The 120,000-nt window shown below is 46.8% G+C and overlaps 2 protein-coding genes and 1 long non-coding RNA gene across 3 annotated transcripts in view; 1 reads left to right on the top strand and 2 right to left on the bottom strand.

Moving 5' to 3' along the window:
* The window catches only part of LOC123725227 (epsin-2), a 7,370-nt gene extending 1,245 nt beyond the window's left edge, over positions 1–6,125 (top strand). Inside the window, exons 2-4 of the mRNA XM_045690341.1 lie at positions 1,185–1,334; positions 4,529–4,708; positions 5,639–6,125. Of these exons, the coding sequence (XP_045546297.1) occupies positions 1,250–1,334; positions 4,529–4,708; positions 5,639–5,976 (603 nt within the window). The 5' untranslated portion in view covers positions 1,185–1,249 and the 3' untranslated portion in view covers positions 5,977–6,125. The remainder of the gene's footprint in view (positions 1–1,184; positions 1,335–4,528; positions 4,709–5,638) is intronic.
* Positions 6,126–7,798: 1,673 nt separating this feature from the next.
* Positions 7,799–8,144, bottom strand: LOC123725226 (uncharacterized). Its single transcript, XR_006757747.1, has 2 exons — positions 8,091–8,144; positions 7,799–7,922 (listed from the first exon to the last, which is right to left on the bottom strand). It is a non-coding gene; the product is annotated as an uncharacterized lncRNA (long non-coding RNA).
* Positions 8,145–13,260: 5,116 nt separating this feature from the next.
* LOC106597625 (B9 protein domain 1) lies at positions 13,261–73,135 on the bottom strand. The gene is made up of 7 exons (XM_045690403.1): positions 72,904–73,135; positions 72,222–72,290; positions 71,938–72,049; positions 71,116–71,212; positions 35,610–35,672; positions 35,430–35,497; positions 13,261–13,525 (listed from the first exon to the last, which is right to left on the bottom strand). Exons 1-7 carry the CDS (start codon positions 72,964–72,966, stop codon positions 13,362–13,364), a joined length of 636 nt encoding a protein of 211 aa, XP_045546359.1. The 5' UTR covers positions 72,967–73,135; the 3' UTR covers positions 13,261–13,361.
* Positions 73,136–120,000: the final 46,865 nt, after the last annotated feature.

Below are 120,000 nucleotides of genomic sequence, written 5' to 3'. Positions count from 1 at the left end.
AACGGCATGATAATCCAGATTAGGGGACGAGCTGTTCCCATAATTTAACAAACGGCATGATAATCCAGATTAGGGGACGAGCTGTTCCCGTAATTTAACAAACCGCATGATAATCCAGATTAGGGGGACGAGCTGTTCCCGTAATTTAACAAACGGCATGATAATCCAGATTAGGGGACGAGCTGTTCCCGTGATTTAACAAACCGCATGATAATCCAGATTAGGGGACGAGCTGTTCCCGTAATTTAACAAACGGCATGATAATCCAGATTAGGGGACGAGCTGTTCCCGTAATTTAACAAACGGCATGATAATCCAGATTAGGAAGCGAGCTGTTCCCATAATTTAACAAACGGCATGATAATCCAGATTAGGGGACGAGCTGTTCCCATAATTTAACAAACGGCATGATAATCCAGATTAGGGGACGAGCTGTTCCCATAATTTAACAAACGGCATGATAATCCAGATTAGGGGACGAGCTGTTCCCATAATTTAACAAACAGCATGATAATCCAGATTAGGGGACGAGCTGTTCCCATAATTTAACAAACGGCATGATAATCCAGATTAGGGGACGAGCTGTTCCCATAATTTAACAAACGGCGGGAATCGATGCAAGTGGTCATTTAGATGACTCGTTCATGGAGGAGGAGGATGTTGAGATTGTTACTTCCTGTATTCAGAGTTTTACTGAACACTGCATTCAAAATGGTATGCAGAATGATTAGTACACAGTATGTTGTTTTAGGAAGTAGTAAATATATGCTGCTAAATATATCTACTGACCTGATATATCTACTGGGAGAGACTGGCCCTGATATATCTACTGACCTGATATATCTACTGGGAGAGAGAGACTGGCCCTGATATATCTACTGGGAGAGAGAGACTGGCCCTGATATATCTACTGGGAGAGAGAGACTGGCCCTGATATATCTACTGGGAGAGAGAGACTGGCCCTGATATATCTACTGGGAGAGAGAGCTGGCCCTGATATATCTACTGGGAGAGAGAGACTGGCCCTGATATATCTACTGGGAGAGAGAGACTGGCCCTGATATATCTACTGGGAGAGAGAGACTGGCCCTGATATGAAAACGACGCAACAGGCAATCAGACAGACAGAAGGAATGACTTGTCTACTGAACTGGGTTAAACTCGCGTTGTGTCTGTGTGTCCAGGTGCAGCCCCAAAACCAGTGGCTCCGGTCGACCCCTGGGGCCCACCGTCCTCCTCTGTTGCCCCCATGAAGAGCAGTGATCCCTGGGGAACCAACGCTGCTCCTGACCCCTGGGGTTCTGGAGGAACACGACCCAATGCCACCTACTCAGGTACGCCTCAACGCCAGGGTTTAGTTAGCCGGTTGTAGCTAGCCCCTACACCTCAACACCAGGGTTTAGTTAGCCGGTAGTAGCTGGCCCCTACACCTCAACACCAGGGTTTAGTTAGCCGGTAGTAGCTGGCCCCTACACCTCAACACCAGGGTTTAGTTAGCCGGTAGTAGCTGGCCCCTACACCAGGGTTTAGTTAGCCGGTAGTAGCTGGCCCCTACACCTCAACACCAGGGTTTAGTTAGCCGGTAGTAGCTGGCCCCTACACCTCAACACCAGGGTTTAGTTAGCCGGTAGTAGCTGGCCGCTACACCTCAACACCAGGGTTTAGTTAGCCGGTAGTAGCTGGCCGCTACACCTCAACACCAGGGTTTAGTTAGCCGGTAGTAGCTGGCCTCAACACCAGGGTTTAGTTAGCCGGTAGTAGCTGGCCTCAACACCAGGGTTTAGTTAGCCGGTAGTAGCTAGCCTCAACACCAGGGTTTAGTTAGCCGGTAGTAGCTGGCCTCAACACCAGGGTTTAGTTAGCCGGTAGTAGCTGGCCCCTACACCTCAACACCAGGGTTTAGTTAGCCGGTAGTAGCTGGCCTCAACACCAGGGTTTAGTTAGCCGGTAGTAGCTAGCCTCAACACCAGGGTTTAGTTAGCCGGTAGTAGCTAGCCTCAACACCAGGGTTTAGTTAGCCGGTAGTAGCTAGCCTCAACACCAGGGTTTAGTTAGCCGGTAGTAGCTGGCCCCTACACCTCAACACCAGGGTTTAGTTAGCCGGTAGTAGCTGGCCCCTACACCTCAACACCAGGGTTTAGTTAGCCGGTAGTAGCTGGCCCCTACGCCTCAACACCAGGGTTTAGTTAGCCGGTAGTAGCTGGCCTCAACACCAGGGTTTAGTTAGCCGGTAGTAGCTAGCCCCTACGCCTCAACACCAGGGTTTAGTTAGCCGGTAGTAGCTGGCCCTTACGCCTCAACACCAGGGTTTAGTTAGCCGGTAGTAGCTGGCCCCTACGCCTCAACACCAGGGTTTAGTTAGCCGGTAGTAGCTGGCCCCTACGCCTCAACACCAGGGTTTAGTTAGCCGGTAGTAGCTGGCCCCTACGCCTCAACACCAGGGTTTAGTTAGCCGGTAGTAGCTGGCCCCTACACCTCAACACCAGGGTTTAGTTAGCCGGTAGTAGCTGGCCCCTACACCTCAACACCAGGGTTTAGTTAGCCGGTAGTAGCTGGGTCCTACACCTCAACACCAGGGTTTAGTTAGCCGGTAGTAGCTGGGTCCTACACCAGGGTTTAGTTAGCCGGTAGTAGCTGGCCTCAACACCAGGGTTTAGTTAGCCGGTAGTAGCTGGCCTCAACACCTCAACACCAGGGGTTTAGTTAGCCGGTAGTAGCTGGCCCCTACACCTCAACACCAGGGTTTAGTTAGCCGGTAGTAGCTGGCCCCTACGCCTCAACACCAGGGTTTAGTTAGCCGGTAGTAGCTGGCCCCTACACCTCAACACCAGGGTTTAGTTAGCCGGTAGTAGCTGGCCTCAACACCAGGGTTTAGTTAGCCGGTAGTAGCCGGGTCCTACGCCTCAACACCAGGGTTTAGTTAGCCGGTAGTAGCCGGGTCCTACGCCTCAACACCAGGGTTTAGTTAGCCGGTAGTAGCTAGCCCCTACACCTCAACACCAGGGTTTAGTTAGCCGGTAGTAGCTGGCCCCTACACCTCAACACCAGGGTTTAGTTAGCCGGTAGTAGCTGGCCCCTACACCTCAACACCAGGGTTTAGTTAGCCGGTAGTAGCTGGCCCCTACACCAGGGTTTAGTTAGCCGGTAGTAGCTGGGTCCTACACCTCAACACCAGGGTTTAGTTAGCCGGTAGTAGCTGGCCCCTACACCTCAACACCAGGGTTTAGTTAGCCGGTAGTAGCTGGCCCCTACACCTCAACACCAGGGTTTAGTTAGCTGGCCCCTACACCTCAACACCAGGGTTTAGTTCAGGGGGGTCTGGTTATTGGTTATTGGATAACTTCTTGTTAATCCAGCCGCTGTGTCGGATTTCAAAAAGGCTTCACGGCGAAAGCAAACCTTGCAATTATCTGAGGACAGTGCCCCGAATACAAACGCATGAAAAACATATTTCAACCAGGCAGGTGCGACACGAAAGTCAGAAATAGCAATTTAGAAAATGCCTTACCTTTGGTGATCTTCTGTTGGCACTCCAAAAGGTCCCAGATACATCACAAATGGTCCTTTTGTTCGATAATGTCCTTCTTTATATCTATAAAAACTCAGTTTAGCTGCCGCGCTTCAGTCAATAATCCACCCAGTTTCCCTCCATCAAAATACATACAAAATGAATCCCAAATGTTACTAATAAACTTTTCCAAACATGTCAAACAACGTTTTTAATCAAACCTTAGGTACCCTAATACGTAAATAAACGATAAAATTTAAGACGGAGAATCGTTATTGTTTTTACCGGAGAAAAACACCAAAGAACGCGCTTGGAAAAACTACAATTTCTGTCTCATTTTTCCAAAAACCAGCCTGAAACTCTTTCTAAGACTGACATCTAGTGGAAGCCCTAGGAACTGCAATCTGGGAGGACTTGGCCTTATAATAAAAGTGATAGCCATTGAATATAGGGGTAGGTTGATTATTTTTTATTTATTTTTTATATTTTTGGGGGGGATGGTTTGTCCTTGGGGTTTCGCCTGCCATATCAGTTCTGTTATACTCACAGACATTATTTTAACAGTTTAGAAACGTTAGTGTTTTCTATCCAAATCTACCAATTATATGCATATCCTAGCTTTTGGGCCTGAGTAGCAGGCAGCTTACTTTGGGCACGCTTTTCATCCGGACCTCAAAATACTGCCCCTTACCCTAGACAGGTTAGATTCACACACGACACTAGATATAACAGACTGACCCTAGCCCCCAGACACATAAACTACTGCAGCATAAATACTGGAGGCTGAGACAGGAGTCTCTGTCTGTCTGTAATCCTCCTTAACCGTGGAGACAGCCAGAGGTAACCTGTCTCTCTCTCTGTAACCCTCCTTAACCGTGGAGACAGCCAGAGGTAACCTGTCTCTCTCTCTGTAACCCTCCTTAACCGTGGAGACAGCCAGAGGTAACCTGTCTCTCTCTCTGTAACCCTCCTTAACCGTGGAGACAGCCAGAGGTAACCTGTCTCTCTGTAATCCTCCAGGTGATGGTCGGGGTCTCTCCTCCCTGACTAGCGGTACCGAGGACCTGTTTGACCCTCTCCCCAGCAGGAAGACCCCAGAGTCCTTCCTGGGTCCTAATGCAGCATTGGTCAACCTGGACTCACTGGTCACCAAGCCTCCTCAGCCTGCTCCTGTAGTCAACCCCTTCCTCGCTGCCGCAGGTACCGACCACCGTACCGAACACCCAGTACTGGACAGATGGTACATCAGGGTTCCCCAAAACTCAGTCCTGGGGGAACCCCAAGGGGAACACGGTTTGGGGTTTTGGGCCCCCGACCACTACACAGCTGATTCAACTGATCAAAGCTTGATGATGATGATGATGATGAGTTTTTATTTAAATCAGGTGTGTCGTGGTAGGAAACCAAAAACCCAAACCGTGTTCCCCTTGGGGGTTCCCCCCCAGGACTGAGTTTGGGAAACTTCTGTGGTACACACACACACACACACACACACAATACAGAGACAGATGTTGAAACTTGTTGAGTTTGAATACAATCTCTCTCTCTCAATTTAAGGGTCTTTATTGTCATGGAAAACATGTGTTAACGTTGCCAAAGCAAGTGAAGTAGATAATGAACAGTAAACATTTACACTCAAAGAAGAATACATACATTTAAAATACCATTGTCTATATATACAGTGTTTTGCAAATAGTTAAAGTACAAAATGGAAGATAAACATAAATATGGGTTGTATTTACAATGGTGTTTGTTCCTCACTGGTTGCCCTTTTCTTGTGGCAACAGGTCACACATCTTGCTGCTGTGATGGAACACTGTGGTATTTCACCCAGTAGATATGAGAGTTTATCAAAATCGGGTTTGTTTTCGAATTTTGTGTATCTGTGTAATCTGAGGGAAATATGTGTCTCTAATATGGTCATACATTTGGCAGGAGGTTAGGAAGTGCAGCTCAGTTTCCACCTCATTTTGTGGGCAGTGTTGCACATAGCCTGTCTTCTCTTGAGAGCCATGTCTGCCTACGGACGACCTTTCTCAATAGCAAGGCTATGCTCACTGAGTCAATCTCTCTGGTGTTTTGCTGATGTCTTCTCTCTGTTCTGTTTGTCTCTTCCTGTGATTTCCTTAGTCCCTGTAGCCGCCCCCCAGGCCAACCCGTTCCAGATGGGCCAGCCTAACCCCCCTACCTTAAACCAGATGAGGATCAGCCCTATGCCAGGCCTGAGTCTGGGAGGTGGTGCAGGGTTTAGCAGCTTGTCCTCCATGGCAGACCCTCTGCCCCTCTCCTCCTTGCCACCACCCCAGCCCCTGGGGATGGTCCCCCTGACGGGCCACATGGTCCCCGGGATTGGAGGGATGGGGGGTATCCCAACCTCTGTGTCTATGTCCCAGCCCCTGTTCAGTTCAGCTCTGCCCCCCACAGCGGGCACACATCCTCCTGGGACCACCAACCCCTTCCTGTTGTGAGGGAACACCTCGACAACACCCCTGGAATCCTCTCCTCAGTCTTTCCACCTCGCCGTTTCCTCTCTTCCCGTTTCCTCTCCTCTCTCTCTTCCCGTTTCCTCTCCTCTCTCTCTTCCCGTTTCCTCTCTTCCCCTCTCTCTCTCTTCCCCTCTCCTCTCTCTCTCTCTCTTCTCCGCTCCTCTCTCTCTCTCTCTCTTCCCCGCTCCTCTCTCTCTCTTCCCCTCTCCTCTCTCTCTCTCTTCCCCGCTCCTCTCTCTCTCTCTTCCCCTCTCCTCTCCTCTCTCTCTTCCCCTCTCCTCTCTCTCTCTTCTCCTCTCTCTCTCTCTCCCCCTCTCCTCTCTCAGCTCAGAGACTGTGTCCTGTAGACAGTATTCCTGGCTGTTCTGACTGTTTTTTTAAAGCTCGTCTCTGATCACAGAGTGAATCTAACTAAACTTCTACAGCCCCGGTGAGGGGTGTGTGTGTGTGTGTACTAAGCAGGGATTTTGCACATGCTCATTTAGCTGTGACTGTTGCTTCACCGTTAGTCCTTAGCTGGAGACGACTCCACTGTCCGGTACACTGTGTCCCTCCTCCCGTTACCGGCCACAACTTCTGAGGTCACTGCTTAGGACCCTGACCTATGACCCTGACACACGAGGTCAACGTGTATATGAACTTTAACCCCTGAGGTCAATATGTACATGAACTTAAACCCCTGAGGTCAGCGTGTATATGAACTTTAACCCCTGAGGTCAGCGTGTATATGAACTTTAACCCCTGAGGTCAGCGTGTATATATGAACTGGTGACCGGAGTGGATCAACTTTCTCAGAAAGAGGGAGAGACGGTGTTTATTTGGGAGTGAAAGACACAAGGGATTTGGTTTCTGTTGACATCTGTTATTGTACAACTGTCTGGAGTTCATTAGGGCCCCCCCCCTGTCTGGAGTTCATTAGGGCCCCCCCCTGTCTGGAGTTCATTAGGGCCCCCCTGTCTGGAGTTCATTAGGGCCCCCCCCTGTCTGGAGTTCATTAGGGCCCCCCCCTGTCTGGAGTTCATTAGGGCCCCCCTGTCTGGAGTTCATTAGGGCCCCCCTGTCTGGAGTTCATTAGGGCCCCCCATGTCTGGAGTTCATTAGGGCCCCCCCCATGTCTGGAGTTCATCAGGGCCCCCCCCCCGGCTGGAGTTCATCAGGGCCCCCCGGCTGGAGTTCATCAGGGCCCCCTGTCTGGAGTTCATTAGGGCCCCCCCCCGGCTGGAGTTCATTATGGCCCCCCCTGTCTGGAGTTCATCAGGGCCCCCCCCTGTCTGGGGGTCGACGGAATAACGAGGAGGTTGAACCTTTCTGTCTATCTAGCATCAGATCCCTTAACCTAGTTAACATCTGATTCCAGGACTGTGGTTAACGGGGGGTCTAACCTCCACTATGTAGAGACAGGAGTTTACATCTGATTCCAGGACTGTGGTTAACGGGGGTCTAACCTCCACTATGTAGAGACAGGAGTTAACATCTGATTCCAGGACTGTGGTTAACGGGGGTCTAACCTCCACTATGTAGAGACAGGAGTTAACATCTGATTCCAGGACTGTGGTTAACGGGGGGTCCCTAACCTCCACTATGTAGAGACAGGAGTTAACATCTGATTCCAGGACTGTGGTTAACGGGGGGTCCCTAACCTCCACTATGTAGAGACAGGAGTTAACATCTGATTCCAGGACTGTGGTTAACAGGGGGTCCTAACCTCCACTATGTAGAGACAGGAGTTAACATCTGATTCCAGGACTGTGGTTAACGGGGGATAAATGTTGGTCTTTAATGTCACTGTCGTAATCATCTTTTCTATTGTTATTACTACACTCTAATCACTGTTCATATCAGCTGTCTGTCACTACACAGCCTGTCTGTCGTTGACCTGTCCTAGACTGTCTGTCTGTAACGGACCTGTCCTAGACTACACAACCTGTCTGTCTGTCTGTAACGGACCTGTCCTAGACTACACAACCTGTCTGTCTGTCTGTCTGGAACTGACCTGTCCTAGACTACACAACCTGTCTGTCTGTCTGTGACTGACCTGTCCTAGACTACACAACCTGTCTGTCTGTCTGTAACGGACCTGTCCTAGACTACACAACCTGTCTGTCTGTCTGTGACTGACCTGTCCTAGACTACACAACCTGTCTGTCTGTCTGGAACTGACCTGTCCTAGACTACACAACCTGTCTGTCTGTCTGTCTGTCTGTGACTGACCTGTCCTAGACTACACAACCTGTCTGTCTGTCTGTCTGTCTGTAACGGACCTGTCCTAGACTACACAACCTGTCTGTCTGTCTGTCTGTCTGTGACTGACCTGTCCTAGACTACACAACCTGTCTGTCTGTCTGTCTGTGACTGACCTGTCCTAGACTACACAACCTGTCTGTCTCTGTCTGTCTGTCTGTGACTGACCTGTCCTAGACTACACAACCTGTCTGTCTGTCTGTCTGTCTGTAACGGACCTGTCCTAGACTACACAACCTGTCTGTCTGTCTGTCTGTAACGGACCTGTCCTAGACTACACAACCTGTCTGTCTGTCTGGAACTGACCTGTCCTAGACTACACAACCTGTCTGTCTGTCTGTAACTGACCTGTCCTAGACTACACAACCTGTCTGTCTGTCTGTAACGGACCTGTCCTAGACTACACAACCTGTCTGTAACGGACCTGTCCTAGACTACACAACCTGTCTGTCTGTCTGGAACTGACCTGTCCTAGACTACACAACCTGTCTGTCTGTCTGTAACGGACCTGTCCTAGACTACACAACCTGTCTGTCTGTAACTGACCTGTCCTAGACTACACAACCTGTCTGTCTGTCTGTAACTGACCTTCCTAGACAGGCCACCGTTGGGACACTTTACTAACCAACAGGGACGGCAGGACACCTGACAGACAAACTGTTGTTGTTTACGACTTGTCTTATTGACTGTTAAATGGAAATTCATTTTAACGCCTTTCTGTGTTTCTGGACCGTTTTATAAGCTAAACCATGTAGACTGGACCAGCAGACTGTTACCCTGTAGACTGGACCAGCAGACTGTTACCCTGTAGACTGGACCAGCAGACTGTTACCCTGTAGACTGGACCAGCAGACTGTTACCCTGTAGACTGGACCAGCAGACTGTTACCCTGTAGACTGGACCAGCAGACTGTTACCCTGTAGACTGGACCAGCAGACTGTTACCCTGTAGACTGGACCACCAGACTGTTACCCTGTAGACTGGACCAGCAGACTGTTACCCTGTAGACTGGACCACCAGACTGTTACCCTGTAGACTGGACCACCAGACTGTTACCCTGTAGACTGGTATTACAGCTGAGACAGACAGGACCCTTTCTGAGGTTACTGGGCTTCACAGACAACAGTGTGGTTACTGGACTTCACAGACAACATTATGACACTCCTTCCTGTCTGAAAGCGTCCCATGTTCAGATTTCTGTATTATTCCAATGTTCTCACTCTCATCTTTATTTACACCTTAATATATCTTGGGAGCTGCTTGTGTGCGGATGGTAATGCTAACCTGTTTCACAATATAATTTATATCATTTGTATTATTGTAACATTATATTATATATTGTGGTCTGTTTATTCTGTCATTCCTTCCTGGGTTTTATAGGATCAGTGTGGGGAGGGAGGGGCATATTTACACCAGTCTAAAACCCGCGGGGCGCCAGCTACACCTGGACCTGCTACGGACCAATAAAATGGATCTCTTTAAGCGCTGACGTCTCCGTTTCTCTGTCTCTCTCGTGTGTGTGTGGCCTGTCTCTCGTGTGTGTGTGTGGCCTGTCTCTCGTGTGTGTGTGTGGCCTGTCTCTGTGTGTGTGTGTGTGGCCTGTCTCTCGTGTGTGTGTGTGTGGCCTGTCTCGTGTGTGTGTGTGTGGCCTGTCTCTCGTGTGTGTGTGGCCTGTCTCTCGTGTGTGTGTGGCCTGTCTCTCTCGTGTGTGTGTGTGGCCTGTCTCTCTCGTGTGTGTGTGTGGCCTGTCTCTCTCGTGTGTGTGTGTGTGCCTGTCTCTCTCGTGTGTGTGTGTGGCCTGTCTCTCTCGTGTGTGTGTGTGTGTGTTACTGATGTGCAGCTGGAAACACAGTATAACCATGGGTTTATTCATTCGTCTCTTAAACGTTTTGCGACGGAAAAGAAGAAACAGAGTTTCTATTGGACAAATTCAGGTCCAGGTTGTTTGCTTCCGTTTTAGTTGCTAAGAGTTAAACGGTTTACCCGTTGAGAAACATTTGGGCTACGGTCCGTGACCTTCTACTGTAATACAGTGAGACGGAAACACAGGTAGTAGAGAGACACAACGCAGACGACACCTTGTTATAAAACACAGTACGTTTTTTATTATCAGTCAAAATTACAACATCAGATCAAGCGTTTTAACCCCGTCCTACTGGCGTTAAAACTCTCAAAGGAGGAAGTGTAGGATACCTAGAAAATAAAGACGCTCAGAAGGAGGAAGTGTAGGATATCTAGAAAATAAAGACGCTCGGAAGGAGGAAGTGTAGGATATCTAGAAAATAAAGACTCTCGGAAGGAGAAAGTGTAGGATATCTAGAAAATAAAGACGCTCAGAAGGAGGAAGTGTAGGATATCTAGAAAATAAAGACGCTCGGAAGGAGAAAGTGTAGGATATCTAGAAAATAAAGACGCTCAGATTTGAAAATCAGAGGTTTTCCTAACAGCCTAATCGAGGTGTTTTACAAGGCTACATGTAAATCCTTCTGCTGACCTTAACTAGTTGCTTATCAACAGGGACGACAGCGTAGCCTAGTGGTTAGTTAGAGCGTTGGACTAGTAACCGAAAGATTGCAAGATCGAATCCCCGAGCTGACAAGGTACAAATCTGTCGTTCTGCCCCCTGAACAAGGCAGTTAACCCACTGTTCCCCGGTAGACCGTCATTGTAAATAATAAGAATTTGTTCTTAACTGACTTTCCTAGTTAAATAAACATTTAAAACAGAGAATGACTATCCAAACTAAGCGAGACCAGGATTTATCTTAACGCCGCTCCGTGCAGCCATCGGATAAACCCCAGGAGCCCCTCTGGACGGCTCTTATTAACGCCGCTCCTCCGCTGTCAAAACGTCAGCTGAAAACCCCCATCTGATTGGATCTACAGTAACTAGACCTTCCCTGAGCGAGACGCCGAACACATTGACTTACCAACATCCTGGTTACTAACGGGGAGGCTGGGGGATTCAATCCAATTACAGGTGGTTACTAACGGGGAGGCTGGGGGATTCAATCCAATTACGGGTGGTTACTAACGGGGAGGCTGGGGGATTCAATCCAATTACGGGTGGTTACTAACGGGGAGGCTGGGGGATTCAATCCAATTACGGGTGGTTACTAACGGGGAGGCTGGGGGATTCAATCCAATTACGGGTGGTTACTAACGGGGAGGCTGGGGATTCAATCCAATTACGGGTGGTTACTAACGGGGAGGCTGGGGGATTCAATCCAATTACGGGTGGTTACTAACGGGAGGCTGGGGGATTCAATCCAATTACGGGTGGTTACTAACGGGGAGGCTGGGGGATTCAATCCAATTACGGGTGCTTACTAACGGGAGGCTGGGGGATTCAATCCAATTACGGGTGCTTACTAACGGGGAGGCTGGGGATTCAATCCAATTACGGGTGCTTACTAACGGGGAGGCTGGGGGATTCAATCCAATTACGGGTGGTTACTAACGGGGAGGCTGGGGGATTCAATCCAATTACGGGTGGTTACTAACGGGGAGGCTGGGGGATTCAATCCAATTACAGGTGGTCACTAACGGGGAGGCTGGGGATTCAATCCAATTACAGGTGGTTACTAACGGGGAGGCTGGGGATTCAATCCAATTACAGGTGGTTACTAACGGGGAGGCTGGGGGATTCAATCCAATTACGGGTGGTTACTAACGGGGAGGCTGGGGGATTCAATCCAATTACGGGTGGTTACTAACGGGGAGGCTGGGGGATTCAATCCAATTACGGGTGGTTACTAACGGGGAGGCTGGGGGATTCAATCCAATTACGGGTGGTTACTAACGGGGAGGCTGGGGGATTCAATCCAATTACGGTTTGTAGACAACAACAACAACAAAAAGCAATGTTTGCAGTCATGTAAAGGCTGTTATCGGTCGACGGGGGAAATGTATATTTTAACAACTGCATCAACAGCTGTCCAGCTCGCTGCTCAACAGAGAGAATCCTGGTCTGAATGAATGTCCCCAGGCCAGATAGATTATTACAGAGGGGATCAGCAGGTCCTACATCAGTGTGAATGACACCCCTCTTCCACTCTCAGCACAGGGGTCAGGGAGGGAGGAGGAGGACCACACAGGAGGGAGGGAGGGAGGAGGGAGGACCACACAGGAGGGAGGGAGGGAGGAGGGAGGACCACACAGGAGGGAGGGAGGGAGGAGGGAGGGAGGACCAATCAGGGGTCAGGGAGAGAGGAGGGAGGGAGGAGGGAGGACCACACAGGGGTCAGGGAGGGAGGGAGGACCACACAGGGGTCAGGGAGGGAGGGAGGGAGGGGAGGGAGGGCCACACAGGAGGGAGGGAGGGAGGGCCACACAGGGGTCAGGGAGGGAGGAGGGAGGGAGGAGGGAGGACCACACAGGGGTCAGGGAGGGAGGACCACAGGAGGGGAGGGAGGGAGGGAGGACCACACAGGAGGGAGGGAGGGAGGGAGGACCACACAGGAGGGAGGGAGGGAGGGCCACACAGGGGTCAGGGAGGGAGGGAGGGAGGGCCACACAGGGGTCAGGGAGGGAGGGAGGGAGGGCCACACAGGGGTCAGGGAGGGAGGGAGGGAGGGAGGGCCACACAGGGGTCAGGGAGGGGAGGGGAGGGAGGAGGGCCACACAGGAGGGAGGGAGGGAGGGCCACACAGGGGTCAGGGAGGGAGGGAGGGAGGGAGGGAGGGCCACACAGGAGGGAGGGAGGGAGGGCCACACAGGGGTCAGGGAGGGAGGAGGGAGGACCACACAGGGGTCAGGGAGGGAGGAGGGAGGACCACACAGGAGGGAGGGAGGGAGGGAGGACCACACAGGAGGGAGGGAGGGAGGAGGACCACACAGGAGGGAGGGAGGAGGGAGGACCACACAGGAGGGAGGGAGGGAGGGCCACACAGGAGGGAGGGAGGGAGGGAGGACCACACAGGAGGGAGGGAGGAGGGAGGGCCACACAGGGGTCAGGGAGGGAGGAGGGAGGACCACACAGGAGGGAGGGAGAGAGGAGGGAGGACCACACAGGGGTCAGGGAGGGAGGGCCACACAGGGGTCAGGGAGGAGGAGGGAGGACCACACAGGAGGGAGGGAGGGAGGGAGGAGGTGGTGTAGTCCTTGGTCCCTGTGTGTGTGTTTCCATCACGTGCTGTAGGGCTGGTCTCCCGGTCCGATGCCTGCGACAGCAGTGTGTGACGGAGTGTGTGCGGTCTCGGAAGGTGTGGTGTCGTAACCCAGTCTCTTCATGTCTTTAGTCACAATGTGGAAGGACAGGGAGACAAAACCCTGGGAACGAACCCTGGTCACTGAGACAGACGGAGAGAGACACCAGGATACATTTAAAGATGGTAGAGAGACACCAGGATACATTTAAAGATGGTAGAGAGAGAGAGAGACCAGGATACATTTAAAGATGGTAGAGAGAGAGAGAGAGAGAGAGAGACACCAGGATACATTTAAAGATGGTAGAGAGAGAGAGACCAGGATACATTTAAAGATGGTAGAGAGAGAGACACCAGGATACATTTAAAGATGGTAGAGAGAGAGAGACACCAGGATACATTTAAAGATGGTAGAGAGAGAAAGACACCAGGATGCATTTAAAGATGGTAGAGAGAGAGAGACACCAGGATACATTTAAAGATGGTAGAGAGAGAGAGAGAGTGAGAGAGAGACACCAGGATACATTTAAAGATGGTAGAGAGAGAGAGACACCAGGATACATTTAAAGATGGTAGAGAGAGAGAGAGACACCAGGATACATTTAAAGATGGTAGAGAGAGAGAGAGAGACACCAGGATACATTTAAAGATGGTAGAGAGAGAGAGAGACACCAGGATACATTTAAAGATGGTAAAGAGAGAGAGAGAGAGACACCAGGATACATTTAAAGATGGTAAAGAGAGAGAGACACCAGGATGCCTTTAAAGATGGTAGAGAGAGAGAGAGACACCAGGATACATTTAAAGATGGTAAAGAGAGAGAGAGACACCAGGATACATTTAAAGATGGTAAAGAGAGAGAGAGACACCAGGATACATTTAAAGATGGTAAAGAGAGAGAGAGACACCAGGATGCCTTTAAAGATGGTAGAGAGACACCAGGATGCCTTTAAAGATGGTAGAGAGAGAGAGACACCAGGATACATTTAAAGATGGTAGAGAGAGCGAGAGAGACACCAGGATGCATTTAAAGATGGTAGAGAGACACCAGGATACATTTAAAGATGGTAGAGAGAGAGAGAGAGACACCAGGATACATTTAAAGATGGTAGAGAGAGAGAGAGAGACACCAGGATACATTTAAAGATGGTAGAGAGAGAGAGAGAGAGAGAGAGACACCAGGATACATTTAAAGATGGTAGAGAGAGAGAGAGAGAGAGAGACACCAGGATACATTTAAAGATGGTAGAGAGAGAGAGAGAGAGACACCAGGATACATTTAAAGATGGTAGAGAGAGAGACACCAGGATACATTTAAAGATGGTAGAGAGAGAGAGACACCAGGATACATTTAAAGATGGTAGAGAGAGAGAGAGACACCAGGATACATTTAAAGATGGTAGAGAGAGAGAGAGAGAGAGAGAAGAGACCAGGATGCATTTAAAGATGGTAGAGAGAGAGAGAGAGAGAGAGAGACACCAGGATACATTTAAAGATGGTAGAGAGAGAGACACCAGGATACATTTAAAGATGAGAGAGAGAGACACCAGGATACATTTAAAGATGGTAGAGAGAGAGAGAGAGAGAGAGAGAGAGAGAGAGCCAGGATACATTTAAAGATGGTAGAGAGAGAGAGACACCAGGATACATTTAAAGATGGTAGAGAGAGAGAGACACCAGGATACATTTAAAGATGGTAGAGAGAGAGAGAGACACCAGGATACATTTAAAGATGGTAGAGAGAGAGAGAGACACCACGATACATTTAAAGATGGTAGAGAGAGAGAGAGAGAGAGAGAGAGACACCAGGATACATTTAAAGATGGTAGAGAGAGAGAGACACCAGGATACATTTAAAGATGGTAGAGAGAGAGAGACACCAGGATGCATTTAAAGATGGTAGAGAGAGAGAGAGACACCAGGATGCATTTAAAGATGGTAGAGAGACACCAGGATATATTTAAAGATGGTAGAGAGAGAGAGAGAGACACCCAGGATACATTTAAAGATGGTAGAGAGAGAGAGAGAGAGAGAGCACCAGGATGCCTTTAAAGATGGTAGAGAGAGAGAGAGACACCAGGATACATTTAAAGATGGTAAAGAGAGAGAGAGACACCAGGATACATTTAAAGATGGTAGAGAGAGAGAGAGAGAGAGAGAGACACCAGGATACATTTAAAGATGGTAGAGAGAGAGACACCAGGATGCATTTAAAGATGGTAGAGAGAGAGAGAGACACCAGGATGCATTTAAAGATGGTAGAGAGACACCAGGATATATTTAAAGATGGTAGAGAGAGAGAGAGACACCAGGATACATTTAAAGATGGTAGAGAGAGAGAGAGACACCAGGATACATTTAAAGATGGTAGAGAGACACCAGGATATATTTAAAGATGGTAGAGAGAGAGAGAGACACCAGGATGCATTTAAAGATGGTAGAGAGACACCAGGATATATTTAAAGATGGTAGAGAGAGAGAGAGACACCAGGATACATTTAAAGATGGTAGAGAGAGAGACACCAGGATACATTTAAAGATGGTAGAGAGAGAGAGAGAGAGACACCAGGATACATTTAAAGATGGTAGAGAGAGAGAGAGAGAGAGAACACCAGGATACATTTAAAGATGGGAGAGAGAGAGAGACACCAGGATACATTTAAAGATGGTAGAGAGAGAGAGAAGAGACACCAGGATACATTTAAAGATGGTAGAGAGAGAGAGAGAGACACCAGGATACATTTAAAGATGGTAGAGAGAGAGAGAGAGACACCAGGATACATTTAAAGATGGTAGAGAGAGAGAGAGAGAGGAGAGACACCAGGATACATTTAAAGATGGTAGAGAGAGAGAGAGACACCAGGATACATTTAAAGATGGTAGAGAGAGAGAGACACCAGGATACATTTAAAGATGGTAGAGAGAGACACCAGGATACATTTAAAGATGGTAGAGAGAGAGAGAGACACCAGGATACATTTAAAGATGGTAGAGAGAGAGAGAGAGAAGACACCAGGATACATTTAAAGATGGTAGAGAGAGAGAGACACCAGGATACATTTAAAGATGGTAGAGAGAGAGAGAGAGAGAGAGAGAGAGAGACACCAGGATACATTTAAAGATGGTAAAGAGAGAGAGAGACACCAGGATACATTTAAAGATGGTAGAGAGAGAGAGAGAGACACCAGGATACATTTAAAGATGGTAGAGAGAGAGAGACCAGGATATATTTAAAGATGGTAGAGAGAGAGAGAGACACCAGGATACATTTAAAGATGGTAGAGAGAGAGAGAGAGAGAGAGAGAGAGAGAGAGAGAGACACCAGGATACATTTAAAGATGGTAGAGAGAGAGAGAGAGAGAGAGACACCAGGATACATTTAAAGATGGTAGAGAGAGAGAGACACCAGGATACATTTAAAGATGGTAGAGAGAGAGAGACACCAGGATGCATTTAAAGATGGTAGAGAGAGAGAGAGACACCAGGATGCATTTAAAGATGGTAGAGAGACACCAGGATATATTTAAAGATGGTAGAGAGAGAGAGAGAGACACCAGGATACATTTAAAGATGGTAGAGAGAGAGAGAGAGACACCAGGATGCCTTTAAAGATGGTAGAGAGAGAGAGAGAGACACCAGGATACATTTAAAGATGGTAAAGAGAGAGAGAGACACCAGGATACATTTAAAGATGGTAGAGAGAGAGAGAGAGAGAGACACGAAGATATATTTAAAGGGGATAGAGAGAGAGAGACACCAGGATGCATTTAAAGATGGTAGAGAGAGAGAGACACCAGGATGCATTTAAAGATGGTAGAGAGAGAGAGAACACCAGGATACATTTAAAGATGGTAGAGAGAGAGAGAGAGACACCAGGATACATTTAAAGATGGTAGAGAGAGAGAGAGACACCAGGATACATTTAAAGATGGTAGAGAGAGAGAACACCAGGATATATTTAAAGATGGTAGAGAGAGAGAGAGAGACACCAGGATACATTTAAAGATGGTAGAGAGAGAGAGACACCAGGATACATTTAAAGATGGTAGAGAGAGAGAGAGAACACCAGGATACATTTAAAGATGGTAGAGAGAGAGAGAGAGACACCAGGATACATTTAAAGATGGTAGAGAGAGAGAGAGCACCAGGATACATTTAAAGATGGTAGAGAGAGAGAGAGAGACACCAGGATACATTTAAAGATGGTAGAGAGAGAGAGAGAGAGAGAACACCAGGATACATTTAAAGATGGTAGAGAGAGAGAGAGACACCAGGATACATTTAAAGATGGTAGAGAGAGAGAGAGAGACACCAGGATACATTTAAAGATGGTAGAGAGAGAGAGAGAGACACCAGGATACATTTAAAGATGGTAGAGAGAGAGAGAGACACCAGGATACATTTAAAGATGGTAGAGAGAGAGAGAGAGAGAGAGACACCAGGATACATTTAAAGATGGTAGAGAGAGAGAGAGGACACCAGGATACATTTAAAGATGGTAGAGAGAGAGAAGAGAGACACCAGGATACATTTAAAGATGGTAGAGAGAGAGAGAGAGAGACACCAGGATACATTTAAAGATGGTAGAGAGAGAGAGAGACCAGGATACATTTAAAGATGGTAGAGAGAGAGAGAGAGAGAGACACCAGGATACATTTAAAGATGGTAGAGAGAGAGAGACACCAGGATACATTTAAAGATGGTAGAGAGAGAGAGAGAGAGACACCAGGATACATTTAAAGATGGTAGAGAGAGAGAGAAGACACCAGGATACATTTAAAGATGGTAGAGAGAGAGAGAGAGAGAGAGAGACACCAGGATACATTTAAAGATGGTAGAGAGAGAGAGAGAGACCAGGATACATTTAAAGATGGTAGAGAGAGAGAGAGAGGACACCAGGATACATTTAAAGATGGTAGAGAGAGAGAGACACCAGGATACATTTAAAGATGGTAGAGAGAGAGAGAGAGAGAGACACCAGGATGCATTTAAAGATGGTAGAGAGAGAGAGAGAGAGAGAGACACCAGGATACATTTAAAGATGGTAGAGAGAGAGACACCAGGATACATTTAAAGATGGTAGAGAGAGAGAGAGAGAGACACCAGGATACATTTAAAGATGGTAGAGAGAGAGAGAGAGAGAGACAGAGGAGAGACCAGGATACATTTAAAGATGGTAGAGAGAGAGAGAGAGAGAGAGAGAGAGACCAGGATACATTTAAAGATGGTAGAGAGAGAGAGACACCAGGATACATTTAAAGATGGTAGAGAGAGAGAGAGACACCAGGATACATTTAAAGATGGTAGAGAGAGAGACACCAGGATACATTTAAAGATGGTAGAGAGAGAGAGACACCAGGATACATTTAAAGATGGTAGAGAGAGAGAGACACCAGGATACATTTAAAGATGGTAGAGAGAGAGACACCAGGATACATTTAAAGATGGTAGAGAGAGAGAGAACACCAGGATACATTTAAAGATGGTAGAGAGAGAGAGAGAGACACCAGGATACATTTAAAGATGGTAGAGAGAGAGAGACACCAGGATACATTTAAAGATGGTAGAGAGAGAGAGAGACACCAGGATACATTTAAAGATGGTAGAGAGAGAGAGATACATAAGATGGTAGAGAGAGAGAGAACACCAGGATACATTTAAAGATGGTAGAGAGAGAGAGAACACCAGGATACATTTAAAGATGGTAGAGAGAGAGAGAGAGACACCAGGATACATTTAAAGATGGTAGAGAGAGAGAGACACCAGGATACATTTAAAGATGGTAGAGAGAGAGAGAGAGCACCAGGATACATTTAAAGATGGTAGAGAGAGAGAGAGAGACCAGGATACATTTAAAGATGGTAGAGAGAGAGAGAGAGAACACCAGGATACATTTAAAGATGGTAGAGAGAGAGAGAGAGAGACACCAGGATACATTTAAAGATGGTAGAGAGAGAGAGAGAGAGACACCAGGATACATTTAAAGATGGTAGAGAGAGAGAGACACCAGGATACATTTAAAGATGAGAGAGAGAGACACCAGGATACATTTAAAGATGGTAGAGAGAGAGAGAGAGAGAGAGAGACAGAGACCAGGATACATTTAAAGATGGTAGAGAGAGAGAGACACCAGGATACATTTAAAGATGGTAGAGAGAGAGAACACCAGGATACATTTAAAGATGGTGAGAGAGAGAGAGACACCAGGATACATTTAAAGATGGTAGAGAGAGAGAGACACCAGGATACATTTAAAGATGGTAGAGAGAGAGAGAGAGAGAGAGACACCAGGATACATTTAAAGATGGTAGAGAGAGAGAGACACCAGGATACATTTAAAGATGGTAGAGAGAGAACACCAGGATGCATTTAAAGATGGTAGAGAGAGAGAGACACCAGGATGCATTTAAAGATGGTAGAGAGACACCAGGATATATTTAAAGATGGTAGAGAGAGAGAGAGAGACACCAGGATACATTTAAAGATGGTAGAGAGAGAGAGAGACACCAGGATGCCTTTAAAGATGGTAGAGAGAGAGAGAGAGCACCAGGATACATTTAAAGATGGTAAAGAGAGAGAGAGACACCAGGATACATTTAAAGATGGTAGAGAGAGAGAGAGAGAGAGAGAGACACCAGGATACATTTAAAGATGGTAGAGAGAGAGAGACACCAGGATGCATTTAAAGATGGTAGAGAAAGAGAGAGACACCAGGATGCATTTAAAGATGGTAGAGAGACACCAGGATATATTTAAAGATGGTAGAGAGAGAGAGAGAGAGAGACACCAGGATACATTTAAAGATGGTAGAGAGAGAGAGAGACACCAGGATACATTTAAAGATGGTAGAGAGACACCAGGATATATTTAAAGATGGTAGAGAGAGAGAGAGAGAGAGACACCAGGATGCATTTAAAGATGGTAGAGAGACACCAGGATATATTTAAAGATGGTAGAGAGAGAGAGAGACACCAGGATACATTTAAAGATGGTAGAGAGAGAGAGACACCAGGATACATTTAAAGATGGTAGAGAGAGAGAGAGAGACACCAGGATACATTTAAAGATGGTAGAGAGAGAGAGAGAGAGAGACACCAGGATACATTTAAAGATGGGAGAGAGAGAGAGACACCAGGATACATTTAAAGATGGTAGAGAGAGAGAGACACCAGGATACATTTAAAGATGGTAGAGAGAGAGAGAGAGACACCAGGATACATTTAAAGATGGTAGAGAGAGAGAGAGAGACACCAGGATACATTTAAAGATGGTAGAGAGAGAGAGAGAGACACCAGGATACATTTAAAGATGGTAGAGAGAGAGAGAGAGAGAGAGAGAGACACCAGGATACATTTAAAGATGGTAGAGAGAGAGAGAGAGACACCAGGATACATTTAAAGATGGTAGAGAGAGAGAGACACCAGGATACATTTAAAGATGGTAGAGAGAGACACCAGGATACATTTAAAGATGGTAGAGAGAGAGAGAGACACCAGGATACATTTAAAGATGGTAGAGAGAGAGAGAGAGAGAGACACCAGGATACATTTAAAGATGGTAGAGAGAGAGAGACACCAGGATACATTTAAAGATGGTAGAGAGAGAGAGAGAGAGAGAGAGAGAGAGAACACCAGGATACATTTAAAGATGGTAAAGAGAGAGAGAGACACCAGGATACATTTAAAGATGGTAGAGAGAGAGAGAGAGACACCAGGATACATTTAAAGATGGTAGAGAGAGAGACCCAGGATATATTTAAAGATGGTAGAGAGAGAGAGACACCAGGATACATTTAAAGATGGTAGAGAGAGAGAGAGAGAGAGAGAACACCAGGATACATTTAAAGATGGTAGAGAGAGAGAGACACCAGGATACATTTAAAGATGGTAGAGAGAGAGAGAGAGAGAGAGAGAGAGACACCAGGATACATTTAAAGATGGTAAAGAGAGAGAGAGAGACACCAGGATACATTTAAAGATGGTAGAGAGAGAGAGAGAGACACCAGGATACATTTAAAGATGGTAGAGAGAGAGAGACCAGGATATATTTAAAGATGGTAGAGAGAGAGAGACACCAGGATACATTTAAAGATGGTAGAGAGAGAGAGAGAGAGAGAGAGAGAGACACCAGGATACATTTAAAGATGGTAGAGAGAGAGAGAGAGAGACCAGGATACATTTAAAGATGGTAGAGAGAGAGAGAGAGAGAGACACCAGGATACATTTAAAGATGGTAGAGAGAGAGAGAGAGACACCAGGATACATTTAAAGATGGTAGAGAGAGAGAGAGAGAGAAGAGAGACCAGGATGCATTTAAAGATGGTAGAGAGAGAGAGAGAGAGAGACACCAGGATACATTTAAAGATGGTAGAGAGAGAGAGACACCAGGATACATTTAAAGATGGTAGAGAGAGAGAGAGAGAGAGAGAGAGACCAGGATACATTTAAAGATGGTAGAGAGAGAGAGAGAGAGAGAGAGAGAGACCAGGATACATTTAAAGATGGTAGAGTGAGAGAGACACCAGGATACATTTAAAGATGGTAGAGAGAGAGAGAGACACCAGGATGCATTTAAAGATGGTAGAGAGACACCAGGATATATTTAAAGATGGTAGAGAGAGAGAGACACCAGGATACATTTAAAGATGGTAGAGAGAGAGAGAGACACCAGGATGCATTTAAAGATGGTAGAGAGAGAGAGAGACACCAGGATGCATTTAAAGATGGTAGAGAGACACCAGGATATATTTAAAGATGGTAGAGAGAGAGAGAGAGACACCAGGATACATTTAAAGATGGTAGAGAGAGAGAGAGAGAGAGACACCAGGATGCCTTTAAAGATGGTAGAGAGAGAGAGAGAGACACCAGGATACATTTAAAGATGGTAAAGAGAGAGAGAGACACCAGGATACATTTAAAGATGGTAGAGAGAGAGAGAGAGAGAGAGAGACACCAGGATACATTTAAAGATGGTAGAGAGAGAGAGACACCAGGATGCATTTAAAGATGGTAGAGAAAGAGAGAGACACCAGGATGCATTTAAAGATGGTAGAGAGACACCAGGATATATTTAAAGATGGTAGAGAGAGAGAGAGAGAGAGACACCAGGATACATTTAAAGATGGTAGAGAGAGAGAGAGACACCAGGATACATTTAAAGATGGTAGAGAGACACCAGGATATATTTAAAGATGGTAGAGAGAGAGAGAGAGACACCAGGATGCATTTAAAGATGGTAGAGAGACACCAGGATATATTTAAAGATGGTAGAGAGAGAGAGAGAGACACCAGGATACATTTAAAGATGGTAGAGAGAGAGAGACACCAGGATACATTTAAAGATGGTAGAGAGAGAGAGAGAGAGACACCAGGATACATTTAAAGATGGTAGAGAGAGAGAGAGAGAGAGAGACACCAGGATACATTTAAAGATGGGAGAGAGAGAGAGACACCAGGATACATTTAAAGATGGTAGAGAGAGAGAGACACCAGGATACATTTAAAGATGGTAGAGAGAGAGAGAACACCAGGATACATTTAAAGATGGTAGAGAGAGAGAGAGACACCAGGATACATTTAAAGATGGTAGAGAGAGAGAGAGACACCAGGGATACATTTAAAGATGGTAGAGAGAGAGAGAGAGAGAGAGAGAGACACCAGGATACATTTAAAGATGGTAGAGAGAGAGAGAGAGACACCAGGATACATTTAAAGATGGTAGAGAGAGAGAGACACCAGGATACATTTAAAGATGGTAGAGAGAGACACCAGGATACATTTAAAGATGGTAGAGAGAGAGAGAGACACCAGGATACATTTAAAGATGGTAGAGAGAGAGAGAAGGACACCAGGATACATTTAAAGATGGTAGAGAGAGACACCAGGATACATTTAAAGATGGTAGAGAGAGAGAGAGAGAGAGAGAGAACACCAGGATACATTTAAAGATGGTAAAGAGAGAGAGAGAGACACCAGGATACATTTAAAGATGGTAGAGAGAGAGAGAGAGACACCAGGATACATTTAAAGATGGTAGAGAGAGAGAGACCAGGATATATTTAAAGATGGTAGAGAGAGAGAGACACCAGGATACATTTAAAGATGGTAGAGAGAGAGAGAGAGAGAGACACCAGGATACATTTAAAGATGGTAGAGAGAGAGAGACACCAGGATACATTTAAAGATGGTAGAGAGAGAGAGAGAGAGAGAGAGAGACACCAGGATACATTTAAAGATGGTAAAGAGAGAGAGAGAGACACCAGGATACATTTAAAGATGGTAGAGAGAGAGAGAGAGACACCAGGATACATTTAAAGATGGTAGAGAGAGAGAGACCAGGATATATTTAAAGATGGTAGAGAGAGAGAGACACCAGGATACATTTAAAGATGGTAGAGAGAGAGAGAGAGAGAGAGAGAGAGAACACCAGGATACATTTAAAGATGGTAGAGAGAGAGAGAGAGAGAGAGACACCAGGATACATTTAAAGATGGTAGAGAGAGAGAGAGAAGACCAGGATACATTTAAAGATGGTAGAGAGAGAGAGAGAGAGAGACACCAGGATACATTTAAAGATGGTAGAGAGAGAGAGAGAACACCAGGATACATTTAAAGATGGTAGAGAGAGAGAGAGAGAGAGAGAGAGAGACCAGGATGCATTTAAAGATGGTAGAGAGAGAGAGAGAGAGAGAGAGAGACACCAGGATACATTTAAAGATGGTAGAGAGAGAGACACCAGGATACATTTAAAGATGGTAGAGAGAGAGAGAGAGAGAGAGAGAAGACCAGGATACATTTAAAGATGGTAGAGAGAGAGAGAGAGAGAGAGAGAGAGAGAGACCAGGATACATTTAAAGATGGTAGAGTGAGAGAGACACCAGGATACATTTAAAGATGGTAGAGAGAGAGAGAGACACCAGGATGCATTTAAAGATGGTAGAGAGACACCAGGATATATTTAAAGATGGTAGAGAGAGAGAGACACCAGGATACATTTAAAGATGGTAGAGAGAGAGAGAGACACCAGGATACATTTAAAGATGGTAGAGAGAGAGAGACACCAGGATACATTTAAAGATGGTAGAGAGAGAGAGACACCAGGATACATTTAAAGATGGTATAGAGAGAGAGAGAGAGAGACACCAGGATACATTTAAAGATGGTAGAGAGAGACAGACACCAGGATACATTTAAAGATGGTAGAGAGAGAGAGAGACACCAGGATACATTTAAAGATGGTAGAGAGAGACACCAGGATACATTTAAAGATGGTAGAGAGAGAGAGAGACACCAGGATACATTTAAAGATGGTAGAGAGAGAGAGAGAGAGACACCAGGATACATTTAAAGATGGTAGAGAGAGAGAGAGAGACACCAGGATACATTTAAAGATGGTAGAGAGAGAGAGAGACACCAGGATACATTTAAAGATGGTAGAGAGAGAGAGAGAGAGAGACACCAGGATACATTTAAAGATGGTAGAGAGAGAGAGAGAACACCAGGATACATTTAAAGATGGTAGAGAGAGAGAGACACCAGGATACATTTAAAGATGGTAGAGAGAGAGAGAGAGACACCAGGATACATTTAAAGATGGTAGAGAGAGAGAGAGAGACACCAGGATACATTTAAAGATGGTAGAGAGAGAGAGAGAGAGAGAGAGAGACACCAGGATACATTTAAAGATGGTAGAGAGAGAGAGAGACACCAGGATACATTTAAAGATGGTAGAGAGAGAGAGAGAGACACCAGGATACATTTAAAGATGGTAGAGAGAGAGAGAGAGAGACACCAGGATACATTTAAAGATGGTAGAGAGAGAGAGAGAGACACCAGGATACATTTAAAGATGGTAGAGAGAGAGAGAGAGAGAGAGAGAGAGAGAGACCAGGATACATTTAAAGATGGTAGAGAGAGAGAGAGAGAGAGAGAGAGAACACCAGGATACATTTAAAGATGGTAGAGAGAGAGAGACACCAGGATACATTTAAAGATGGTAGAGAGAGAGAGACACCAGGATACATTTAAAGATGGTAGAGAGAGAGAGAGAGACACCAGGATACATTTAAAGATGGTAAAGAGAGAGAGAGAGAGACACCAGGATACATTTAAAGATGGTAGAGAGAGAGAGAGACACCAGGATACATTTAAAGATGGTAGAGAGAGAGAGAGAGACACCAGGATACATTTAAAGATGGTAGAGAGAGAGAGAGAGAGAGAGAGAGAGACCAGGATACATTTAAAGATGGTAGAGAGAGAGAGAGAGAGAGAGAGAGAGAAGACCAGGATGCATTTAAAGATGGTAGAGCGAGAGAGACACCAGGATACATTTAAAGATGGTAGAGAGAGAGAGAGACACCAGGATGCATTTAAAGATGGTAGAGAGACACCAGGATATATTTAAAGATGGTAGAGAGAGAGAGAGAGACACCAGGATACATTTAAAGATGGTAGAGAGAGAGAGAGACACCAGGATACATTTAAAGATGGTAGAGAGAGAGAACACCAGGATACATTTAAAGATGGTAGAGAGAGAGAGACACCAGGATACATTTAAAGATGGTAGAGAGAGAGAGAGAGAGAGAGACACCAGGATACATTTAAAGATGGCAGAGAGAGAGAGAGAGAGAGACACCAGGATACATTTAAAGATGGTAGAGAGAGAGAGACACCAGGATACATTTAAAGATGGTAGAGAGAGAGAGACACCAGGATACATTTAAAGATGGTAGAGAGAGACACCAGGATACATTTAAAGATGGTAGAGAGAGAGAGAGAGACACCAGGATACATTTAAAGATGGTAGAGAGAGAGAGAGACACCAGGATACATTTAAAGATGGTAGAGAGAGAGAGAGAGACACCAGGATACATTTAAAGATGGTAGAGAGAGAGAGAGAGACACCAGGATACATTTAAAGATGGTAGAGAGAGAGAGAGACACCAGGATACATTTAAAGATGGTAGAGAGAGAGAGAGACACCAGGATACATTTAAAGATGGTAAAGAGAGAGAGAGACACCAGGATACATTTAAAGATGGTAGAGAGAGAGAGAGAGAGAGAGACACCAGGATACATTTAAAGATGGTAGAGAGACACCAGGATATATTTAAAGATGGTAGAGAGAGAGAGAGAGAACACCAGGATACATTTAAAGATGGTAGAGAGAGAGAGAGAGAGAGACACCAGGATGCCTTTAAAGATGGTAGAGAGAGAGAGAGACACCAGGATACATTTAAAGATGGTAAAGAGAGAGAGAGACACCAGGATACATTTAAAGATGGTAAGAGAGAGAGAGAGAGAGAGAGACACCAGGATACATTTAAAGATGGTAGAGAGAGAGAGACACCAGGATGCATTTAAAGATGGTAGAGAAAAGAGAGACACCAGGATGCATTTAAAGATGGTAGAGAGACACCAGGATACATTTAAAGATGGTAGAGAGAGAGAGAGACACCAGGATACATTTAAAGATGGTAGAGAGAGAGAGAGACACCAGGATACATTTAAAGATGGTAGAGAGAGCACCAGGATACATTTAAAGATGGTAGAGAGAGAGAGAGACACCAGGATGCATTTAAAGATGGTAGAGAGACACCAGGATATATTTAAAGATGGTAGAGAGAGAGAGAGAGACACCAGGATACATTTAAAGATGGTAGAGAGAGAGAGAGAGACACCAGGATACATTTAAAGATGGTAGAGAGAGAGAGAGAGAGACACCAGGATACATTTAAAGATGGTAGAGAGAGAGAGAGAGACACCAGGATACATTTAAAGATGGTAGAGAGAGAGAGAGACACCAGGATACATTTAAAGATGGTAGAGAGAGAGAGAGAGACACCAGGATACATTTAAAGATGGTAGAGAGAGAGAGAGACACCAGGATACATTTAAAGATGGTAGAGAGAGAGAGAGAGAGAGACACCAGGATACATTTAAAGATGGTAGAGAGAGAGAGAGAGACACCAGGATACATTTAAAGATGGTAGAGAGAGAGACACCAGGATACATTTAAAGATGGTAGAGAGAGAGCACCAGGATACATTTAAAGATGGTAGAGAGAGAGAGAGACACCAGGGATACATTTAAAGATGGTAGAGAGAGAGAGAGAGAGAGAGAAGAGACACCAGGATACATTTAAAGATGGTAGAGAGAGAGAGACACCAGGATACATTTAAAGATGGTAGAGAGAGAGAGAGAGAGAGAGACACCAGGATACATTTAAAGATGGTAAAGAGAGAGAGAGAGACACCAGGATACATTTAAAGATGGTAGAGAGAGAGAGAGAGACACCAGGATACATTTAAAGATGGTAGAGAGAGAGAGACCAGGATATATTTAAAGATGGTAGAGAGAGAGAGACACCAGGATACATTTAAAGATGGTAGAGAGAGAGAGAGAGAGAGAGAGAGACACCAGGATACATTTAAAGATGGTAGAGAGAGAGAGACACCAGGATACATTTAAAGATGGTAGAGAGAGAGAGAGAGAGAGAGAGACACCAGGATACATTTAAAGATGGTAAAGAGAGAGAGAGAGAAGACACCAGGGATACATTTAAAGATGGTAGAGAGAGAGAGAGAGACACCAGTATATATTTAAAGATGGTAGAGAGAGAGAGACCAGGATATATTTAAAGATGGTAGAGAGAGAGAGACACCAGGATACATTTAAAGATGGTAGAGAGAGAGAGAGAGAGAGAGAGAGAGAGACACCAGGATACATTTAAAGATGGTAGAGAGAGAGAGAGAGAGAGAGAGACACCAGGATACATTTAAAGATGGTAGAGAGAGAGAGAGAGAGACCAGGATACATTTAAAGATGGTAGAGAGAGAGAGAGAGAGAGACACCAGGATACATTTAAAGATGGTAGAGAGAGAGAGAGAGACACCAGGATACATTTAAAGATGGTAGAGAGAGAGAGAGAGAGAGAGAGAGACCAGGATGCATTTAAAGATGGTAGAGAGAGAGAGAGAGAGAGAGAGACACCAGGATACATTTAAAGATGGTAGAGAGAGAGAGACACCAGGATACATTTAAAGATGGTAGAGAGAGAGAGAGAGAGAGAGAGAGACCAGGATACATTTAAAGATGGTAGAGAGAGAGAGAGAGAGAGAGAGAGAGAGAGAGACCAGGATACATTTAAAGATGGTAGAGTGAGAGAGACACCAGGATACATTTAAAGATGGTAGAGAGAGAGAGAGACACCAGGATGCATTTAAAGATGGTAGAGAGACACCAGGATATATTTAAAGATGGTAGAGAGAGAGAGACACCAGGATACATTTAAAGATGGTAGAGAGAGAGAGAGACACCAGGATACATTTAAAGATGGTAGAGAGAGAGAGACACCAGGATACATTTAAAGATGGTAGAGAGAGAGAGAGAGAGAGACACCAGGATACATTTAAAGATGGTAGAGAGAGACAGACACCAGGATACATTTAAAGATGGTAGAGAGAGAGAGAGATGAGAGACACCAGGATACATTTAAAGATGGTAGAGAGAGAGAGAGAGACACCAGGATACATTTAAAGATGGTAGAGAGAGAGAGAGCACCAGGATACATTTAAAGATGGTAGAGAGAGAGAGAGAGAGACACCAGGATACATTTAAAGATGGTAGAGAGAGAGAGAGACACCAGGATACATTTAAAGATGGTAGAGAGAGAGAGAGACACCAGGATACATTTAAAGATGGTAGAGAGAGAGAGAGAGAGACACCAGGATACATTTAAAGATGGTAGAGAGAGAGACACCAGGATACATTTAAAGATGGTAGAGAGAGAGAGACACCAGGATACATTTAAAGATGGTAGAGAGAGAGAGACACCAGGATACATTTAAAGATGGTAGAGAGAGAGAGAGAGAGACCAGGATATATTTAAAGATGGTAGAGAGAGAGAGAGAGACACCAGGATACATTTAAAGATGGTAGAGAGAGAGAGAGAGAGAGAGAGAGACACCAGGATACATTTAAAGATGGTAGAGAGAGAGAGACACCAGGATACATTTAAAGATGGTAGAGAGAGAGAGAGAGAGACCAGGATACATTTAAAGATGGTAGAGAGAGAGAGAGAGAGAGAGACACCAGGATACATTTAAAGATGGTAGAGAGAGAGAGAGAGACACCAGGATACATTTAAAGATGGTAGAGAGAGAGAGAGAGAGAGAGAGAGAGAGAGAGAGACCAGGATGCATTTAAAGATGGTAGAGAGAGAGAGAGAGAGAGAGAGAGACACCAGGATACATTTAAAGATGGTAGAGAGAGAGAGACACCAGGATACATTTAAAGATGGTAGAGAGAGAGAGAGAGACACCAGGATACATTTAAAGATGGTAGAGAGAGAGAGAGAGACACCAGGATACATTTAAAGATGGTAGAGAGAGAGAGAGACACCAGGATACATTTAAAGATGGTAGAGAGAGAGAGAGAGACACCAGGATACATTTAAAGATGGTAGAGAGAGAGAGAGAGACACCAGGATACATTTAAAGATGGTAGAGAGAGAGAGAGAGAGAGAGAGAGAGAGACCAGGATACATTTAAAGATGGTAGAGAGAGAGAGAGAGAGAGAGAGAGAGAGAGAGAGACCAGGATGCATTTAAAGATGGTAGAGCGAGAGAGACACCAGGATACATTTAAAGATGGTAGAGAGAGAGAGAGACACCAGGATGCATTTAAAGATGGTAGAGAGACACCAGGATATATTTAAAGATGGTAGAGAGAGAGAGAGAGACACCAGGATACATTTAAAGATGGTAGAGAGAGAGAGAGACACCAGGATACATTTAAAGATGGTAGAGAGAGAGAGACACCAGGATACATTTAAAGATGGTAGAGAGAGAGAGACACCAGGATACATTTAAAGATGGTAGAGAGAGAGAGAGAGAGAGAGACACCAGGATACATTTAAAGATGGCAGAGAGAGAGAGAGAGAGAGACACCAGGATACATTTAAAGATGGTAGAGAGAGAGAGACACCAGGATACATTTAAAGATGGTAGAGAGAGAGACACCAGGATACATTTAAAGATGGTAGAGAGAGACACCAGGATACATTTAAAGATGGTAGAGAGAGAGAGAGAGACACCAGGATACATTTAAAGATGGTAGAGAGAGAGAGAGACACCAGGATACATTTAAAGATGGTAGAGAGAGAGAGAGAGACACCAGGATACATTTAAAGATGGTAGAGAGAGAGAGAGAGACACCGGGATACATTTAAAGATGGTAGAGAGAGAGAGAGACACCAGGATACATTTAAAGATGGTAGAGAGAGAGAGAGAGAGAGAGATACCAGGATACATTTAAAGATGGTAGAGAGAGAGAGACACCAGGATACATTTAAAGATGGTAGAGAGAGAGAGACACCAGGATACATTATAGTCCCCTGGGCCACTACTTTAGACCTACCTTCTCTGCCCTCTGGGCCACTACTTTAGGCCTACCTTCTCTACCCTCTGGGCCACTACTTTAGGCCTACCTTCTCTGCCCTCTGGGCCACTACTTTAGGCCTACCTTCTCCCTGGGCCACTACTTTAGACCTACCTTCTCTGCCCTCTGGGCCACTACTTTAGGCCTACCTTCTCTACCCTCTGGGCCACTACTTTAGGCCTACCTTCTCTGCCCTCTGGGCCACTACTTTAGACCTACCTTCTCTGCCCTCTCCCTGGTCCACTACTTTAGACCTACCTTCTCTGTCCTCTGGGCCACTACTTTAGGCCTACCTTCTCTGCCCTCTGGGCCACTACTTTAGGCCTACCTTCTCTGCCCTCTGGGCCACTACTTTAGGCCTACCTTCTCTGCCCTCTGGGCCACTACTTTAGGCCTACCTTCTCTGCCCTCTGTGCCACTACTTTAGGCCTACCTTCTCTCTCCTCTGGGCCACTACTTTAGGCCTACCTTCTCTGTCCTCTCCCTGGACCACTACTTTAGACCTACCTTCTCTGCCCTCTGGGCCACTACTTTAGACCTACCTTCTCTACCCTCTGGGCCACTACTTTAGGCCTACCTTCTCTGCCCTCTGGGCCACTACTTTAGGCCTACCTTCTCTCTCCTCTGGGCCACTACTTTAGGCCTACCTTCTCTGTCCTCTCCCTGGGCCACTACTTAGGCCTACCTTCTCTGTCCTCTCCCTGGGCCACTACTTTAGACCTACCTTCTCTGCCCCTCTGGGCCACTACTAGACCTACCTTCTCTACCCTCTGGGCCACTACTTTAGGCCTACCTTCTCTGCCCTCTGGGCCACTACTTTAGGCCTACCTTCTCTGCCCCCTGGGCCACTACTTTAGGCCTACCTTCTCTGCCCTCTGGGCCACTACTGCCCTCTGGGCCACTACTTTAGGCCTACCTTCTCCCTGGGCCACTACTTTAGGCCTACCTTCTCTGCCCTCTGGGCCACTACTTTAGGCCTACCTTCTCTGCCCTCTGGGCCACTACTTTAGGCCTACCTTCTCTGTCCTCTCCCTGGGCCACTACTTTAGGCCTACATTCTCTGTCCTCTGGGCCACTACTTTAGGCCTACCTTCTCTGTCCTCTCCCTGGGCCACCACTTTAGGCCGACCTTCTCCCTGGGCCACTACTTTAGGCCTACCTTCTCTGCCCTCTCCCTGGGCCACTACTTTAGACCTACCTTCTCTGTCCTCTGGGCCACTACTTTAGGCCTACCTTCTCTGTCCTCTGGGCCACTACTTTAGGCCTACCTTCTCTGCCCTCTGGGCCACTACTTTAGGCCTACCTTCTCCCTGGGCCACTACTTTAGGCCTACCTTCTCCCTGGGCCACTACTTTAGGCCTACCTTCTCTGTCCTCTGGGCCACTACTTTAGGCCTACCTTCTCTGCCCTCTGGGCCAATACTTTTGGCCTACCTTCTCCCTGGGCCACTACTTTAGGCCTACCTTCTCTGCCCTCTGGGCCACTACTTTAGGCCTACCTTCTCCCTGGGCCACTACTTAGGCCTACCTTCTAGGTCCTCTGGGCCACTACTTTAGGCCTACCTTCTCCCTGGGCCACTACTTTAGGCCTACCTTCTCCCTGGGCCACTACTTTAGGCCTACCTTCTCTGTCCTCTGGGCCACTACTTTAGGCCTACCTTCTCCCTGGGCCACTACTTTAGGCCTACCTTCTCTGCCCTCTGGGCCACTACTTTAGGCCTACCTTCTCCCTGGGCCACTACTTTAGGCCTACCTTCCCCTGGGCCACTACTTTAGGCCTGCCTTCTCTGCCCCTCTGGGCCACTACTTTAGGCCTACCTTCTCCCTGGGCCACTACTTTAGGCCTACCTTCTCTGCCCTCTGGGCCACTACTTTAGGCCTACCTTCTCCCCTGGGCCACTACTTTAGGCCTACCTTCTCTGTCCTCTGGGCCACTACTTTAGGCCTACCTTCTCCCTGGGCCACTACTTTAGGCCTACCTCTCTGCCCTCTGGGCCACTACTTTAGGCCTACCTTCTCCCTGGGCCACTACTTTAGGCCTACCTTCTCCCTGGGCCACTACTTTAGGCCTACCTTCTCTGCCCCTCTGGGCCACTACTTTAGGCCTACCTTCTCCCTGGGCCACTACTTTAGGCCTACCTTCTCCCTGGGCCACTACTTTAGGCCTACCTTCTCTGTCCTCTGGGCCACTACTTTAGGCCTACCTTCTCTGTCCTCTGGGCCACTACTTTAGGCCTACCTTCTCTGTCCTCTGGGCCACTACTTTAGGCCTACCTTCTCCCTGGGCCACGACTTTAGGCCTACCTTCTCCCTGGGCCACTACTTTAGGCCTACCTTCTCCCTGGGCCACTACTTTAGGCCTACCTTCTCTGTCCTCTGGGCCACTAATTTAGGCCTACCTTCTCGGCCCTCTGGGCCAATACTTTAGGCCTACCTTCTCTGCCCCTCTGGGCCAATACTTTAGGCCTACCTTCTCCCTGGGCCACTACTTTAGGCCTACCTTCTCTGCCCCTGGGCCACTACTTTAGGCCTACCTTCTCTGCTCTGGGCCACTACTTTAGGCCTACCTTCTCCCTGGGCCACTACTTTAGGCCTACCTTCTCTGCCCTCTGGGCCACTACTTTAGGCCTACCTTCTCCCTGGGCCACTACTTTAGGCCTACCTTCTCCCTGGGCCACTACTTTAGGCCTACCTTCTCTGCCCTCTGGGCCACTACTTTAGGCCTACCTTCTCCCTGGGCCACTACTTTAGGCCTACCTTCTCTGCCCTCTGGGCCACTACTTAGGCCTACCTTCTCCCTGGGCCACTACTTTAGGCCTACCTTCTCTGTCCTCTGGGCCACTACTTTAGGCCTACCTTCTCCCTGGGCCACTACTTTAGGCCTACCTTCTCTGCCCCTCTGGGCCACTACTAGGCCTACCTTCTCCCTGGGCCACTACTTTAGGCCTACCTTCTCCCTGGGCCACTACTTTAGGCCTACCTTCTCCCTGGGCCACTACTTTAGGCCTACCTTCTCTGCCCTCTGGGCCACTACTTTAGGCCTACCTTCTCCCTGGGCCACTACTTTAGGCCTACCTTCTCCCTGGGCCACTACTTTAGGCCTACCTTCTCCCTGGGCCACTACTTTAGGCCTACCTTCTCTGTCCTCTGGGCCACTACTTTAGGCCTACCTTCTCTGTCCTCTGGGCCACTACTTTAGGCCCTACCTTCTCTGCCCTCTGGGCCACTACTTTAGGCCTACCTTCTCCCTGGGCCACTACTTTAGGCCTACCTTCTCCCTGGGCCACTACTTTAGGCCTACCTTCTCCCTGGGCCACTACTTTAGGCCTACCTTCTCTGCCCTCTGGGCCACTACTTTAGGCCTACCTTCTCCCTGGGCCACTACTTTAGGCCTACCTTCTCCCCTGGGCCACTACTTTAGGCCTACCTTCTCCCCTGGGCCACTACTTTAGGCCTACCTTCTCTGTCCCTCTGGGCCACTACTTTAGGCCTACCTTCTCTGTCCTCTGGGCCACTACTTTAGGCCTACCTTCTCCCGGGCCACTACTTAGAGCCTACCTTCTCCCTGGGCCACTACTTTAGGCCTACCTTCTCCTGGGCCACTACTTTAGGCCCACCTTCTCCCTGGGCCACTACTTTAGGCCTACCTTCTCTGCCCTCTGGGCCACTACTTTAGGCCTACCTTCTCCCTGGGCCACTACTTTAGGCCTACCTTCTCTGCCCTCTGGGCCACTACTTTAGGCCTACCTTCTCTGTCCTCTGGGCCACTACTTTAGGCCTACCTTCTCCCTGGGCCACTACTTAGGCCTACCTTCTCTGCCCTCTGGGCCACTACTTTAGGCCTACCTTCTCCCTGGGCCACTACTTTAGGCCTACCTTCTCCCTGGGCCACTACTTTAGGCCTACCTTCTCCCTGGGCCACTACTTTAGGCCTACCTTCTCCCTGGGCCACTACTTTAGGCCTACCTTCTCTGCCCTCTGGGCCACTACTTTAGGCCTACCTTCTCCCTGGGCCACTACTTTAGGCCTACCTTCTCCCTGGGCCACTACTTTAGGCCTACCTTCTCTGTCCTCTGGGCCACTACTTTAGGCCTACCTTCTCTGTCCTCTGGGCCACTACTTTAGGCCTACCTTCTCTGCCCTCTGGGCCACTACTTTAGGCCTACCTTCTCCCTGGGCCACTACTTTAGGCCTCGCCTTCTCCCTGGGCCACTACTTTAGGCCTACCTTCTCCCTGGGCCACTACTTTAGGCCTACCTTCTCTGCCCTCTGGGCCACTACTTTAGGCCTACCTTCTCCCTGGGCCACTACTTTAGGCCTACCTTCTCCTGGGCCACTACTTTAGGCCTACCTTCTCCCTGGGCCACTACTTTAGGCCTACCTTCTCTGTCCTCTGGGCCACTACTTTAGGCCTACCTTCTCTGTCCTCTGGGCCACTACTTTAGGCCTACCTTCTCTGCCCTCTGGGCCACTACTTTAGGCCTACCTTCTCTGCCCTCTGGGCCACTACTTTAGGGCCTACCTTCTCCCTGGGCCACTACTTTAGACCTACCTTCTCCCTGGGCCACTACTTTAGGCCTACCTTCTCCCTGGGCCACTACTTTAGACCTACCTTCTCTGCCCTCTCCCTGGGCCACTACTTTCGGATCAGTGAACTCTGGACGCCGACCCAGCAGCCAACTGTAGAGAAACACACACACACCTTAGCCCCCAGCATTTAGCACACAGTAACACACAGTAAGACACACACACACACACACACACACACACACACACACACACACCCCACTACCTTGTGAAGTTCTGGAGTCTTGATGTGGATTCAGGAACAAACATTGGGATGGTTCTGGTGTGTCTGAAAACAAGAGAGGAGAGATACTGACTGACCAGGAGAGGAGGAGAGATACTGACTGACCAGGAGAGGAGGAGGAGGAGGAGGAGAGATACTGACTGACCAGGAGAGGAGAGATACTGACTGACCTGGAGAGGAGGAGGAGAGATACTGACTGACCAGGAGAGGAGGAGGAGAGATACTGACTGACCAGGAGAGGAGGAGGAGGAGGAGGAGAGATACTGACTGACCAGGAGAGGAGGAGGAGGAGGAGGAGAGATACTGACTGACCAGGAGAGGAGGAGAGATACTGACTGACCAGGAGAGGAGGAGAGATACTGACTGACCAGGAGAGAGGAGGAGGAGAGATACTGACTGACCAGGAGAGGAGGAGGAGGAGAGATACTGACTGACCAGGAGAGAGGAGGAGGAGAGATACTGACTGACCAGGAGAGGAGGAGGAGGAGAGATACTGACTGACCAGGAGAGAGGAGGAGGAGAGATACTGACTGACCAGGAGAGGAGGAGGAGGAGAGATACTGACTGACCAGGAGAGAGGAGGAGGAGAGATACTGACTGTCCAGGAGAGGAGGAGGAGGAGGAGAGATACTGACTGACCAGGAGAGAGGAGAGATACTGACTGTCCTGGAGAGAGGAGAGATACTGACTGACCAGGAGAGGAGGAGAGATACTGACTGACCAGGAGAGAGGAGAGATACTGACTGTCCAGGAGAGAGGAGAGATACTGACTGACCAGGAGAGGAGGAGGAGGAGGAGGAGAGATACTGACTGACCAGGAGAGGAGAGAGGAGGAGGAGGAGGAGAGATACTGACTGACCAGGAGAGGAGGAGGAGGAGCTGACTGACCAGGAGAGGAGGAGAGATACTGACTGACCAGGAGAGGAGAGGAGAGATACTGACTGACCAGGAGAGGAGGAGGAGGAGAGATACTGACTGACCAGGAGAGAGGAGGAGGAGAGATACTGACGACCAGGAGAGGAGGAGGAGGAGAGATACTGACTGTCCAGGAGAGGAGGAGAGATACTGACTGACCAGGAGAGGAGGAGGAGGAGAGATACTGACTGACCAGGAGAGGAGGAGAGATACTGACTGTCCAGGAGAGGAGGAGGAGAGATACTGACTGACCAGGAGAGGAGGAGAGATACTGACTGTCCAGGAGAGAGGAGAGATACTGACTGTCCAGGAGAGGAGGAGAGATACTGACTGACCAGGAGAGAGGAGAGATACTGACTGTCCAGGAGAGAGGAGAGATACTGACTGACCAGGAGAGGAGGAGGAGGAGGAGAGATACTGACTGACCAGGAGAGGAGAGAGGAGGAGGAGGAGGAGAGATACTGACTGACCAGGAGAGGAGGAGGAGGAGAGATACTGACTGACCAGGAGAGGAGGAGAGTACTGACTGACCAGGAGAGGAGAGGAGAGATACTGACTGACCAGGAGAGGAGGAGGAGGAGGAGAGATACTGACTGACCAGGAGAGGAGGAGGAGAGATACTGACTGACCAGAGAGGAGGAGGAGAGATACTGACTGTCCAGGAGAGGAGGAGGAGGAGGAGGAGAGATACTGACTGACCAGGAGAGGAGGAGGAGGAGGAGAGATACTGACTGTCCAGGAGAGGAGGAGGAGAGATACTGACTGACCAGGAGAGGAGGAGGAGGAGGAGAGATACTGACTGTCCAGGAGAGGAGGAGAGATACTGACTGTCCAGGAGAGGAGGAGGAGAGATACTGACTGACCAGGAGAGGAGGAGGAGAGATACTGACTGTCCAGGAGAGGAGGAGGAGGAGGAGAGATACTGACTGACCAGGAGAGGAGGAGGAGGAGGAGAGATACTGACTGTCCAGGAGAGGAGGAGGAGGAGGAGGAGGAGAGATACTGACTGACCAGGAGAGGAGGAGGAGGAGGAGGAGGAGAGATACTGACTGACCAGGAGAGGAGGAGGAGAGATACTGACTGACCAGGAGAGGAGGAGGAGGAGGAGAGATACTGACTGACCAGGAGAGGAGGAGGAGGAGGAGGAGAGATACTGACTGACCAGGAGAGGAGAGAGGAGGAGGAGGAGGAGAGATACTGACTGACCAGGAGAGGAGGAGGAGGAGAGATACTGACTGACCAGGAGAGGAGGAGAGATACTGACTGACCAGGAGAGGAGGAGGAGAGATACTGACTGACCAGGAGAGGAGGAGGAGGAGAGAGATACTGACTGACCAGGAGAGGAGGAGGAGAGATACTGACTGACCAGGAGAGGAGGAGGAGAGATACTGACTGTCCAGGAGAGGAGGAGGAGGAGAGAGAGATACTGACTGTCCAGGAGAGGAGGAGGAGGAGGAGAGATACTGACTGTCCAGGAGAGGAGGAGAGATACTGACTGTCCAGGAGAGGAGGAGGAGGAGGAGAGATACTGACTGTCCAGGAGAGGAGGAGAGATACTGACTGTCCAGGAGAGGAGGAGGAGAGATACTGACTGTCCAGGAGAGGAGGAGGAGGAGAGATACTGACTGTCCAGGAGAGGAGGAGGAGGAGGAGAGATACTGACTGACCAGGAGAGGAGGAGGAGGAGGAGAGATACTGACTGACCAGGAGAGGAGGAGGAGGAGGAGGAGGAGAGATACTGACTGACCAGGAGAGGAGGAGGAGGAGGAGGAGGAGAGATACTGACTGACCAGGAGAGGAGGAGGAGAGATACTGACTGACCAGGAGAGGAGGAGGAGGAGGAGAGATACTGACTGTCCAGGAGAGGAGGAGAGATACTGACTGTCCAGGAGAGGAGGAGGAGAGATACTGACTGACCAGGAGAGGAGGAGGAGAGATACTGACTGTCCAGGAGAGGAGGAGGAGGAGGAGAGATACTGACTGACCAGGAGAGGAGGAGGAGGAGGAGAGATACTGACTGTCCAGGAGAGGAGGAGGAGGAGGAGGAGGAGAGATACTGACTGACCAGGAGAGGAGGAGGAGGAGGAGGAGGAGAGATACTGACTGTCCAGGAGAGGAGGAGAGATACTGACTGTCCAGGAGAGGAGGAGGAGGAGAGATACTGACTGACCAGGAGAGGAGGAGGAGGAGGAGGAGGAGGAGGAGGAGAGATACTGACTGACCAGGAGAGGAGGAGGAGGAGGAGGAGGAGGAGGAGAGATACTGACTGACCAGGAGAGGAGAGATACTGACTGACCAGGAGAGGAGAGATCCTGACTGACCTGGAGAGGAGGAGAGATACTGACTGACCTGGAGAGGAGGAGAGATATGACTGACCTGGAGAGGAGGAGAGATACTGACTGTCCTGGAGAGGAGGAGAGATAACTGACCAGGAGAGGAGGAGGAGAGATACTGACTGACCAGGAGAGGAGGAGAGATACTACTGTCCAGGAGAGGAGGAGGAGAGATACTGACTGTCCAGGAGAGGAGGAGGAGGAGGAGAGATACTGACTGTCCAGGAGAGGAGGAGGAGGAGGAGAGATACTGACTGTCCAGGAGAGGAGGAGGAGGAGGAGGAGGAGGAGGAGGAGGAGGAGGAGGAGAGATACTGACTGTCCAGGAGAGGAGGAGAGATACTGACTGTCCAGGAGAGGAGGAGGAGGAGGAGGAGGAGGAGGAGGAGAGATACTGACTGTCCAGGAGAGGAGGAGAGATACTGACTGTCCAGGAGAGGAGGAGGAGGAGGAGGAGGAGGAGAGATACTGACTGTCCAGGAGAGGAGGAGGAGGAGAAGAGAGAGGAGGAGGAGAGGAGAGATACTGACTGTCCAGGAGAGGAGGAGGAGGAGGAGGAGGAGGAGGAGGAGGAGGAGAGATACTGACTGACCAGGAGAGGAGGAGGGGAGGAGGAGGAGGAGGAGGAGGAGAGATACTGACTGACCAGGAGAGGAGGAGGAGGAGGAGGAGGAGGAGGAGGAGGAGGAGATACTGACTGACCAGGAGAGGAGGAGGAGGAGGAGGAGGAGGAGGAGAGCAGAGGGAGGAGGAGGAGGAGGAGGAGAGATACTGACTGTCCAGGAGAGGAGGAGGAGGAGAGGAGGAGGAGGAGGAGAGATACTGACTGACCAGGAGAGGAGGAGGAGGAGGAGGAGGAGGAGAGATACTGACTGACCAGGAGAGGAGGAGGAGGAGGAGGAGGAGGAGGAGATACTGACTGACCAGGAGAGGAGGAGAGGAGAGATTACTGACCAGGAGAGGAGGAGGAGGAGAGATACTGACTGTCCAGGAGAGGAGGAGAGATACTGACTGTCCAGGAGAGGAGGAGGAGGAGAGATACTGACTGTCCAGGAGAGGAGGAGAGATACTGACTGTCCAGGAGAGGAGGAGGAGGAGAGATACTGACTGTCCAGGAGAGGAGGAGGAGGAGGAGAGATACTGACTGTCCAGGAGAGGAGGAGGAGGAGGAGGAGGAGGAGGAGAGATACTGACTGTCCAGGAGAGGAGGAGGAGGAGGAGAGATACTGACTGTCCAGGAGAGGAGGAGGAGGAGGAGAGATACTGACTGTCCAGGAGAGGAGGAGGAGGAGGAGGAGAGATACTGACTGTCCAGGAGAGGAGGAGGAGGAGGAGGAGAGATACTGACTGACCAGGAGAGGAGGAGGAGGAGGAGGAGGAGGAGAGATACTGACTGTCCAGGAGAGGAGGAGGAGGAGGAGGAGGAGAGATACTGACTGTCCAGGAGAGGAGGAGGAGGAGGAGGAGGAGAGATACTGACTGTCCAGGAGAGGAGGAGGAGGAGGAGGAGAGATACGACTGTCCAGGAGAGGAGGAGGAGAGATACTGACTGACCAGGAGAGGAGGAGGAGAGACTGACTGACCAGGAGAGGAGGAGAGATACTGACTGTCCAGGAGAGGAGGAGAATACTGACTGACCAGGAGAGGAGGAGGAGAGAACGACTGTCCAGGAGAGGAGGAGGAGAGATACTGACTTCCAGGAGAGGAGGAGGAGAGATACTGACTGACCAGGAGAGGAGGAGGAGAGCTGACTACCAGGAGAGGAGGAGGAGAGATACTGACTGACCAGGAGAGGAGGAGAGACGAGTCCAGGAGAGAGGAGAGATACTGACTGACCAGGAGAGGAGGAGGAGGAGGAGGAGGAGAGATACTGACTGTCCAGGAGAGGAGGAGGAGGAGGAGGAGGAGAGATACTGACTGTCCAGGAGAGGAGGAGGAGGAGAGATACTGACTGTCCAGGAGAGGAGGAGGAGAGATACTGACTGTCCAGGAGAGGAGGGAGGAGGAGAGATACTGACTGTCCAGGAGAGGAGGAGGAGGAGGAGGAGGAGAGATACTGACTGTCCAGGAGAGGAGGAGGGAGGAGGAGGAGAGATACTGACTGTCCAGGAGAGGAGGAGAGAGCTACTGACCAGGAGAGATGGAGGAGAGATACTGACTGACCAAGGAGAGGAGGAGAGACTGACTGTCCAGGAGAGGAGGAGAGATACTGACTGACCAGGAGAGGAGGAGGAGAGAGATACGACTGTCCAGGAGAGGAGGAGGAGAGATACTGACTGTCCAGGAGGAGAGGAGGAGGAGAGATACTGACTGACCAGGAGAGGAGGAGAGATACTGACTGTCCAGGAGAGGAGGAGGAGAGATACTGACTGACCAGGAGAGGAGGAGAGACGACTGACCAGGAGAGAGGAGAGATACTGACTGACCAGGAGAGGAGGAGGAGGAGGAGGAGAGATACTGACTGTCCAGGAGAGGAGGAGGAGGAGGAGGGAGATACTGACTGTCCAGGAGAGGAGGAGGAGGAGAGTGTCCAGAGAGGAGGAGGAGAGATACTGACTGTCCAGGAGAGGAGGAGGAGGAGGAGGAGGAGAGATACTGACTGTCCAGGAGAGGAGGAGGAGGAGGAGGAGGAGAGATACTGACTGTCCAGGAGAGGAGGAGGAGGAGGAGGAGAGATACTGACTGTCCAGGAGAGGAGGAGGAGGAGGAGAGATACTGACTGTCCAGGAGAGGAGGAGAGATACTGACTGACCAGGAGAGGAGGAGAGATACTGACTGACCAGGAGAGGAGGAGAGATACTGACTGTCCAGGAGAGGAGGAGAGATACTAACTGACCAGGAGAGGAGGAGGAGAGATACTGACTGTCCAGGAGAGGAGGAGGAGAGATACTGACTGTCCAGGAGAGGAGGAGGAGAGATACTGACTGACCAGGAGAGGAGGAGAGATACTGACTGTCCAGGAGAGGAGGAGGAGAAGATACTGACTGTCCAGGAGAGGAGGAGAGATACTGACTGACCAGGAGAGGAGGAGAGATACTGACTGACCAGGAGAGGAGGAGAGATACTGACTGTCCAGGAGAGGAGGAGAGATACTGACTGACCAGGAGAGGAGGAGGAGAGATACTGACTGTCCAGGAGAGGAGGAGGAGAGATACTGACTGTCCAGGAGAGGAGGAGGAGAGATACTGACTGACCAGGAGAGGAGGAGAGATACTGACTGTCCAGGAGAGGAGGAGGAGAGATACTGACTGACCAGGAGAGGAGGAGAGATACTGACTGTCCAGGAGAGAGGAGAGATACTGACTGACCAGGAGAGGAGGAGGAGGAGGAGGAGGAGAGATACTGACTGTCCAGGAGAGGAGGAGGAGGAGGAGGAGGAGAGATACTGACTGTCCAGGAGAGGAGGAGGAGGAGAGATACTGACTGTCCAGGAGAGGAGGAGGAGAGAGAATACTGACTGTCCAGGAGAGGAGGAGGAGGAGGAGAGATACTGACTGTCCAGGAGAGGAGGAGGAGGAGGGGAGGAGAGATACTGACTGTCCAGGAGAGGAGGAGGAGGAGGAGGAGAGATACTGACTGTCCAGGAGAGGAGGAGGAGGAGGAACTGCTGACCAGGAGAGGAGGAGGAGAGGAGAGGAGGAGAGATACTGACTGTCCAGGAGAGGAGGAGGAGGGGAGGAGAGATACTGACTGTCCAGGAGAGGAGGAGGAGAGATACGACTGTCCAGGAGAGGAGGAGGAGAGATACTGACTGACCAGGAGAGGAGGAGGGAAGATACTGACTGTCCAGGAGAGAGGAGGAGAGATACTGACTGTCCAGGAGAGGAGGAGGAGAGAATACTGACTGTCCAGGAGAGGAGGAGGAGGAGGGAGAGATACTGACTGTCCAGGAGGGGGAGGAGGAGGAGGAGGAGGAGAGATACTGACTGTCCAGGAGAGGAGGAGGAGGAGAGATACTGACTGTCCAGGAGAGAGGAGAGAGATACTGACTGTCCAGGAGAGGAGAGGAGAGGAGGAGAGATCTGACTGTCCAGGAGAGGAGGAGGAGGAGGAGGGAGATACTGACTGTCCAGGAGAGGAGGAGGAGGAGGAGGAGAGATACTGACTGTCCAGGAGAGGAGGAGGAGGAGGAGAGATACTGACTGTCCAGGAGAGGAGGAGGAGGAGGAGAGATACTGACTGACCAGGAGAGGAGGAGAGAGATACTGACTGACCAGGAGAGGGGAGGAGAGGAGGAGGAGAGATCTGACTGACCAGGAGAGGAGGAGGAGATACGACTGACCAGGAGAGGAGGAGGAGGATACTGACTGTCCAGGAGAGGAGGAGGAGGAGGAGGAGGAGGGAGATACTGACTGTCCAGGAGAGGAGGAGGGGGGGGGGAGAGATACACTGTCCAGGAGAGGAGGAGGAGGAGGAGGAGATACTGACTGTCCAGGAGAGGAGGAGGAGGAGGAGAGATACTGACTGTCCAGGAGAGGAGGGAGGAGGAGGAGAGATACTGACTGACCAGGAGAGGAGGAGGAGAGATATGACTGACCAGGAGAGGAGGAGGAGAGATACTGACTGTCCAGGAGAGGAGGAGGAGGAGGAGAGATACGACTGACCAGGAGAGGAGGAGGAGGAGAGATACTGACTGACCAGGAGAGGAGGAGGAGGGGAGAGATCTGACTGTCCAGGAGAGGAGGAGGAGGAGGAGGAGGAGGGAGAGATACTGACTGTCCAGGAGAGGAGGAGGAGGAGGAGGAGGAGGAGATACTGACTGTCCAGGAGAGGAAGGAGGAGGAGGAGGAGAGATACTGACTGTCCAGGAGAGGAGGAGGAGGAGGAGGAGGAGAGATACTGACTGTCCAGGAGAGGAGGAGAGAGGAGGAGGAGAGATACTGACTGTCCAGGAGAGGAGGAGGAGGAGAGATACTGACTGTCCAGGGAGAGGAGGAGGAGGAGAGATACTGACTGTCCAGGAGAGGGAGGAGGAGGAGGAGGAGAGATACTGACTGTCCAGGAGAGGAGGAGGAGGAGGAGGAGGAGAGATACTGACTGTCCAGGAGAGGAGGAGGAGGAGGAGGAGAGATACTGACTGTCCAGGAGAGGAGGAGGAGGGAGGAGAGATACTGACTGACCAGGAGAGGAGGAGGAGAGATACTGACTGACCAGGAGAGGAGGAGGAAGGAGAGAGATACTGACTGTCCAGGAGAGGAGGAGAGAACTAGAGAGGAGGAGAGATACGACTGTCCAGGAGAGGAGGAGGAGAGATACTGACTGTCCAGGAGAGGAGGAGGAGAGATGACTGACCAGGAGAGGAGGAGAGATCTGACTGTCCAGGAGAGGAGGAGGAGAGAACTGACTGACCAGGAGAGGAGGAGAGACTGTAGGAGAGGAGAGAACTGACTGACCAGGAGAGGAGGAGGAGGAGGAGGAGGAGAGATACGACTGTCCAGGAGAGGAGGAGGAGGAGGAGGAGGAGGAGAGATACTGACTGTCCAGGAGAGGAGGAGGAGGAGGAGAGATACTGACTGTCCAGGAGAGGAGGAGGAGAGATACTGACTGTCCAGGAGAGGAGGAGGAGGAGGAGGAGGAGATACTGACTGTCCAGGAGAGGAGGAGGAGGAGGAGGAGGAGAGATACTGACTGTCCAGGAGAGGAGGAGGAGGAGGAGGAGAGATACTGACTGTCCAGGAGAGGAGGAGGAGGAGGAGAGATACTGACTGTCCAGGAGAGGAGGAGGAGGAGGAGAGATACTGACTGACCAGGAGAGGAGGAGGAGATGACTGACCAGGAGAGGAGGAGGAGAGATACTGACTGTCCAGGAGAGGAGGAGGAGGAGGAGAGATACTGACTGACCAGGAGAGGAGGAGAATCCAGGAGAGGAGGAGGAGAGATACTGACTGTCCAGGAGAGGAGGAGGAGGAGGAGGGGAGGGAGATACTGACTGTCCAGGAGAGGAGGAGGAGGAGGAGGAGGAGAGATACTGACTGTCCAGAGAGGAGGAGGAGCTGCAGGAGAGGAGGAGGAGAGATACTGACTGTCCAGGAGAGGAGGAGGAGAGATACTGACTGTCCAGGAGAGGAGGAGGAAGATGATGACCAGGAGAGGAGGAGAGATCTGACTGTCCAGGAGAGGAGGAGGAGGATCTGATGACCAGGGAGGAGGAGAGATACTGACTGTCCAGGAGAGAGGAGAGATACTGACTGACCAGGAGAGGAGGAGGAGGAGGAGGAGGAGAGATACTGACTGTCCAGGAGAGGAGGAGGAGGAGGAGGAGGAGGAGAGATACTGACTGTCCAGGAGAGGAGGAGGAGGAGAGATACTGACTGTCCAGGAGAGGAGGAGGAGAGATACTGACTGACCAGGAGAGGAGGAGGAGGAGGAGGGGAGAGATCTGACTGTCCAGGGAGAGGAGGAGGAGGAGGAGGAGGAGAGATACTGACTGTCCAGGAGAGGAGGAGGAGGAGGAGGAGAGATACTGACTGTCCAGGAGAGGAGGAGGAGGAGGAGAGATACTGACTTCCAGGAGAGGGGAGGGAGGAGAGATACTGACTGACCAGGAGAGGAGGAGGAAGATATGACTGGCCAGGAGAGGAGGAGAAGATACTGACTGTCCAGGAGAGGAGGAGGAGGGAGGAGAGATACTGACTGACCAGGAGAGGGAGAGGAGGAGAGATACTGACTGTCCAGGAGAGGAGGAGGAGGAGGAGGAGGAGAGATACTGACTGTCCAGGAGAGGAGGAGGAGGAGGAGGAGGAGAGATACTACTGTCCAGGAGAGGGGGGGGGAGATACTGTCGAGAGGAGGAGGAGGAGAGATACTGACTGTCCAGGAGAGGAGGAGGAGGAGGAGAGAGGAGGAGGAGAGATACTGACTGACCAGGAGAGAGGAGGAGGGGAGAGATACTGACTGTCCAGGAGAGGAGGAGGAGGAGGAGGAGAGATACGACTGACCAGGAGAGGAGGAGGAGAGATACTGACTGTCCAGGAGAGGAGGAGGAGGAGGAGGAGGAGAGATACTGACTGTCCAGGAGAGGAGGAGGAGGAGGAGGAGGAGGAGGAGAGATACTGACTGTCCAGGAGAGGAGGAGGAGGAGGAGGAGAGATACTGACTGTCCAGGAGAGGAGGAGGAGGAGGAGGAGAGATACTGACTGTCCAGGAGAGGAGGAGGAGGAGGAGGAGGAGAGATACTGACTGTCCAGGAGAGGAGGAGGAGGAGGAGGAGAGATACTGACTGTCCAGGAGAGGAGGAGGAGGAGAGATCTACTGTCCAGGAGAGGAGGAGGAGGAGAGATACTGACTGTCCAGGAGAGGAGGGGGAGAGGAGGAGGAGAGATACTGACTGTCCAGGAGAGGAGGAGGAGGAGGAGGAGAGAGATACTGACTGTCCAGGAGAGGAGGAGGGAGGAGGAGGAGAGATACTGACTGTCCAGGAGAGGAGGAGGGAGCTGACTGACCAGGAGAGGAGGAGGAGAGATCTGACTGACCAGGAGAGGAGGAGAGATCTGACTGTCCAGGAGAGGAGGAGAGATACTGACTGACCAGGAGAGGAGGAGGAGAGATACTGACTGTCCAGGAGAGGAGGAGGAGAGATACTGACTGTCCAGGAGAGGAGGAGGAGAATGACTGACCAGGAGAGGAGGAGAGATACTGACTGTCCAGGAGAGGAGGAGGAGAGATCGACTGACCAGGAGAGGAGGAGAGATACGACTGTCCAGGAGAGAGGAGAGAACTGACCGACCAGGAGAGGAGGAGGAGGAGGAGGAGAGAGATACTGACTGTCCAGGAGAGGAGGAGGAGGAGGAGGAGGAGGAGAGATACTGACTGTCCAGGAGAGGAGGAGGAGGAGAGATACACGTCCAGGAGAGGAGAGGAGAGATACTGACTGTCCAGGAGAGGAGGAGGAGGAGGAGGAGGAGAGATACTGACTGTCCAGGAGAGGAGGAGGAGGAGGAGGAGGAGAGATACTGACTGTCCAGGAGAGGAGGAGGAGGGAGAGACTGTCCAGGAGAGGAGGAGGGAGAGATCTGACTCAGGAGAGGAGGAGGAGGAGGAGGAGAGATACTGACTGACCAGGAGAGGAGGAGGAGAGATACTGACTGACCAGGAGAGGAGGAGGAGAGATACTGACTGTCCAGGAGAGGAGGAGGAGGAGGAGAGATACTGACTGACCAGGAGAGGAGGAGAGATACTGACTGACCAGGAGAGGAGGAGGAGAGATACTGACTGTCCAGGAGAGGAGGAGGAGGAGGAGGAGGAGGAGAAGATACTGACTGTCCAGGAGAGGAGGAGGAGGAGGAGGAGGAGAGATACTGACTGTCCAGGAGAGGAGGAGGAGGAGGAGGAGAGATACTGACTGTCCAGGAGAGGAGGAGGAGGAGGAGAGATACTGACTGTCCAGGAGAGGAGGAGGAGGAGGAGAGATACTGACTGACCAGGAGAGGAGGAGGAGAGATACTGACTGACCAGGAGAGGAGGAGGAGAGATACTGACTGTCCAGGAGAGGAGGAGGAGGAGGAGAGATACTGACTGACCAGGAGAGGAGGAGGAGAGATACTGACTGTCCAGGAGAGGAGGAGGAGGAGGAGGAGGAGAGATACTGACTGTCCAGGAGAGGAGGAGGAGGAGGAGGAGGAGGAGAAGATACTGACTGTCCAGGAGAGGAGGAGGAGGAGGAGGAGGAGGAGAGATACTGACTGTCCAGGAGAGGAGGAGGAGGAGGAGGAGGAGAGATACTGACTGTCCAGGAGAGGAGGAGGAGGAGGAGGAGAGATACTGACTGTCCAGGAGAGGAGAGGAGGAGGGAGAGAGATACTGACTTCCAGGAGAGGAGGAGGAGGAGGAGAGATACTGACTGTCCGGGAGAGGAGGAGGGAGATATGACTGCCAGGAGAGGAGAGAACTGACTGTCCAGGAGAGGAGGAGGAGGAGGAGGAGAGATACTGACTGTCCAGGAGAGGAGGAGGGAGAGGAGGATACGACTGTCCAGGAGAGGAGGAGGAGGAGGAGGAGGAAGATACTGACTGTCCAGGAGAGGAGGAGGAGGAGAGATACTGACTGTCCAGGAGAGGAGAGGAGGAGGAGGAGGAGAGATACTGACTGTCCAGGAGAGGAGGAGGAGGAGGAGGAGAGATACTGACTGTCCAGGAGAGGAGGAGGGAGGAGAGATACTGACTGTCCAGGAGAGGAGGAGGAGGAGGAGGAGAGATACTGACTGTCCAGGAGAGGAGGAGGAGGAGGAGGAGGAGAGATACTGACTGTCCAGGAGAGGAGGAGGAGGAGGAGGAGAGATACTGACTGTCCAGGAGAGGAGGAGAGGAGGAGGAGAGATACTGACTGTCCAGGAGAGGAGGAGGAGGAGGAGAGATACTGACTGACCAGGAGAGGAGGAGGAGAGATACACTGACCAGGAGAGGAGGAGGAGAGATACGACTGTCCAGGAGAGAAGGAGGAGGAGAGATACGACTGACCAGGAGAGGAGGAGGAGAGATACTGACTGTCCAGGAGAGGAGGAGGAGGGAGGAGGAGGAGGAGAGATACTGACTGTCCAGGAGAGGAGGAGGAGAGGAGGAGGAGGAGAGATACTGACTGTCCAGGAGAGGAGGAGGAGGAGGAGGAGGAGAGATACGACTGTCCAGGAGAGGAGGAGGAGGAGGAGGAGGAGAGATACTGACTGTCCAGGAGAGGAGGAGGAGGAGAGATACTGACTGTCCAGGAGAGGAGGAGGAGAGATACTGACTGTCCAGGAGAGGAGGAGAGATACTGACTGTCCAGGAGAGGAGGAGGAGAGATAGACTGCCAGGAGAGGAGGAGAGAAACTTGGAAGAGGAGAGATACTGACTGTCCAGGAGAGGAGGAGGAGGAGGAGGAGGAGAGATACTGACTGTCCAGGAGAGGAGGAGGAGGAGGAGGAGGAGGAAGATACTGACTGTCCAGGAGAGGAGGAGGAGGAGAGATACTGACTGTCCAGGAGAGGAGGAGGAGAGATACTGACTGTCCAGGAGAGGAGGAGGAGGAGGAGGAGGAGAGATACTGACTGTCCAGGAGAGGAGGAGGAGGAGGAGGAGAGAGATACTGACTGTCCAGGAGAGGAGGAGGAGGAGGAGGAGAGATACTGACTGTCCAGGAGAGGAGGAGGAGGAGGGAGATACTGACTGTCCAGGAGAGGAGGAGGAGGAGGAGAGATACTGACTGACCAGGAGAGGAGGAGGAGAGATCTGTGTCCAGGAGAGGAGGAGAGATACTGACTGTCCAGGAGAGGAGGAGGAGGAGGAGAGAGATACTGACTGACCAGGAGAGGAGGAGGAGGAGAGATACTGACTGTCCAGGAGAGGAGGAGGAGGAGGAGGAGGAGAGATACTGACTGTCCAGGAGAGGAGGAGGAGGAGGAGGAGGAGAGATACTGACTGCCAGGAGAGGAGGAGGAGGAGGAGGAGAGTACTGACTGCCAGGAGAGGAGGAGGAGGAGGAGAGATAGCTGACTGTCCAGGAGAGGAGGAGGAGGAGGAGAGATACTGACTGACCAGGAGAGGAGGAGGAGGGAGAGAGGAGGAGAGATACTGACTGTCCAGGAGAGGAGGAGGAGGAGGAGAGATACTGACTACCAGGAGAGGAGGAGGAGAGAGAGATACGACTGTCCAGGAGAGGAGAGGAGGAGGAGGAGGAGAGATACTGACTGTCCAGGAGAGGAGGAGGAGGAGAGAGGAGGAGAGATGCGACTTCCAGGAGAGGAGGAGGAGGAGGAGGAGGAGAGATACTGACTGTCCAGGAGAGGAGGAGGAGGAGGGAGGAGAGATACTGACTGTCCAGGAGAGGAGGAGGAGGAGGAGAGAGAGATACTGACTGTCCAGGAGAGGAGGAGGAGGAGGAGGAGAGATACTGACTGCCAGGAGAGGAGGAGGAGGAGGAGAGATACTGACTGTCCAGGAGAGGGGGAGGAGGAGGAAGATACTGACTGTCCAGGAGAGGAGGAGGAGGAGGAGGAGGAGAGAGATACTGACTGTCCAGGAGAGGAGGAGGAGGAGGAGGAGAGATACTGACTGTCCAGGAGAGGAGGAGGAGGAGGAGAGAGTGATGTCCAGGAGAGGGGAGGAGGAGAGGAGAGATACTGACTGTCCAGGAGAGGAGGAGGAAGGAGAGATACTGACTGTCCAGGAGAGGAGGAGGAGGAGGAGGAGGAGAGATACTGACTGTCCAGGAGAGGAGGAGGAGGAGGAGGAGAGATACTGACTGTCCAGGAGAGGAGGGAGAGGAGGAGAGATACTGACTGTCCAGGAGAGGAGGAGGAGGAGGAGGAGAGATACACTGTCCAGGGAGAGGAGGAGGAGGAGGAGGAGAGATATGACTGTCCAGGAGAGGAGGAGGAGGAGGGAGAGAGATACTGACTGTCCAGGAGAGGAGGAGGAGGAGGAGAGATACGACTGTCCAGGAGAGGAGGAGGAGGAGAGGAGAGATACTGACTGTCCAGGAGAGGAGGAGGAGGAGAACCAGGAGAGGAGGAGGAGGAGAGATACTGACTGTCCAGGAGAGGAGGGAGGGAGATACTGACTGTCCAGGAGAGGAGGGGAGGAGAGATACTGACTGTCCAGGAGAGGAGGAGGAGGAGGAGGAGAGATGCTGACTGTCCAGGAGAGGAGGAGGAGGGAGGAGGGAGGAGGAGAGATACTGACTGTCCAGGAGAGGAGGAGGAGGAGGAGGAGAGATACTGACTGTCCAGGAGAGGAGGAGGAGGAGGAGGAGAGATACTGACTGTCCAGGAGAGAGGAGGGGAGGAGGAGGAGAGATACTGACTGTCCAGGAGAGGAGGAGGAGGAGAGATACTGACTGCCAGGAGAGGAGGAGAGGAGGAGGAGAGATACTGACTGTCCAGGAGAGGGGAGGAGGAGAGATACTGACTGTCCAGGAGAGGAGGAGGAGGAGGAGAGAGATACTGACTGCCAGGAGAGGAGAGAGGAGGGAGATACTGACTGTCCAGGAGAGGGAGGAGGAGGAGGAGGAGAGATACTGACTGTCCAGGAGAGGGGGAGGAGGAGGAGAGATACTGACTGTCCAGGAGAGGAGGAGGAGGAGGAGGAGAGATACTGACTGTCCAGGAGAGGAGGAGGAGGAGGAGGAGAGATACTGACTGTCCAGGAGAGGGAGGAGAGAGGGAGATACTGACTGTCCAGGAGAGGAGGAGGAGGAGAGATACTGACTGACCAGGAGAGGAGGAGGAGGAGGGGAGAGAGAACGACTGTCCAGGAGAGGAGGAGGGAAGAATGACTCCAGGAGAGGAGGAGGAGGAGGAGAGATACTGACTGTCCAGGAGAGGAGGAGGAGAGGAGAGATACTGACTGTCCAGGAGAGGAGGAGGAGGAGGAGGAGGAGAGATACTGACTGCCAGGAGAGGAGGGAGAGAGATACTGACTGCCAGGAGGGGAGGAGGAGGAGAGATACTGACTGTCCAGGAGAGGAGGGGAGGAGAGATACTGACTGCCAGGAGAGGAGGAGGAGGAGGAGGAGAGATACTGACTGTCCAGGAGAGGGGAGGGGGGAGATACTGACTGCCAGGAGAGGGGAGGAGGAGGAGAGATACTGACTGACCAGGAGAGGAGGAGGAGAGATACTGAAGGAGAGGAGAGGAGGAGAGATACTGACTGTTCAGGAGAGGAGGAGGAGGAGGAGAGTACTGACTGTCCAGGAGAGGGAGGAGGAGGGAGAGATACTGACTGTCCAGGAGAGGAGGAGGAGGAGGAGGAGGAGAGATACTGACTGTCCAGGAGAGGAGGAGGAGGAGGAAGATACTGACTGTCCAGGAGAGGAGGAGGAGAGGAGGAGGAGAGATACGACTGTCCAGGAGAGGAGGAGGAGGAGGAGGAGGAGAGATACTGACTGCCAGGAGAGGAGGGGGGGGAGGAGGAGAGATACTGACTGTCCAGGAGAGGAAGGAGGAGGAGAGATACTGACTGTCCAGGAGAGGAGGAGGAGGAGAGGAGGAGGAGAGATACGACTGTCCAGGAGGGAGGAGGAGGAGGAGGAGGAGAGATACTGACTGTCCAGGAGAGGAGGAGGAGGAGGGGAGAGATACGATGTCCAGGGGGAGGGAGGAGGAGAGATACTGACTGCCAGGAGAGGAGGAGGAGGAGAGATACTGACGTCCAGGAGAGGAGAGGAGGAGGAGGAGGAGAGATACTGACTGTCCAGGAGAGGAGGAGGAGGAGGAGAGGAAGATACTGACTGTCCAGGAGAGGAGGAGGAGGAGGAGGAGAGATACTGACTGTCCAGGAGAGGAGGAGGAGGAGGAGGAGAGATACTGACTGTCCAGGAGAGGGGGGAGGAGGAGGAGAGATACTGACTGTCCAGGAGAGGAGGAGGAGGAGGAGGAGGAGAGATACTGACTGCCAGGAGAGGAGGAGGAGGAGAGATACTGACTGTCCAGGAGAGGAGGAGGAGGAGAGATACTGACTGTCCAGGAGAGGAGGAGGAGGAGAGATACTGACTGTCCAGGAGAGGAGGAGGAGGAGGAGAGATACTGACTGTCCAGGAGAGGAGGAGGAGGAGAGATACTGACTGTCCAGGAGAGGAGGAGGAGGAGGAGGGGAGAATACTGACTGTCCAGGAGAGGAGGAGGAGGAGAATACTGACTGTCCAGGAGAGGAGGAGGAGATACTGACTGTCCAGGAGAGGAGGAGGAGGAGGAGGAGGAGAGATACTGACTGTCAGGAGAGGAGGAGGAGGAGGAGAAGATACTGACTGTCCAGGAGAGGAGGAGGAGGAGGAGGAGGAGAGATACTGACTGTCCAGGAGAGGAGGAGGAGGAGAGATACTGACTGTCCAGGAGAGGAGGAGAGATACTGACTGTCCAGGAGAGGAGGAGGAGGAGAGATACTGACTGTCCAGGAGAGGAGGAGGAGGAGGAGGAGAGATACTGACTGTCCAGGAGAGGAGGAGGAGGAGGAGGAGAGATACTGACTGTCCAGGAGAGGAGGAGGAGAAGAGATACTGACTGTCCAGGAGAGGAGGAGGAGGAGGAGGAGAGATACTGACTGTCCAGGAGAGGAGGAGGAGACTGAGGAGGAGGGAGAGATACTGACTGTCCAGGAGAGGAGAGGGAGGAGGAGAGATACTGACTGTCCAGGAGAGGAGGAGGAGAGATACTGACTGACCAGGAGAGGAGAGGAGGAGAGATACTGACTGTCCAGGAGAGGAGGAGGAAAGATACTGACTGTCCAGGAGAGGAGGGGGGAGGAGGAGAGAGATACTGACTGCCAGGAGAGGAGGAGGGGAGATACTGACTGACCAGGAGAGGAGGGGGAGATACTGACTGTCCAGGAGAGGAGGAGGAGGAGAGATACTGACTGTCCAGGAGAGGAGGAGGGAGGGATACTGACTGTCCAGGAGAGGAGGAGGAGAGGAGGAGGAGGATCGCTGTCCAGGAGAGGAGGAGGAGGAGGAGAGATACTGACCGTCCAGGAGAGGAGGAGGGGAGGAGGAGAGATACTGACTGTCCAGGAGAGGAGGAGGAGGAGGAGGAGGAAGATACTGACTGTCCAGGAGAGGAGGAGGAGGAGGAGGATCTGACGTCCAGGAGAGGAGGAGGAGGAGATCTGACTGTCCAGGAGAGGAGGAGGAGGAGAGATACTGACTATCCAGGAGAGGAGGAGGAGGAGAGATACTGACTGTCCAGGAGAGGAGGAGGAGGAGGAGGAGGAGAGAACTGACCGTCCAGGAGGAGGAGGAGGAGGAGAGATACTGACTGTCCAGGAGAGGAGGAGGAGGAGAGATACTGACTGTCCAGGAGAGGAGGGAGTGCAGGAGAGGAGGAGGAGGAGAGATACTGACTGTCCAGGAGAGGAGGAGGAGGAGATACTGACTGTCCAGGAGAGGAGGAGGAGGAGGAGGAGAGCTGACCGCCAGGAGAGGAGGAGGGGTGATCCAGAGAGGAGGAGGAGGGGAGAGATGCTGTCCAGGAGAGGAGGAGGAGGAGGAGGAGGGAGATACTGACTGTCCAGGAGAGGAGGGGGGAGGAGGAGAGATACTGACCCAGGAGAGGAGGAGGAGGAGGAGGAGAGATACTGACTGTCCAGGAGAGGAGAGGAGGAGGGGAGAGATACTGACTGTCCAGGAGAGGAGGAGGAAGGAGGGAGAGATATGACTGTCCAGGAGAGGAGGAGGAGGAGGGATACTGATGTCCAGGAGAGGGGAGGAGGAGAGATACGACTGTCCAGGAGAGGAGGAGGGGAGGAGGAGGAAGATACTGACTGTCCAGGAGAGGAGGAGGAGGAGGAGAGATACTGACTGTCCAGGAGAGGAGGAGAGGAGGAGGAGAGATACTGACTGTCCAGGAGAGGAGGAGGAGGAGGAGGAGGAGAGATATTGACTGTCCAGGAGAGGGGAGGAGGGGGACGCTGTCCAGGAGAGGAGGAGGAGGAGGAGAGATACTGACTGTCCAGGAGAGGAGGGAGGAGGAGGAGGAGGAGAGATACAGACTGTCCAGGAGAGGAGGAGAGGAGGAGGAGAGATACGACTGTCCAGGAGAGGAGGAGGAGGGGAGGAGAAATACTGCTGTCCAGGAGAGGAGGAGGAGAGGAGGAGAGATCGACTGTCCAGGAGAGGAGAGGAGGAGGAGGAGATACTGACTGTCCAGGAGAGGAGAGGAGGAGGAGAGATACTGACTGTCCAGGAGAGGAGGAGGAGGAGGAGGAGAGTATGACGTCCAGGAGAGAGGAGGAGACTGTAGGAGGAGGAGGAGAGATACAGCTGTCAGGAGAGGAGGAGGAGGAGAGATACTGACTGTCCAGGAGAGGAGGAGGAGGAGGGAAGATACTGACTGTCCAGGAGAGGAGGAGGAGAGATACTGACTGCCAGGAGAGGAGGAGGAGGAGGAGGAGGAGAGATACTGACTGTCCAGGAGAGGAGGAGGAGGAGGAGAGATACTGACTGTCCAGGAGAGGGAGGAGGAGGAGAGATACTGACTGTCCAGGAGAGGAGGAGGAGGAGGGAGAGATCGACTGTCCAGGAGAGGAGGAGGAGGAGGAGGAGGAGAGATACTGACTGTCCAGGAGAGGAGGAGGAGGAGGAGAGATCTGTCCAGGAGAGGAGGAGGAGGAGGAGAGATCTGACTGTCCAGGAGAGGAGGAGGAGGAGGAGGAGGGAGATATCTGTCCAGGAGAGGAGGAGGAGGAGGGTTGTCCAGGAGAGGAGGAGGAGGAGAGAGATGACTTCCAGGAGAGGAGGAGGAGGAGGAGGAGGAGAGATACTGACTGTCCAGGAGAGGAGGAGGAGGAGGAGAAGAGATACTGACTGTCCAGGAGAGGAGGAGGAGGAGAGATACTGACTGTCCAGGAGAGGAGGAGGAGGAGGAGGAGGAGAGAGATACTGACTGTCCAGGAGAGGAGGAGGAGGAGGAGAGATACTGACTGTCCAGGAGAGGAGGGGAGGAGGAGAGAGATACTGACTGTCCAGGAGAGGAGGAGGAGGAGAGATACTGACTGTCCAGGAGAGGAGGAGGGGAGGAGGAGGAGGAGAGATACTGACTGTCCAGGAGAGAGGAGGAGGAGGAGGAGAAGACTGTCCAGGAGAGGAGGAGGGAGAGGAGGAGGAGAGATACTGACTGTCCAGGAGAGGAGGAGGAGGAGAGGAGAGATACTGACTGTCCAGGAGAGGAGGAGGAGGAGGAGAGATACTGACTGTCCAGGAGAGGAGGAGGAGAGGGAGAGATACTGACTGTCCAGGAGAGGAGGAGGAGGGGAGGAGGAGAGATACTGACTGTCCAGGAGAGGAGGAGGAGGAGGGGGAGATACTGACTGTCCAGGAGAGGAGGAGGAGGAGGGGAGGAGAGATACTGACTGTCCAGGAGAGGAGGAGGGGGAGGAGGAGGAGAGATACTGACTGTCCAGGAGAGGAGGAGGAGGAGGAGAGATACTGACTGTCCAGGAGAGGAGGAGAGGAGGAGAGAGATACTGACTGTCCAGGAGAGGAGGAGGAGGAGGAGAAAGATACGACTGTCCAGGAGAGGAGGGGAGGAGGAGAGATACTGACTGTCCAGGAGAGGAGGAGGAGAGGAGAGATACTGACTGTCCAGGAGAGGAGGAGGAGGAGAGAGATACTGACTGTCCAGGAGAGGAGGAGGAGGTACGACTGTCCAGGAGAGGAGGAGGAGGAGGAGGAGGAAATACTGACTGTCCAGGGAGGAGGAGGAGGAAGAGACTGACTGTCCAGGAGAGGAGGGGAGGAGGAGGAGAGATACTGACTGTCCAGGAGAGGAGGAGGAGGAGGAGGAAGATACTGACTGTCCAGAGAGGAGGAGGAGGAGGAGGAGGAGAGATACGACTTCCAGGAGAGGAGGAGGAGGAGGAGAGATCTGACTGTCCAGGAGAGGAGGAGGAGAGGAGATCGCTGTCCAGGAGAGGAGGAGGAGGAGGAGGAGAGATACTGACTGTCCAGGAGAGGAGGAGGAGGAGGAGAGATACTGACTGTCCAGGAGAGGAGGAGGAGGAGGAGAACTACTGTCCAGGGGAGGAGGAGGAGGAGAGATACTGACTGTCCAGGAGAGGAGGAGGAGGAGGAGAGATACTGACTGTCCAGGAGAGGAGGAGGAGGAGAGATAGCTGACTGTCCAGGAGAGAGGAGGGGAGGGAGAACGACTGTCCAGAGAGAGAGGGGGGGACGACTGTCCAGGAGAGGAGGAGAGGAGGAGGAGAGATACTGACTGTCCAGGAGAGGAGGAGGAGGAGGGAGAGATACTGACTGTCCAGGAGAGGAGGGGAGGAGGGGAGAGATACGACTGTCCAGGAGAGGAGGAGGAGGAGGAGAGATACTGACTGTCCAGGAGAGGAGAGGAGGAGAGAGGAGAGATACTGACTGTCCAGGAGAGGAGGAGGAGGAGGAGAGATCTGAGTCCAGGAGAGGAGGAGGAGGAGAGATCTGACTTCCAGGAGAGGAGAGGAGGAGGAGGGAGAGATACTGACTTCCAGGAGAGGAGGAGGAGGAGGAGGAGGAGGAGAGATACTGACTGTCCAGGAGAGGAGGAGGAGGAGGAGGAGAGGAGAGATACTGACTGTCCAGGAGAGGAGGAGGAGGAGGAGGAGAGTACTGACTGTCCAGGAGAGGAGGAGGAGGAGGAGGAGATACTGACTGTCCAGGAGAGGGAAGAGGAGTCTCAGAGGAGGAGGAGGAGGAAGATACTGACTTCCAGGAGAGGAGGAGGAAGAGATACTGACTGTCCAGGAGAGGAGGAGGAGGAGATACTGACTGTCCAGGAGAGGAGGAGGAGGAGGGGAGGAGAGTCTGCTGTCCAGGAGAGGAGGAGGAGGGAACTGTCCAGGAGAGGGGAGGAGGAGGAGAGATACTGACTTCCAGGAGAGGAGGAGGAGGAGGAGAGATACTGACTGTCCAGGAGAGGAGGAGGAGGGGAGATACTGACTGTCCAGGAGAGGAGGGAGGAGGAGGAGAGATACTGACTGTCCAGGAGAGGAGGAGGAGGAGGAGAGATACGACTGTCCAGGAGAGGAGGAGGAGGAGGAGGAGGAGGAGAGATACTGACTGTCCAGAGAGGAGGAGGAGGAGAGATACTGACTGTCCAGGAGGAGGGGAGAGGGGGAGAGATACTGACTGTCCAGGAAGAGGAGGAGGAGGAGGAGAGATACTGACTGTCCAGGAGAGAGGAGGAGGAGGAGGAGAGATACTGCTGTCAGGAGAGGAGGAGGAGGAGAGGATACTGACTGTCCAGGAGAGGAGGAGGAGGAGGGGGAGATACTGACTGTCCAGGAGAGGAGGAGAGGAGGAGGAAGATACTGACTTCCAGGAGAGGAGGAGGAGGAGGAGGAGAGATACTGACTGTCCAGGAGAGGAGGAGGGGAAAGATACGACTGTCCAGGAGAGGAGGAGGAGGAGGAGAGATACTGCTGTCCAGGAGAGGAGGAGGAGGGGGGGGAGATACTGACTGTCCAGGAGAGGAGAGGAGGAGGAGGAGGAGAGATCTGACTTCCAGGAGAGGAGGAGGAGGAGGAGGAGGAGAGATACTGTCTGTCCAGGAGAGGAGGAGGAGGAGGAGAGATACTGACGTCTAGGAGAGGAGGAGGAGGAGAGAGATACTGACTGTCCAGGAGAGGAGGAGGAGGAGGGGAGGAGAGATCTGACCGTCCAGGAGAGGAGGAGGAGGAGGAGGAGAGATACTGACTGTCCAGGAGAGGAGGAGGAGAAACTACTTCCAGAGGGGAGGGGGGAGGAGGAGGAGAGATACGGACTGTCCAGGAGAGGAGGAGGATGCTGTCAGGAGAGGAGGAGGAGGAGAGATCACTGACTGTCCAGGGGAGAGGAGGAGGGAGGAGGAGAGATACTGATTGTCCAGGAGAGGAGGAGGAGGAGGAGAGATACTGACTGTCCAGGAGAGAGGAGGAGGAGGAGGAGATACTGACTGTCCAGGAGAGGAGGAGGAGGAGAGGAGGGGGAGTACTGACTGTCCAGGAGAGGAGGAGGAGGAGGAGGAGAGATACTGGACTGTCCAGGAGAGGAGGAGGAGGAGGAGAGATACTGACTGTCCAGGAGAGGAGGAGGAGGAGGAGGAGGAGAAGATACTGACTGTCCAGGAGAGGAGAAGGAGGAGGAGGAGAGATACTGACTGTCCAGGAGAGAGGAGGAGGATATCTGTCCAGGGGGAGGAGGAGAGATACGACTGTCCAGGAGAGGAGGAGGAGGAGGAGAGATACTGACTGTCCAGGAGAGGAGGAGGAGGGGAGGAGAGATACTGACTGTCCAGGAGAGGGAGGGGAGGAGGAGGAGGAGAGATACTGACTGTCCAGGAGAGGAGGAGATACCTTCCAGGAGAGGAGGGGGGAGGAGGAGAGATACTGACTGTCCAGGAGAGGAGGAGGAGGAGGAGAGACTGACTGTCCAGGAGAGGAGGAGGAGGAGGAGATACTGACTGTCCAGGAGAGGAGGAGGAGATACTGACTGTCCAGGAGAGGAGGAGGAGGAGGGGGAGAATACGCGTCCAGGAGAGGAGGGGAGGAGAGATACTGACTGTCCAGGAGAGGAGGAGGAGGAGGAGGAGAGATACTGACTGTCCAGGAGAGGAGGAGGAGGAGGAGAGAGATACTGACTGTCCAGGAGAGGAGGAGGAGGAGAAGGAGAGATCTGACTGTCCAGGAGAGGAGGGAGAGGAGAGATACTGACTGTCCAGGAGAGGAGGAGGAGGAGGAGAGATACTGACTGTCCAGGAGAGGAGGAGGAGAGAGAGGAGGAGAGATACGACTGTCCAGGAGAGGAGGAGGAGGAGGAGAGATACTGACTGTCCAGGGAGAGGAGGAGGAGGAGAATACACTGTCCAGGGGAGGAGGAGGAGGAGAGATACGACTGTCCAGGAGAGGAGGAGGAGGAGGAGGAGAGATACTGACTGTCCAGGAGAGGAGGAGGAGGAGGAGGAGGAGAGATACTGACTGTCCAGGAGAGGAGGAGGAGGAGGAGGAGAGATACTGACTGTCCAGGAGAGGAGGAGGAGGAAGATACTGACTGTCCAGGAGAGGAGGAGGAGGAGGAGGAGAGATCTGACTGTCCAGGAGAGGAGGAGGAGGAGGAGGAGAGATACGACTGTCCAGGAGAGGAGGAGGAGGAGAGATACTGACTGTTCAGGAGAGGAGGAGGAGGAGGAGGAGGAGAGATACTGACTGTCCAGGAGAGGAGGAGGAGGAGGAGAGATACTGACTGTCCAGGAGAGGAGGGGAGGGGGAGGAGAAGATACTGACTGTCCAGGAGAGGAGGAGGAGGAGGAGAGATCGACCAGGAGAGGAGGAGGAGGAGGAGAGATACTGACTGTCCAGGAGAGGAGGAGGAGGAGGAGGAGGAGAGATACTGACTGTCCAGGAGAGGAGGAGGAGGAGGAGGAGAGATACTGACTGTCCAGGAGAGGAGGAGGAGGAGGAGGAGAGATACTGACTGTCCAGGAGAGGAGGAGGAGGAGGAGGAGGAGAGAGATACTGACTGTCCAGGAGAGGAGGAGGAGGAGGAGGAGAGATACTGACTGTCCAGGAGAGGAGGAGGAGGAGGAGGAGGAGGAGGAGAGATACTGACTGTCCAGGAGAGGAGGAGGAGGAGGAGGAGAGATACTGACTGTCCAGGAGAGGAGGAGGAGGAGGAGAGATACTGACTGTCCAGGAGAGGAGGAGGAGGAGGAGGAGGAGAGATACTGACTGTCCAGGAGAGGAGGAGGAGGAGGAGGAGAGATACTGACTGTCCAGGAGAGGAGGAGGAGGAGGAGGAGGAGAGATACTGACTGTCCAGGAGAGGAGGAGGAGGAGGAGGAGGAGAGATACTGACTGTCCAGGAGAGGGGAGGAGGAGGAGGAGGAGGAGAGATACTGACTGTCCAGGAGAGGAGGAGGAGGAGGAGGAGAGATACTGACTGTCCAGGAGAGGAGGAGAGGAGGAGGAGAGATACTGACTGTCCAGGAGAGGAGGAGGAGGAGGAGGAGAGATACTGACTGTCCAGGAGAGGAGGAGGAGGAGGAGGAGAGATACTGACTGTCCAGGAGAGGAGGAGGAGGAGAGAGATACTGACTGTCCAGGAGAGGAGGAGGAGGAGGAGGAGAGATACTGACTGTCCAGGAGAGGAGGAGGAGGAGGAGGAGGAGAGATACTGACTGTCCAGGAGAGGAGGAGGAGGAGGAGAGATACTGACTGTCCAGGAGAGGAGGAGGAGGAGGAGAGATACTGACTGTCCAGGAGAGGAGGAGGAGGAGGAGAGATACTGACTGTCCAGGAGAGGAGGAGGAGGAGGAGGAGAGATACTGACTGTCCAGGAGAGGAGGAGGAGGAGGAGGAGAGATACTGACTGTCCAGGAGAGGAGGAGGAGGAGGAGGAGGAGAGATACTGACTGTCCAGGAGAGGAGGAGGAGGAGGAGGAGGAGAGATACTGACTGTCCAGGAGAGGAGGAGGAGGAGGAGGAGAGATACTGACTGTCCAGAGAGGAGGAGGAGGAGGAGGAGGAGAGATACTGACTGTCCAGGAGAGGAGGAGGAGGAGGAGGAGAGATACTGACTTCCAGGAGAGGAGGAGGAGGAGGAGAGGAGAGATACTGACTGTCCAGGAGAGGAGGAGGAGGAGGAGAGATACTGACTGTCCAGGAGAGGAGGAGGAGGAGGAGGAGAGATACTGACTGTCCAGGAGAGGAGGAGGAGGAGGAGGAGAGATACTGACTGTCCAGGAGAGGAGGAGGAGGAGGAGGAGAGATACTGACTGTCCAGGAGAGGAGGAGGAGGAGGAGGAGGAGAGATACTGACTGTCCAGGAGAGGAGGAGGAGGAGGAGGAGGAGAGATACTGACTGTCCAGGAGAGGAGGAGGAGGAGGAGGAGGAGGAGAGATACTGACTGTCCAGGAGAGGAGGAGGAGGAGGAGAGATACTGACTGTCCAGGAGAGGAGGAGGAGGAGGAGAGATACTGACTGTCCAGGAGAGGAGGGAGGGAGGAGGAGGAGGAGGAGGAGAGATACTGACTGTCCAGGAGAGGAGGAGGGAGGAGGAGAGATACTGACTGTCCAGGAGAGGAGGAGAGGAGAGAGATACTGACTGTCCAGGAGAGGAGGAGGAGGAGGAGGAGGAGGAGAGAACTGACTTCCAGGAGAGGAGGAGGAGGAGGAGAGATACTGACTGTCCAGGGAGAGGAGGAGGAGGAGGAGAGATACTGACTGTCCAGGAGAGGAGGAGGAGGAGAGAGATACTGACTGTCCAGGAGAGGAGGAGGAGGAGGAGAGATACTGACTGTCCAGGAGAGAGGAGGAGGAGGAGGAGGAGGAGGAGGAGAGATACTGACTGTCCAGGAGAGGAGGAGGAGGAGGAGGGAGAGATACTGACTGTCCAGGAGAGGAGGAGGAGGAGGAGGAGGAGAGATACTGACTGTCCAGGGAGAGGAGGAGGAGGAGGAGGAGAGATACTGACTGTCCAGGAGAGGAGGAGGAGGAGGAGGAGGAGAGATACTGACTGTCCAGGGAGAGGAGGAGGAGGAGGAGGAGAGAGTACTGACTGTCCAGGAGAGGAGGAGGAGGAGGAGGAGAATACTGACTGTCCAGGAGAGGAGGAGGAGGAGGAGAGATACTGACTGTCCAGGAGAGGGAGGAGGAGGAGGAGGAGGAGGAGGGAGATACTGACTGTCCAGGAGAGGAGGAGGAGGAGGAGAGATACTGACTGTCCAGGAGAGGAGGAGGAGGAGGAGATACTGACTGTCCAGGAGAGGAGGAGGAGGAGGAGGAGGAGAAGATACTGACTGTCCAGGAGAGGAGGAGGAGGAGGAGGAGAGATACTGACTGTCCAGGAGAGGAGGAGGAGGAGGAGATACTGACTTCCAGGAGAGGAGGAGGAGAAAGATACTGACTGTCCAGGAGAGGAGGAGGAGGAGGAGGAGGAGAAGATACGACTGTCCAGGAGAGGAGGAGGAGGAGGAGAAGATACTGACTGTCCAGGAGAGGAGGGGAGGAGGAGGAGGAGGAGACTGAGGAGAGGAGAGAGATACGACTGTCCAAGAGGAGGGGAGGAGGAGAGATGCGACTGTCCAGGAGAGGAGGAGGAGGAGGAGGAGGAGAGAGTACTGACTGTCCAGGAGAGGAGGAGGAGGAGGAGGAGAGATACTGACTGACCAGGAGAGGAGGAGGAGGAGGAGGAGGAGAGATACTGACTGTCCAGGAGAGGAGGAGGAGGAGGAGGAGAGATACTGACTGTCCAGGAGAGGAGGAGGAGGAGGAGGAGAGAGATACTGACTGTCCAGGAGAGGAGGAGGAGGAGGAGGAGGAGAGATACTGACTGTCCAGGAGAGGAGGAGGAGGAGGAGGAGAGAGATACTGACTGTCCAGGAGAGGAGGAGGAGGAGGAGGAGAGATACTGACTGTCCAGGAGAGGAGGAGGAGGAGGAGGAGGAGAGATACTGACTGTCCAGGAGAGGAGGAGGAGGAGGAGAGATACTGACTGTCCAGGAGAGGAGGAGGAGGAGAGGAGAGATACTGACTGTCCAGGAGAGGAGGAGGAGGAGGAGGAGGAGGAGAGATACTGACTGTCCAGGAGAGGAGGAGGAGGAGGAGAGATACTGACTGTCCAGGAGAGGAGGAGGAGGAGAGATACTGACTGTCCAGGAGAGGAGGAGGAGGAGGAGAGATACGACTGTCCAGGAGAGGAGGAGGAGGAGGAGGAGAGATCTGACTGTCCAGGAGAGGAGGAGGAGGAGGAGGAGGAGAGATACTGACTGTCCAGGAGAGGAGGAGGAGGAGGAGGAGGAGAGATACTGACTGTCCAGGAGAGGAGGAGGAGGAGGAGAATACTGACTGTCCAGGAGAGGAGGAGGAGGAGAGGAGGAGAGATACTGACTGTCCAGGAGAGAGGAGGAGGAGGAGGAGGAGAGATACTGACTGTCCAGGAGAGGAGGAGGAGGAGGAGGAGAGATACTGACTGTCCAGGAGAGGAGGAGGAGGAGAGATACTGACTGTCCAGGAGAGGAGGAGGAGGAGGAGGAGGAGAGATACGACTGTCCAGGAGAGGAGGAGGAGGAGGAGGAGGAGAGATACTGACTGTCCAGGAGAGGAGAGGAGGAGGAGGAGGAGGAGAGATACTGACTGTCCAGGAGAGGAGGAGGAGGAGGAGGTGAGATACTGACTGTCCAGGAGAGGAGGAGGAGGAGGGGGGAGAGATACTGACTGTCCAGGAGAGGAGGAGGAGGAGGAGAGATACTGACTGTCCAGGAGAGGAAAGGAGGAGGAGAGATACTGACTGTCCAGGAGAGGAGGAGGAGGAGAGAGATACTGACTGTCCAGGAGAGGAAGAGAGGAGAGATACTGACTGTCCAGGAGAGGAGGAGGGGAGGAGGAGGAGGAGAGATACTGACTGTCCAGGAGAGGAGGAGGAGGAGGAGGAGAGATACTGACTGTCCAGGAGAGAGGAGGAGGAGGAGGAGAGATACTGACTGTCCAGGAGAGGAGGAGGAGGAGGAGGAGAGAGATACTGACTGTCCAGGAGAGGAGGAGGAGGAGGAGGAGGAGAGATACTGACTGTCCAGGAGAGGAGGAGGAGGAGGAGGAGGAGAGATACTGACTGTCCAGGAGAGGAGGAGGAGGAGGAGGAGGAGAGATACTGACTGTCCAGGAGAGGAGGAGGAGGAGGAGGAGAGATACTGACTGTCCAGGAGAGGAGGAGGAGGAGGAGGAGAGATACTGACTGTCCAGGAGAGGAGGAGGAGGAGGAGAGATTGACTGTCAGGGGAGGAGGAGGAGGAGGAGGAGGAGAGATACTGACTGTCCAGGAGAGGAGGAGGAGGAGGAGGAGAGATACTGACTGTCCAGGAGAGGAGGAGGAGGAGGAGAGATACTGACTGTCCAGGAGAGGAGGAGGAGGAGGAGAGATACTGACTGTCCAGGAGAGGAGGAAGAGGAGGAGAGATACTGACTGTCCAGGAGAGGAGGAGGAGGAGGAGGAGGAGAGATACTGACTGTCCAGGAGAGGAGGAGGAGGAGGAGGAGGAGAGATACTGACTGTCCAGGAGAGGAGGAGGAGGAGAGGAGGAGAGATACTGACTGTCCAGGAGAGGAGGAGGAGGAGGAGGAGAGATACTGACTGTCCAGGAGAGGAGGAGGAGGAGGGAGGAGAGATACTGACTGTCCAGGAGAGGAGGAGGAGGAGGAGGAGGAGAGATACTGACTGTCCAGGAGAGGAGGAGGAGGAGGAGGAGGAGAGATACTGACTGTCCAGGAGAGGAGGAGGAGGAGAAGATACTGACTGTCCAGGAGAGGAGGAGGAGGAGGAGGAGGAGATACTGACTGTCCAGGAGAGGAGGAGGAGGAGGAGGAGAGATACTGACTGTCCAGGAGAGGAGGAGGAGGAGGAGGAGGAGGAGAGATACTGACTGTCCAGGAGAGGAGGAGGAGGAGGAGGAGGAGAGATCTGACTGTCCAGGAGAGGGGAGGAGGGAGGAGAGAGATACTGACTGTCCAGGAGAGGAGGAGGAGGAGGAGGAGAGATACTGACTGTCCAGGAGAGGAGGAGGAGGAGGAGAGATACTGACTGTCCAGGAGAGGAGGAGGAGGAGGAGGAGGAGGAGAGATACTGACTGTCCAGGAGAGGAGGAGGAGGAGGAGGAGAGATACTGACTGTCCAGGAGAGGAGAGAGGAGGAGGAGAGATACGACTGTCCAGGAGAGGAGGAGGAGGAGGAGGAGGAGAGATACTGACTGTCCAGGAGAGGAGGAGAGGAGGAGGAGGAGGAGGAGGAGAGATACTGACTGTCCAGGAGAGGAGGAGGAGGAGGAGGAGAGATACTGACTGTCCAGGAGAGGAGGAGGAGGAGAGATACTGACTGTCCAGGAGAGGAGGAGGAGGAGGAGAGATACTGACTGTCCAGGAGAGGAGGAGGAGGAGGAGGAGAGATACTGACTGTCCAGGAGAGGAGGAGGAGGAGGAGGAGGAGGAGAGATACTGACTGTCCAGGAGAGGAGGAGGAGGAGGAGGAGGAGAGATACTGACTGTCCAGGAGAGGAGGAGGAGGAGGAGGAGAGATACTGACTGTCCAGGAGAGGAGGAGGAGGAGGAGGAGGAGAGATACTGACTGTCCAGGAGAGGAGGAGGAGGAGGAGGAGAGATACTGACTGTCCAGGAGAGGAGGAGGAGGAGGAGGAGGAGAGATACTGACTGTCCAGGAGAGGAGGAGGAGGAGGAGGAGGAGAGATACTGACTGTCCAGGAGAGGAGAGGAGAGATACTGACTGTCCAGGAGAGGAGGAGGAGGAGGAGGAGGAGGAGAGATACTGACTGTCCAGGAGAGGAGGAGGAGGAGGAGGAGGAGAGATACTGACTGTCCAGGAGAGGAGGAGGAGGAGGAGAGATACTGACTGTCCAGGAGAGGAGGAGGAGGGAGGAGAGATACTGACTGTCCAGGAGAGGAGGAGGAGGAGGAGGAGAGATACTGACTGTCCAGGAGAGGAGGAGGGAGGAGGAGGAGGAGAGATACTGACTGTCCAGGAGAGGAGGAGGAGGAGGAGGAGAGATACTGACTGTCCAGGAGAGGAGGAGGAGGAGGAGGAGGAGAGATACTGACTGTCCAGGAGAGGAGGAGGAGGAGGAGGAGGAGAGATACTGACTGTCCAGGAGAGGAGGAGGAGGAGGAGGAGGAGAGATACTGACTGTCCAGGAGAGGAGGAGGAGGAGGAGGAGAGATACTGACTGTCCAGGAGAGGAGGAGGAGGAGGAGGAGGAGAGATACTGACTGTCCAGGAGAGGAGGAGGAGGAGGAGAGATACTGACTGTCCAGGAGAGGAGGAGGAGAGGAGGAGGAGAGATACTGACTGTCCAGGAGAGGAGGAGGAGGAGGAGGGAGGAGAGATACTGACTGTCCAGGAGAGGAGGAGGAGGAGGAGGAGGAGAGATACTGACTGTCCAGGAGAGGAGGAGGAGGAGGAGGAGGAGAGATACTGACTGTCCAGGAGAGGAGGAGGAGGAGGAGGAGGAGAGATACTGACTGTCCAGGAGAGGAGGAGGAGGAGGAGGAGGAGGAGAGATACTGACTGTCCAGGAGAGGAGGAGGAGGAGATACTGACTGTCCAGGAGAGGAGGAGGAGGAGAGATACTGACTGTCCAGGAGAGGAGAGAGAGAGATACTGACTGTCCAGGAGAGGAGGAGGAGGAGGAGGAGGAGGAGAGATACTGACTGTCCAGGAGAGGAGAGAGGGAGGAGGAGGAGAGATACTGACTGTCCAGGAGAGGAGGAGGAGGAGGAGGAGGAGGAGGAGAGATACTGACTGTCCAGGAGAGGAGGAGGAGGAGGAGGAGGAGGAGGAGGAGGAGAGATACTGACTGTCCAGGAGAGGAGGAGGAGGAGGAGGAGAGATACTGACTGTCCAGGAGAGGAGGAGGAGGAGGAGGAGGAGGAGGAGAGATACTGACTGTCCAGGAGAGGAGGAGGAGGAGGAGGAGAGATACTGACTGTCCAGGAGAGGAGGAGGAGGAGAGATACTGACTGTCCAGGAGAGGAGGAGGAGGAGGAGGAGGAGAGATACTGACTGTCCAGGAGAGGAGGAGGAGGAGGAGGAGGAGGAGAGATACTGACTGTCCAGGAGAGGAGGAGGAGGAGGAGATACTGACTGTCCAGGAGAGGAGGAGGAGGAGGAGGAGGAGGAGGAGGAGGAGAGGAGAGAGATACTGACTGTCCAGGAGAGGAGGAGGAGGAGGAGGAGGAGGAGAGATACTGACTGTCCAGGAGAGGAGGAGGAGGAGGAGGAGAGATACTGACTGTCCAGGAGAGGAGGAGGAGGAGGAGGAGGAGAGATACTGACTGTCCAGGAGAGGGAGGAGGAGGAGGAGGAGGAGAGATACTGACTGTCCAGGAGAGGAGGAGGAGGAGGAGGAGAGAGATACTGACTGTCCAGGAGAGGAGGAGGAGGAGGAGGAGGAGAGATACTGACTGTCCAGGAGAGGAGGAGGAGGAGGAGGAGGAGAGATACTGACTGTCCAGGAGAGGAGGAGGAGGAGGAGGAGGAGAGATACTGACTGTCCAGGGAGAGGAGGAGGAGGAGGAGGAGGAGAGATACTGACTGTCCAGGAGAGGAGGAGGAGGAGGAGGAGGAGGAGAGATACTGACTGTCCAGGAGAGGAGGAGGAGGAGGAGGAGGAGAGATACTGACTGTCCAGGAGAGGAGGAGGAGGAGGAGGAGAGATACTGACTGTCCAGGAGAGGAGGAGGAGGAGGAGGAGAGATACTGACTGTCCAGGAGAGGAGGAGGAGGAGGAGGAGGAGAGATACTGACTGTCCAGGAGAGGAGGAGGAGGAGGAGGAGGAGGAGAGATACTGACTGTCCAGGAGAGGAGGAGGAGGAGGAGGAGGAGAGATACTGACTGTCCAGGAGAGGAGGAGGAGGAGAGATACTGACTGTCCAGGAGAGGAGGAGGAGGAGGAGGAGGAGAGATACTGACTGTCCAGGGAGAGGAGGAGGAGGAGGAGGAGGAGAGATACTGACTGTCCAGGAGAGGAGGAGGAGGAGGAGGAGGAGAGATACTGACTGTCCAGGAGAGGAGGAGGGGAGGAGGAGGAGGAGGAGGGAGGAGAGATACTGACTGTCCAGGAGAGGAGGAGGAGGAGGAGGAGAGATACTGACTGTCCAGGAGAGGAGGAGGAGGAGGAGGAGAGATACTGACTGTCCAGGAGAGGAGGAGGAGGAGGAGGAGGAGGAGAGATACTGACTGTCCAGGAGAGGAGGAGGAGGAGGAGGAGAGATACTGACTGTCCAGGAGAGGAGGAGGAGGAGGAGGAGGAGGAGAGATACTGACTGTCCAGGAGAGGAGGAGGAGGAGGAGGAGGAGGAGGAGAGATACTGACTGTCCAGGAGAGGAGGAGGAGGAGGAGGAGAGATACTGACTGTCCAGGAGAGGAGGAGGAGGAGGAGGAGGAGGAGGAGGAGGAGGAGGAGAGATACTGACTGTCCAGGAGAGGAGGAGGAGGAGGAGGAGGAGGAGAGATACTGACTGTCCAGGAGAGGAGGAGGAGGAGGAGGAGAGATACTGACTGTCCAGGGAGAGGAGGAGGAGGAGGAGGAGGAGGAGAGATACTGACTGTCCAGGAGAGGAGGAGGAGGAGGAGGAGGAGGAGGAGGAGGAGGAGAGATACTGACTGTCCAGGAGAGGAGGAGGAGGAGGAGGAGGAGAGATACTGACTGTCCAGGAGAGGAGGAGGAGGAGGAGGAGGAGAGATACTGACTGTCCAGGAGAGGAGGAGGAGGAGGAGGAGGAGGAGGAGAGATACTGACTGTCCAGGAGAGGAGAGAGGAAGAGGAGGAGGAGGAGGAGGAGGAGAAGAGATACTGACTGTCCAGGAGAGGAGAGAGGAAGAGGAGGAGGAGAAGAGATACTGACTGTCCAGGAGAGGAGAGAGGAGGAGGAGGAGGAGGAGGAGGAGGAGGAGGAGGAGAGATACTGACTGTCCAGGAGAGGAGAGAGGAAGAGGAGGAGGAGAAGAGATACTGACTGTCCAGGAGAGGAGAGAGGAAGAGGGAGGAGGAGGAGGAGAGATACTGACTGTCCGAGAGAGGAGGAGGAGGAGAGATACTGACTGTCCAGGAGAGGAGGAGGAGGAGGAGGAGGAGGAGGAGAGATACTGACTGTCCAGGAGAGGAGGAGGAAGAGGAGAGATACTGACTGTCCAGGAGAGGAGAGAGGAGGAGGAGGAGGAGGAGGAGGAGGAGGAAGAGGAAAGACTGACTGTCCAGGAGTGAAGGGGATGGAGAGAGGAGAGGGGAGAGGAGGAGAGATACTGACTGTCCAGGAGAGGAGGAGGAGGAGGAGGAGGAGGAGAGATACTGACTGTCCGAGAGAGGAGGAGGAGGAGGAGTAGGAGAGATACTGACTGTCCAGGAGTGAAGAGAGGAGGAGGAGGAGAGATACTGACTGTCCAGGAGAGGAGAGAGGAGGAGGAGGAGGGAGGAGGAGAGATACTGACTGTCCAGGAGAAGAGAGAGGAGGAGGAGGAGGAGGAGGAAGAGGAGAGATACTGACTGTCCAGGAGAGGAGAGAGAGGAAGAGGAGGAGGAAGAGGAGAGATACTGACTGTCCAGGAGAAGAGAGAGGAGGAGGAGGAGGAAGAGGAGAGATACTGACTGTACAGGAGTGAAAAGAGGAGGAGAGATACTGACTGTCCAGAAGAGGAGGAGGAGGAGGAGGAGAGATACTGACTGTCCAGGGAGAGGAGAGAGGAGGAGGAGGAGGAGGAGGAGGAGAGATACTGACTGTCCAGGAGAGGAGAGAGGAGGAGGAGGGAGGAGAGATACTGACTGTCCAGGAGAGGAGAGAGGAGGAGGAGGAGGAGGAGGAGGAGGAGAGATACTGACTGTCCAGGAGAGGAGAGAGGAAGAGGAGGAGGAGGAGGAGAGATACTGACTGTCCGAGAGAGGAGGAGGAGAGATACTGACTGTCCAGGAGAGGAGGAGGAGGAGGAGGAGGAGGAGGAGGAGGAGAGATACTGACTGTCCAGGAGAGGAGGAGGAAGAGGAGAGATACTGACTGTCCAGGAGAGGAGAGAGGAGGAGGAGGAGGAGGAGGAAGAGGAAAGACTGACTGTCCAGAAGTGAAGAGAGGAGGAGGAGGAGGAGGAGAAGAAGAGATACTGACTGTCCAGGAGTGAAGGGGATGGAGAGAGGAGAGGAGAGGAGGAGAGATACTGACTGTCCAGGAGAGGAGGAGGAGGAGGAGGAGAGATACTGACTGTCCAGGAGAGGAGAGAGGAGGAGGAGGAGGAGTAGGAGAGATACTGACTGTCCAGGAGTGAAGAGAGGAGGAGGAGGAGAGATACTGACTGTCCAGGAGAGGAGAGAGGAGGAGGAGGAGGAGAGATACTGACTGTCCAGGAGAGGAGAGAGGAGGAGGAGTAGGAGAGATACTGACTGTCCAGGAGTGAAGAGAGGAGGAGGAGGAGAGATACTGACTGTCCAGGAGAGGAGAGAGGAGGAGGAGGAGGAGGAGAGATACTGACTGACCAGGAGAAGAGAGAGGAGGAGGAGGAGGAGGAAGAGGAGAGATACTTACTGTCCAGGAGAGGAGAGAGGAAGAGGAGGAGGAAGAGGAGAGATACTGACTGTACAGGAGAAGAGAGAGGAGGAGGAGGAGGAGGAAGAGGAGAGATACTGACTGTACAGGAGTGAAAAGAGGAGGAGAGATACTGACTGTCCAGGAGAGGAGGAGGAGGAGGAGAGATACTGACTGACCAGGAGAAGAGAGAGGAGGAGGAGGAGGAGGAGGAGGAAGAGGAGAGATACTGACTGTCCAGGAGAGGAGAGAGGAAGAGGAGGAGGAAGAGGAGAGATACTGACTGTACAGGAGAAGAGAGAGGAGGAGGAGGAGGAGGAAGAGGAGAGATACTGACTGTACAGGAGTGAAAAGAGGAGGAGAGATACTGACTGTCCAGGAGAGGAGGAGGAGGAGGAGAGATACTGACTGTCCAGGAGAGAGGAGGAGGAGGAGGAGGAGGAGGAGGAGAGATACTGACTGTCCAGGAGAGGAGAGAGGAGGAGGAGGAGGAGGAAGAGGAGAGATACTGACTGTCCAGGAGTGAAGAGAGGAGGAGGAGGAGGAGAGATACTGACTGTCCAGGAGAGGAGGAGGAGGAGGAGGAGGAGGAGAGATACTGACTGTCCAGGAGAGGAGAGAGGAAGAGGAGAGATACTGACTGTCCAGGAGTGAAGGGGATGGAGAGAGGAGGAGGAAGAGAGATCCTGACTGTCCAGGAGAGGAGAGAGGAGGAGGAGGAGGAGGAGGAGAGATACTGACTGTCCAGGAGTGAAGGGGATGTGTGTTGCTCCGTATCCTCTGACCACATCGTTACCAAACGTATCAGGACCGTAGACACTCACTACGATCTGAGGCCCTGGGTAAACAACACACTGTTAGAGCTATGGGATCATCGGATGGGGCCACAGTGTCTTCTGATCCCTCCTGTCTCAGCCTCCAGTATTTATGCTGCAGTAGTTTATGTGTCGGGGGGCTAGGGTCAGTCTGTTACATCTGGAGTATTTCTCTTGTCTTATCAGGTGTCCTGTGTGAATTTAAATATGCTCTCTCTAATTCTCTCTTTCTCTCGGACGACCTGAGCCCTAGGACCATGCCTCAGGACTACCTGGCATGATGACTCCTTGCTGTCCCCAGTCCACCTGGCCGTGCTGCTGCTCCAGTTTCAACTGTTCTGCCTGCGGCTATGGAACCCTGACCTGTTCACCGGACGTGCTTGTTGCACCCTCGACAAGTACTATGATTATTATTATTTGACCATGCTGGTCATTTATGAACATTTTAACATCTTGACCATGTTCTGTTATAATATCCACCCGGCACAGCCAGAAGAGGACTGGCCACCCCTCATAGCCTGGTTCCTCTCTAGGTTTCTTCCTAGGTTTTTGGCCTTTCTAGGGAGTTTTTCCTAGCCACCGTGCTTCTTTCACATGCATTGCTTGCTGTTTGGGGGGTTTTAGGCTGGGTTTCTGTACAGCACTTTGAGATATCAGCTGATGTAAGAAGGGCTATATAAATAAATTTGATTTGAACTGTCTGCTGTGGTAAGAAGGGTGTGTGTGTGTGTGTGTGTGTGTGTCTCACAGCCTAACGGGTTGGTGCTCTTGAAGGTAATCTCCAGAGGAAAGTTCCAGATCATTCTCTGAGGAGAGTCTCTGCTTTTAGACGTAATCTGAGATATGCCCTCCTCTAGGCCCTGGAAGAGAAGAGAAGAGAAGAGAAGAGAAGAGAAGAGAAGAGAAGAGAAGAGAAGAGAAGAGGCTATTTTAGTAGTTGCTAGCTAGTAAAACAAGTGTATTATTTATGTTATCTATCCACAGTAAGTGAACTTCTCTTCTACATGTTCCAGATGACTCGGGGTCACTCACCGAGGTGGGAGCCCAGTCGTGTCCGTAGACGAAGCAGTATTTACAGTACAGATCATCATACTCTGGAAACTGACAACGCATCAGAGAGAGAATGAGCCGAAAAACAAGTCAACACCACAGTTTTATACAACATGTTTATGCTCACTAAAACAATGACAAGTTAGCCAATATGATCAGCCTCATCTTAGCTAGCTAACGTTAGATGCTTAACTAGTTAAGTTAGCTCGTTACTAACGTTAGATGCTTAGCTAGCTCGTTAATAACGTTAGATGCTTAGCTAGCTCGTTACTAACGTTAGATGTTTAACTAGTTAGCTCGTTACTAACGTTAGATGCTTAGCTAGCTCGTAACTAACGTTAGATGCTTAGCTAGCTCGTTACTAACGTTAGATGCTTAGCTAGCTCGTAACTAACGTTAGATGCTTAGCTAGCTCGTAACTAACGTTAGATGCTTAGCTAGCTCGTTACTAACGTTAGATGCTTAGCTAGCTCGTTACTAACGTTAGATGCTTAGCTTGCTCGTTACTAACGTTAGATGCTTAACTAGCTCGTTACTAACGTTAGCTGCTTAGCTAGTTAGCTCGTTACTAACGTTAGATGTTTAACTAGTTAGCTCGTTACTAACGTTAGATGCTTTACTAGCTAAGTTAGCCGTTAGCTAGCTACGGTACGTCGCTACTCACATTCGCTCCCTCGATCTGTCCGTTAATCATCAACAGAAACACCGATGGGTTGCTGATAGCCATCCCGCTTCATACGATAACTTGACAATATAAAAAGTATAGTAATAAAAAATATTCTAACATGGACTATATAACCGGTATATATATATATAACCGGTAACGTATTGTTCTGTGTTGTGGAGATAAGTAGCTCGCTAAATTAACGTTTAGTTCCATCCACCCCCGTTGCTAGGACGCTTTGCCTACGGCTAGTCGTGAGGGCCAAACTAGATCCGGTCAAGTTGATGATAAAGCGTTTTAGTAAATAAACTGTCCACTAGATGATAGTCTTGGACAAGTTTTAATGTGTTATTGTCACATGCAGACGCCTTTCTTACGAGTTCATTTCCCAACAATACAGTAATCAATATATAGTACTATAAAGTAGAACAAAAACACATGAGAAATAGAAATAAAAACACAAGAAAGTAAGTAAGCTATATACAGGATCAGTACCATATTAACAATGTACAAGGATACTGGAGTGATGGAGGTAGATATGTATAGGGGGAAGGAGACAGGGATACTGGAGTGATGGAGGTAGATATGTATAGGGGGAAGGAGACAGGGATACTGGAGTGATGGAGGTAGATATGTATAGGGAACAGGGATACTGGAGTGATGGAGGTAGATATGTATAGGGGACAGCGATACTGGAGTGATGGAGGTAGATATGTATAGGGGAAGGGACAGGGATACTGGAGTGATGGAGGTAGATATGTATAGGGGACAGGGATACTGGAGTGATGGAGGTAGATATGTATAGGGGGAAGGGGACAGGGATACTGGAGTGATGGAGGTAGATATGTATAGGGGTAAGGAGACAGGGATACTGGAGTGATGGAGGTAGATATGTATAGGGGGAAGGAGACTAGGCATCAGGATTGTATGAGAGGGTGTGTGTGTGTAGTCGGTATGAACGTGTGTGTGTGTGTTGTGTGTGCGTGAGCAAATTAAATGTGTGTGTTGGAGTGTCAGAGTCCTGGTAGTGTGCATAGAGGCATTTAAAGAATGTAATAAGATAGTCCTGTAGTCATTCTGTTAGGAGATAGTCCTGTAGTCATTCTGTTAGGAGATAGTCCTGTAGTCATTCTGTTAGGAGATAGTCCTGTAGTCATTCTGTTAGGAGATAGTCCTGTAGTCATTCTGTTAGGAGATAGTCCTGTAGTCATTCTGTTAGGAGATAGTCCTGTAGTCATTCTGTTAGGAGATAGTCCTGTAGTCATTCTGTTAGGAGATAGTCCTGTAGTCATTCTGTTAGGAGATAGTCCTGTAGTCATTCTGTTAGGAGATAGTCCTGTAGTCATTCTGTTAGGAGATAGTCCTGTAGCCATTCTGTTAGGAGATAGTCCTGTAGTCATTCTGTTAGGAGATAGTCCTGTAGTCATTCTGTTAGCTATTGATCCGTCTCACGGCTTGGGGATAGAAGCTGTTCAGGAGCCTGTTGGTGTCAAACTTGATGCACCGGTACCGCTTGCCGTGCGGAAGCAGAGAGAACATTCTATGTACTGGATGGTTGCAGTCTGTAACAATTTTCCGGGCCTTCCTTTCACACCGCCTGGCATAGAGGTCCTGGATGGCAGGGAGCTCGGCCCCAGTGATGTACTGGGCCGTCCGCACCACCCTCTATAGCGCCATGCGATTAAGGGCGGTGCAGTTGCCATACCAGGCGGTGATGCAGCCAGTCAAGAGGCTCTCAATGGTGCAGCTGTAGAAGTTTTTTTGAGAGCGAATACCAAATCTTTTTCACCTCCTCAAGGCTCTGTCGCTCCTTCTTCACAACTGTGTGTGTGTGTGTGTGTGTGTGTGTGTGTGTGTGTGTGTGTGTGTGTGTGTGTGTGTGTTTTTTGTGTGTGTGTGTGACCATTTTAAGTCCTTAGTGATTTGGAGCCCCGAGGAAGTTGAAGCTCTTGACCCGCTCCGCTGCAGCCCCGTCGATGTGGAAAGGGCCCACCCCCCTCCCTCCGTTTCCTGTCGTCCACAATCAGCTTCTTGGTCTCACTGACGTTAAAGGAGAGGTTGTTGTCCCGGCACCACACCGCCAGGTCACTGACCTCCTCCCCGTAGGCTGTGTCGTCGCTGGTGAACAGGCCTGCCACCGTCGTGTCGTCAGAAAACTTGATGATGGTGTTGGAGTCCGTGCGTGGCCACGCAGTCGTGGATGAACGGGGGGGTACATGAGGGGACTGACCACACACCTCTGAGGGTCCCCAGTGTTGAGGGTCAGCTTGGCGGAGGTGATGTTACCTACCCTCACCACCTGGTGCCGGCCAGTCAGGAAGTCCAGGATCCAGTTCAGCAGAGAGAGGTGTTCAGACCCAGGGTCCTTAGCTTGGTGACGAGCTTGGGAAGGAACAATTTGTGTTGAACGCTGAGCTGTAGTCAATGAACATTCTCACAGAGGTGTTCCTCTTATCTGGGTGGGTGAGGGTGCTGTGGAGAGATTGTGTCGTCATTGATTTATTGATTGAATTTATTTGACAATTTGTAAAATCAATACATTAGGTCGTTCCAGCTGGTGACGCCTCCACACACAATTTAAGAACATTTAGGAAGGATAACATGATAAAGATTAAAAGCTTATTTCCATTGTGGTCCTTTTGAAGAGGTAAACAGGAAGTGGGAAAGAGGTAAACAGGAAGTGGCAAAGAGGTAAACAGGAAGTGGGAAAGTGATAAACAGGAAGAGGTAAAGGGGGAATACAACAAGGTTAGGCGCCGATTGTAATGACAACAGACAATGATAGACACAATTGTTGTTTGTTTCACAACATCTGATAATTAATACAATTTCCTTTCCTAATAAACAACTATGGTACATCTTCCTTGTCTCACAAACCCTTAAATATATAAACAATCAATCCCTAATAAATATATACATACAAGACAATCTCATTATAATAAACAACAGGCCCCAAAAAGGCAGACCATATGCTATCCAGGGCATTTCCTTCTCTGCCACCTACTTTAAATCTTACCACTCCCTTTTCAGATATGCTACTATTCAGCCATATGTCTTTCTCTCTTTCTGTCTTTCTCTCGGAGGACCTGAGCCCTAGGACCATGCCTCAGGACTACCTGGTATGATGACTCCTTGCTGTCCCCAGTCCACCTGGCCGTGCTGCTGCTCCAGTTTCAACTGTTCTGCCTGCGGCTATGGAACCCTGACCTGTTCACCGGACGTGCTTGTTGCACCCTCGACAACTACTCTGATTATTATTATTTGACCATGCTGGTCATTTATGAACATTTTAACATCTTGACCATGTTCTGTTATAATATCCACCCGGCACAGCCAGAAGAGGACTGGCCACCCCTCATAGCCTGGTTCCTCTCTAGGTTTCTTCCTAGGTTTTTGGCCTTTCTAGGGAGTTTTTCAGTTTTTTCAGTTTGACTCCTCCTAGTTAAATAGTTATGGTTAACCCTCACTAAGTTAAAATAGTTACATAAGTACCTAGGGGATCCGTACTGTGGACAATCTGATGTACAAGACGCCATTTTTATCTGAGCGACTCTCTCTCTCCTCTACTTTAAGTCATCTAAAGGCTTTCAACGTGGGAGAATAGTCAAGATGTTTAAGAATATAATCCTGATTTTAATTTGTTCTGAGATGTCTGCAATTCATTTTTTATTATCTTTGGGTGGGGCACTATTGTACCAGGAAGACTGGCACCGAACAGGAAGAGTGGCACCGAACAGGAAGAGTGACACCGAACAGGAAGAGTGACACTGAACAGGAAGAGTGACACCGAACGGGAAAGACTGGCACCGAACGGGAAAGACTGGCACCGAACAGGAAAGACTGGCACCGAACGGGAAAGACTGGCACCGAACGGGAAAGACTGGCACCGAACGGGAAAGACTGGCACCGAACGGGAAAGACTGGCACCGAACAAGAGCCTCTGCCAATGTCCCCATTGCATTCTTATCCAGATATTTGGAGGTTTTAGCCAGGAACCAAATTGTATGGTTCCCTTTGGAGAGAATATTTTGTGCCATGCTTTCCCCTGTCAGTTAGTTATCTAGCACACATCCAAGATAATTACCATCCAAGATAATTACCATCCAAGATAATTACCATCCAAGATGCTTACCATCCAAGATGCTTACCATCCAAGATAATTACCATCCAAGATAATTACCATCCAAAATACTTAACATCCAAGATACTTAACATCCAAGATAATTACCATCCAAGATACTTACCATCCAAGATACTTACCATCCAAGATACTTACCATCCAAGATACTTACCATCCAAGATACTTACCATCCAAGATACTTAACATCCAAGATACTTAACATCCAAGATACTTACCATCCAAGATACTTACCATCCAAGATACTTAACATCCAAGATGCTTAACATCCAAGATGCTTACCATCCAAGATGCTTACCATCCAAGATGCTTACCATCCAAGATGCTTACCATCCAAGATACTTACATCCAAGATAATTACCATACAAGATACTTACCATACAATATACTTAACATCCAAGATACTTAACATCCAAGATACTTAACATTCAAGATAATTACCATCCAAGATAAAGATAATTACCATCCAAGATACTTACCATCCAAAATACTTAACATCCAAGATAATTACCATCCAAGATACTTACCATCCAAGATACTTAACATCCAAAATACTTAACATCCAAGATACTTAACATCCAAGATACTTACCATCCAAGATACTTACCATCCAAGATACTTAACATCCAAGATACTTAACATCCAAGATGCTTACCATCCAAGATGCTTACCATCCAAGATGCTTACCATCCAAGATACTTACATCCAAGATAATTACCATACAAGATACTTACCATACAATATACTTAACATCCAAGATACTTAACATTCAAGATACTTAACATCCAAGATACTTACCATCCAAGATAAAGATAATTACCATCCAAGATACTTACCATCCAAGATACTTACCATCCAAGATACTTACCATCCAAGATACTTAACATCCAAGATACTTACCATCCAAGATACTTAACATCCAAGATGCTTACCATCCAAGATGCTTACCATCCAAGATACTTACATCCAAGATAATTACCATACAAGATACTTACCATACAATATACTTAACATCCAAGATACTTAACATTCAAGATAATTACCATCCAAGATAATTACCATCCAAGATAATTACCATCCAAGATACTTAACATCCAAAATACTTAACATCCAAGATAATTACCATCCAAGATACTTACCATCCAAGATACTTAACATCCAAAATACTTAACATCCAAGATACTTACCATCCAAGATACTTACCATCCAAGATACTTAACATCCAAGATGCTTACCATCCAAGATGCTTACCATCCAAGATGCTTACCATCCAAGATGCTTACCATCCAAGATAATTACCATACAAGATACTTACCATACAATATACTTAACATCCAAGATACTTAACATTCAAGATAATTACCATCCAAGATAATTACCATCCAAGATACTTACCATCCAAGATACTTAACATCCAAAATACTTAACATCCAAAATACTTACCATCCAAGATGCTTACCATCCAAGATAATTACCATCCAAGATAATTACCATCCAAGATACTTAACATCCAAGATATTTAACAGAGTATTTTGCTGCGACTACTATGTCACCTACTGCCACCTTTTAAAAAACCTGGGGATTTCCTCCTGTTTTACTTTGGACCCAAACAAGATGGACTCTTGTTTTTCCCCAAGGTGAAGTGACAGCTTATTGTGTATATAACCATTTACTGACATTCAGAAGTTCAGCACTGAGGGATTTTTCAACCACATTTTTGTCTTGGTGGGAAACCAACAGAATTCATCTGCATTTAAGAAAAGACAAGCAGGGTCCGATAATAATAATCACAGTGGTTGTAGAGGTCAGCACCTCAGGAGTAAATGTCAGTTGGCTTTTAATAGCCGAGCATTCAGAGGTCAGGACAGCAGGTGAGAGAGAAAGAGAGGGAGGGAAAGAGAGAGAGGGAGAGAGATGAAAACAGCAGGTCCGGGACAAAGTTGCATTTCCGGTGAACAGGTCAGGGTTGCATAGACGCAGGCAGAACAGTTGAAACTGGAGCAGCAGCACGGCCAGGTGGACTGGGGTCAGCAAGGAGTCATCAGGTCAGGTAGTCCTGAGGCATGGTCCTAGGGCTCAGGTCCTCAGAGAGAGAGAGAGAGAGAGAGAGAATTAGAGAGAGCATACTTCAATTCATACAGGACACCGGATAAGACAGGAGAAATACTCCAGATATAACAGACTGACCCTAGCCCCCCCGACACAAACTACTGCAGCATAAATACTGGAGGCTGAGACAGGAGGAGTCAGGAGACACTGTGGCCCCATCCGATGATACCCCCGGACAGGGCCAAACAGGAAGGATATAACCCCACCCACTTTGCCAAAGCACAGCCCCCACACCACTAGAGGGATATCTTCAAACACCAACTTACCATCCCGGGACAAGGCCGAGTACAGCCCACAAAGATCTCCGCCACGGCACAACCCAAGGGGGGGGCGCCAACCCAGACAGGAAGACCACGTCAGTGACTCAACCCACTCAAGTGACGCACCCCTCCTAGGGACAACATGGAAGAGCACCAATAAGCCAGTGACTCAGCCCCTGTAATAGGGTTAGAGGCAGAGAATCCCAGTGGAGAGAGGGGAACCGGCAAGGCAGAGACAGCAAGGGTGGTTCGTTGCTCCAGCCTTTCTGTTCACCTTCACACTCCTGGGCCAGACTATACTCAATCATAGGACCTACTGAAGAGATAAGTCTTCAATAAAGACTTTAAAGGTAGAGAGAGCGAGTCTGCGTCTCTCACATGGATAGGCAGACCATCCCATAAAAATGGAGCTCTATAGGAGAAAGCACTGCCTCCAGCTGTTTGCTTAGACATTCTAGGGACAGTAAGGAGGCCTGCGTCTTGTGACCGTAGCGTACGTGTAGGTATGTACGGCAGGACCAAATCGGAAAGATAGGTAGGAGCAAGCCTATGTAATGCTTTAGTAGGTTAGCAGTAAAACCTTGAAATCAGCCCTTGCCTTAACAGGAAGCCAGTGTAGGGAGGCTAGCACTGGAGTAATATGATCACATTTTTGGGGGGTTCTAGTCAGGATTCTAGCAGCCGTATTTAGCACTAACTGAAGTTTATTTAGTGCTTTATCCGGGTAGCCGGAAAGTAGAGCATTGCAGTAGTCCAGCCTAGAAGTGACAAAAGTATGAATACATTTTTCTGTATCATTTTTGGACCAGAAAATGTCTGATTTTTGCAACGTTACGTAGATGGAAAAAAAGCTGTCCTTGAAACAGTCTTGATATGTTCGTCAAAAGAGAGATCAGGGTCCAGAGTAACGCCGAGGTCCTTCACAGTTTTATTTTTTTATTTGAGACGACTGTACAAACCATCAAAGCACTTTATGATTCCAGATGTGGGTGCTACAGTTGTTGGGAACAGGAAGTGGTTTTCCAACCAGGGATACTAGAACCCCTGGGGGGGGATACTTGGCCTGTCCACACGCTGAGAAGACTCATGAGAACATAGGTCTACTGGTAAAATACACAAGAGGGGGTACTTCAGGGGTACTCTGGGCTGAGCTAAATTCTCTCTCTCCCTTCTCCTCTCTCTCTCTCTCTCTTGAAAAAGGTTGGGAGGAGAGGGGGAGAGGAGAGGAGAGGGGGAGGAGAGGAGAGAATAGGAGAGGAGAGAATAGGAGAGGAGAGGGGGAGGAGAGGAGAGAATAGTAGAGGAGAGAATAGGAGAGGAGAGGAGAGGAGAGTAGGAGGAGAGGAGAGGAGAGGAGAGGAGAGGAGAGGAGAGGAGAGGAGAGGAGAGGAGAGGAGAGGAGAGGAGAGGAGAGGAGAGGAGAGGAGAGGAGAGTAGGGGGAGAGGAGAGGAGAGGAGAGCTGGGTTCAGTCAAGCAGCAGTCAATAATATAATATTATGGAGTGAGTTCAGCGCCTCAGGAGAAACTTTATTAGAGGACAACAGATACTGAAATACCCTCCACTAGACTGGAGGAGGGTGTGTGTGTGTGTGTGTGTGTGTGTGTGTGTGTGTGTGTGTGTGTGTGTGTGTGTGTGTGTTGACCCCATCCGGTTCCAGAGCAGAAGGGATGGTTATGCACTCAAACAGAACAGTCTGGTTGCATAGCAACTAACTAACCCTGTCTCCCTCTTTCCCTCCATCTCCTCTCTCTCTCTCTCTCCCTCTTTCCCTCCATCTTTTCTCTCTCTCTCTCTCTCTCTCTCTTTCCCTCCATCTTCTCTCTCTCTCTCTCTTTCCCTCCACCTTCTCTCTCTCTCTGTCTCTCTCTCTGTCTCTCTCTCTCCCTGTCTCTCCCTCTTTCCCCCATCTCTCTCTCTCTCTCTCTTTCCCTCCATCTCTCTCTCTCTCTGAGTAGTTGAACAAGTGAATAACCTGAAAACGAGAGGCTGTTAAACACACCCATCTAAAAGGCTGGGCTGTGTGGTTGTGTGTCTGTTTTATCTGTGGATGCAACAGAGCTCATTTCAAACGAAGAGAGGAGAGAGAGAGAGAGAGAGACGACCGTGGGGAGAGAGAGAGAGACGACCGTGGGGGGAGAGAGAGAGAGACGACCGTGGGGGGGAGGAGAGAGAGAGAGAGAGAGAGAGAGAGAGAGAGAGAGAGAGAGAGAGAGAGAGAGAGAGAGAGAGAGAGAGAGAGAGAGAGAGAGAGAGAGAGAGAGAGAGAGACAGAGAGAGAGAGAGAGAGACGGGGGGTAGCAGGAGAGGAGGGTAGAAGAGGTCAATAACAGTTGTATCCTTCAGGTTGGTTTTGGTGACTCTGGTTTGGGATAGAAATGCTGACGAGGTCAGCGACTGTTACCATCACAACTGAATCTGGTACTGTATAACTGGTACTGTATAACTGGTACTGTAGAATCTGGTATTGTAGAATCTAGTACTGTAGAATCTGGTACTGTATAACTGGTACTGTATAACTGGTACTGTATAACTGGTACTGTATAACTGGTACTGTAGAATCTGGTATTGTAGAATCTAGTACTGTAGAATCTGGTACTGTATAACTGGTACTGTATAACTGGTACTGTATAACTGGTACTGTATAACTGGTACTGTAGAATCTGGTATTGTAGAATCTAGTACTGTAGAATCTGGTACTGTATAACTGGTACTGTATAACTGGTACTGTATAACTGGTACTGTATAACTGGTACTGTATAACTGGTACTGTAGAATCTGGTATTGTAGAATCTAGTACTGTAGAATCTGGTACTGTATAACTGGTACTGTATAACTGGTACTGTATAACTGGTACTGTATAACTGGTACTGTAGAATCTGGTATTGTAGAATCTAGTACTGTAGAATCTAGTACTGTATATCTGGTACTGTAGAATCTAGTACTGTATAACTGGTACTGTAGAATCTGGTACTGTAGAATCTAGTACTGTATATCTGGTACTGTAGAATCTGGTACTGTAGAATCTAGTACTGTATAACTGGTACTGTAGAATCTAGTACTGTATAACTGGTACTGTAGAATCTGGTACTGTATAACTGGTACTGTAGAATCTAGTACTGTAGAATCTGGTACTGTAGAATCTGGTACTGTAGAATCTAGTACTGTATAACTGGTACTGTAGAATCTGGTACTGTAGAATCTAGTACTGTATATCTGGTACTGTAGAATCTAGTACTGTATAACTGGTACTGTAGAATCTAGTACTGTAGAATCTAGTACTGTATAACTGGTACTGTAGAATCTAGTACTGTATAACTGGTACTGTAGAATCTGGTACTGTAGAATCTAGTACTGTATATCTGGTACTGTAGAATCTAGTACTGTATAACTGGTACTGTAGAATCTAGTACTGTAGAATCTAGTACTGTATATCTGGTACTGTAGAATCTGGTACTGTAGAATCTGGTACTGTAGAATCTGGTACTGTGGAATCTAGTACTGTATAACTGGTACTGTAGACCTGGTACTGTAGAATCTGGTACTGTAGAATCTGGTACTGTAGAATTTAGTACTGTATATCTGGTACTGTAGAACTGGTACTGTAGAATCTAGTACTGTATATCTGATACTGTAGAATCTAGTACTGTAGAATCTGGTACTGTATAACTGGTACTGTAGAATCTGGTACTGTATAACTGGTACTGTATAACTGGTACTGTATAACTGGTACTGTAGAATCTAGTACTGTATAACTGGTACTGTAGAATCTGGTACTGTATAACTGGTACTGTATAACTGGTACTGTAGAATCTGGTACTGTATAACTGGTACTGTATAACTGGTACTGTAGAATCTGGTACTGTAGAATCTGGTACTGTAGAATCTAGTACTGTATATCTGGTACTGTAGAATCTGGTACTGTAGAATCTAGTACTGTAGAATCTAGTACTGTAGAACTGGTACTGTAGAATCTGGTACTGTAGAATCTGGTACTGTGGAATCTAGTACTGTATAACTGGTACTGTAGACCTGGTACTGTAGAATCTGGTACTGTAGAATCTGGTACTGTAGAATCTAGTACTGTATATCTGATACTGCAGAATCTAGTACTGTAGAATCTGGTACTGTAGAATCTGGTACTGTAGAATCTAGTACTGTATAACTGGTACTGTAGAATCTAGTACTGTAGAATCTAGTACTGTATAACTGGTACTGTAGAATCTGGTACTGTAGAATCTAGTACTGTATATCTGGTACTGTAGAATCTAGTACTGTATAACTGGTACTGTAGAATCTAGTATTGTAGAATCTAGTACTGTATAACTGGTACTGTAGAATCTAGTACTGTATAACTGGTACTGTAGAATCTGGTACTGTAGAATCTAGTACTGTATATCTGGTACTGTAGAATCTAGTACTGTATAACTGGTACTGTAGAATCTAGTACTGTAGAATCTAGTACTGTATATCTGGTACTGTAGAATCTGGTACTGTAGAATCTGGTACTGTATAACTGGTACTGTATAACTGGTACTGTATAACTGGTACTGTATAACTGGTACTGTAGAATCTGGTATTGTAGAATCTAGTACTGTAGAATCTGGTACTGTATAACTGGTACTGTATAACTGGTACTGTATAACTGGTACTGTATAACTGGTACTGTATAACTGGTACTGTAGAATCTGGTATTGTAGAATCTAGTACTGTAGAATCTGGTACTGTATAACTGGTACTGTATAACTGGTACTGTATAACTGGTACTGTATAACTGGTACTGTAGAATCTGGTATTGTAGAATCTAGTACTGTAGAATCTAGTACTGTATATCTGGTACTGTAGAATCTAGTACTGTATAACTGGTACTGTAGAATCTGGTACTGTAGAATCTAGTACTGTATATCTGGTACTGTAGAATCTGGTACTGTAGAATCTGGTACTGTAGAATCTAGTACTGTATAACTGGTACTGTAGAATCTAGTACTGTATAACTGGTACTGTAGAATCTGGTACTGTATAACTGGTACTGTAGAATCTAGTACTGTAGAATCTGGTACTGTAGAATCTGGTACTGTAGAATCTAGTACTGTATAACTGGTACTGTAGAATCTGGTACTGTAGAATCTAGTACTGTATATCTGGTACTGTAGAATCTAGTACTGTATAACTGGTACTGTAGAATCTAGTACTGTAGAATCTAGTACTGTATAACTGGTACTGTAGAATCTAGTACTGTATAACTGGTACTGTAGAATCTGGTACTGTAGAATCTAGTACTGTATATCTGGTACTGTAGAATCTAGTACTGTATAACTGGTACTGTAGAATCTAGTACTGTAGAATCTAGTACTGTATATCTGGTACTGTAGAATCTGGTACTGTAGAATCTGGTACTGTAGAATCTGGTACTGTGGAATCTAGTACTGTATAACTGGTACTGTAGACCTGGTACTGTAGAATCTGGTACTGTAGAATCTGGTACTGTAGAATTTAGTACTGTATATCTGGTACTGTAGAACTGGTACTGTAGAATCTAGTACTGTATATCTGATACTGTAGAATCTAGTACTGTAGAATCTGGTACTGTATAACTGGTACTGTAGAATCTGGTACTGTATAACTGGTACTGTATAACTGGTACTGTAGAACTAGTACTGTAGAATCTAGTACTGTAGAATCTGGTACTGTATAACTGGTACTGTATAACTGGTACTGTAGAATCTGGTACTGTATAACTGGTACTGTATAACTGGTACTGTAGAATCTGGTACTGTAGAATCTGGTACTGTAGAATCTAGTACTGTATATCTGGTACTGTAGAATCTGGTACTGTAGAATCTAGTACTGTAGAATCTAGTACTGTAGAACTGGTACTGTAGAATCTGGTACTGTAGAATCTGGTACTGTAGAATCTGGTACTGTATAACTGGTACTGTAGACCTGGTACTGTAGAATCTGGTACTGTAGAATCTGGTACTGTAGAATCTAGTACTGTATATCTGATACTGTAGAATCTAGTACTGTAGAATCTGGTACTGTAGAATCTGGTACTGTAGAATCTAGTACTGTATAACTGGTACTGTAGAATCTAGTACTGTAGAATCTAGTACTGTATAACTGGTACTGTAGAATCTGGTACTGTAGAATCTAGTACTGTATATCTGGTACTGTAGAATCTAGTACTGTATAACTGGTACTGTAGAATCTAGTATTGTAGAATCTAGTACTGTATAACTGGTACTGTAGAATCTAGTACTGTATAACTGGTACTGTAGAATCTGGTACTGTAGAATCTAGTACTGTATATCTGGTACTGTAGAATCTAGTACTGTATAACTGGTACTGTAGAATCTAGTACTGTAGAATCTAGTACTGTATATCTGGTACTGTAGAATCTGGTACTGTAGAATCTGGTACTGTAGAATCTGGTACTGTATAACTGGTACTGTATAACTGGTACTGTATAACTGGTACTGTATAACTGGTACTGTATAACTGGTACTGTAGAATCTGGTACTGTAGAATCTGGTACTGTATAACTGGTACTGTATAACTGGTACTGTATAACTGGTACTGTATAACTGGTACTGTATAACTGGTACTGTAGAATCTGGTATTGTAGAATCTAGTACTGTAGAATCTAGTACTGTATATCTGGTACTGTAGAATCTAGTACTGTATAACTGGTACTGTAGAATCTGGTACTGTAGAATCTAGTACTGTATATCTGGTACTGTAGAATCTGGTACTGTAGAATCTGGTACTGTAGAATCTAGTACTGTATAACTGGTACTGTAGAATCTAGTACTGTATAACTGGTACTGTAGAATCTGGTACTGTATAACTGGTACTGTAGAATCTAGTACTGTAGAATCTGGTACTGTAGAATCTGGTACTGTAGAATCTAGTACTGTATATCTGATACTATAGAATCTAGTACTGTAGAATCTGGTACTGTATAACTGGTACTGTAGAATCTGGTACTGTAGAATCGGTACTGTAGAATCTAGTACTGTAGAATCTAGTACTGTATAACTGGTACTGTAGAATCTGGTACTGTAGAATCTAGTACTGTATATCTGGTACTGTAGAATCTAGTACTGTATAACTGGTACTGTAGAATCTAGTACTGTAGAATCTAGTACTGTATAACTGGTACTGTAGAATCTAGTACTGTATAACTGGTACTGTAGAATCTGGTACTGTAGAATCTAGTACTGTATATCTGGTACTGTAGAATCTAGTACTGTATAACTGGTACTGTAGAATCTAGTACTGTAGAATCTAGTACTGTATATCTGGTACTGTAGAATCTGGTACTGTAGAATCTGGTACTGTAGAATCTGGTACTGTGGAATCTAGTACTGTATAACTGGTACTGTAGACCTGGTACCGTAGAATCTGGTACTGTAGAATCTGGTACTGTAGAATTTAGTACTGTATATCTGGTACTGTAGAACTGGTACTGTAGAATCTAGTACTGTATATCTGATACTGTAGAATCTAGTACTGTAGAATCTGGTACTGTATAACTGGTACTGTAGAATCTGGTACTGTATAACTGGTACTGTATAACTGGTACTGTATAACTGGTACTGTAGAATCTAGTACTGTATAACTGGTACTGTAGAATCTGGTACTGTATAACTGGTACTGTATAACTGGTACTGTAGAATCTGGTACTGTATAACTGGTACTGTATAACTGGTACTGTAGAATCTGGTACTGTAGAATCTGGTACTGTAGAATCTAGTACTGTATATCTGGTACTGTAGAATCTGGTACTGTAGAATCTAGTACTGTAGAATCTAGTACTGTAGAACTGGTACTGTAGAATCTGGTACTGTAGAATCTGGTACTGTAGAATCTGGTACTGTGGAATCTAGTACTGTATAACTGGTACTGTAGACCTGGTACTGTAGAATCTGGTACTGTAGAATCTGGTACTGTAGAATCTAGTACTGTATATCTGATACTGTAGAATCTAGTACTGTAGAATCTGGTACTGTAGAATCTGGTACTGTAGAATCTAGTACTGTATAACTGGTACTGTAGAATCTAGTACTGTAGAATCTAGTACTGTATAACTGGTACTGTAGAATCTGGTACTGTAGAATCTAGTACTGTATATCTGGTACTGTAGAATCTAGTACTGTATAACTGGTACTGTAGAATCTAGTATTGTAGAATCTAGTACTGTATAACTGGTACTGTAGAATCTAGTACTGTATAACTGGTACTGTAGAATCTGGTACTGTAGAATCTAGTACTGTATATCTGGTACTGTAGAATCTAGTACTGTATAACTGGTACTGTAGAATCTAGTACTGTAGAATCTAGTACTGTATATCTGGTACTGTAGAATCTGGTACTGTAGAATCTGGTACTGTATAACTGGTACTGTATAACTGGTACTGTATAACTGGTACTGTATAACTGGTACTGTATAACTGGTACTGTAGAATCTGGTATTGTAGAATCTAGTACTGTAGAATCTAGTACTGTATATCTGGTACTGTAGAATCTAGTACTGTATAACTGGTACTGTAGAATCTGGTACTGTAGAATCTAGTACTGTATATCTGGTACTGTAGAATCTGGTACTGTAGAATCTGGTACTGTAGAATCTAGTACTGTATAACTGGTACTGTAGAATCTAGTACTGTATAACTGGTACTGTAGAATCAGGTACTGTATAACTGGTACTGTAGATTCTAGTACTGTAGAATCTGGTACTGTAGAATCTGGTACTGTAGAATCTAGTACTGTATATCTGATACTATAGAATCTAGTACTGTAGAATCTGGTACTGTATAACTGGTTCTGTAGAATCTGGTACTGTAGAATCGGGTACTGTAGAATCTAGTACTGTAGAATCTAGTACTGTATAACTGGTACTGTAGAATCTGGTACTGTAGAATCTAGTACTGTATATCTGGTACTGTAGAATCTAGTACTGTATAACTGGTACTGTAGAATCTAGTACTGTAGAATCTAGTACTGTATAACTGGTACTGTAGAATCTAGTACTGTATAACTGGTACTGTAGAATCTGGTACTGTAGAATCTAGTACTGTATATCTGGTACTGTAGAATCTAGTACTGTATAACTGGTACTGTAGAATCTAGTACTGTAGAATCTAGTACTGTATATCTGGTACTGTAGAATCTGGTACTGTAGAATCTGGTACTGTAGAATCTGGTACTGTGGAATCTAGTACTGTATAACTGGTACTGTAGACCTGGTACTGTAGAATCTGGTACTGTAGAATCTGGTACTGTAGAATTTAGTACTGTATATCTGGTACTGTAGAACTGGTACTGTAGAATCTAGTACTGTATATCTGATACTGTAGAATCTAGTACTGTAGAATCTGGTACTGTATAACTGGTACTGTAGAATCTGGTACTGTATAACTGGTACTGTATAACTGGTACTGTATAACTGGTACTGTAGAATCTAGTACTGTATAACTGGTACTGTAGAATCTGGTACTGTATAACTGGTACTGTATAACTGGTACTGTAGAATCTGGTACTGTATAACTGGTACTGTATAACTGGTACTGTAGAATCTGGTACTGTAGAATCTGGTACTGTAGAATCTAGTACTGTATATCTGGTACTGTAGAATCTGGTACTGTAGAATCTAGTACTGTAGAATCTAGTACTGTAGAACTGGTACTGTAGAATCTGGTACTGTAGAATCTGGTACTGTAGAATCTGGTACTGTGGAATCTAGTACTGTATAACTGGTACTGTAGACCTGGTACTGTAGAATCTGGTACTGTAGAATCTGGTACTGTAGAATCTAGTACTGTATATCTGATACTGTAGAATCTAGTACTGTAGAATCTGGTACTGTAGAATCTGGTACTGTAGAATCTAGTACTGTATAACTGGTACTGTAGAATCTAGTACTGTAGAATCTAGTACTGTATAACTGGTACTGTAGAATCTGGTACTGTAGAATCTAGTACTGTATATCTGGTACTGTAGAATCTAGTACTGTATAACTGGTACTGTAGAATCTAGTATTGTAGAATCTAGTACTGTATAACTGGTACTGTAGAATCTAGTACTGTATAACTGGTACTGTAGAATCTGGTACTGTAGAATCTAGTACTGTATATCTGGTACTGTAGAATCTAGTACTGTATAACTGGTACTGTAGAATCTAGTACTGTAGAATCTAGTACTGTATATCTGGTACTGTAGAATCTGGTACTGTAGAATCTGGTACTGTAGAATCTGGTACTGTGGAATCTAGTACTGTATAACTGGTACTGTAGACCTGGTACTGTAGAATCTGGTACTGTAGAATCTGGTACTGTAGAATTTAGTACTGTATATCTGGTACTGTAGAACTGGTACTGTAGAATCTAGTACTGTATATCTGGAACTGTAAAACTGGTACTGTAGAATCTGGTACTGTAGAATCTGGTACTGTAGAATCTGGTACTGTATAACTGGTACTGTATAACTGGTACTGTATAACTGGTACTGTAGAATCTGGTACTGTAGAATCTGGTACTGTATAACTGGTACTGTATAACTGGTACTGTAGAATCTGGTACTGTATAACTGGTACTGTATAACTGGTACTGTAGAATCTGGTACTGTAGAATCTGGTACTTTAGAATCTAGTACTGTATATCTGGTACTGTAGAATCTGGTACTGTAGAATCTAGTACTGTAGAATCTAGTACTGTAGAACTGGTACTGTAGAATCTGGTACAGTAGAATCTAGTACTGTATATCTGGTACTGTAGAATCTGGTACTGTAGAATCTAGTACTGTATAACTGGTAATGTAGAATCTAGTACTGTAGAATCTAGTACTGTATAACTGGTACTGTAGAATCTAGTACTGTATAACTGGTACTGTAGAATCTAGTACTGTATAACTGGTACTGTAGAATCTGGTACTGTAGAATCTGGTACTGTGGAATCTAGTACTGTATAACTGGTACTGTAGAATCTGGTACTGTAGAATCTAGTACTGTATATCTGGTACCGTAGAATCTAGTACTGTATATCTGGTACTGTAGAATCTAGTACTGTATAACTGGTACTGTAGAATCTGGTACTGTAGAATCTAGTACTGTATAACTGGTACTGTAGAATCTGGTACTGTAGAATCTGGTACTGTATGACTGGTACTGTATGACTGGTACTGTATGACTGGTACTGTATGACTGGTACTGTAGAATCTGGTACTGCAGAATCTGGTACTGTATAGCTGGTATTGTATAACTGGTACTGTATGACTGGTACTGTAGAATCTGGTACTGTAAAACTGGTACTGTATATCTGGTACTGTATAACTGGTACTGTAGATCTGGTACTGAAGAATCTGATACTGTAGAATCTGGTACTGTAGAATCTGGTACTGTATAACTGGTACTGTAGAATCTAGTACTGTAGAATCTGGTACTGTAGAATCTGGTACTGTATAACTGGTACTGTATAACTGGTACTGTAGAATCTGGTACTGTAGAATCTGGTACTGTAGAATCTGGTACTGTAGAATCTAGTACTGTATATCTGATACTATAGAATCTAGTACTGTAGAATCTGGTACTGTATAACTGGTACTGTAGAATCTGGTACTGTAGAATCGGTACTGTAGAATCTAGTACTGTAGAATCTAGTACTGTATAACTGGTACTGTAGAATCTGGTACTGTAGAATCTAGTACTGTATATCTGGTACTGTAGAATCTAGTACTGTATAACTGGTACTGTAGAATCTAGTACTGTAGAATCTAGTACTGTATAACTGGTACTGTAGAATCTAGTACTGTATAACTAGTACTGTAGAATCTGGTACTGTAGAATCTAGTACTGTATATCTGGTACTGTAGAATCTAGTACTGTATAACTGGTACTGTAGAATCTAGTACTGTAGAATCTAGTACTGTATATCTGTTACTGTAGAATCTGGTACTGTAGAATCTGGTACTGTAGAATCTGGTACTGTGGAATCTAGTACTGTATAACTGGTACTGTAGACCTGGTACTGTAGAATCTGGTACTGTAGAATCTTGGTACTGTAGAATTTAGTACTGTATATCTGGTACTGTAGAACTGGTACTGTAGAATCTAGTACTGTATATCTGATACTGTAGAATCTAGTACTGTAGAATCTGGTACTGTATAACTGGTACCGTAGAATCTGGTACTGTATAACTGGTACTGTATAACTGGTACTGTATAACTGGTACTGTATAACTGGTACTGTAGAATCTAGTACTGTATAACTGGTACTGTAGAATCTGGTACTGTATAACTGGTACTGTATAACTGGTACTGTAGAATCTGGTACTGTATAACTGGTACTGTATAACTGGTACTGTAGAATCTGGTACTGTAGAATCTGGTACTGTAGAATCTAGTACTGTATATCTGGTACTGTAGAATCTGGTACTGTAGAATCTAGTACTGTAGAATCTAGTACTGTAGAACTGGTACTGTAGAATCTGGTACTGTAGAATCTGGTACTGTGGAATCTAGTACTGTATAACTGGTACTGTAGACCTGGTACTGTAGAATCTGGTACTGTAGAATCTGGTACTGTAGAATCTAGTACTGTATATCTGATACTGTAGAATCTAGTACTGTAGAATCTGGTACTGTAGAATCTGGTACTGTAGAATCTAGTACTGTATAACTGGTACTGTAGAATCTAGTACTGTAGAATCTAGTACTATATATCTGATACTATAGAATCTAGTACTGTAGAATCTGGTACTGTATAACTGGTACTGTAGAATCTGGTACTGTAGAATCGGGTACTGTAGAATCTAGTACTGCAGAATCTAGTACTGTATAACTGGTACTGTAGAATCTGGTACTGTAGAATCTAGTACTGTATATCTGGTACTGTAGAATCTAGTACTGTATAACTGGTACTGTAGAATCTAGTACTGTAGAATCTAGTACTGTATAACTGGTACTGTAGAATCTAGTACTGTATAACTGGTACTGTAGAATCTGGTACTGTAGAATCTAGTACTGTATATCTGGTACTGTAGAATCTAGTACTGTATAACTGGTACTGTAGAATCTAGTACTGTAGAATCTAGTACTGTATATCTGGTACTGTAGAATCTGGTACTGTAGAATCTGGTACTGTAGAATCTGGTACTGTGGAATCTAGTACTGTATAACTGGTACTGTAGACCTGGTACTGTAGAATCTGGTACTGTAGAATCTGGTACTGTAGAATTTAGTACTGTATATCTGGTACTGTAGAACTGGTACTGTAGAATCTAGTACTGTATATCTGATACTGTAGAATCTGGTACTGTAGAATCTGGTACTGTATAACTGGTACTGTAGAATCTGGTACTGTATAACTGGTACTGTATAACTGGTACTGTATAACTGGTACTGTAGAATCTAGTACTGTATAACTGGTACTGTAGAATCTGGTACTGTATAACTGGTACTGTATAACTGGTACTGTAGAATCTGGTACTGTATAACTGGTACTGTATAACTGGTACTGTAGAATCTGGTACTGTAGAATCTGGTACTGTAGAATCTAGTACTGTATATCTGGTACTGTAGAATCTGGTACTGTAGAATCTAGTACTGTAGAATCTAGTACTGTAGAACTGGTACTGTAGAATCTGGTACTGTAGAATCTGGTACTGTAGAATCTGGTACTGTGGAATCTAGTACTGTATAACTGGTACTGTAGACCTGGTACTGTAGAATCTGGTACTGTAGAATCTGGTACTGTAGAATCTAGTACTGTATATCTGATACTGTAGAATCTAGTACTGTAGAATCTGGTACTGTAGAATCTGGTACTGTAGAATCTAGTACTGTATAACTGGTACTGTAGAATCTAGTACTGTAGAATCTAGTACTGTATAATCTGGTACTGTAGAATCTGGTACTGTAGAATCTAGTACTGTATATCTGGTACTGTAGAATCTAGTACTGTATAACTGGTACTGTAGAATCTAGTATTGTAGAATCTAGTACTGTATAACTGGTACTGTAGAATCTAGTACTGTATAACTGGTACTGTATAACTGGTACTGTAGAATCTAGTACTGTATAACTGGTACTGTAGAATCTGGTACTGTAGAATCTAGTACTGTATATCTGGTACTGTAGAATCTAGTACTGTATAACTGGTACTGTAGAATCTAGTACTGTAGAATCTAGTACTGTATATCTGGTACTGTAGAATCTGGTACTGTAGAATCTGGTACTGTATAACTGGTACTGTATAACTGGTACTGTATAACTGGTACTGTATAACTGGTACTGTATAACTGGTACTGTATAACTGGTACTGTAGAATCTGGTATTGTAGAATCTAGTACTGTAGAATCTAGTACTGTATATCTGGTACTGTAGAATCTAGTACTGTATAACTGGTACTGTAGAATCTGGTACTGTAGAATCTAGTACTGTATATCTGGTACTGTAGAATCTGGTACTGTAGAATCTGGTACTGTAGAATCTAGTACTGTATAACTGGTACTGTAGAATCTAGTACTGTATAACTGGTACTGTAGAATCTGGTACTGTATAACTGGTACTGTAGAATCTAGTACTGTAGAATCTGGTACTGTAGAATCTGGTACTGTAGAATCTAGTACTGTATATCTGATACTATAGAATCTAGTACTGTAGAATCTGGTACTGTATAACTGGTACTGTAGAATCTGGTACTGTAGAATCGGTACTGTAGAATCTAGTACTGTAGAATCTAGTACTGTATAACTGGTACTGTAGAATCTGGTACTGTAGAATCTAGTACTGTATATCTGGTACTGTAGAATCTAGTACTGTATAACTGGTACTGTAGAATCTAGTACTGTAGAATCTAGTACTGTATAACTGGTACTGTAGAATCTAGTACTGTATAACTGGTACTGTAGAATCTGGTACTGTAGAATCTAGTACTGTATATCTGGTACTGTAGAATCTAGTACTGTATAACTGGTACTGTAGAATCTAGTACTGTAGAATCTAGTACTGTATATCTGGTACTGTAGAATCTGGTACTGTAGAATCTGGTACTGTAGAATCTGGTACTGTGGAATCTAGTACTGTATAACTGGTACTGTAGACCTGGTACTGTAGAATCTGGTACTGTAGAATCTGGTACTGTAGAATTTAGTACTGTATATCTGGTACTGTAGAACTGGTACTGTAGAATCTAGTACTGTATATCTGATACTGTAGAATCTAGTACTGTAGAATCTGGTACTGTATAACTGGTACTGTAGAATCTGGTACTGTATAACTGGTACTGTATAACTGGTACTGTATAACTGGTACTGTAGAATCTAGTACTGTATAACTGGTACTGTAGAATCTGGTACTGTATAACTGGTACTGTATAACTGGTACTGTAGAATCTGGTACTGTATAACTGGTACTGTATAACTGGTACTGTAGAATCTGGTACTGTAGAATCTGGTACTGTAGAATCTAGTACTGTATATCTGGTACTGTAGAATCTGGTACTGTAGAATCTAGTACTGTAGAATCTAGTACTGTAGAACTGGTACTGTAGAATCTGGTACTGTAGAATCTGGTACTGTAGAATCTGGTACTGTGGAATCTAGTACTGTATAACTGGTACTGTAGACCTGGTACTGTAGAATCTGGTACTGTAGAATCTGGTACTGTAGAATCTAGTACTGTATATCTGATACTGTAGAATCTAGTACTGTAGAATCTGGTACTGTAGAATCTGGTACTGTAGAATCTAGTACTGTATAACTGGTACTGTAGAATCTAGTACTGTAGAATCTAGTACTGTATAACTGGTACTGTAGAATCTGGTACTGTAGAATCTAGTACTGTATATCTGGTACTGTAGAATCTAGTACTGTATAACTGGTACTGTAGAATCTAGTATTGTAGAATCTAGTACTGTATAACTGGTACTGTAGAATCTAGTACTGTATAACTGGTACTGTAGAATCTGGTACTGTAGAATCTAGTACTGTATATCTGGTACTGTAGAATCTAGTACTGTATAACTGGTACTGTAGAATCTAGTACTGTAGAATCTAGTACTGTATATCTGGTACTGTAGAATCTGGTACTGTAGAATCTGGTACTCTGGTACTGTGGAATCTAGTACTGTATAACTGGTACTGTAGACCTGGTACTGTAGAATCTGGTACTGTAGAATCTGGTACTGTAGAATTTAGTACTGTATATCTGGTACTGTAGAACTGGTACTGTAGAATCTAGTACTGTATATCTGGAACTGTAAAACTGGTACCGTAGAATCTGGTACTGTAGAATCTGGTACTGTAGAATCTGGTACTGTATAACTGGTACTGTATAACTGGTACTGTATAACTGGTACTGTAGAATCTAGTACTGTAGAATCTGGTACTGTAGAATCTGGTACTGTATAACTGGTACTGTATAACTGGTACTGTAGAATCTGGTACTGTATAACTGGTACTGTATAACTGGTACTGTAGAATCTGGTACTGTAGAATCTGGTACTTTAGAATCTAGTACCGTATATCTGGTACTGTAGAATCTGGTACTGTAGAATCTAGTACTGTAGAATCTAGTACTGTAGAACTGGTACTGTAGAATCTGGTACAGTAGAATCTAGTACTGTATATCTGGTACTGTAGAATCTGGTACTGTAGAATCTAGTACTGTATAACTGGTAATGTAGAATCTAGTACTGTAGAATCTAGTACTGTATAACTGGTACTGTAGAATCTAGTACTGTATAACTGGTACTGTAGAATCTAGTACTGTATAACTGGTACTGTAGAATCTGGTACTGTAGAATCTGGTACTGTGGAATCTAGTACTGTATAACTGGTACTGTAGAATCTGGTACTGTAGAATCTAGTACTGTATATCTGGTACTGTAGAATCTAGTACTGTATATCTGGTACTGTAGAATCTAGTACTGTATAACTGGTACTGTAGAATCTGGTACTGTAGAATCTAGTACTGTATAACTGGTACTGTAGAATCTGGTACTGTAGAATCTGGTACTGTATGACTGGTACTGTATGACTGGTACTGTATGACTGGTACTGTATGACTGGTACTGTAGAATCTGGTACTGCAGAATCTGGTACTGTATAGCTGGTATTGTATAACTGGTACTGTATGACTGGTACTGTAGAATCTGGTACTGTAAAACTGGTACTGTATATCTGGTACTGTATAACTGGTACTGTAGATCTGGTACTGAAGAATCTGATACTGTAGAATCTGGTACTGTAGAATCTGGTACTGTATAACTGGTACTGTAGAATCTGGTACTGTAGAATCTGGTACTGTAGAATCTGGTACTGTATAACTGGTACTGTAGAATCTAGTACTGTATAACTGGTACTGTAGAATCTGGTACTGTAGAATCTGGTACTGTAGAATCTAGTACTGTATATCTGATACTATAGAATCTAGTACTGTAGAATCTGGTACTGTATAACTGGTACTGTAGAATCTGGTACTGTAGAATCGGTACTGTAGAATCTAGTACTGTAGAATCTAGTACTGTATAACTGGTACTGTAGAATCTGGTACTGTAGAATCTAGTACTGTATATCTGGTACTGTAGAATCTAGTACTGTATAACTGGTACTGTAGAATCTAGTACTGTAGAATCTAGTACTGTATAACTGGTACTGTAGAATCTAGTACTGTATAACTGGTACTGTAGAATCTGGTACTGTAGAATCTAGTACTGTATATCTGGTACTGTAGAATCTAGTACTGTATAACTGGTACTGTAGAATCTAGTACTGTAGAATCTAGTACTGTATATCTGTTACTGTAGAATCTGGTACTGTAGAATCTGGTACTGTAGAATCTGGTACTGTGGAATCTAGTACTGTATAACTGGTACTGTAGACCTGGTACTGTAGAATCTGGTACTGTAGAATCTGGTACTGTAGAATTTAGTACTGTATATCTGGTACTGTAGAACTGGTACTGTAGAATCTAGTACTGTATATCTGATACTGTAGAATCTAGTACTGCAGAATCTGGTACTGTATAACTGGTACTGTAGAATCTGGTACTGTATAACTGGTACTGTATAACTGGTACTGTATAACTGGTACTGTATAACTGGTACTGTAGAATCTAGTACTGTATAACTGGTACTGTAGAATCTGGTACTGTATAACTGGTACTGTATAACTGGTACTGTAGAATCTGGTACTGTATAACTGGTACTGTATAACTGGTACTGTAGAATCTGGTACTGTAGAATCTGGTACTGTAGAATCTAGTACTGTATATCTGGTACTGTAGAATCTGGTACTGTAGAATCTAGTACTGTAGAATCTAGTACTGTAGAACTGGTACTGTAGAATCTGGTACTGTAGAATCTGGTACTGTGGAATCTAGTACTGTATAACTGGTACTGTAGACCTGGTACTGTAGAATCTGGTACTGTAGAATCTGGTACTGTAGAATCTAGTACTGTATATCTGATACTGTAGAATCTAGTACTGTAGAATCTGGTACTGTAGAATCTGGTACTGTAGAATCTAGTACTGTATAACTGGTACTGTAGAATCTAGTACTGTAGAATCTAGTACTGTATAACTGGTACTGTAGAATCTGGTACTGTAGAATCTAGTACTGTATATCTGGTACTGTAGAATCTAGTACTGTATAACTGGTACTGTAGAATCTAGTATTGTAGAATCTAGTACTGTAGAATCTAGTACTGTATAACTGGTACTGTAGAATCTGGTACTGTAGAATCTAGTACTGTATATCTGGTACTGTAGAATCTAGTACTGTATAACTGGTACTGTAGAATCTAGTACTGTAGAATCTAGTACTGTATAACTGGTACTGTGGAATCTAGTACTGTATAACTGGTACTGTAGACCTGGTACTGTAGAATCTGGTACTGTAGAATCTGGTACTGTAGAATTTAGTACTGTATATCTGGTACTGTAGAACTGGTACTGTAGAATCTAGTACTGTATATCTGGAACTGTAAAACTGGTACTGTAGAATCTGGTACTGTAGAATCTGGTACTGTAGAATCTGGTACTGTATAACTGGTACTGTATAACTGGTACTGTAGAATCTAGTACTGTATAACTGGTACTGTAGAATCTGGTACTGTATAACTGGTACTGTATAACTGGTACTGTAGAATCTGGTACTGTATAACTGGTACTGTATAACTGGTACTGTAGAATCTGGTACTGTAGAATCTGGTACTTTAGAATCTAGTACTGTATATCTGGTACTGTAGAATCTGGTACTGTAGAATCTAGTACTGTAGAATCTAGTACTGTAGAACTGGTACTGTAGAATCTGGTACAGTAGAATCTAGTACTGTATATCTGGTACTGTAGAATCTGGTACTGTAGAATCTAGTACTGTATAACTGGTAATGTAGAGTCTAGTACTGTAGAATCTAGTACTGTATAACTGGTACTGTAGAATCTAGTACTGTATAACTGGTACTGTAGAATCTAGTACTGTATAACTGGTACTGTAGAATCTGGTACTGTAGAATCTGGTACTGTGGAATCTAGTACTGTATAACTGGTACTGTAGAATCTTGTACTGTAGAATCTAGTACTGTATATCTGGTACTGTAGAATCTAGTACCGTATATCTGGTACTGCAGAATCTAGTACTGTATAACTGGTACTGTAGAATCTGGTACTGTAGAATCTAGTACTGTATAACTGGTACTGTAGAATCTGGTACTGTAGAATCTGGTACTGTATGACTGGTACTGTATGACTGGTACTGTAGAATCTGGTACTGCAGAATCTGGTACTGTATAGCTGGTATTGTATAACTGGTACTGTATGACTGGTACTGTAGAATCTGGTACTGTAAAACTGGTACTGTATATCTGGTACTGTATAACTGGTACTGTAGATCTGGTACTGAAGAATCTGATACTGTAGAATCTGGTACTGTAGAATCTGGTACTGTATAACTGGTACTGTAGAATCTGGTACTGTAGAATCTGGTACTGTAGAATCTGGTACTGTATAACTGGTACTGTAGAATCTAGTACTGTATAACTGGTACTGTAGAATCTGGTACTGTAGAATCTGGTACTGTAGAATCTAGTACTGTATATCTGATACTATAGAATCTAGTACTGTAGAATCTGGTACTGTATAACTGGTACTGTAGAATCTGGTACTGTAGAATCGGTACTGTAGAATCTAGTACTGTAGAATCTAGTACTGTATAACTGGTACTGTAGAATCTGGTACTGTAGAATCTAGTACCGTATATCTGGTACTGTAGAATCTAGTACTGTATAACTGGTACTGTAGAATCTAGTACTGTAGAATCTAGTACTGTATAACTGGTACTGTAGAATCTAGTACTGTATAACTGGTACTGTAGAATCTGGTACTGTAGAATCTAGTACTGTATATCTGGTACTGTAGAATCTAGTACTGTATAACTGGTACTGTAGAATCTAGTACTGTAGAATCTAGTACTGTATATCTGGTACTGTAGAATCTGGTACTGTAGAATCTGGTACTGTAGAATCTGGTACTGTGGAATCTAGTACTGTAGACCTGGTACTGTAGAATCTGGTACTGTAGAATCTGGTACTGTAGAATTTAGTACTGTATATCTGGTACTGTAGAATCTGGTACTGTAGAATTTAGTACTGTATATCTGATACTGTAGAATCTAGTACTGTAGAATCTGGTACTGTATAACTGGTTCTGTAGAATCTGGTACTGTATAACTGGTACTGTATAACTGGTACTGTATAACTGGTACTGTAGAATCTAGTACTGTATAACTGGTACTGTAGAATCTGGTACTGTATAACTGGTACTGTATAACTGGTACTGTAGAATCTGGTACTGTATAACTGGTACTGTATAACTGGTACTGTAGAATCTGGTACTGTAGAATCTGGTACTGTAGAATCTAGTACTGTATATCTGGTACTGTAGAATCTGGTACTGTAGAATCTAGTACTGTAGAATCTAGTACTGTAGAACTGGTACTGTAGAATCTGGTACTGTAGAATCTGGTACTGTAGAATCTGGTACTGTGGAATCTAGTACTGTATAACTGGTACTGTAGACCTGGTACTGTAGAATCTGGTACTGTAGAATCTGGTACTGTAGAATCTAGTACTGTATATCTGATACTGTAGAATCTAGTACTGTAGAATCTGGTACTGTAGAATCTAGTACTGTATAACTGGTACTGTAGAATCTAGTACTGTAGAATCTAGTACTGTATAACTGGTACTGTAGAATCTGGTACTGTAGAATCTAGTACTGTATATCTGGTACTGTAGAATCTAGTACTGTATAACTGGTACTGTAGAATCTAGTATTGTAGAATCTAGTACTGTATAACTGGTACTGTAGAATCTAGTACTGTATAACTGGTACTGTAGAATCTGGTACTGTAGAATCTAGTACTGTATATCTGGTACTGTAGAATCTAGTACTGTATAACTGGTACTGCAGAATCTAGTACTGTAGAATCTAGTACTGTATATCTGGTACTGTAGAATCTGGTACTGTAGAATCTGGTACTGTAGAATCTGGTACTGTGGGAATCTAGTACTGTATAACTGGTACTGTAGACCTGGTACTGTAGAATCTGGTACTGTAGAATCTGGTACTGTAGAATTTAGTACTGTATATCTGGTACTGTAGAACTGGTACTGTAGAATCTAGTACTGTATATCTGGAACTGTAAAACTGGTACTGTAGAATCTGGTACTGTAGAATCTGGTACTGTAGAATCTGGTACTGTATAACTGGTACTGTATAACTGGTACTGTATAACTGGTACTGTAGAATCTAGTACTGTATAACTGGTACTGTAGAATCTGGTACTGTATAACTGGTACTGTATAACTGGTACTGTAGAATCTGGTACTGTATAACTGGTACTGTATAACTGGTACTGTAGAATCTGGTACTGTAGAATCTGGTACTTTAGAATCTAGTACTGTATATCTGGTACTGTAGAATCTGGTACTGTAGAATCTAGTACTGTAGAATCTAGTACTGTAGAACTGGTACTGTAGAATCTGGTACTGTAGAATCTGGTACTGTAGAATCTGGTACTGTATAACTGGTACTGCATAATCTGGTACTGTAGAATCTAGTACTGTATAACTGGTACTGTAGAATCTGGTACTGTATAACTGGTACTGTATAACTGGTACTGTAGAATCTGGTACTGTATAACTGGTACTGTATAACTGGTACTGTAGAATCTGGTACTGTAGAATCTGGTACTTTAGAATCTAGTACTGTATATCTGGTACTGTAGAATCTGGTACTGTAGAATCTAGTACTGTAGAATCTAGTACTGTAGAACTGGTACTGTAGAATCTGGTACAGTAGAATCTAGTACTGTATAACTGGTACTGTAGAATCTGGTATTGTAGAATCTGGTACTGTATAATCTGGTACTGTGGAATCTAGTACTGTATAACTGGTACTGTAGACCTGGTACTGTAGAATCTGGTACTGTAGAATCTGGTACTGTAGAATTTAGTACTGTATATCTGGTACTGTAGAACTGGTACTGTAGAATCTAGTACTGTATATCTGGAACTGTAAAACTGGTACTGTAGAATCTGGTACTGTAGAATCTGGTACTGTAGAATCTGGTACTGTATAACTGGTACTGTATAACTGGTACTGTAGAATCTAGTACTGTATAACTGGTACTGTAGAATCTGGTACTGTATAACTGGTACTGTATAACTGGTACTGTAGAATCTGAGTACTGTATAACTGGTACTGTATAACTGGTACTGTAGAATCTGGTACTGTAGAATCTGGTACTTTAGAATCTAGTACTGTATATCTGGTACTGTAGAATCTGGTACTGTAGAATCTAGTACTGTAGAATCTAGTACTGTAGAACTGGTACTGTAGAATCTGGTACAGTAGAATCTAGTACTGTATATCTGGTACTGTAGAATCTGGTACTGTAGAATCTAGTACTGTATAACTGGTAATGTAGAATCTAGTACTGTAGAATCTAGTACTGTATAACTGGTACTGTAGAATCTAGTACTGTATAACTGGTACTGTAGAATCTAGTACTGTATAACTGGTACTGTAGAATCTGGTACTGTAGAATCTGGTACTGTGGAATCTAGTACTGTATAACTGGTACTGTAGAATCTTTGTACTGTAGAATCTAGTACTGTATATCTGGTACTGTAGAATCTAGTACTGTATAACTGGTACTGTAGAATCTGGTACTGTAGAATCTAGTACTGTATAACTGGTACTGTAGAATCTGGTACTGTAGAATCTGGTACTGTATGACTGGTACTGTATGACTGGTACTGTAGAATCTGGTACTGCAGAATCTGGTACTGTATAGCTGGTATTGTATAACTGGTACTGTATGACTGGTACTGTAGAATCTGGTACTGTAAAACTGGTACTGTATATCTGGTACTGTATAACTGGTACTGTAGATCTGGTACTGAAGAATCTGATACTGTAGAATCTGGTACTGTAGAATCTGGTACTGTATAACTGGTACTGTAGAATCTGGTACTGTAGCATCTGGTACTGTATAATCTGGTACTGTAGAATCTAGTACTGTATAACTGGTACTGTAGAATCTGGTACTGTAGAATCTGGTACTGTGAATCTAGTACTGTATATCTGATACTATAGAATCTAGTACTGTAGAATCTGGTACTGTATAACTGGTACTGTAGAATCTGGTACTGTAGAATCGGTACTGTAGAATCTAGTACTGTAGAATCTAGTACTGTATAACTGGTACTGTAGAATCTGGTACTGTAGAATCTAGTACTGTATATCTGGTACTGTAGAATCTAGTACTGTATAACTGGTACTGTAGAATCTAGTACTGTAGAATCTAGTACTGTATAACTGGTACTGTAGAATCTAGTACTGTATAACTGGTACTGTAGAATCTGGTACTGTAGAATCTAGTACTGTATATCTGGTACTGTAGAATCTAGTACTGTATAACTGGTACTGTAGAATCTAGTACTGTAGAATCTAGTACTGTATATCTGGTACTGTAGAATCTGGTACTGTAGAATCTGGTACTGTAGAATCTGGTACTGTGGAATCTAGTACTGTATAACTGGTACTGTAGACCTGGTACTGTAGAATCTGGTACTGTAGAATTTAGTACTGTATATCTGGTACTGTAGAACTGGTACTGTAGAATCTAGTACTGTATATCTGATACTGTAGAATCTAGTACTGTAGAATCTGGTACTGTATAACTGGTACTGTAGAATCTGGTACTGTATAACTGGTACTGTATAACTGGTACTGTATAACTGGTACTGTAGAATCTAGTACTGTATAACTGGTACTGTAGAATCTGGTACTGTATAACTGGTACTGTATAACTGGTACTGTAGAATCTGGTACTGTATAACTGGTACTGTATAACTGGTACTGTAGAATCTGGTACTGTAGAATCTGGTACTGTAGAATCTAGTACTGTATATCTGGTACTGTAGAATCTGGTACTGTAGAATCTACTACTGTAGAATCTAGTACTGTAGAACTGGTACTGTAGAATCTGGTACTGTAGAATCTGGTACTGTAGAATCTGGTACTGTGGAATCTAGTACTGTATAACTGGTACTGTAGAATCTGGTACTGTAGAATCTGGTACTGTAGAATCTGGTACTGTAGAATCTAGTACTGTATATCTGATACTGTAGAATCTAGTACTGTAGAATCTGGTACTGTAGAATCTGGTACTGTAGAATCTAGTACTGTATAACTGGTACTGTAGAATCTAGTACTGTGAATCTAGTACTGTATAACTGGTACTGTAGAATCTGGTACTGTAGAATCTAGTACTGTATATCTGGTACTGTAGAATCTAGTACTGTATAACTGGTACTGTAGAATCTAGTATTGTAGAATCTAGTACTGTATAACTGGTACTGTAGAATCTAGTACTGTATAACTGGTACTGTAGAATCTGGTACTGTAGAATCTAGTACTGTATATCTGGTACTGTAGAATCTAGTACTGTATAACTGGTACTGTAGAATCTAGTACTGTAGAATCTAGTACTGTATATCTGGTACTGTAGAATCTGGTACTGTAGAATCTGGTACTGTAGAATCTGGTACTGTGGAATCTGGTACTGTATAACTGGTACTGTAGACCTGGTACTGTAGAATCTGGTACTGTAGAATCTGGTACTGTAGAATTTAGTACTGTATATCTGGTACTGTAGAACTGGTACTGTAGAATCTAGTACTGTATATCTGGAACTGTAAAATCTGGTACTGTAGAATCTGGTACTGTAGAATCTGGTACTGTAGAATCTGGTACTGTATAACTGGTACTGTATAACTGGTACTGTATAACTGGTACTGTAGAATCTAGTACTGTATAACTGGTACTGTAGAATCTGGTACTGTATAACTGGTACTGTATAACTGGTACTGTAGAATCTGGTACTGTATAACTGGTACTGTAGAATCTGGTACTGTAGAATCTGGTACTTTAGAATCTAGTACTGTATATCTGGTACTGTAGAATCTGGTACTGTAGAATCTAGTACTGTAGAATCTAGTACTGTAGAACTGGTACTGTAGAATCTGGTACTGTAGAATCTGGTACTGTAGAATCTGGTACTGTATAACTGGTACTGTATAACTGGTACTGTAGAATCTAGTACTGTATAACTGGTACTGTAGAATCTGGTACTGTATAACTGGTACTGTATAACTGGTACTGTAGAATCTGGTACTGTATAACTGGTACTGTAGAATCTGGTACTGTAGAATCTGGTACTTTAGAATCTAGTACTGTATATCTGGTACTGTAGAATCTGGTACTGTAGAATCTAGTACTGTAGAATCTAGTACTGTAGAACTGGTACTGTAGAATCTGGTACAGTAGAATCTAGTACTGTATATCTGGTACTGTAGAATCTGGTACTGTAGAATCTAGTACTGTATAACTGGTACTGTAGAATCTAGTACTGTAGAATCTAGTACTGTATAACTGGTACTGTAGAATCTAGTACTGTATAACTGGTACTGTAGAATCTAGTACTGTATAACTGGTACTGTAGAATCTGGTACTGTAGAATCTGGTACTGTGGAATCTAGTACTGTATAACTGGTACTGTAGAATCTGGTACTGTAGAATCTAGTACTGTATATCTGGTACTGTAGAATCTAGTACTGTATATCTGGTACTGTAGAATCTAGTACTGTATAATCTGGTACTGTAGAATCTGGTACTGTAGAATCTAGTACTGTATAACTGGTACTGTAGAATCTGGTACTGTAAAATCTGGTACTGTATGACTGGTACTGTATGACTGGTACTGTATGACTGGTACTGTAGAATCTTGTACTGTAGAATCTGGTACTGTATAGCTGGTATTGTATAACTGGTACTGTATGACTGGTACTGTAGAATCTGGTACTGTAGAACTGGTACTGTATATCTGGTACTGTATAACTGGTACTGTAGATCTGGTACTGAAGAATCTGATACTGTAGAATCTGGTACTGTAGAATCTGGTACTGTATAACTCGGTACTGTAGAATCTGGTACTGTAGAATCTGGTACTGTAGAATCTGGTACTGTATAACTGGTACTGTAGAATCTGGTACTGTATAACTGGTACTGTATAACTGGTACTGTAGAATCTAGTACTGTATAACTGGTACTGTAGAATCTGGTACTGTATAACTGGTACTGTAGAATCTGGTACTGTCGAATCTGGTACTGTATAACTGGTACTGTAGAATCTGGTACTGTAGAATCTGGTACTGTAGAATCTGTACTGTATATCTGGTACTGTAGAACTGGTACTGTAGAATCTAGTACTGTAGAATCTAGTACTGTATAACTGGTACTGTAGAATCTGGTACTGTAGAATCTAGTACTGTATAACTGGTACTGTAGAATCTAGTACTGTATAACTGGTACTGTAGAATCTAGTACTGTAGAATCTAGTACTGTATATCTGGTACTGTAGAATCTGGTACTGTAGAATCTGGTACTGTAGAATCTGGTACTGTGAATCTAGTACTGTATAACTGGTACTGTAGACCTGGTACTGTAGAATCTGGTACTGTAGAATCTGGTACTGTAGAATCTAGTACTGTATATCTGGTACTGTAGAACTGGTACTGTAGAATCTAGTACTGTATATCTGGTACTGTAGAATCTAGTACTGTAGAATCTGGTACTGTATAACTGGTACTGTAGAATCTGGTACTGTATAACTGGTACTGTATAACTGGTACTGTATAACTGGTACTGTAGAATCTAGTACTGTATAACTGGTACTGTAGAATCTGGTACTGTATAACTGGTACTGTATAATCTGGTACTGTAGAATCTGGTACTGTATAACTGGTACTGTAGAATCTGGTACTGTAGAATCTGGTACTGTAGAATCTAGTACTGTATATCTGGTACTGTAGAATCTGGTACTGTAGAATCTAGTACTGTAGAATCTAGTACTGTAGAACTGGTACTGTAGAATCTGGTACTGTAGAATCTGGTACTGTAGAATCTGGTACTGTGGAATCTAGTACTTTATAACTGGTACTGTAGACTCTGGTACTGTAGAATCTGGTACTGTAGAATCTGGTACTGTAGAATCTAGTACTGTATAACTGATACTGTAGAATCTAGTACTGTAGAATCTGGTACTGTAGAATCTGGTACTGTAGAATCTAGTACTGTATAACTGGTACTGTAGAATCTAGTACTGTAGAATCTAGTACTGTATAACTGGTACTGTAGAATCTGGTACTGTAGAATCTAGTACCGTATATCTGGTACTGTAGAATCTAGTACTGTATAACTGGTACTGTAGAATCTAGTATTGTAGAATCTAGTACTGTATAACTGGTACTGTAGAATCTGGTACTGTATAACTGGTACTGTAGAATCTGGTACTGTAGAATCTAGTACTGTATATCTGGTACCGTAGAATCTAGTACTGTATAACTGGTACTGTAGAATCTAGTACTGTAGAATCTAGTACTGTATATCTGGTACTGTAGACTCTGGTACTGTAGAATCTGGTACTGTAGAATCTGGTACTGTGGAATCTAGTACTGTATAACTGGTACTGTAGACCTGGTACTGTAGAATCTGGTACTGTAGAATTTAGTACTGTATATCTGGTCTGTAAACTGGTACTGTAGAATCTAGTACTGTATATCTGGAACTGTAAAACTGGTACTGTAGAATCTGGTACTGTAGAATCTGGTACTGTAGAATCTGGTACTGTATAACTGGTACTGTATAACTGGTACTGTATAACTGGTACTGTAGAATCTAGTACTGTATAACTGGTACTGTAGAATCTGGTACTGTATAACTGGTACTGTATAACTGGTACTGTAGAATCTGGTACTGTATAACTGGTACTGTATAACTGGTACTGTAGAATCTGGTACTGTAGAATCTGGTACTTTAGAATCTAGTACTGTATATCTGGTACTGTAGAATCTGGTACTGTAGAATCTAGTACTGTAGAATCTAGTACTGTAGAACTGGTACTGTAGAATCTGGTACAGTAGAATCTAGTACTGTATATCTGGTACTGTAGAATCTGGTACTGTAGAATCTAGTACTGTATAACTGGTAATGTAGAATCTAGTACTGTAGAATCTAGTACTGTATAACTGGTACTGTAGAATCTAGTACTGTATAACTGGTACTGTAGAATCTAGTACTGTATAACTGGTACTGTAGAATCTGGTACTGTAGAATCTGGTACTGTGGAATCTAGTACTGTATAACTGGTACTGTAGAATCTGGTACTGTAGAATCTAGTACTGTATATCTGGTACTGTAGAATCTAGTACTGTATAACTGGTACTGTAGAATCTAGTACTGTATAACTGGTACTGTAGAATCTGGTACTGTAGAATATAGTACTGTATAACTGGTACTGTAGAATCTGGTACTGTAGAATCTGGTACTGTATGACTGGTACTGTATGACTGGTACTGTATGACTGGTACTGTAGAATCTGGTACTGCAGAATCTGGTACTGTATAGCTGGTATTGTATAACTGGTACTGTATGACTGGTACTGTAGAATCTGGTACTGTAAAACTGGTACTGTATATCTGGTACTGTATAACTGGTACTGTAGATCTGGTACTGAAGAATCTGATACTGTAGAATCTGGTACTGTAGAATCTGGTACTGTATAACTGGTACTGTAGAATCTGGTACTGTAGAATCTGGTACTGTAGAATCTGGTACTGTATAACTGGTACTGTATAACTGGTACTGTAGAATCTGGTACTGTATAACTGGTACTGTATAACTGGTACTGTAGAATCTAGTACTGTATAACTGGTACTGTAGAATCTGGTACTGTATAACTGGTACTGTATAACTGGTACTGTCGAATCTGGTACTGTATAACTGGTACTGTAGAATCTGGTACTGTAGAATCTGGTACTGTAGAATCTCGTACTGTATATCTGGTACTGTAGAATCTGGTACTGTAGAATCTAGTACTGTAGAGTCTAGTACTGTATATCTGGTACTGTAGAATCTGGTACTGTAGAATCTAGTACTGTATAACTGGTACTGTAGAATCTAGTACTGTATAACTGGTACTGTAGAATCTGGTACTGTAGAATCTGGTACTGTATAACTGGTACTGTAGAATCTAGTACTGTATAACTGGTACTGTAGAATCTGGTACTGTAGAATCTAGTACTGTATATCTGTACTGTAGAATCTAGTACTGTAGAATCTGGTACTGTATAACTGGTACTGTAGAATCTGGTACTGTATAACTGGTACTGTAGAATCTGGTACTGTGGAATCTAGTACTGTATAACTGGTACTGTAGAATCTGGTACTGTAGAATCTAGTACTGTATATCTGGTACTGTAGAATCTAGTACTGTATAACTGGTACTGTAGAATCTAGTACTGTAGAATCTAGTACTGTATAACTGGTACTGTAGAATCTAGTACTGTATAACTGGTACTGTAGAATCTGGTACTGTAGAATCTAGTACTGTATATCTGGTACTGTAGAATCTTGTACTGTATAACTGGTACTGTAGAATCTAGTACTGTAGAATCTAGTACTGTAGAATCTGGTACTGTAGATCTGGTACTGTAGAATCTGGTACTGTGGAATCTAGTACTGTATAACTGGTACTGTGGACCCTGGTACTGTATAACTGGTACTGTAGAATCTGGTACTGTAGAATCTGGTACTGTATATCTGGTACTGTAGAACTGGTACTGTAGAATCTGGTACTGTAGAATCTGGTACTGTAGAACTGGTACTGTATAACTGGTACTGTAGAATCTGGTACTGTGGAATCTAGTACTGTATAACTGGTACTGTGGACCTGGTACTGTATAACTGGTACTGTAGAATCTGGTACTGTAGAATCTGGTACTGTAGAACTGGTACTGTAGAATCTGGTACTGTATAACTGGTACTGTATAACTGGTACTGTAGAATCTGGTACTGTAGAATCTGGTACTGTAGAATCTAGTACTGTATAATCTGGTACTGTAGAATCTGGTACTGTAGAATCTAGTACTGTAGAATCTGTACTGTAGAACTGGTACTGTAGAATCTGGTACTGTAGAATCTGGTACTGTAGAATCTGGTACTGTGGAATCTAGTACTGTATAACTGGTACTGTAGACCTGGTACTGTAGAATCTGGTACTGTAGAATCTGGTACTGTAGAATCTAGTACTGTATATCTGGTACTGTAGAATCTAGTACTGTAGAATCTGGTACTGTATAATCTGGTACTGTAGAATCTAGTACTGTATAACTGGTACTGTAGAATCTGGTACTGTAGAATCTAGTACTGTATAACTGGTACTGTAGAATCTGGTACTATAGAATCTAGTACTGTATATCTGGTACTGTAGAATCTAGTACTGTATAACTGGTACTGTAGAATCTGGTACTGTAGAATCTAGTACTGTATAACTGGTACTGTAGAATCTAGTACTGTATAACTGGTACTGTAGAATCTGGTACTGTAGAATCTAGTACTGTATATCTGGTACTGTAGAATCTAGTACTGTATAACTGGTACTGTAGAATCTAGTACTGTGCTAGTACTGTATAACTGGTACTGTAGAATCTGGTACTGTAGAATCTGGTACTGTAGAATCTGGTACTGTGGAATCTAGTACTGTATAACTGGTACTGTAGACCTGGTACTGTAGAATCTGGTACTGTAGAATCTGGTACTGTAGAATTTATGTATATCTGGTACTGTAGAACTGGTACTGTAGAATCTAGTACTGTATATCTGGAACTGTAAAACTGGTACTGTAGAATCTGGTACTGTAGAATCTGGTACTGTAGAATCTGGTACTGTATAACTGGTACTGTATAACTGGTACTGTATAACTGGTACTGTAGAATCTGGTACTGTATAACTGGTACTGTAGAATCTGGTACTGTATAACTGGTACTGTATAACTGGTACTGTAGAATCTGGTACTGTATAACTGGTACTGTATAACTGGTACTGTAGAATCTGGTACCGTAGAATCTGGTACTTTAGAATCTAGTACTGTATATCTGGTACTGTAGAATCTGGTACTGTAGAATCTAGTACTGTAGAATCTAGTACTGTAGAACTGGTACTGTAGAATCTGGTACTGTAGAATCTGGTACTGTAGAATCTGGTACTGTATAACTGGTACTGTATAATCTGGTACTGTAGAATCTAGTACTGTATAACTGGTACTGTAGAATCTGGTACTGTATAACTGGTACTGTATAACTGGTACTGTAGAATCTGGTACTGTATAACTGGTACTGTATAATCTGGTACTGTAGAATCTGGTACTGTAGAATCTGGTACTTTAGAATCTAGTACTGTATATCTGGTACTGTAGAATCTGGTACTGTAGAATCTAGTACTGTAGAATCTAGTACTGTAGAACTGGTACTGTAGAATCTGGTACTGTAGAATCTAGTACTGTATAACTGGTACTGTAGAATCTATACTGTAGAATCTAGTACTGTATAACTGGTACTGTAGAATCTAGTACTGTAGAATCTGGTACTGTATAATCTGGTACTGTAGAATCTAGTACTGTATAACTGGTACTGTAGAATCTAGTACTGTATAACTGGTACTGTAGAATCTGGTACTGTAGAATCTGGTACTGTGGAATCTAGTACTGTATAACTGGTACTGTAGAATCTGGTACTGTAGAATCTGGTACTGTATATCTGGTACTGTAGAATCTGGTACTGTATATCTGGTACTGTAGAATCTGGTACTGTATAACTGGTACTGTAGAATCTGGTACTGTAGAATCTAGTACTGTATAACTGGTACTGTAGAATCTGGTACTGTAAAATCTGGTACTGTATGACTGGTACTGTAGACCTGGTACTGTATAACTGGTACTGTAGAATCTGGTACTGTAGAATCTGGTACTGTATAGCTGGTACTGTATAACTGGTACTGTAGGACTGGTACTGTAGAATCTGGTACTGTAAAACTGGTACTGTATATCTGGTACTGTATAATCTGGTACTGTAGAATCTGGTACTGTAGAATCTGATACTGTAGAATCTGGTACTGTAGAATCTGGTACTGTATAACTGGTACTGTAGAATCTGGTACTGTAGAATCTGGTACTGTAGAATCTGGTACTGTATAACTGGTACTGTAGAATCTGGTACTGTAGAATCTGGTACTGTATAACTGGTACTGTATAATCTGGTACTGTAGAATCTAGTACCGTATAACTGGTACTGTAGAATCTGGTACTGTATAACTGGTACTGTATAATCTGGTACTGTCGAATCTGGTACTGTATAACTGGTACTGTAGAATCTGGTACTGTATAATCTGGTACTGTAGAATCTCGTACTGTATAACTGGTACTGTAGAATCTGGTACTGTAGAATCTGGTACTGTAGAATCTAGTACTGTATAACTGGTACTGTAGAATCTGGTACTGTAGAATCTAGTACTGTATATCTGGTACTGTAGAATCTAGTACTGTATAACTGGTACTGTAGAATCTAGTACTGTGAATCTTTCTGGTACTGTAGAATCTGGTACTGTAGAATCTGGTACTGTATGACTGGTACTGTGGAATCTAGTACTGTATAACTGGTACTGTAGACTCTGGTACTGTAGAATCTGGTACTGTAGAATCTGGTACTGTAGAATCTAGTACTGTATATCTGGTACTGTAGAACTGGTACTGTAGAATCTAGTACTGTATATCTGGTACTGTAGAATCTGGTACTGTAGAATCTGGTACTGTATAACTGGTACTGTAGAATCTGGTACTGTATAACTGGTACTGTATAACTGGTACTGTATAACTGGTACTGTAGAATCTGGTACTGTATAACTGGTACTGTAGAATCTGGTACTGTATAACTGGTACCGTATAACTGGTACTGTAGAATCTGGTACTGTATAACTGGTACTGTATAACTGGTACTGTAGAATCTGGTACTGTATGAATCTGGTACTGTAGAATCTGGTACTGTATAATCTGGTACCGTAGAATCTGGTACTGTAGAATCTGGTACTGTAGAATCTGGTACTGTAGAACTGGTACTGTATAATCTGGTACTGTAGAATCTAGTACTGTATAATCTGGTACTGTAGAATCTAGTACTGTATAATCTGGTACTGTAGAATCTGGTACTGTAGAATCTAGTACTGTATAACTGGTACTGTAGAATCTGGTACTGTATAATCTGGTACTGTAGAATCTGGTACTGTAGAATCTGGTACTGTATAATCTGGTACTGTAGAACTGGTACTGTAGAATCTGGTGCTGTAGAATCTGGTACTGTGGAATCTAGTACTGTATAACTGGTACTGTAGACCTGGTACTGTAGAATCTGGTACTGTAGAATCTGGTACTGTGGAATCTAGTACTGTATAACTGGTACTGTAGACCTGGTACTGTAGAATCTGGTACTGTAGAATCTGGTACTGTAGAATTTAGTACTGTATATCTGGTACTGTAGAACTGGTACAGTAGAACTGGTACTGTAGAATCTAGTACTGTATATCTGGAACTGTAAAACTGGTACTGTAGAATCTGGTACTGTAGAATCTGGTACTGTAGAATCTGGTACTGTATAACTGGTACTGTATAACTGGTACTGTATAACTGGTACTGTAGAATCTAGTACTGTATAACTGGTACTGTAGAATCTGGTACTGTATAACTGGTACTGTATAACTGGTACTGTAGAATCTGGTACTGTATAACTGGTACTGTATAACTGGTACTGTAGAATCTGGTACTGTAGAATCTGGTACTTTAGAATCTAGTACTGTATATCTGGTACTGTAGAATCTGGTACTGTAGAATCTAGTACTGTAGAATCTAGTACTGTAGAACTGGTACTGTAGAATCTGGTACAGTAGAATCTAGTACTGTATATCTGGTACTGTAGAATCTGGTACTGTAGAATCTAGTACTGTATAACTGGTAATGTAGAATCTAGTACTGTAGAATCTAGTACTGTATAACTGGTACTGTAGAATCTAGTACTGTATAACTGGTACTGTAGAATCTAGTACTGTATAACTGGTACTGTAGAATCTGGTACTGTAGAATCTGGTACTGTGGAATCTAGTACTGTATAACTGGTACTGTAGAATCTGGTACTGTAGAATCTAGTACTGTATATCTGGTACTGTAGAATCTAGTAATGTATATCTGGTACTGTAGAATCTAGTACTGTATAACTGGTACTGTAGAATCTGGTACTGTAGAATATAGTACTGTATAACTGGTACTGTAGAATCTGGTACTGTATGACTGGTACTGTATGACTGGTACTGTATGACTGGTACTGTAGAATCTGGTACTGCAGAATCTGGTACTGTATAGCTGGTATTGTATAACTGGTACTGTATGACTGGTACTGTAGAATCTGGTACTGTAAAACTGGTACTGTATATCTGGTACTGTATAACTGGTACTGTAGATCTGGTACTGAAGAATCTGATACTGTAGAATCTGGTACTGTAGAATCTGGTACTGTATAACTGGTACTGTAGAATCTGGTACTGTAGAATCTGGTACTGTAGAATCTGGTACTGTATAACTGGTACTGTATAACTGGTACTGTAGAATCTGGTACTGTATAACTGGTACTGTATAACTGGTACTGTAGAATCTAGTACTGTATAACTGGTACTGTAGAATCTGGTACTGTATAACTGGTACTGTATAACTGGTACTGTCGAATCTGGTACTGTATAACTGGTACTGTAGAATCTGGTACTGTAGAATCTGGTACTGTAGAATCTCGTACTGTATATCTGGTACTGTAGAATCTGGTACTGTAGAATCTAGTACTGTAGAATCTAGTATTGTATATCTGGTACTGTAGAATCTGGTACTGTAGAATCTAGTACTGTATAACTGGTACTGTAGAATCTAGTACTGTATAACTGGTACTGTAGAATCTGGTACTGTAGAATCTGGTACTGTATAACTGGTACTGTAGAATCTAGTACTGTATAACTGGTACTGTAGAATCTGGTACTGTAGAATCTAGTACTGTATATCTGTACTGTAGAATCTAGTACTGTAGAATCTGGTACTGTATAACTGGTACTGTAGAATCTGGTACTGTATAACTGGTACTGTAGAATCTGGTACTGTGGAATCTAGTACTGTATAACTGGTACTGTAGAATCTGGTACTGTAGAATCTAGTACTGTATATCTGGTACTGTAGAATCTAGTACTGTATAACTGGTACTGTAGAATCTAGTACTGTAGAATCTAGTACTGTATAACTGGTACTGTAGAATCTAGTACTGTATAACTGGTACTGTAGAATCTGGTACTGTAGAATCTAGTACTGTATATCTGGTACTGTAGAATCTTGTACTGTATAACTGGTACTGTAGAATCTAGTACTGTAGAATCTAGTACTGTAGAATCTGGTACTGTAGATCTGGTACTGTAGAATCTGGTACTGTGGAATCTAGTACTGTATAACTGGTACTGTGGACCTGGTACTGTATAACTGGTACTGTAGAATCTGGTACTGTAGAATCTGGTACTGTATATCTGGTACTGTAGAACTGGTACTGTAGAATCTGGTACTGTAGAATCTGGTACTTTAGAATCTGGTACTGTAGAACTGGTACTGTATAACTGGTACTGTAGAATCTGGTACTGTGGAATCTAGTACTGTATAACTGGTACTGTGGACCTGGTACTGTATAACTGGTACTGTAGAATCTGGTACTGTAGAACTGGTACTGTAGAACTGGTACTGTAGAATCTGGTACTGTATAACTGGTACTGTAGAATCTGGTACTGTAGAATCTGGTACTGTAGAATCTAGTACTGTATATCTGGTACTGTAGAATCTGGTACTGTAGAATCTAGTACTGTATAACTGGTACTGTAGAATCTGGTACTATAGAATCTAGTACTGTATATCTGGTACTGTAGAATCTAGTACTGTATAACTGGTACTGTAGAATCTGGTACTGTAGAATCTAGTACTGTATAACTGGTACTGTAGAATCTGGTACTGTGGAATCTAGTACTGTATAACTGGTACTGTAGAATCTAGTACTGTATAACTGGTACTGTAGAATCTGGTACTGTAGAATCTAGTACTGTATATCTGGTACTGTAGAATCTGGTACTTTAGAATCTAGTACTGTGGAATCTAGTACTGTATAACTGGTACTGTAGAATCTGGTACTGTAGAATCTAGTACTGTATATCTGGTACTGTAGAATCTAGTACTGTATAACTGGTACTGTAGAATCTAGTACTGTATAACTGGTACTGTAGAATCTGGTACTGTAGAATCTGGTACTGTGGAATCTAGTACTGTATAACTGGTACTGTAGAATCTGGTACTGTAGAATCTAGTACTGTATATCTGGTACTGTAGAATCTAGTACTGTATAACTGGTACTGTAGAATCTAGTACTGTATAACTGGTACTGTAGAATCTGGTACTGTAGAATCTGGTACTGTATGACTGGTACTGTAGAATCTGGTACTGTATAACTGGTACTGTAGAATCTGGTACTGTAGAATCTGGTACTGTAGAATCTGGTACTGTATGACTGGTACTGTATATCTGGTACTGTATGACTGGTACTGTAGAATCTGGTACTGTAGAATCTGGTACTGTATAACTGGTATTGTATAGCTGGTACTGTATGACTGGTACTGTATAACTGGTACTGTAGATCTGGTACTGAAGAATCTGATACTGTAGAATCTGGTACTGTAGAATCTGGTACCGTAGAATCTGGTACTGTAGAATCTGGTACCGTATAACTGGTACTGTAGAATCTGGTACTGTATAACTGGTACTGTAGAATCTGGTACCGTATAACTGGTACTGTAGAATCTGGTACCGTATAACTGGTACTGTAGAATCTGGTACTGTATATCTGGTACTGTAGAATCTGGTACTGTATATCTGGTACTGTAGAATCTGGTACCGTATGACTGGTACTGTAGAATCTGGTACTGTATATCTGGTACTGTAGAATCTGGTACTGTAGAATCTGGTACTGTAGAATCTACTGCTGGTACTGTATAACTGGTACTGAATAATCTGATACTGTAGAATCTGGTTCTGTAGAATCTGGTACTGTAGAATCTGGTACTGTATAACTGGTACTGTAGACCGGCTACTGTATAACTGGTGCTGTAGAATCTGGTACTGTAGAATCTGGTACTGTATAACTGGTACTGTAGACCTGCTACTGTATAACTGGTACTGTAGAATCTGGTACTGTAGAATATGGTACTGTATAACTGGTACTGTAGACCTGGTACTGTATAACTGGTACTGTAGAATCTGGTACTGTATAATCTGGTACTGTAGAGTCTGCTACTGTAGAATCTGGTACTGTATAACTGGTATTGTATAACTGGTACTGTATGACTGGTACTGTAGAATCTGGTACTGTATAACTGGTACTCTATAACTGGTACTGTATATCTGGTACTGTAGAATCTGGTACTGTAGAGTCTGCTACTGTAGAATCAGTAGTTTGGGTTTTTGGTTATTTGGTCAAATCACGTTTCCACAGGTGTTACCATGTTTCTAGTTTCGGAAGGGGAGGGGACATTCGGTCCGTAACGTTTGAAGAGAGAGGGTGGAGCTCCACGTTCTGGTTCCGCTCCTCGTTCTATCACCTCTTAACCCCTTCTCTTAACATACATGGACCCAGAACTTAATCGAGCAGGTGTCCAAATACACAAGTCTTTAGTTCTGGGACGACCAAGATGTTCAGGATTTAACCAAGATGATGTTCTGGGGGTAACCTAGATGATGTTCTGGGGGTAACCTAGATGATGTTCTGGGGGTAACCTAGATGATGTTCTGGGGGTAACCTAGATGATGTTCTGGGGGTAACCTAGATGATGTTCTGGGGGTAACCTAGATGATGTTCTGGGGTAACCAATATGATGTCTGGGGGTAACCTAGATGATGTTCTGGGGTAACCTAGATGATGTTCTGGGGTAACCTAGATGATGTTCTGGGGGTAACCAAGATGATGTTCTGGGGTAACCAAGATGATGTTCTGGGGGTAACCTAGATGATGTTCTGGGGGTAACCAAGATGATGTTCTGGGGTAACCTAGATGATGTTCTGGGGGTAACCTAGATGATGTTCTGGGGGTAACCTAGATGATGTTCTGGGGGTAACCTAGATGATGTTCTGGGGGTAACCTAGATGATGTTCTGGGGTAACCAAGATGATGTAACCAAGATGATGTTCTGAGGTAACCAAGATGATGTTCTGGGGGTAACCAAGATGATGTTCTGGGGGTAACCTAGATGATGTTCTGGGGGTAACCTAGATGATGTTCTGGGGGTAACCAAGATGATGTAACCAAGATGATGTTCTGGGGGTAACCAAGATGATGTTCTGGGGGTAACCAAGATGATGTTCTGGGGGTAACCTAGATGATGTTCTGGGGTAACCAAATGATGTTCTGGGGTAACCAAGATTATGTTCTGGGGGTAACCTAGATGATGTTCTGGGGGTAACCAAGATGATGTTCTGGGGTAACCTAGATGATGTTCTGGGGGTAACCTAGATGATGTTCTGGGGGTAACCTAGATGATGTTCTGGGGGTAACCTAGATGATGTTCTGGGGGTAACCAAGATGATGTTCTGGGGTAACCAAGATGATGTTCTGGGGTAACCTAGATGATGTTCTGGGGGTAACCAAGATGATGTTCTGGGGGTAACCAAGATGATGTTCTGGGGGTAACCTAGATGATGTTCTGGGGGTAACCTAGATGATGTTCTGGGGGTAACCTAGATGATGTTCTGGGGTAACCTAGATGATGTTCTGGGGGTAACCTAGATGATGTTCTGGGGGTAACCTAGATGATGTCCTGGGGGTAACCTAGATGATGTTCTGGGGGTAACCAAGATGATGTTCTGGGGGTAACCTAGATGATGTTCTGGGGGTAACCTAGATGATGTTCTGGGGGTAACCAAGATGATGTAACCAAGATGATGTTCTGGGGGTAACCTAGATGATGTTCTGGGGGTAACCTAGATGATGTTCTGGGGGTAACCTAGATGATGTTCTGGGGGTAACCAAGATGATGTTCTGGGGTAACCTAGATGATGTTCTGGGGGTGACCAAGATGATGTTCTGGGGGTAACCTAGATGATGTTCTGGGGTAACCAAAATGATGTTCTGGGGGTAACCAAGATGTTGTTCTGGGGGTAACCAAGATGATGTTCTGGGGGTAACCAAGATGATGTTCTGGGGGTAACCAAGATGATGTTCTGGGGGTAACCTAGATGATGTTCTGGGGGTAACCAAAATGATGTTCTGGGGTAACCAAGATGATGTTCTGGGGGTAACCAAGATGATGTTCTGGGGGTAACCAAGATGATGTTCTGGGGGTAACCAAGATGATGTTCTGGGGTAACCTAGATGATGTTCTGGGGTAACCTAGATGATGTTCTGGGGGTAACCTAGATGATGTTCTGGGGGTAACCTAGATGATGTTCTGGGGGTAACCTAGATGATGTTCTGGGGTAACCTAGATGATGTTCTGGGGTAACCTAGATGATGTTCTGGGGGTAACCTAGATGATGTTCTGGGGGTAACCTAGATGATGTTCTGGGGTAACCTAGATGATGTTCTGGGGTAACCAAGATGATGTCGGGTAACCTAGATGATGTTCTGGGGTACCAAGGATGTAACCTAGATGATGTTCTGGGGTAACCTAGATGATGTTCTGGGGTAACCTAGATGATGTTCTGGGGGTAACCTAGATGATGTTCTGGGGGTAACCTAGATGATGTTCTGGGGGTAACCTAGATGATGTTCTGGGGTAACCAAGATGATGTTCTGGGGGTAACCTAGATGATGTTCTGGGGGTAACCTAGATGATGTTCTGGGGTAACCTAGATGATGTTCTGGGGGTAACCTAGATGATGTTCTGGGGGTAACCTAGATGATGTTCTGGGGGTAACCTAGATGATGTTCTGGGGTAACCTAGATGATGTTCTGGGGGTAACCTAGATGATGTTCTGGGGGTAACCTAGATGATGTTCTGGGGTAACCAAGATGATGTTCTGGGGGTA

The sequence above is a fragment of the Salmo salar genome, chromosome ssa11, assembly GCF_905237065.1.
Source record: "Salmo salar chromosome ssa11, Ssal_v3.1, whole genome shotgun sequence".
In the NCBI taxonomy this organism is placed as follows: Eukaryota; Metazoa; Chordata; class Actinopteri; order Salmoniformes; family Salmonidae; genus Salmo; species Salmo salar.
This window is presented reverse-complemented; position numbering and strand designations above follow the sequence as displayed.

Excerpts from the sequence above, each read along its gene's own strand:
- LOC106597625 (XM_045690403.1), bottom strand. The coding sequence starts at position 72,966 with ATGGCTATCAGCAACCCATCGGTGTTTCTGTTGATGATTAACGGACAG. Across the intron at positions 72,050-72,221 it reads ACGACTGGGCTCCCACCTCG|GGCCTAGAGGAGGGCATATC; the intron begins GTGAGTGACCCC and ends CTTCTCTTCCAG. Across the intron at positions 35,673-71,115 it reads ATCCCCTTCACTCCTGGACA|ACACACCAGAACCATCCCAA; the intron begins GTCAGTATCTCT and ends TCTTGTTTTCAG.